Source organism: Netta rufina, assembly GCF_964035555.1.
Source record: "Netta rufina genome assembly, chromosome: 2".
Classification (NCBI taxonomy): domain Eukaryota; kingdom Metazoa; phylum Chordata; class Aves; order Anseriformes; family Anatidae; genus Netta; species Netta rufina.
In genome coordinates this window covers 15,201,699-15,345,877 of record NC_140124.1, presented here as the reverse complement: position 1 = coordinate 15,345,877, position 144,179 = coordinate 15,201,699, and the positions used below count along the sequence as shown (strand labels likewise).

Genomic DNA, 144,179 nt, shown 5'->3' with positions numbered 1-144,179 from the left:
GGCAAATCCTCATAGAAAAGATTTTCCAATGTGTCAAAGGTGACAACAGGGACAACCATCTCTGACCATATAAGCTGATAAGATGCAGTTCTTTCTGGAAAATTCTCACCTTCAGGGTAAGGAGGTGAGTAGCCCAACACACAAGCCAGCTCCTGTGTACAAGCGACTGGGGAAATCTTAATCGATAAGCATAACCTAGAAGGATATATTCCTGCCTCCTATTTTTCTATTGCAGTTTTATTATTGCAGATCCCTATTTTAATCTGTGTATGACAAAATGTAATGGTTCTTATGTGTTATTCCCATTTTGTATAGTAATAAAATGATTTGCTATCACTGGGTAGGCATTAGGTATTGTAAGTTCAGTTATTATGATTGCTGGACACCTCTTAGAATACCACGCACTGCAAGGATGGTCAAGAGTGTCCCAAATCTGTAAAGTAGTGTTCATTTGTCTGCAAATGCATGCTGTAAACTGGTAGGTTTGTCTCTCTACACTGGAGAGGAGAGTTTTCCATGCTCTAGATCTGGATATCACTTCGTTTGCATTGGAATGCCTCAGCTGGGATGGGATGCTTGCCTGCCCCTTACTACCATTTCCCACCTGAGTTCCAGTGGCTCTCCTTGCAGCCAAGGTCATGGGCTGACTCTGGGTTGCAGAGATATGCTGCAAGACAGAAAAGATGTTACGTTTGCAGAGAGGAAACACTTTTTCAGCATTTTTTGTAATCACTAAAAGAGGTGGGAAGAAGTGCTGGAACTATGATCTCCCATGATCCTACCACATGGCACAATTTCCCTGTGACAATGGTAAATTTGATGACGGTAAATTTACTGTCGCATTCTGTTGCATTGGGGTTTTTGCTTTTGAATTTTGCTCTGATTGAGTAAATATTCTGATTCTGTCTGGGCTTGTCATCCTTCTAGATTCCCTTGATTTTTTTAAATGAACCTCTGTGTTCAGGCATTGCTCACTGGGCAAATACTCCTGAATGCCAGAATGAAATAGTCAGCAGTTAGTAACAGCAATTACAAACAAATTCCAGGCCAATTTCTGCTCTGAAAATTAAAATATAGCAGCTTTTACTACCATTTCTTAGTCTCTGCTCCTTTTGTGATCTTTCTACAGATACATGAAATGTGGTTAATTAACCTGCCATCACCTTCTTTTCTGTGAATCAGTAGTCACGCTATCTGCTCTGCATGCTGAAGTTTTTCAGTGATGTATGTTCCTCCCTGCACTGATATTTTATTTAACCTCTTCATAATCTACTAACTTAATTCAGTTTTGCATACTTTTTTTCTTGTATGCTGGTATTTCTAGTGTTCCTGTTCTATTCATTTTGAAGTAGATAACCCACATTAGTGTAAGATGACCCAGTCGGTCATTCTTTCAGTTTGTTTCTTTGGTGGAACTTGGCCATGCTTTTCTGGAAGGTAAGGCTTCTCTACCTTTGCAGGTATATTTCACAGTTGGAATTCGGAAACTATATATATATATATATATTTTCTTGACAGTTTTTCTATTATCCTAAATTTAATGAAAAAGAAAACTACAAAAGGAGAACATTTGCATTTAATAAAGAAGCTATGAAAAAATGAAGCTTCAAAATGTCGTCTTGTTTGAGGCAGCCTTAGGGTAGTGAAATTAGTAAGTAAAATTTAGATAAAACAGAGAAAGATAGCTACCACTGCAATGCAGTGAAATGGAATTAAGGAGTCTGAGTGATTCTTTCTTGTAAAGGTCAACATCATCGACTGAGTTTTTGTGAACCTAATAAATTCTAAGATATGCTATAAATAGGAGCATCTCAAGGGCAATACTTAAGTCATTCAATTGAAAAATGGGACAAAATAAATAGTAAAATGATAATGAGAAATGGCAAATCAAGTTAAAATGGTACGTTTAGACCTGACTTTCTTGATAATACAATTTTAAAATGTTACCACATCAATTCTTATTTATAATGCGCTTTGGAAAGAGATTAACTAACTTTGGATACAAACTCGGTTTCTACGCAGGTTTTCAGTAATGCCAACACTGTATGTATTTGACTATTTTTAAAGGCTGTCACAGTAATGAAAATCTCTTTTTACATATTTAAAATCTTGTGTGAATTTTAACCTGTAAATCAAATGTTATATGAAAAAGGAACCAATGTTTTACTGTGTTACATTCTAGACAGAGTTACAATGTTTTATCTAATTTTTAGCTGATAAAATTGTAATTTGTTAGTAAGGAGGATAATTGATCAGAAGCTTGTGATAAATTATGTCAAACTGTATTTTTAAATCAAAAATTCAGGGAATTCATTTATTCAGTGACCTGTAGGAGATGAAATTAAATGAATACAGAGATCTATTGCAGCTTTAAATTATATTCACAGCTTTATAACAAGTACCCCACCAATTGTGTATTATATCATTTTCATTTTTATACAATATTTTTATAATTCTAAATTAGCTAGATCTCAAACATTATCGTCAAAAGTAATGGTTTATTGCTACTGGTTCTAAAGAACCAGTATGTTTAATATTTCAAGCAGAAAATAGAAAAAGGCACCAAGAAGTGAAAAGACATTCCTGAAGATGGGCAGTGGTGAGTTTGGATGGGAGGCTGGTTTTCAGAATGACAGGACAGTCTTTGTCTACCCATTCACTTTATTTCATGCCATCATATGCAGTGTTTTTTTTTTTTTTTTTTTTTTTTTTTTTTTTTTTTTTAACAAAGAATTAACATCAAAGTTCTTCATGGCTTCCACAAAGTCTTTGATATTTCTGCCTTTACAGAGGCATTCTTCTGTATGGGATGGTCTTTCTCATGCTAAAGGAATAGGACTAGGGGGGATTTTTGTGAACAATATCTTTCTCTAGGAAACTTTGCAATGTTTCCTAAATATGATCAGACTTCAGACTGGTCTTTTCTCATAAAGAAGAATGTCTGTAACCCATGATCAGCCTCCAGAATGCTCTGTTCCCAGCTCTGTCCTGACTGTAAAACCTCCTCTTGTGGCTTGATCAAGTAATTATATCATCAGGAGATGAGCAGGGACTGAAAAAGGGATTTTTGCTGCGGCCTGCTGTCTGAGTCAGTGCAGGGGAGAAACAGCTGCCTCCTGGCCTGGTTGTCTCCTTTTTGTGTGCTGTACCTCCCACTGAAGACATACTAGCTTTACCAGCCAACCATGTACACACTCTTCTTGGGCAAAGCAAAAGCTTTGTAGCTGGTGAGATGGAGAGTGAAAATGCAGAGGAAAGGTTGGCAGCCCTAGGTCTTTCTGCAGAAAGGGGTGCACCAATAAAATGCAATCATCACATGGAAAGTGAAGCTTATGCTCCAAAGGACAAGCAAGCATTATCTTCCGTGCTAAAAGGTATTGCCCACTAGACTTCATCCCCTTCCAGATCATTTGCTGTTTCACACAGATTAATATTTTCTACAGTTGTCCCTAATAACAGTTTGGAGAAAAGGAGTGCCAAGAAGTGATCTTATTGGTCTCTTCAACTTCCTGAGAAGGTGAAACGGAAAGGGAGGTGGCAGTCTCTTCTCCCTGGGAAGCAATGATAGAACACCTGGGAATGGCACAAAGCTGCACCATGGGAAGTTCAGACTAGAAATTAGGAAACTTTTCTTTACCATGATAGTGGTCAAACTCTGGAACAGGCTTTCTTATGAGGTGGTTGATGTCCCATGCCTGTCAGCCTTCAAGAGGCATTTGGATAATGCCCTTAACAATATGCTTTAACATTTGGTTAGCCCTGAACACGCTTTTTCATTAGCCCTGAAGTGGTTAGGAAATTGAACTTCATGATCTGTGTAGGTCCCTTCCAACTGAACTATTCTAATTTATTACTGTATTTAAAAAAAACAACAACAAAAACAAACAAAACAAACAAACAAACAAAAAAAACAAACACACAAACAAAACAAAAGAAATTAAACATAACATCAAAAAACCCCAAAGCAGTTTATGAAATATTTAGCCACTTTCCTCACTTTCCTCAGCTAGTACTCACAGAACAGAGTGGTGAAGGAGAGCACTTAGGTCTCTGTACGTTGTGAACTGTCACATTAAACTACATCAGAAGAACTACATGGGGAAGCTGTGGACGTACTGCTTTGTTATATCTAGCACAATTTGTGGTTTTGAGGTCTTTTTCATACCCCTATTCTTCTCAATTAATGCATTTTGTCTACAGCTTCTGCCCTCTCCACCTTGTACTTTGTCTGCTGGGAGTGTGTGCAGCAGATGAAGGTAAAGCAACAACAGGAAAGCATATGAACATAGATGTGCAATAACCAGAGGCACTCACACAGAACAAGTGGTAAGGTCATGGAGAAGTCACAGGTAGTGCAGAACCTAAAAGAAAAAAGGACTAAAACAGGATATGTACACAGAAACAATGCTGATAGTATCTCCGTCTTGTGCTCAAGACACTCTGCCCCCTAATGAATGATAGCACTGCGACACAATGGGTAGGCACTAATGATTAAAAGAGCAGCAGGTAACCTGGCACTGGGGCCCTGGGCTTCATAATTTCTACCTAGCTGATGTCAGTGTGGTGGATAGTTTCTCATCCAGGCCAAAAGGATGTGGGATCCCAGAAGAATCTGCCCCATTCCTAATTCTTTTTTTGGATCTTCACCAGAACTCTAGGAGAGAGAAGGATATCATAGTAAATGGCCACTGTTGCCTTATTTACAATCTTGCATCGCTCTTATAGGGTTATTTGAATCAGTTCATGAACTCGTAAAAGTTCAGTATGGTATTTTCTAAAAAAATGCCAAATGTTCAGTAACACACCTGTAAGCCCTGTGACGAAGGTCTAATATGAAAATAGCTCATGAAAATCTTGCAGAGGGAAGGAGCCCAGACATGGAGGCATGTTCTTTAGCTATCAGTGGATACCAGGGGAGGTAAATAATAAAGACTGCTAGGCAGGCTAGAGATAGGCTTGTCTTCCTGTGTTGTGTTACAGCTTTAGAAAGGTACTTCTTTTATCTGATAAGCAGAGAAATTTTTGTAGGTGTAATATTGTGTAGAAGTCCAATCCAGCTGGCTGTTTGGAGGTGGCCAGGGTGTGAGGGAGGTAACTTCTGAGTCGGTCTAGTGAAGCTGACCACTTGAAGAGGAAAGGGCAGGCAGACAGTATTGCTGGAGAGGTTTTGTTTTGCAAGATATGGCAAAATGCCTGAGAGCTCTGTAGTGAGCTGCCTGAGGCTGTGAGTGAATTATACGTCTCTTTGTGCACTGAAGGTCAGACAAGGTGAACCAATGATCCTTTGGGATATTAAACTCCATGAAATGGAGTCAAGGGTGACCGGCACAGAAAAAAAAATGAAATAAGTCATGTTGGGTTAACGCTAGTAGGCAGCTGAACGCCACACAGCTGCTTGCACATTCCCCATTGGAACTGGGGAATTGGAAATGCAGAAGTGAGAAAACTCATGGGTTAAAACAAAGGCAGTTTGGTAGGTAAAGCAAAAGCTGCATGTGCAGGCAAAGCAAAATAAGGAATTCATCCACCACTTCACATTGGTAGGCAGATGTTCAGCCATTTACAGGAAAGCAGGGTACCATCACATGTAGCAGTTACTTGGGAAGACAAATGCCATTAATGGACATTCTGCTCCCTCTGCTTCTTACCCTCAGCTTTTGCTGCTGATCATAATGTCATGTGGTATGGGATATCCCTTTGGTCAGGTGGGGTCAGCTTTGTTCCCTCCCAATTTTTTCACTGCTCAGCAACAGCTTAAAGGTTAGTGTGTTATCAACACTGTTTTGGTCTCAAATCCAAAACACAGAACCAAAGAAGAAAATCTAGTCCATCCCAGCCAAAATCAGTAAATAAGTTCATTCTGTTGGTTCTATTTATTTATTTTTTGTAGTCATTTTATTTTGAGAGAGAATACAGTAGAAATGAATTGCCTGCTACTCTAATGACTCAAAGGAAGCAGCCCAAGGCTGTTATAGAAGTTAGCACATAGTCAGTTGTTGTAACCATGTCATCCCAAGTTTGGGAACCATCAGTGTAAACTGTCCCAGAACTTTGTTTTGAAAACCATTAGGAAAACTTGTGGATTTCTCTGAATACCTTTAGGGCAGTTTGCAATGAGATACTTTTGTAAGAAGGAGAAAGTAAACACTCAAACTGCTAGATTTCAGCATGTATCAAGGAATCTAACAGAGCTGTGCTCTGTAATTGTGGTATTCAAGATAGATGAACCTAAATAGTTTTTGTATAGATTTCTGAAAGATCAATATCGTCGCCTCTTTTTCAAGCCTGTCCTATGACATAGATAGATACATTGCTAGAAAAGTTGTGTATTTGGCTGCTGCAGATATGGGAGAATTTCTGGCAGGTTCCCTGAAGATACCAAAAGAAACAATTAGAGCTTTCATTATATTCTCTGACATGTAAGAGTTTAAGATGTTACCTATAAATGTAACATACTGGTTTCTTTTATAAAAGAAATAGTTGAGCTTTTGCAGGAAAAAAGAAAGCCCTTAAGTGTTAAGTCTTTGGACACCAAACCTTGTAATAAGTAATTTGAAGAGGTATTGGTGGTGGTGAGTGATTTCTCTCTCACAACACCCAGGAACAATAGAAGTGAAGGTCATCATGGCATCAGTCAAGACCTGCTCGTTTCTGAGTCCTCCCATTGTGTAGATATGTTTCTGGGACCTGAATATTAGCTGCAAACTAAAATGCAGTTTGAATCCCACTGTTCTTTTTCCCTCATTAGATGAATACAGAAGAATAGAAAACAATGTCAGGAAACCCTTGCATTTATTTTTAGACCTATTCGTTAATGGTTTTCCCTCCCCCACTCCAGCCAAATTTCTGTTGAAGTTGATCACTAAGGGCTGCAAGACTTGTCCCCTTCATGCAGTGGGCTCTGATTTTGGCTGAAGTGAAGGCCTGCCAAGATTCAATTGCTCAGTGAAGCAAATAGCAAGCCTCTTCCTGCAAAGGGCACAATTTTATGCCCATGTAAAATTGTGGCTGTGATTTAAAGAGAAAAGTGGTAGCTGGAGAGTTTAAATGCACATTTCTGCCTGTCACTGTGTGGTTTTTGCACTTACCAGACAACAGTTTCATGTGTGCTGTAAGCCTGTCAGTGTGCCCCAAGGCAGAGAGAGGCAGTCCTGCTTCTAGCCCTGCTGTCCCTGCACCAACTAACTTCCCTGAAAATTTACAGTACCAAAAAAAAGCACAGAGAACTGAAATCACAGTTGTGGTCTGGCTGGCAGTGTGGTTACAAGAGTGGTGATGCCAGTGCAAGCAGTGGGATGGTGACATACAACCACAGACATTGGGATGGCAGGGTCACCCCTTCTCAGTGGCTGCATGGTCTTCAGTTGGCTTGAAACACTTGTGGAAGCCCACCGTGAAATACAGACAGGTAGAGCCTTAGTAGTCGGTGATGTGAATTACCAGGGAGTTTAGCGGTGAATGAGCAAATCTCCATAGGAACTCCACAGTAGATGCCAATTAAAGGATCAAAGAGCAAAGATTCAGGTGCCAAAATTAGGTGATGATATTTGCAACAGAGAATGATCGGAGTATTGAGGTGTTAATATATGCAGCTGGAAGAGAACTTTAAAAACTAACGGGTAGGGGTAAAGTAAAAATAATTAAAATTATATTTAATGAGGGAAACAGGAAAGGAGGCTAGCACTGTTTGCTCTCTGAGGAAATGAGAAAGAAGATAAATGAGTGAATAGAGAAGATAAAGAAGCAAAAAAAAATTAATGGAGGAAAAATGAAAATCACTAATTTGTTTCCTTTGTCTAATGGTATTATAAAAAGAAATATGAAAAATATAATTGTGACATTAGGGGAGTTTCATATTCCTTGATGATACATCAGTCTCAGTTTCAGATGTATTTGATCATCTGGATAGCTATCAGTAGGTAAATCTTTTGTCAAGATTAATCAGCTTTAAAAAAGTATGATTTAAAAAGCAGGTCTGTAGGGGCTCATCTGCAGTGGAGGTAAATTTTGCTTTCTCTGGCTGTATAGCACCATATTTCTGCCAATATGTTGTGGAAAAGCATCTGGCTTATTCTTGCTCACAGAAAAGGACACAAAAGTGCTTTATATTGTGTGGTTAAACTACTGACTTCTAAGCATCTGCTGCAGTTAGGGAGGAGTATATTGATATATCAATATCAATGCCATATGGCACATAGAGAGTTCCTTGCTTACAAAACTCTTGGTGTTTGTATGGGGCTGCTTTTGTCTTACAGGTAAGCAGACTGTTTCTCCAAACTGCACAAGCATTAAAATATTCTATATGCACAGGGGTGGTGAGGCCTGAGACTAGGCTGATCAGCTGGGGAGAGGCATTGCCAGAACTGGGAGCAGAAAGAAAAGCCCTTGATTTCCTGGCCACGGTTTTGTATTAACCAACTACTTTTCTTGGGAAGAATGACTCAAACGTAAGTGGGAGGTTCAAATAGCAAAGTCACTATAATTCAAATAACACTATGAAAAATTTAAAATTCATAGCATGAGAAGTCAGTGGGAGAAATGGCAGGAGAGCACTGTGCACCCCTATGCTCTAAATAGCATCTCACACCGTGAAGTCTCAGCTCTGAATACCACCTCAAAGTAGTAGCTTATGTAGGATACTATGAGTTTCCAGTAGTGTCTGGCTATATGCTTGACCACAGAAAGTATAATACAGGCATTGATGTTGGAACTTGGTTGCTTGGCATAAATCCTTAGAAGGGGGAAGTCTACATCTTGTTTATTCCACAGGCTCAGTATCTGTCCTTATCTCCTAAGTACCAGAAGGTTTTGCAGCTCAGACTACCAGCAACACGGGCCACCTGCCAGCTGGGAGCAAAGCAGTAGCATGGCAGCCTTTACAAAGGCTTCTTTCTGTTTTATTCCACAGTTTTCTTTGGAGGTGATCTGTTGTCTTCTCTACATTCTCATGGTAGCTGATGCTGGCACAAGGACCTCTCTCAGGCAAAGTCTGTCTTCTATGGACATCTTTGATCCTTCTGGATCAGGCTTAACAATGAAGCCTGATATTGTCTTCTCAGCCTCTAGGCAAGCAACCTGTGGTCATCCACACTGATCTGTTTCTCCATTAAGAACCCAGTGTGTGGGAGGAGGGAGAAAGACTGATGTTGAAATTATGAGGCATTTTCTTTTAACTCTGCGTATTTGCCTTGTGGTTTCCTGTTAGTGTGATATCTCTTGTCCCTTCAGGAGGACCGAAACCAGAACAATGTACTCCTAGCCCTCTTAGCATTATGTAAAATTTGTATTTCTCATGTTTTAAAATATAACTAAAGACACAATTTGATCTGTCTCCAGTCTGACTAGAATTGCTCTGTTATGTCTGTCACAGAATATTCTTACTAATCTATAACTGACATTAATTATGTAAGACTAGCAAAGAACCAGGAAGGCTATAATGGTGGTTAGGTGACTCTGAAGAAGCAGATACTTGCAAAGAGAAATTTATTATTGTCTTTTCTGCTAAAAAAAAAAGAGGTTTGGCAGGTGTGAACATATCTAGTCACAAAGTAATACAAGTGTAAAAACCACAGATTTTAACAACAACTATATACACACGCGCGCATATGTACATATATATGCATATTTACACACAGGTGTCAACCTTATCAGAGATCTTGGAAGAAAGGTCTGCAGTGTAACTTCCTGTTTAGAAGAACTAAGGTATTAATACAGAAATATTAGACCTAGTCTTGTGAGCTGGGTTGTGTCCAATTGTGTTAGAATGTTGACATATTGATGACTTTCTATAATTTTAGCTGAGATCTTAACGTTGGATCTCCTTGGCTTTAAACCTACAAGATTTTTTCCTACTTCTTACAGCTCACCACTGATTTTACCTTGCTAGATTAGATTAGTTAACCTTTACTGTTTTCAGACATGGGCTGCTAAAATTTCAAGATATTGTTAGACATAACAAAAAGACTTTTTCATTTGTAATTCATATAAGCTGTAAACAGTGTGCTGTTATTGCATACGGGGCATTTGTTACAGTGTGGAATGACTCTCAGAAATCAATCTTTTGCTGTTAGGCTTTTGGATAATATTTTTGTAGTGTTGACTAGTAGTGCTATTCAACTATTAGACGTTTCTTCTCTTGTCCTCTGAAACTGCTGGTGTTGGAATTTCCCAGAGACAGGATATTACACTAGACAGAATCACAGGAACTGTGCTGTCAGATCAAAACGTGTTAGGAATATATTTGTGGCAGTCTCAGCACAACTCTCAGCACAACTCTTATAATATTCCGTGGCAATAACTAGTCTTGGTTGTAGTTTCTTCTTATTGTGATACAGTTTTTCATCTGTAATAGTCTTTTTTTTTTTTTTTTTTTTTCAAACACAGAGAATAATAAATATAGAATATTGTTCACTTCACAAGAGGTTTGCCAGTTAGACAGGGGAGGAGGTTGTTTCCAGGTTTGCATCCCTATGAAGCATGACTTCTCTCCAGCTCTATTTGGGACTACTAAATTCTTCCCATGAGCCCTCAGTACTTATCTGCCTTTCCCATGTCTTTTTCTGTGCTCCCGTTGGTTCTCATAAATACCCAACAGACTCTAAACTCTCTTCTTATTGAATCTGGCTTCCATTCACACCTCCTACATGTTCCAACTGATACATTCATTGACCTTCAGAGATGAAATGAGGCACAAATAGCACCTATAACTTATGAAGATGAATTCCTCTATCTTGGCAAGGCCTCACAAGCTCTGTCTAGATGAGTCAAACAGGACCTCTTGTGTCATTGAACTGACTTTTTTTAGTTTAAAAAATCAAGAAGTTTCTTCTTTAATACTTTTTTTGGTGTTCTTCTGAGTCTTCAGGTACAAATGCTTCAACTTTCCCAGGGTTTCTTCTCTGCCAAGAGAGCTGGAAATGTCCCTGTGTGGTGTCCTGAGTCCACTATCTGAGATCCTGGGAGTAATGCCAAATGTACAAGGCATGACAAAACCATGAATTGAAAATACTACTAACTAGACCAATCTAATTAATACTTTCTAAAACCACAAGTTTAGAAAATGAAGCAGGTAATTAGAAGTAACACACGTCTTTTGAAATCCTAGCCTTAGGCCATGTGGATATTCTGTAGTATAACTAGAAAACAGGACTGGGATCATTAATAATACTACTAAAAGAAAACTCAAGGCAGTGAATAGAAGGGACCAGGGTCAGCACTCTTTGATGGTAGTGGGTAGAAGTGCGTAACGGCCAGGACTCCTTGAGTCCAATGACTGTGTTCAGTGAGTTGTGCAAAATTGTGTGTGGGAGCCAGTGTAAGGCAACAGTTTCCTTGTGTCTTGGGCTGTGCTTTCCCATTCAAGCTATCAACCTCCAGACTGAAAAAATATATGTCCCAAATCACAGGGAAACTGTGGGCACTGAATTTGTCATCTGAAAAGTGCAGTAGGTGTTGCTGCCAGGAAGCCGTGGCATCCTTTATAGCTTCGCTATAATTTACAGCAGGCAAAGATTCTTTCTGGGGCTGCAGAGGCTAAGGCTAAAAGTGGTTTGAGTGTCAGTGAATTGGGTTGAGATTTTTCTTTTGAGGCAGAAATATTGGTAAGATAATTTGGAGTAGGAATCACTGGTGCTATGCTATTTTCTTTTTGACATCTCTCAGCGCATTGCCTGCACTTGGGCTCAGTTTCCTTGAACTGATGTGTTAATAAACTACAAACAAGAAAGCCCTGCCTTTGGCTAGCTCTGCCGCAGCATCCTCTATTTCTAGGATGCATAGAAAAGACAAAATACCCAAATGAGTGTGGGCTCTTTCTCTTCTCTTAGGGGCTAACCCTTGTCTTTTCCACTCCATACCAACTGAGTTCGAAGACCTCCTACTTAGTCTAAAATGGGAGCTTTGCCATTAACTTTCCCTGTCCAGTTGCTTGGCAACACAAGGTAAAGATCTAAACAAAAGGACAAAGAAAAATGATTTAATTCACAAGACACCCTGAAGAGCTCTGGAGGTAGTTACTTCATAGTACTCTTTCTGTGGTTTGGCTTATGCTGCAAAATTTTGCTCAAAAAACAGTGTGACACCCCCAGTTATCACCGGTATGCTGAAAAAAGCCCTTGTAGCAGACGCACATATGGCTGGAGAAAAGAGTGTTTGCTGGCATGGCTCATGCTGTCTGGGGAGGAGGTGTAAATAGATCAACAGAAAAATTCGGCTTAGTGACATATGTTACCTCCACCCTGGGGGTCTACAGCAGAGCCCTCTCTGCTGGTGCGGGGATGTACCCTGAGCATGTGTCTAGGTGACCCCTTGTGTGCCTGCTCCTCTCATCTCTGGCCATGGGAAAACATCGGGGGCCGATTCATTCATGTCTCCTTGCTGCCTCCAATGCGGGGTGACATGTCTCATTATGTACTGTGGTGGCTCTTGGCACTTCCATTCAGTGCTGGAATGAGATGCAAGTCCTCACAAGGCACGTAATGTATGCACTACTGGTGCCAAAGCGGAGCCTATCTCTTGTAAAATGGCTTTGATACATCGATAAATGGAGCTAGCTGACAAAAATTCCTTAACAATGAAGTATCATTTCAAAGCCAATATTTTTTTTAGAGTGGTGAAGGTACAAGGAGCCCTAATGACTAACAGAGGATCGTTATGTATGCAGGTGAAAAAGGAAGATGACAAGGATTTTAAATCAATCTATCACATTATGCATTTACCTGCCAGCAGTGAGTTTTTCACCCCTTTCATTTTCCACTGCCAAATACCACAGATTCAGGCTGGTAAGCAGAGAATTTGGGGGCAGAATTTACATTAAAAATGAACCTTTTACATAAATTATGACCTCTTTTGTTTCCCTGCTGACTGATGCACTTTAGCTGTCACATGCCCATTGTAGAGGGACTATTCTTTCCCTGATGTGTGCATGTAATTCTCATTAACATCAAGGCGACTTACAAGTACTCATTTGGGAAAGACAGAACCCGAAGTGCTTCTAAATGCTTATGACAGGGGTGCCCATAGTGCCAGGTCCTACCAGCCAAGATCCAAAATTTTTATCTAGTGGAGAGCCTCTCCCTCCCTGATATGTCCCTCAGACACTGAGTCCCAGTACCTTAACTTGAGTGCCCTCCCTGACCCTGCTGCAATCCCCCTCCAACTCCCCACATCCTCCTGCCTACCTGAGCCCCTCACTGGTCACAATCCCTCCTCTCCAAACAACCTGGGTGCTCTCACCCTGCAGCTGCCAGCCCTGTTTCGTGGAGCTCCCTGAGCTGGAGAGGCGAATGCATGCACATCATCCCTCCTGTTTCCATGAGCAGTGGGGCCTCCTTGCATGCTGTGGCCTTCCCCTTCCTGGTGTTTGACCTGCTGTCATCCCCTCCCGCTCTGGCACATCTGGTGTAAGAAAATGACAGCAGGCTGGGGGAGCTGGCAAGCTGTATGCAGATGACAAAATGTCACTTGGCTGCTCTCTATTGTGGTCCCAAAGCATTAGGACTGCAAAGAGAAGGCACCACAGTGGGAGGTTAGCTCTGGAAGGGGGAAGCTTTGTGGATTGCTTTTATCTTTGTGTGCAATTAGCATGATCTCTGTGTTAGTCATGGGCAAGATATCTGTTGGCAAGTGGCTTCTCCCACTCCCAGGTCTTCTTGCCGTGCTAGTACTGCAACAGAAAGAGTGGGACCAAATTTGTACCTTCTGCAGACATACTAGGTTGGTAGGCAGGGAAAGAGTGGAAAGGCAGCAAGGCTATTCCAACGGCAAGGGAAGAATGACCAATGAAAGTTTGACAGTGCTCATGCTTAGCATCTGTAACTTGTTTCTTGGTCTTTGTGGGTAAAAATCACAGAGACTTCTCATTTGATGAGTATAAAATAAAAAATTGCCCAACTGATGTTAGAGGAGTTTAGTCCAACTGATGTGAGAGGAGCTTAGAGCATAAAAATACTTCCAAATCATTTATCTCTGAGAGCTGGCAGCCCCTATTCCAGCCTTCCAAGGGGCCGCAGACTAATCACAACAATAAAGTAACTTGTGAAGTTAACAAGTTGTCTGCAACATGATAGAGAGGAGGGAATTGCCTCACTGAGGAAAAGAAAATTGCCTGCCAGTGGCATTGGTATTTCTTAAAATTAGAAGTCATGAAAGAGAGAAGAATGGCAAAAACACAGACAGAGATCACTGCTACACCTTTGGGAAGATGCCTTCAGTGACTGTGCAGAAGCAAGCAGCCACCTAACTCCTTCCTGGACCACCACCTGGTTGAATACTGAGATAGGGGTATTTCATAGTGGCATGGGGTTATTGGGCACTTAAGATTTAGATGAGTTTAGCAGATGCTTTCCAATCTCCACAGTTTTCTTGTTATGAAGCCTTATGTATCTACCAGCTTTTGTGAACCTTAAATTAAAACAACAAAACAAAACACGCCTCTAGCTGTTTTGTAATTTTCCATAAGGATGAAACTGGGCACACGTAACTTTGCCTTAGAAATTTGCCTCCTGCCAGGTGTCTGAATGCATTTAGTTTCTTAATATGCTAGAGTCATGTAAGTTCAATAAGCCTAACAATGCACATTGTGGTATGGTTTACTATTTAATTACGCAGTTATTTTCTGCAAGAAATGTCTTTTCATTTTTTTCCCCTTAATAACTCCTTCTCAGGCTTTAGTGTTCTTTATCTAGAAAAAAAAAAAAAAAAAAAAGTCTTCTTTTTAACTGCAGAATGGGCAAACTGAGAGTGGCAGAATGCTTTTTGGAGAGTGAAACCGGCAAGTGCCTGCCAGGTTGTAGCGGTATTATGTGGCACAACTTTCAGGCTGGTAAACATGTGCACTTCTTAGTACTTGCTTTCATGTGGGGAGGGGGTGTAGTCTCAATATTTCACATTTGTCACCTAAAGGGAAGCAGAGCCATCATACTGGTACAGACCGGTATCCGTGCTGAGACTAGTCTGTTTTTCAGTAGTTTTAGAAAATAATAAATCACATGTTCTGTGCTTTCTGCTTAACAGCAGCATGCTCTCTAGAAGCTCAAGTATCTCTCAACAGTTGTTTCCTGTGCCTGAAGAAGGGAGTAAAAAGATGAGCAGTAACAGTTAGATGCGAGAGAGGATTAAGGCTGTGGGGGTGGTGAGCGATTCATACATATGTTGACATTTCAACTCTAATTAACTAAGAAGCGTTGAGTCAGTGGTGGCATGTAGCTACATGGCTGCTGGAGCAGAGCAGGGACTCATCTTTTCTTAAGATAGACATCAAAGAAATGTGGGCTAAATTGCCATCTGGAGGTGCCCATCTCTACTCACAGAAGAAAACTACATGGCTTGCTTTGACCTCACTTTTGGATGACTAGAGAGGATGAAGATGAATCCCACTGCTGTGACTCAGAGCTTGATCTCTTTTTCTGCTGTTTTGCAGAAGGTTGATAACTCACTTCTTTCAAGTTTCCAGCTTCCAAGCCTCATCCCTTACTTCCTTCCACACTTGTCCTCTTCCCCAGCACATGCAACTCTTTGGCAAGAGGCAGCAAATGACCATTTTTGTTTCAAGAATACTGCCAGAATTTAAAATTCTTTGTATGCAGTGGAACAAAATAAGACCTCCACTTTGTGTTGCTTTACATTCTTTCTGGTGAATGAACAAAAGCCTGGTGATGGTACTTACCTGAATGATTTGGAGACCTTTTCACTGTAAGATAAACCGAACTACGACCTTGGGTCATATTAAGCTCCTCTGCACTGCAGGTTTTCCATCTCTAGACTACTGACATGGGAGTTTTAATAGCAGAAGTTTTGTAACTTTCTTGTTACAATCCTGCCTGAAATATGTTGTGTTTAACTCCTTAGGATTTTCAAAGATGAATAAAGTGAAGCTGCAAAATACTGGCCACCTTCAATACATTCAGTGTTCTGACTTGACTCTCTCTCCTATTCTGAGGGGGAAATCTCTGTTCTCTCTATAATTCAGAATGAAGTTACTGCTGCATATATAAACATATCCAGTACAATTCTGTAGTGATAACAAGGCTTCCATTTGCAATATAGTGTATGCTTTTCCAAACTAATTCTGGTAGCCTGCACTGAGCTCCATGCTTGCATGGCTACACCACCAGACTCTGTAAGGGACCAGTGTGAATACTGCCTTGCTCAGACGACTTGAATATGTAAATGGTGTGACACTTTAGTCTTAAATAGTAGCTTTGATGTTACTGTCCCTTTCATGCAAGAGGCTTTCTGTATTTGAAGACTGCCTTTATATGCACTGAAGTGCAATGGGAGAATCACTGCAGCAATTCAATAGGAGCAGTAATGTCTGGTTCAAGAAGTAAAGAGAGCTATATCCAATTGCATCCAGACAGGTGGACTTGTGCCAAGCTAGAATTTAATTAAAACACTGGGATTAAATCCACTTTTCTAGTAGCACCCTCTTTAATTAAGTGCTTAAGGCAGTAGTATGACTAAGCTGTGTATCTTCTTGTTAGGCCTTCAGTGCAAAGTCTTCAGGAAAGAAAGAACCAAACTTGTACATTGAATAGGTAGAAAAATTAGACTATTTGCCACAGCCAAATGTTCTATTTCATCGAAAAGACAATGGGACTTGTGACAGCTGGTTCTATTTCACAAGCCAGAGCAAACAATAGAAATCATTGTCCAGATGGAGATGAAAACATGTTGTAGAAAACTGCAGTCACACTCTTCGCTTAATGAGCTACTTCTCTTTACTTGTATTTAATCATTGTCACATAGAATCTAGGGTCAGATATAAAATACATAATGATCTAAGTGCTCTTCAGTAACTCCTTCAATATACTTGAATTTGTGTTCAAGCAGGTTTCAAACCTAGCTTTAAAAATATTCTCATAATGCCAAACCCTTGCTTTAGGGAATCACTTCATCTTGATTGGTTGACAAGATATGTTTTTATTCAGTCCACAGGGGTAGCTTGTTTTAGAGGTCTAAAAATATCTATGATCTTTGGAATATTCATTCTTAGGGTTGCTCTTTGGTGCATTGCTCTTCAGTGTTTGGAAAAAGAGTAAAGGCTCTACTATCAAATGATAATGATGTATTGGAAAGTTGAACTCAAGCTTCTTGCAGCTGCACCAGAGTTCAATTACTCTAGAGATGACATGGAATTTAAAAAGACAAGTCCTGTCACTACCAATGACCATCAAATACATTTTACAGCCATATAGTTCTGTTGTGTATGGAATATTGAGATGATGCCAGGTCTTACAGATGCATTTTAAAGCATTACTTATTTATTCTACTACATGTGATGGCCACCAAGTTCTTGGGTCAAAAATCTTGGACGTATTCTATATGCACGTTAATCAATTGCTGCTGTTTTCATTTTTTTTACAGTCAAATTAGGAGCAGAAGAGTTTCAAAAATCTGTAAACCTGCTATATGATGCAAATCCACAACCATATACCAGTTTTTCAGATTTTGGCAAACTACTGGCTATTGGCAAACTATCCAACAAGTTCTTGAGACTTTGGATTACATTGAATAGTAATTTACAGAAGGAGTAGAGCATTGGAAACGCTTTCACAGAATCACAGAATTTCTAGGTTGGAAGAGACCTCAAGATCATCGAGTCCAACCTCTGACCTAACGCTAACAGTTCCCACTAAACCATATCCCTAAGCTCTACATCTAAACGCTTTGGGGGAAAAGAGGCAAGGGAATTTTTCTTCCACCATTTCCTCTGTGTTGGGAGAAATATGTTTTTTCTGACAGTAAGTTAGAACAGCTAAATTGGATGTTTAATGAATTCAGTGAGTTAGGTGCCTAAGGTGAACTGGTATCTGTATGCCGTTATGCACCAAACAACATGCCTAAGACTCAGAAATTACTTCAGCTGCTTAGAGAATGAGGAGCTACTAAGTTTAGGAAATGACATAAAAACTGTCTTTAGATATTTGTTAGCAGCAGTAGTTATTTGAAACTTGCCATCTGGGTTTTTCTTACATTCTGAATGTACGTTCTGAACTTACAGGTCTTGATTTTCATACAGTGACTTCAACTACTATACTGGATTTAATGTCAAAAATAGTTTCAGTGCTGGGAGCTATATCTAAGCTGTAGTGATAAAAGCTAAAATTGTGTTCTGTGCAAAAGATGATGATTATTTCATATTTAAAAGTCTGTGTGAATTACTGAACAGTTTTCTCTGCTTCTGTAATTGGTTAACATTTACTTTGCACATTTTTCTAGTTTTTCTACAATCTTTTTATTTATTTTTTTATTATTATTTTTTTTATTAGTATTATAGCACTTATTGCATATCTGATAACATTCCTTTAAAACACTGGCATTGTTTTTCAGCTGGCAATGGTGGACAGTGGCCCTAAAACTTTCTCCTTCTTGTAAACTTTCATCTGATTTTCTGGGCTGTTTTACTTGAGTAGGACCTGCAGAACTGGGTCTGGTAGCACCAGTAACATAAGGAGTAGGGACATTTTGATTGCTCAGTGCTTTCCCCAGCTTCAGCATAGGTTAATGGATTTCAGGATGTCTCTTCACTCCTATTTAAATGACTTGGAAATGATGAGCCAGTTCCCATTTATCTATCATTTATATACTTTGTTTGTACAATGTCTCCCAGCCATTTATAACATATGCACCTAAGGGATGACAGCTGTCTATTGCATGCATTTTATTTGCTTTAGACTGAGGCAATAATCATAAATGAAACAGGTATTTTTTTAGAATGATTGAAGGGGGCATAGCAAATCTTCACCTTTGGTTTGCATAGTAAAAATGGAGAAACAGAAAATGGGCTTGGAAGACATGAAAATCAAAACTCTCCCAAACTTGATGACCCCTAAATCTTTGAAGAGTAGCATGGAGATAACATGGGTGCCTCTGTCTCTTTTGTGGAGGAAGCACTGAAAAATCAGAACAAAATTCACAAAGGTGTTGATTACTATGGCATATAGTGGTACTTATCCTGTTCGCCCACATAAATACAAAAAGAAGCAAGGCATGACGTTTTTGTTAAAATGCATAAGCAGATAAGAACTGTGTTTTTTCCTAATAAAGGTAATCAGAAAAAACCTCAAGGTTCACTGCAGGCATACAAGTGTCAATAACATTATCTATAAGAATCCTTAATAACACTTCTGATAGTTTCTTCCAGAAGGTTCTGTCAGGTTTCATTAATATGTTCACTAGGACTCCTGTATCACAAGCAGAAAAATTTTGGGTCATCCTTCATATTGCCTGTCACTGTCATGAATGTGTTCCTTACTGAGAAAAATAGTCAGGAAACCATCTAATATAATGACTTGAAATGCATGGCAAGTTATGAAATACTGCTATATGTTGCAGGACTTTGAGACTTCCTAGTGAGAGCAGAGAACTGCACTTCAAAAATACATACTTTTCACTCAACGATTCAGAAAGAGTGTAAGACAATAAAATTGTAAGTATATCAAATCTCTAGGAAGAAAAAAACAGCTTTCTGTTAAGTTATACATGCAGATCAGAATGAAACCAAAGCACAAGACAAGGAAGTGAGAAAATGATTAGATGACTGTGTGGTAGGCAACAATTAATCTGAACTGCAGCACTGTAGGCATGTATGGTAATTAGCTCATAGCAGCTGGATTAAAACCAACCTAAGAAGCAAATTCAAAGAAGCCTATAAAAATCCAGGCTTAATTCTCAGTTCTAGATCCTGAATAAAGGTATGATCAAACCCAAGTCTGTCTAAGTATGAAGATAGGACAAGACTTCTTCAAGGTATATGCTAATTCTGTAGGTAGTAGTGGATGACACAGTTATAAAGGAACCAATCTTCTGCTTACCTTCACACTTCTTGTCTGCCTTTGTTACTGAAACTAAACCAGTAGTTTTTGAAAGTCCTACCATGAACCAAACACTTAAGCTTAGCTTCAGCTAGCATGATAGCAGGTGTACCAATGCTTTAAGATGTCAAAAGCAACTACAACCGAAATCAGTCAGAACAGTTCAGATCTTTAACCCCAGGGAAACTAAACAAAACCAACACTTGTTTGCTCATAATTAGAAATAGTTGGGAAATTTTATTCATTTCATTTTATCCATTGAAAATGTAGGCCCTATATAATCTGAACTGTAGCCCAGACTATTCTATAGAAAGGAGAAACTGATACTATGACAATAAAATTCACCCTACTGTGAGGTAGGCATCTGTAACAGTGGCTGTGACTTCAGCTTTGGAGGTGATGTTCCATTTGGCTATTAGCAGGTGAGCTGAATGTTACCCTTGAAAGCTAATCAATTAACTTTCAAGTGGTCAGCAATGTTTGTAGTAGCATCCCATTCACTTGATGCATTGATCATAAAAAACAGCAACGGCTCTGAAGAATGCAAGAGACATAGCTGGTAATAAAGGTACTTGATGAAGACACTGGCTTCAGAGCCATCTTTTCTCATAACAGCCACATTATGATTCCTGTCTGTGAGGCAGGAACATACATTTTCTGTATCTTTTTATGTTGTTTTACACTTATGGGATCCCAACTTCGCTATCCTGCAGGCACTGTCACAATATAAACATTAAATACAAATGGCTTCAGTTAAAAAAAAAAATAAATCCATAAAGTAGTAGAGGAAAATAGTTGCTGAATATTAAATACTCTTTTTAACCTGCAAAATCTGAGCTAGGAAGTGAGCCAGAACAGCCATGTGAGAGCAGCCTGAAAACGCATCTGCCTGTAGAGGTGCTCTTTGTATTTCTAAGTGCATTGCACTGTCACAGGGAAGCTCCAAGCCTGACTTTCATATACTTAATAATCAAACAGGCCTTTCCCTTTAGGCAGAACTTCCATTCTTGTACTTCTAGTGCTTCTTCATTGTCTGCTGCAGAATCACTTTTGCATCTAAAGGGATAGTATATATGTGTGCGTACTATATTTAATATACAGACAGTGTGTTATTGGTTAAAATGTGTGTATTGATAATCAGCAACAGCTCCAAAAAAAAAAGCCAGTAAAAAAGCTGAAAGCTTTATCAGCACTGGTATCTAATGAAGTACCTTCAGCAAACATGTGCAGAGATAAAACCACGAAGGTCAGGCCTGTGCTGAGCTGTGCATTATATTTGAAACCCAGAAGAAATGGCAGTCTGTATTAAAGTTCACAACCTGTGTGAAATGAGACTTGATTAAAATAATACAAGTTGTTAGTTCTGAGATGGTTCTTTATGTGAAAAGAGCAAAACTCACCACATGTAACTGTGCAGTATAAAAAGCACTGAAATCTTCTCATGTGCATTTAAAGCAGTGCTTAGCACTGTAATAAAACACATGGTTCAGTTATAATGTGGGGTCAGTAATGCAAGGAGCAAGAAGAATAGCGTTAAATTAAAGAAAATGAAAGATCTGACTGACTATCAGTTTAGCACTATTACTCATGATGAGAAGTAAAATGAAGTTCACGACCCCATCTACTCTGCCTCTACTCTCTGCTCCTTCATGTCCTTCATCAGAAGGCATTTCCTCAAGGAGATTCATAAATCCATCGTTTTCTCCATCGAAATGACGCACACTTATTCTAGGTGTTCTAACCACCATACTTCTATAAACAGAAAAAGAAAAGCTGTTCTTTTGAGACAAGTTACTATGTCCTCTGTGGCTGATAGAGGTTTAGTATTTTTCTCTTAAACTAGATGGTGACACCTTCAGAGCATTTCCTCAGTCTGTTTGGCTATCTAGTGCTGTGCACACTTACATTATTACAAACAATACATAGCAAAGAAGAACCAGAGTCCTCACAAATCATATAACCTATTTATTAACCATACTAATTAGCTGGTACCAGCTTATTTCAGCTTGGAGAGTAACCTGATCTTCTCCAGAAAGCAGCTACCACTTAAATTTTCATAAGCAAGAGTACTAACAGGATCTTTGGTAAGACACTTATGCTATAGAGAAATCCATCTTTTGTAATAATAGCTATTAAGAGCCATAAACTAATTGTAGATAATGGCCTACCATTCAATGGCAGTAATTCAGCCACTTTATTGAGATATATGGATTTAAGTTGACCACTTAAAGACCTCAGCATGCATGAAGAAAAGGGAATAGATTGTGAAAAGACTTGTTAAAAGTAGCAAAGATGATCCTGAGTTGTCTATATATTATGGCACTGAAATAGTCTAGATTTCAAATGAACTTTCAGTGACCTCTTACTGCAAACAGGATAGTGATGCAAAACAATCAGCAGGCCATGAAGAAGGGCAGCAGAACAGCATCAGCTGAGCAGATGGGAGGTCTGGTTCCACAATGGGCTTCCTAAGCTGACAAACGGGATCTGGGGTGCTCTGCACCATGCAAGACAGAGTCTGGGAGAACATGGCTTATTTCACTAATATTGTCTTAAGAATAATCAAGGCCAAATAAATGCAAAAGGAAGAAAATATGTCCTACAACAAATATTTGTATACAATTGATTATGTGGGCAATGGCTGCAAATTGGTATTGCTGCTTGTGTGTGTAACTGAAAATTATGCAAAGGAGCTGGGGTTAAGGGTCGAGGACCTTTTACACAGTCGGTGGTGGCAAGCAACTTCTACTTGTCTCAGTCTTAGAGCTGCTTGATAACTCTAGGGCATGAATTAACCAGTTTGAGCTGTACATAGGACTAAGCTTTAGTTACCTTCAGTCCTTGTTTTGGCTTCCATCTTCTGAGAACTGATTGAGACACTAGTAGAGCCTAGAATAAGAAGTTCCTTTCCAATCTACTCTTAGCACTATTTTCCTTTTTTTTTTTTTTTCCTTCAAATTTTTCCAACCATGCCCAATATGTTTACATCTTGCCTACTTCAATATTCTTGTGCTGTCATGACTTCACAGTCTAGTTAAACCTTTACAGGTGTTACAGAATATTTTTCAGACAGATCCAGTGGCTCACTCCTTAATGCTTCACAGCCATCTCAAACAACACCTCCAACCAGCCTGATGCCTTTGTTTTTCACTCCACAAAAAACTTATTTTAAAATAAATTTAATTCCTCTACTTATTCAATGAGTTCTTTCAGTCTCATAGACAGAAAGGTGACAACTATGCTTCCATTTTATTTTTATTTTTTTCCCTTGCTGACAGAGCTATGGGAAACACAGTCAGATTAGAAGGTTAAAAGGAGAGAAAGATAAAACACTGGGTTTAGTCAGTAGTCTCAAAAGGCAAAAGAAGAGTGACCCACTCGATTATGCTAACAGCGATGAAGCCGGTAAGTAAATATTAAGCAGGAAGATTGTTATCAACATTTAATTAATGGATTAATGCAAAGATATCAGTCCTGATCTATAAAAGAGTGAAGCTTCCTGAAAGGTAGATTATTTATTAAAGGGATACCAGTTGTACCCCTGACATGGAGAACACAACCCTGGTAGGGATGTGTAAAAGGAGTGGTGGGATGAAGCGGGCTCTTCCCTCTTCTGACACAGAGTATGTGGGCACTGAATGGGGCTATTTCATGCTATGCACACCTTAGTAATACATAATGTAAAAGTGTTTGGGAAGGGAGGGAAGCAAAAACTGGCACAGAGAAACATGTTACAGAGGAAAGGGAATCGGGGTGCTCAAAATTAAAATAATGCATGAAGAATGCCCATCTCACAGTCCTGAGATGCTGCCTGAGTCTTCAAAGGCATGTGTGCACCCATTTGCCTCTCTGAGTGAAGTTGTTCACTGTTTAGGTTCACCTAATAGATGGGTTGGATCCCTTTCTTTCCTCTGTGCATGAGGAATTAAAAGCACATGGCAACTGCTTGAGAGGTTTCTGTAATGAAAACCTTTTTGGGGAACTTGTGAATTTTATATTTATATATATATATATATATATATATTTTTTTTTGGCAAGGGAAAAACAAGAGAATTGAACATGGAAGTTTTTTTGCAGCTTGTGTCATCTGAAATATTTTTTTTTTTTCCTCAGGCAAGCCCTTCATCCTCCAGCGTCTTATCATTAAATCCTTCAGTCTGCATTATGACAACACCTCCTCCTTGTTTTCCTCAGTTGAGAGCACCACCTGATCTCTCTCTCTGGTACCAATGGCACTCCAGTAAAGCTGTCATTCCTTTTTCAATAGGATCCAGCTCACCTATGATGAAAATACAGCAGTCTGTATGGTGCACAGTGATGCTGCACAGTGACAGGGACATGAATTAAATGCCTAAGATGAATAAAAACAATGTAAATTTAAATAGGAGAATATGATTATTGAAGGTGAAATTAGGTTTGGAAACATGATAAGAATCCATCCATCTGTGAAAAGTGCCAGAAGATTTTTTAATGAGATTTTCAGCTATAACCATTGAAGCACCATCAGTCCTGAGGTGATAAGATTACCGTTTGAATGAGTGTAACTATGAGAATCGAACTGAATACAGGGAACTGACCTACTGTAGAAAACCAATTAGGATCTGCAGGGGGACTAATGGGCAAGGAAAACATCTATACAAAGTATCCCATGGAAAAAAAACAAAAAACACTTTGTTATAGTTCAACAAACACTTGTAGATAGAATTGTGGTTATGGGTGACTAGATGCATAAGATAGTATAAAAGAAGAAATTAAAACTCTAATAAATTAATGTTGCTTGAACCTATATGCTGTTAGGCATAATGCATTGCAAAGGACAGGATAATTAAGGAATGGGAAGGAAATTAATTCTGGGATCTAACATCCGTAGTGTCTGCAAATTTACCTGTGATCTGAAAATCAAAACCAAATTGGACATTTGACTTTGGGAAAGCAGGTTAGGAGAACTGAATTAAAAATAGACTAATTACACATAAGAAAAGACATATGAGCATCAAGTTTAGAAATATGCTAGTAGGCACAACTGTCCTTTCCGTGATGCCAGGGGCTTTACCCAACTGTATGTCAGCTGGGCTGCCCCTGCCTCTCCTGCGCATCTGCCTGTTGCTGTATAATATTTTATGTCCTGCTAAAGAGCAATGAAATGAGACTGGGTTCAGCACTGCAGCTACATGGCTGCTGATTTAGAGCTGGTTTCTTTGATTTGTAAAATGACAGGGTTTTCTTGTTTCTACCTGCCTAAGACCCCTTTTGCAGACCATGACCCTAATATTTGAACCTCAGTGTTATGTACTCCTGGCTTTGGCTTTCTTTAGATGAACAATTTGTTATTTCCATCTGGTCATTATTTTCTTCCAAGTTTACAGGTTATGGTGGGTTTCACTACCAGAATCCATGGCATTATTTTTGTCTTCATGCAGTCTATTTAGTGCAGAAAATGGAAGGCTTAGTGCTAAGTAAGTATTAGCTTCTGGATTAATCAATTTCCCCTAAATGAAAGAAAGATAATTTTCTTAACTTGAAATACTTGTCTCTCTTTTCTCAACTTCATCCTCAATGGATTCACTTCATAGATTTTTTTTTTTTCTTTACCACCCCCCCCCTAATGTCATCCATGTTCCCTCAAATTGCCTTGTGGCTGAGTATCACAGAAACAAACAGAATGCAATGAAGTACATTCCTAAGGAATCTGGATTTAGTGATTGTATGAACAACCTTTACAACTAGCTTTTGAGAGCAATCCTCACTCTGACCACAAAGCAAAGTTTTGTTGGAAGCATTGCTGTAGTTCCATCTCATACTTTAAACAGATACAATGATGCTCTCTCAAGGAGGAAAGATTTGATACTTTCTCTTCAAGTGTCACAATCATCAAAAATATGGTAATAAATACAATATTTTTCCCAGTAGTAGTAAAGCAGCTGAGGTAAGTATGTCCATGCGCACTCAAACTAATGACATACTGTCAGTAGGTGTGTTGTTCATGTGTACAAAATAAAGGAAGGATTTGACAAATTTTAATGTGCAAAGTGATCAGTATCGAAACCACGGTGTTAAAACTATCCTAAACAATGAACTGTCCTACTGAGGTGTCTGTCCACTGTACACAAAGGTAGTTGAGACAATCAGATTAGATGAGAAAGTTAAGTTTAGAAATGTTCAGCAAATACCTAAAGCTAGCAAGATATATCCTAACTTTTATTCTAATTGCCTTCAAGCAAGTGTAACCATGATTAAAACATTGTGCTTGTTGCAAGATTCTAAAGAAAAACAGACATTTAATAAAACAAATCCATTTTAGTATAATAAAATACATCAGGTATGGGATATTTTATGAAAATGTTTAATTCAACTGTTTCTTTGGAATGTAGTAGTCATAGTTTGGAAATTTAAGTTACAGTTCAGTTCTATGTGATTTTTTTTTATGCTACTCAGTGTCTGAGAATACAAATGTCATTTAAAGTTAAGGCTTCGCTGTTCATTTTGAAACAACAATTTACAAGTGTCATATTGTCATAGAAAATAAAAATTTCTGTAAAAAAAATTTGCACAAAGTTTTATGATGGTACAAAACATGAAGCAATAATATACCAGTAAAATGAAATCATTTTACTACAGAAGATTTTTATAGTTTTTCAATAAAGAAAAAAATATGTTATTTTACACTTTAAAAATTATGAAACAATCTAAAACAATATAAACTGAACATTTTGTAACACTGCCTTTACAAATTAATAACTTTATAAACATATAATTTTTTTTTAAATATATTTATCAGTGCAAGATACTTTTCAATGTAAAGTTGCAGTATCATTTTTCCTTTTTTGAAGGGCAACTTTCATTCTATTACCTTCAGAGAAATCAAATCTTCAGTGCTAGATCCTCATTATCATAGTAAGGTCTGAAGACCACAAAGGAGATACAATTCTTTTTATGTTTACTATTCTCAGTATGTTAAAAGATCACAGAAAAACAGACAAACAACCACCAGCTTTACTCTTCAAACAGACCAAGACCAAGAGCTGGTCCAGAATCTATTGAGATCCATGGGAATATTTAAAAAGTTTTTGAGTCTGGGCTCCCCAGTGGGATTTTCTCTTCAAGGCAATATATAAACGTAACTCTCAGGCTAGTGGACTAGAATTGTTTTGAGCTAAGGAGAATAGATCTTAACACACCTGAATCACATGGTGGTATGCTGAAAATAGTTTTGAAAAATCCTTTATCTTTGGGTTAATTAACTAGCTGCTGTGATACCATGATGGTCAACTTACATTGTAAGACATAAATGAAAATTCTGCCTCAGCCAAAGTGAGCTTGTCACTTGGGCCATTTCATGGTCTAAATTTTGGGCTTAATTTTCAGGTCTTACGTGATCCGTCTCACCTTCTGGGCGACCCAAGGTCTAGAGGCTGGGGAGGTAATTCTTACAATTTAGGCAAAGGTATGATGACCTGAAGTGTGTGTTTGAATATTCACTGTAGTCTCTGCTCTCAGGAGTTCTTTGAAGTTGCAACTATCCACTGTTTTTTTTTCCATTGAGTCTTCCTCTAAAATATTTTCAACTACCTACCTCATATTTTTAACATTTAGTCTCCCTCCCTCTTCTTCAATTTTTAGGTTACTGGTTTCCACAGGATTTTCTGTTTTGTGATTAGTTTCTCTTTTATGATTAGCATTGTTTACATTGGTAGATATGCTTCAAAACATTTAATTGAGAAATAGGGGTGTATTCTGTTGCTGTAGTAACTCAAGGGTGAATTAGCCCTTCTGTATTCCTAACCCTGGGCAGGATACTTCATTGCTCTACTACAAAATCAGTTTTGGAAAGGACTAACTCCAAAAGTCACAATCACTTCCCTGACTCTATGAAGGGAATTCAGTGAGGAAGGAGTTCAGGACTTTGCAGGACACTCCTTCCACCAGGTTTGCACTGGCTGAAGCTCCCCAGCACTGGATGTGTTGTGGAGGTCACTGCAGGTGGCCTGGGGCTGCTCTCACACTGGTAGGAGGGGAGAAACCCTCTGTCCTCTCACCTCCTCCTGTGCTCTCCTGAGCACAGCATACTTGTTTCTTTTTACCCTTCTGGACCAGCTGCATAAGCTGTTGAATTTTCTTCATCCAATAATATTTGTCCCTAAATATTAAAAAATTGCCACATAATCACTGAGCACATTTTCCTGACAGCTTAAATTAGCTCATCTCACTGAATCTATCACTATCTGTGCTTCTGGTCAAACAGAAACCTTGTGGTATGAGATTGTGGCCAGTCAGATATAACAGAATGGTACGAACATCCCCTACATACACTGTGGGATTTTATTCTGCCCTCAGTACCCATGTGCAAGCCAAATTAGCATTGATTAGCATGAAAATACAGGTTTACTGAGAGAACAGAAGTCTGATTCAGGTAGTGGCAGCAGAAGGAACGTTTCTCATTTTAAAGGCAATTGTTTCAGTGAGGGATTCATTTTCCCTAGTGTAATTAACAGGCAAGTTGTTCAGGATAAAAGATGTGTTTCATGACTTCAGGAAAAAAGATACTGTCACTTTATGCTGTTAAGAAGAAACCCAAAGTTCGACTTTGGAGGGTAAAGTTAAGAATTTTCCCTTATTTTTTTTTTTAACACAAACTCTAATAAAATCCTTTGCCATTACCAGCATGTTAAAGCTGCAGTTTTCTTTCCTTGGCAATGGCAAATGTTTATGCAATCTACTCAGAGAGAGAAAGAGAGAATGAGAAGAAAAAGGGAGAGAGATTTTACATTTGAAAATACATTCTATATGAAAGAACAATAAAAGGGGATATTGCAGCTTTATACAAAAGGGTCAAGAGACATGAAGTTGAAATACAGAAAGCAGAACAATCGAGCCAGGTGGTCAAATCTGATTAGCCCTTGCCTTGCCTAGGCTACTTTCTTACCCTAAAATATACTTTTCTTTTAGTCAGTGAGCCATCAGTATATGATTAAAGACAAGGGCGCAACTGGAGTGAAGCAGAGCTGTAGTCAATGTTAACACAATGAGAAGCAGTACAAACAAAAAGGCACTTGAGAGGACATACACTAGCCAGTGCCAAGGACTTTTTTGTTTAGGTTTTAGGCAGTACACTCGGTTACCAGTTGTGTCTGATGATGGCACATACTCTTTTATGGAGTTCACAAGCACAAAATTTAGTACAACACTGAAAAACATCAATAAAATTTGACTGTATTGCTTCGTAAACAGAGCTGACACACTATATCGGTACTGATGCAGCAGTACTTTCAAAAACATCCTAAACCTTCTTTGCCTATGCACAACACGAGCAATTATACACAAATACAGGTGCAGGAGTCCACTAAATTGCTGTTACTCCAATAATTTCTGGGCACTGAGCTACAGACAGCATGTCCATCCAAAGGACCCCACTGAATACATTTTGTGACAGCATCTTGGATTTTGCACAGTAAAAACAAAATTATCCATTAACGGAAAACAAAAGAAAGGGAGAGAAAGAAAGACAAAATGAACTATAAGTCAATCATACTTGGTCTCAACACCAGCATTTGATTATTTCAAATAAAACCAACAGAAAAAGCAGACTGTACATGATTCAGATTGTTAACACAGATTGGTGTCCATGTTTATCGGTTACACACTCATTGAAGCTCCTGAGAAAAGCTTGGCTCAGTGTCATCAATGCACTTTTCAGCCTGTACAGTAAAAGAAGATCAACAGTTCCCCAGCACGACCGAGCTATGTCCTTCCATCTCGATTCTCTGAAACTTCTCCACTCACTTTATACCTTCATGCTTCCGAGTAAGAATTCTGTGTGTTTAGTTTGTCTTTCTTCAGTTTTACACCATCGACCAGTTCAAAATTGTAATTCTCCAGTGCAGACAAGTTCCTCTCTGACATCCCATTGTGCCAACAAGCACAGTACAGGACAACTCCACAGATGGCTCCTAAAAGCACCCCAAGTGCGCTCATGGCTATGATAGTAATAAGGATTGGATCTAGGGTTTTCAGGACGTTGCCTGGTTTCCTGGAGATGTCATCGTAGTCCTCATCTGTATGATATCGAGGCGTAAACCCTAAAATGGAGTAAAGAATTGCAAAATGTTCAGAACAGATTGGAGTTAGAGCTTTGATTGATGAGCTGGAAATTTAGAAAAAGAATATAAAGGTTTTGGCATAAATTGCTACATAATTTGAAAACCTAGCTTCTTGGAGGGTATTCATAAACAGCTGAAAACTATAATGTGGCCCAAATTGTTGTTGATTTCTTCATACTGTTCTTCAGTCATTGAATCTGCTACATGATAGTAGGGGTCTGACTCTGTCTTGATTTACATAGGAGTCCTGGGAAAGAATAACCAGACCTTTTGGTTATATTTTGCCAGTTTGTGGTATTTAGCTCCAAAATGTTAAATAAATATTATACAGCTCAGTGTGAATACTTATAGTCTTAGACATTGATCAGGAATTTCCACTGAGTTTGAGTCTGTCTCCACTTCACTGACTTCAGGATTGGACTTTGAAATGCAAACAGGGACAGAACTGACACGGCAGAACACTCTGCCCCCTTGTGTAAAATATTCACTGGGTATCATAATGTTTTCCCTCACCTTTTTCAGTTTATTAAGGACATAAAATAGACTTATAAACTTTGCTAATTGTTGCAGGAAAAGCAAAAAACTCTTTCAGGACAAATGCTGCTTTCACTGAAACCAATGATAACAATCCCATTAACTGTAACAGAAAGAAAAAAAAAAAACACCTAAGCTCTATGCCTGAAAAAGTGCGACTACATTTTATTATTGGGACAATATGACAATTATGATCCATTTAATGATCCATTTACAGCTATCATCATTGAAAACGATAATGCTTTGGTAGACTGGTCATAAAATGACATTTTCAGCAAGGTCTGAGAAATGATTAGCCTGAAGAGTTTTGAGCCTAATTACCTAGACACCGCATGAGACATAAATTGTAAGATATAATGATAGTTTTTCTTCAGCTTTGGGCATGCCTTCTAGATAACAAAGTATTATGGATCTATAGCGTCTGTATGTATAGATGCATGCAATGTAACAAATATATAAAAATATAATTTTAAATATTTGAGATAGTTATAAATGATAGAAAGTCTGTAAGATTGTGTGCCATAGAAGAATTAAAATATGAAACCCTTGGTATAAATACAATCTTTTTTAGAAATTGATCTAGATAAATAAAAAAAAAACCACATAGTACTATAAGCAGTTAAGAGAACCAATCTATAAATAAATAAATAAATAGAATACAAAAATTCACATGAAAATACACTTTTTAATTCATGCTCTTGTAACAATAACACAATTTTACCTGTTTGATTACTTTCTGGGTCTTCTTCATCTATTTCATTCTCCACATCAGTTGATTCTAATGAAGCAAAGAGAATTGACATTGATTATTAAGGTTACAAACACTGATTGACTATCATGCTGGCAATAATGGTATAGCAGATTTTTCTGTGTCAGAGCATCATTATGTCAGCTTGACAGAACTGTTCATTATGATGGGCTCTGAAAATTAATGGAGAAAAAAGAAGGATTTAAAAACTCCTCTCCACCCAATCTTGGCAGAATTTTAGAGTTATCAGCAGGGGTTTTCCATGCCTAGGATAGAGAAATCAGTGTGATAAATTAGCATCTCATTCATTGTATTTACAATTTTGGAGCCCAATTCCATAACACTTCATCAGTGAAGGCATAGTTAATCACAAGAACAGTTTCACTGACTGCAGCGAGACCACTCGTGTTTGGGCTGCAGACTGAGCTTTTGGCTTTGGCTTCTAAAAGGAGGACACTGCAGAAGGATCAGGTAGCATGCCCTGCCTCTCCTTCCTAGTAACAGTCACTCTGGTAGCCTAGGATGAACCCCAGGAGATGGACTGAACAATAAAGAGACTGTACAGTCTTCTTATTTGGCAATGAAATTACCATGTAGTGGAAGCCTGTCATGTTATCCCCAAATGGCTGTTAGCCACAAAGGGCGAGGAACACCCTCTATTATTGTTCTCAGTTGTGCTGCCAACTCAGATGGCGTAAGTTTATATTTCTGATGCCGAAGCTTCTCAGTTCTATTTCCTCTCTTATGTGAAAGTCATTGCTTAATCTCCATCATGAAGGACAGGATTCAGTTTCTTGTGTTTATCTGTGGGTGCTGCTGCCAAATTACATGCAGTATGTGATGCAGATATGATCAGCAGTGACTGGAATAACTCAAGACTGGCCAGAAATAAAACCTCTGAAATAGTGGCTCAAGAATAGCTTGGCTCAGATGTGGAACAGGCCATGATCTAACATTACTCAGTGATATATGTCTGGGAGCTGGTGACTGTAGCAAACGAGGCACAGCAACCTCAGAGCTGCAGAACAGCACAGGACAGGTCAGGGGCCATTGCACCATGCTTGCACATCCAATGTGGGTTTGATAAAAAAAACTAGGATAGTCTTCAAGTGGTAAATGATCTAAAAAGAGTGAAGAAATTAAATTGGAATTTTGAGCATTACTTAAGGCAGGTAAGAGCGTTAGGAAAAGCAGAATAATTTTAAGAGTACATCAATAAAAACACAGGGAGAAATGTGAGGATGTGAACATGCTGTGACCCATCAGTAGGGTGCCAGTTCTGAATCACAGAATCACAGAATTTTCTAGGTTGGAAGAGACCTCAAGATCATCGAGTCCAACCTCTGACCTAACGCTAACAGTCCCCACTAAACCATTTCCCTAAGCTCTACGTCTAAACGTCTTTTGAAGACTTCCAGGGATGGTGACTCCACCACTTCCCTGGGCAGCCTGTTCCAGTGCCTCACAACCCTTTCAGTGAAGAAGTTCTTCCTAACATCTAACCTAAAACTCCCCTGGCTCAACTTAAGCCCATTCCCCCTCGTCCTGTCACCAGGCACGTGGGAGAACAGGCCAACCCCCACCTCGCTACAGCCTCCCTTGAGGTACCTAAAAAGAGCGATAAGGTCACCCCTGAGCCTCCTCTTCTCCAGGCTGAACAAGCCCAGCTCCCTCAGCCGCTCCTTGTAGGACTTGTTCTCCAGGCCCCTCACCAGCTTCGTTGCCCTGAACCAACAGACTGCATCACTGCAGTACAAAGGTCAGCCTATGAATTAAGCTATGGACCACATCAGGGTGTTTTCAGTGCAAACTTTCCGATATAGGCAGTAATTATGCGTCCCTTTCTCACAGAAAAAGCAAACAAACAGACAAATAAACAAAGAAAAACAACCAAAACAAACAAACAAAAAACCAAACAGCTACCTAAATAAATCATATTTTGGATGAGATAGCAATACATTCTTCCTATTTGTACTTACTTCTGCAATCTTCTTGTGCTACGTGATTGTCAATATTAATATCGTCCACAGCAATTCCTCCATTTCCTTTTCCAATTTCTCCCTCTATAACCACCTAGCAAAACAAGATAATTTTCACATTGTTTTCATGTTAACACACAATTGAAGCATTCAAGAAATTTTAATTAGCTGTTAACACATGTCTCCAGTTGTCACGATGCCATATTACATATACTTTGACTGTGGCCTGTCAGTCAGCACTGTAAGTCTTTCTGAACATACACATGCAAATGTGAATGTATATAATGCCATAACTTCACTGAAGTCTTCTATATCAGCAGCAAAACTGTGGCAAGGATGCAGTTTTGTGACAGATGAGAAATGATTTCTAATGTATTTATTTGGCCTTCTATAACAAATTGCTTGTATCACTGTCATCTGAGATGCCATGAAATATGCCACTATTATTACTGTCACAGCAGCAGCACCTCATCTGTAGGTATAAACCTGTCTACATAAATCCTCCAGTGACATTTTCTGCTAAGGCGTATGAAACATGACCAGCAAGGTCTTACTGGCATCATCTCTGTCAGTGTAGCGAACAGCAGCCACACTCACCTGGTAGTGTTTCACAGACTTGTGCAGAAGAACACGTCCCTCCTTCCAGCAGTTTGCCTGGTGCCCACTCAGGGTCCAGAGCACCTGGTCGTATTCATCTGGCTTTTGGTACCGCAGCTTGATCTTCAGGGTGCCAACGTGCGGGCCGCTCATGTGGTACCAGAAAGTCATGCAGTGGGCAGAGTTCTGCGAGTAAATCACGGGGCTCAGCAGCCGGGCAACTTTGCCTTTCTGGCTTTCGTCAGCTTGTGAGTAAATGAAGTTGCCATCTCCTGCTGTGACAGAAGGACTGTGTTAGGAATAGTGACCAAATGTCATTTTCTTTGTTCACCTAATAAACCCCAGTCACAGCCACCCGTGCTCATATTGCCTCCTGCCAAGTCTCACAGCTGAGGGTGGTGCTCTGAGAGCTCTGGGGAAGCACACGTGCTCCAAGGAGAGTTTATTTCTGCTGGCCATTGTCTCCTGTGCTTGCCAGGATGGCCTGTGCCAAGAATTGCTCAGGAAGACACGCAAGAGCATGTTCAGTGTGACAACGTATGCTGCACTAGTCAGTGGGCACCTCTTAAGGAGAGCCAGTCCTCATGCAGCAGGCTTGGCAGAAATCCCATGGGCCTGCTCCACACTGATTGTGCAAAGAGCTATTTTAATCTCTGTTTAGTCTGTGTTTGAGAAGGCAAGGTTAGAATGGAGCACTGGAGAATAAGATAGCTGTGAGCAGCTATGGTCTGAGATCAGGAACTGAAATCTAAATGGTGTTCCTAAATCGAGTTATACTATTGTCACAAATGGTGCCAGAGATATTCCCTTGGATTTTGGCAATAACAAATTGGGCTCCATATTTTTGTGAGCCATTTTCCAGAAGATTAAGATTATGTTTGGTATTTTCTGAAGAGCAGAATGGATCTATGCATGTTGAAATGTGAACACTGGATCCCCTTATCTTTGAAAATCATTTGCTTAATCACACCGGGAGGGAAGCAGGGGGGAATGTGATTTGGTAACAAGATGCTGTGAGATACTGACTACAGTGAAGTGCTTGTAATTTGCACTAGCAAAGCAGTCATTTCAGTCAGCTCTTGAACAGCCTATTTGTAGAGGATTAGGGTAGAAAACTACAAAGTTCACCTGTTGTGGGTGAGGAAATTGCATACATGATATAGTCACATAACAGGATGGAAACAGCATATACTGGCATATTTATTTGCCTATATGTTCTTTCCAACTTTGCTTCTGTGTAGAGAGCAGCACAACATGTGTGCAAATCTCATCAAAGAATGGTGATAGGGAAATTCAAAGGGAGGAAAAAAGAAAAATAATCTCAGATGACCCAACTGGCCAAAATTAATCATAACGTACATTTTGAAGTGGTGTATAGAATATCCTGCTGTCATAAAGCAATTGCTGTTGAAGATCACTTCTGTGGAGTTTCTTCAGCTTTATACAAGTAAAGCTGAGAGCAAGATATACCTGGGGATTGCTCATTGTTGTTCTGCCAATGTGCAAGGTGGCTTTGCTGGGCAATGGCCACACTGAGGGGCGTGGTTGGGATGGCAGTGCCATACAGACTGCTCGTGGTCTGTGTTCACACCCACCCCACCCAGATGGCAAATCTGCCACATGAAGGAGCCCTTGGAGTTGAAGGAAAATTCTGGACAATATTGAAAGTGAGTGTAGCAAGCAGCAAAAGGAACTGCCTGTAAGACTTATTGAAGTTACAGTTAATGGAATGGATAAGCCTTCTGCACCAGCAGGGCCCAGCAGAAACAACAAAATCTCATTTGAAAAATATCATTTTTTCATCTCTTGATTGAAGACAGGTTCAGTCTCTCTATAATCCTTGGTGGCAAAGTGCAGATAGCTCTCATTTCCAGAATATTATTGCAGTGCTGGGTCAGGAACTCTGTCTTCATTGTCTTAATTAGAGCTTTACTTATGCATGCCTTTTAGATTTTGTCAGTCTCTGGCTAACGTAGCTTTTAACCTCCTTTCAATGTCAGATCCTACTGAGCCATTTCACTTTACTTTACATCAATTTTTCCACCATTACAGCCTTCACTTCAGCTAACTGCATTTAGTTAATTTGATGCCATTTATTTGTACAATGCCATTTATAGTCAAAGTATTATAAGTTTCTTTTTTTTTTTTTCTTTCTCTGAAACTACTGTACTTGTCTTAAGATTCAATTGAAAATGTCTCAGAATTTAAAAAGTCCAATTTTGTCTAATTTCCTTGTCATTCTCATTAGGCAAAGGGGTTGCAGAAGTGGGAAGGGGGGGTTCATCTCTAACACATTTGATTAATCTTCATGTATGCAAGGGAGAACACTGAAGTGAGAGGCTGTGCAGGTCACACACTACCTCCCCTTCTCCACTAGCCAGCAGCATATTTATTGCCTAATTATGCAAAGCCATGAGTTAGATACTACAAAACCAACCAATCGATTTCCCAGGGTAATAATTCTGGAAAAACTCTGTGTGAGCAAAGGGATCACTGTAATCTTCACCAACTCTTGTTGGAGAGGAGGAGGACATGGAAACAAGTCCATCAAGGAAGTTTTACTTGCAACACCTTTCTGTAGCAGACAGTAACTATAAACAGGAATAGTTCATGAGGTTTGTTCAGGACGGTATCATTTGGTAAGTTATATTTGCAGAATATTTGGCTATTCTTTTTTTTTAATTTTATTTATTTTATTTTTTTTTTTATTTTTTCCCTATCCTGGATGGCAGTTATCCAAAGTCTAGTCAGAAGGAGGGAATATCTTCAATTCCTGACCATAAATGATCTTTATTCCCCAACAGAAGGGATAATTATGGTCAGTTGTGTCTACATATAATGGATCAGTTTGCCCAGACTTATCTTTCCCACAATACATATTTTAGGTATAACTCATGCTCCTGTGGTTTTGGAAGGCATCTTGGTATAAAACAGAACAACTTATTCCCATGTAAAATGCCTAAATCATGAACTCATGATTACCTGTGTGGTCTTGAATTGGACCAGTTTTGCTGGTCAGAATTGCCCACTTCAAATCCACCTGGTTGTCATGTTCCCAGTGGCACAAAGTCTTGTGAGATCCCCAGCCAAACCCACAGTTGAAGTTGTATATTGGCAACTCTGCAGGAAAAGAGAGAAAAGAAGGAAGGAAATATGATTATTAATTGCATTATTCAGATTTTTCATTTCAATACCAAATGTATTCATTTGATATTTAAGGGAGCCATTCCCACTTGAAAGTCTGAGAAGCCATAACAAGAGCAGCCTTTCTAGGAAAAAGATGAAGAATGGCTATGTCTAGTAAATGAGATACCTGTTTTTTGTCTTTTTATGAACCATATTTTGTGATATTATGTCATTAGACTAATTCATCTGATTTGCCCACATTGTCTGGTAACTCTGTTGTAATATATATGACTCAAAAAGAAAGCTCTGGCTTATCAAATACATTCACTGGTTGTTAATACACATTTGCACCATAACTGTGCAACAAATCACAATAAGATTTGGATAAAAATAAGAAAAGTCAGGAACACTAGTGGAATGTCCTTGTCCATAAAGGATTTCTGGTGAAATGTATAGTACGTGGTTTCAGTGAGAAACAGTATTTCAGCATCTTCCAGACAAACAGGCCCACAAGATGGCAGCATTGAAATGGACAAATTGAGACAGAAAAGGGACAAATGTGGCTGATTGCCAAGTGAACTGAAAATAAGCTTCAAAACAAGCTCCACGTAAAACAAGGGAAGTCTGGTATTATGGTCAGGATGAGATCATATCTTGTTTTCAGCTTCTCTTCAATTCTGCCCAAAGGTTTAATACCTAGTAGCTTATTTTATTCAATACAACTTGGAATTTGGTTGGGAAGATTATACAAAGATAGCACATAAATCCCTTATTTCTTATTTTCAGAACCAGTTTGCAATCTTTTGGGTTTTTGATTTCTACCCCACTGGTATGAACTTTTACCTCACCTTGAGCAATGGCAACTCCCACTAGAGCAATACCCTTTCTATGGCAATGTTACCAAATTCTGAAGTCTATTCTCAGACATGACTCACGCCTTATTAAAGGAAAAAAACATAGGTTTAATTTAACGAGATGCTTTGTGCAAATATGAACTGAGAACAAAGGACTCTGTGCTCCCTTCACTATCAGCTCTGGGGGAACAATTGTGTTCTTTTGCTATCTCTCCCATTACTTAAAAATAAAAATTAATAATAATAATAATAAAAAAAAAAGAGAGAGAGAGGTAATGTAAAACTTAGAATGTCTTTTGTTTATTGTGGGAAAATACGGAGAAATACGGGAAGTGAGCTGGGACCTGCAGCCAGGCAGACCTCTGAGGTGGATCTCCTTCAGTCTGAAGAGGCAAAGACCTTCTCCACACATTGAGCCGCCCAGGGAAGACTGGAAAGACTTTTGAACTCACAACCCAGATTTTAATAGGAAGTAAACTAGAACTGTTATTTTATGAACCTCAAAGAAAACCTCAAGTGAGTAGGTTAAGACAGGACAGATACAAAAGGGGTTCATCTATCACTCTCTCCTTGCCCTTGTTCAGTGAGACCTTGCTCCCAGACAAAGTTTTAACTCAACTCACCATATTCCTGCATGGCAGCCACGGTGCCCTCTCCCCTCTGCCCCTCCCCAAAATGCCCTTCTGTCAACAGAGAGGTCTGGGTTCATGGCAGATCCCATCCATCCCCTCTGCTACAGCAGCTCAGCACTGAGCCCTGTCTCTTCTCCTGCCTTTCATCTGCCCCATCCCGCCCACTGCCCCCACCCTCCCGCCGGCCTCCGGAGGGGTCTACCCGACATTGTCACGGATGCGGCATCCTAACTGGGAACAAATGAATTAAACAGATACTGTCTGTTGCAGGAATTCAATGTGGAGAAAACGTGTTTCCTGGCGGACCCCAGCCCTTTCTAGGAAAGGGGAATATTGTGGTGAATAATCTCTCTTTGGGCTCACAACGTTGAAGAAGCAGAACTCAGCCTGTGCACACATGGATACAGAAAGGCAATTCATTATGTTTCTTACTTCAGTATATATATATATTTTTTTTTCCTTCCTAGACAATGGGACCGTGATCAAAGAGCTCTTGGCCGAAAGGGGACATCTGAAAATCAAGGGGATTTTTTTTTTTTTTTAAAAAGAAACAGAGTGACATTGAAATGAATTAAAGGGTTTTAAATTTGTGAAAAATATCCTTTCATTGTCAAGGAGGCCTAGAGAGAGCTGTATTGCATGGCTTTGACATCAGAGCCATGAAACAGAACTTTAAAAAAGGCCCTAGAAAACCTAAAACAAAATTAATCTTATTAATCCCAAAGGATTATATAATGCAAAGCTTGTGATAGCCTGTGTGGTATTCAAACCAAAAGAAAGGAGAACAGTGGTAGAGAGATCACATATATTTGAAGATGTAACAGCATAAATGAGAATATAACACAAAGAGACTGAAAGGACAGGGATTGTTTGACTCCGAATAAAAATAAATAGCAGAGGACACAGGAGAAATATATAAATAGGTGAAGAACCTAGAGAAGGAAGATTACAATGTTCTGTTTTCTCAATTTTGTAGCCCAAAAACCATGAGGCATCCAGTGAAGTTCAATACTGATCAAAGGAAATACCTTCTCATACAGTGTGAACAACACTGCTTCCCTTGAATGCTGCTAAAGCTAAGCACAATTCGAAGAAAACTGGACATTGAAACAGATGAGGAAAATATCCAAAATTTAATTGTTAATTCTAAAATGCAGGGAGTCACAAAAGCCTTTTGCTTCATGGTTTGAAGCAAGCTCTGAACACTGGGATTAGAGTGAGAGCTTCAAAGCAGGACTAAATTTCACAGCACCATCTAATAAAGATTTTTTTTACACTTTCATTTGAAACATATAGGCCAGTAAACTGGCAAAGAGCCTAAGTCTGATATGCTTTGGCCATGCCTGTGTTCCTTGGCTTTGGTCTCACAGACAGCATAGACTAACATAAAAATGAACTTCTTTTCCATGCAGAAGTTAATGAGAATCCCCTGAAACTGAGCAGGATTAGGCATGTAACCTGCTCACAGTCAGTTACTTTTTGCTAGGCCCTTACTGTTTTCTCAGAAGTGATCATGTTAATGCATTCCTTAGACAATCACAGCAATGGAACTGAAGGTCAAAGGCAAGGCATTTCAGAGTTCTCTCATTTTATGGGCTCCTTAAACATGCCATCTCTTATTGTCTATTCTTAAGTCTCTTCCAATACTTCTCCCAGGGACCCATAAAAAGAAAAAATAGACCTGCTAGCCAATTAATAACAGACACTTGTAGCATCAGGATAGGTTCATTAGTCGTATGGACAGGAGGACTGTCCCAGGAAAAGATATAATAGTTCAATTCTTCTATTAAAGGTCCCAGGGGGCTGATACAGTAGCTCACAGTAAGCTACAGGCAATCTGTCCTCTTCTTTGTCCTTGAACTATAGCTTGGCAGCTCTTGGGGAAGGAAGGAAAGCAGAGAGGAAGGAAGGATGAGTAGCATTTGGTGGGCTCCCTTTGCAGCACTGGCCCATTCCCCTGCTAAGATAATTCCCTTGCCAAGAGGTGATTGATCTTGGGGTTTGTGCCTATTGAGAGGATGAAGAAAACCAGCTATTATGTAACTAAATAGCACCACTTCAGATGAGAATCTGAGAGGGAGGTGTGACGAAATCCCATATGTCTTTTTGAAAATGTAGGGTACGTGATACTGAATTAAAACAGATTTATCCTCTCAAAGAATAGCCAACAGCTGTACTTCTTGACCACATCTTGCTCACAGCTGGAGCCATTACAGCACACGAACAAGAAAGTCATTTGAAAATCTAGTTGAGTGAGTTTCTTGCAAGTCCATTAATCTTTTGCAGCCCACAGACTTTGACATATTTTTATAACTCCTCTGACAAGAGGCAAGAAAGAGCATGATGGCATTAAAAATGCTATGAAAATTCTCTATAGGATGCTCTTGCCAAAGGGTACATCAACATTAAAACGGGAAATTACAAACATAATTTGGACCACTTCAAAGTAGTATATTGGGTCTGATTCTTATTTGCATTTCACCTTTTTATACTGCTTATGCTGGTGGCATAGAATTACCTTAAATGATAGTAAATTTTAATTTAAGTGCTTTAATATCCCTTTACATCCCTTTATTGATGCAAAGTTGTCCTGCCATAAATGAGGATCAGACCTATTCTATCTTTAAATTATTTCTTTGTGTAGATTTTAACCTCAGGATTTCTTATTTATGTTTTCCTGAAATACCTCCTACATGTATGAAAAACAAGATAAGTTAGTTCTTGAACACTGCTTTACAAAGAACTGAGCTTACAGTCTGAGAGCACATAATGTAAATAAACTGCTTGCTCTGGATGTAAATAGCTAAGAGTAAAGAGTTTCAGATATTTCTTTGGAATTAAAAGAGATGTGTTCAAAAAGGCTAGATGTTAGTGAGTCGTAGGACTGAGGCCTGAAAGGTATTTATCTTGACAGACAAGTTTGCTAAAGGCACCTTTTTAAGTCTGAGGAGCAAAGTAGATCTTATCTTAAAAAAAATCAAAGCTTTAAACATTTTCAGCAGTTTGAAATCATGATTCTTTTTTATTTTCTTACAATTCAGTCCCCTTGAAATGAACTGCAAAAGTCTCTAATGGAAAGCTTGTTTATAAACAAAGCTTTCCAGCTATTTGCACTTAACTGTTTCCATACGGTATGAAAGCTGGTGGGAATAGGATAATCTCAGGCTTTGACACACACAAGCGTGTTAGTCTGGGATAACAAGATTAGGAGTGTTTGCAGGCATGAGTGCAGGCAGGAGGACAGCAATACATGGTGTTAGCACGTTTTGCAGAAGTACCTATGCCACGGCAGGAGCTGGTAGTGAGAGGGCTGGAAAACATGTCCCAGATCACTGTGGCATGAGCTGTTGTGGCTGGCAATGGCATGCGTAGCTCATGCAGGGTTACCCGCAGGAGCCTGCATCTTGCATCTGTTCCTCAATAGCTCTTTGGCTTGGAGGTCACCATTTGCCTCGAGGTGTATTAGCATCTTAAGGTAAACCTTAGGGGTAATTATGGCTGAAGCTGAAGGCTCAGTCCTTGGTGTGTTAAACGGATACCTTGTTCAGCTTGAGAATAGCTGGAGCGTGCTGATCCCCTGATCCTTGGCCAGCTGGGGCCAGGGGGGCCCAAGCAGCTCTGTAGCTTCAAGGCTAGTTTAAACTATTCCATTTGCGGCTGCTGTAGCAGGCTTTTGCTCCCTGCAGCATGGCCTCTGGCTTGGACACACTTTCTTGTGCCAAAGAGGTCCAGCCGTGCCCCCTCCACAGAGGGAGATGCACCACCGCCATGCCAAGAAGGCTTTCCCCATGTTGAGGGGAATTTCTGGCTGCCCCTTTTGGGGAGTTTTCTGGCTGGTTTTCAGTGAGGGATTACGAAGCAGCTGGAAATCTTTATGTCTTAAACTGCAGATTCGGGAAACCTTATTTATTAGCATCTGACTGAACTTTGTCTATGATCTTTGTAATGTGCTGCCATGTGGGAGCCTGGGGTTTGGGATGTGAACTTGTCCCTTATTCCCCGGAAGGAAACAGCTCCTACCAACACAATGCAGGGAAGTAGCATTGGCATGCTCTGAAGGGAACCTCATAAACTTCTTCAGTAGAGAAAAAACTTGGCTCATCATGCAGTAAACGAAGGTGGTGCAGGAGGGAAGTAAGGAGAGAAAATGAGGATATCTTCATCTCTGGCAGAAACAGTCAATCTATTATTGGAGAGTCCCACCCAAGCCAAAGGGATTAAACACAACCTGTAACTGCATCTGGCACTGTGGAGGAGCGAGGAAAACTGCATACCACAGAGGCACTTTATGAATTTTCAATTAGCATTTGTTTAAATGCAAGAAAACAGTCAAAAGAACTGTAAAATAAATCCTTCATTTCAGCCAAATAAAAAGCTGCAAGATCATTTCAGACAGAAAAATCCAAATGTTCTACTCAAAAAACACTGTGATACCTCCCTCCCCTTCCCCAACCTTAAATTTTGGGTTTATAGTAGAATTGCTGGCTGAGGGAGAGTAGCACAGAGAAGTGTCTTGAGAAGTCAATGGTACCCCTCAATCTGCCTCACTCATACAGCAGGGCAGAGGTAGAAATGGTATATGCTGACCAAGCAAACTGTACGGCCCTGGAGACAAATTTTAGGGACAGTAAAAGCAATATCAGAATGAAGAGGCCAAGATGGGGAGCAATGTCAGAGAGAAGCCAGCTCTATCTCTTTAACAGCTGGACACCACTGGTGTCCTGTAGGAAATTTTTGCATTATTAGTACCTTTCTTCTACTTGAAGCAAAAGAAGTTTGTGTCACATAGTTGAAGAAACAATGATAAACACTTACCCACCCTGTTAATAAATCACTTGCAAGACTGTGCCTGATGGCTGTGACTGTACCTTAATGGAGGAAATGGGAGTAGCTGAAAACTGACCTCCTTACCGCTCTGCAATCAGTAATGCACAGAGCTTTAAACTGGTGTTTCCAGTCTCTACGGCTCAGATTTTCTGCCCAAATCTGTCCACTCTTCCACTCCCAGTAAATTGTACAGGATATTAAAAAATGCTATGAAAGCTGTGGAAGGAGCAAAGTAAGGATTTTAAAAGCTGCTAGTCATTGTATTGATTAACTAAAAAGGACCTGCTGCCAGTGACAACTTGTTTCTCCCTTTTCAAGTTTGTGGTAACAGTTTATGTAACCCCATTTTGAGAAAAATTGCTAGAAAACAATATTGTAAAACTGCCAGCTCCCTGGTGGAGAAAACTGGCAAACTTTACTTGTCTTAGTTTTGTAAAACCATGTATATAAATAGTGAATGGCTTGTGTGGCTCTGTTTTTGTTTTCCTGGAGTTCGCAAACACACTTTGTGTCACTGACATGCCACATTTAAAGACAGTGCACTGTGCGATTAAGTTAGTTCAATTTTGTCAGCATTTGGCATTTGCTGATGCAGAAGGAAATCTTGTTCTCTACTGTGTCTACATGTGGATGAAAGGAATAAAATATTTACTGTACAGAGCTGAGAGACCAGATGCTTCTTTACTTCAGAGACTTTTAGGGAATGGGGAGTCAGGAAGTGCTGCAATTCATTATTTTGTCTCTGGCATGAAATTTGGGTATGGAATTTATTACGTTTTTCATAAGATTTTTTTTCTTTTTACCTGGTTGTAACGTGTTGTCTATTACTGTTGGCTTTTCTGTATTCAGCACTGTAGTACCACCTGGAAAAGAAATTATGCATGTCATGATACATGGGACACAACAAAGGACACAGCAATCATCAGGAATATCCTATATATAAATCTGAAATACTACCACCTTTACTAGACATGTAGGCAACTAAGTATGTGAAGCATGAAAATGTGACATTAAAGGTCTGGTTTCCTTTATAAATAAATAAATAAGGAAATTAGATTTTGTCTTTAAATAAAGCTTTCTGTCTTTGGAGTCCTTGCAAACACCAACTAATCAATCCTTGCCATGTCCCTATGGTTGTCATCACTTTATAGAGTGATTTGCTCAAAATCACATGGGATGTCAGTGACTGACCTTCCTAGCCCCTCTTAACACTCACCAATCTGTGCATTCAGCTATGACATGCTTGCCACATCAAAGACCTGAGATCCTCCAGCCCCTGCTGTGCTGGGTCCTCCCTGTGCATTGCTTCTCAGCTGCGCTGTGGCCCCAGCTCACAGGAGAGGTGTGTGGGAATTGCCCAAATTTTGGCTATCATCTAAGGCAGGTTTCACTTCTGTCTCAAAGAGCAGGAGGAATTAAGAACTTTCCCTTTGTCTTCTTCTTCAAGCAGTTGAAGAAGAGGTGAGCGGGGTCATGGCCCTCTCCCTAAGCCCACTAATTTTAAAAATACTTGACTTTTTTAAGGTAAGCCTCATATTGATAAAGGAAACAAAAAGTAAATTAGCACAATTATAAATGCGCAGTGGGGTGCTGATTACCAGTCAATGGCTTTTCTCTTCTCCAGCAAGCAAGTACTTAAAGCATTATAGAAAGGATGACTAAGATGACTTCCAATGAGAATGAATGCCTGAGCTATATCAGCTTTATGTTTGTGAGAATGATCTGATGGGAAATGCTATACGCCACGCAAATAGAGCAGCTCTGTATGGGGTCCAAATAGAGCAGGAAGGAATCTGGCCTACAGCACAATTATAGTTAATTGCGAGAAAGACTTCATTGTGATACTCACATATGTGCGAGTACCATCAGGGAAGTGACTCTAGCAGCCGTACCCGCGAGAACGCAGGCGCCACGCTCACACTGGCAGAGGATGGAAGCGGGGAAGGCACTGATGAAACCCTTCTGCCTTTCTCTGCTAGCCTTAATGGGCCATAAGATTTACATACTTTCCTTCTATGCATTTTGGAGTAAGAAAAGAATATTTGCGATGAAATTATTGGTAAAATCACTTCTGTGCATTTTTGCGTTACATGTAGCATCATAAGTAAAACACTGAATTTCTGCAGTGTCCACAATTGAGCATGCACTGGCCAGGGTTTCTAGGTGGTGTAGTAAATTATACTCAAGTGTCTGCACTTTGGTAGAAGGGCAATGTAGTAATTTTCAATTTTAGTAGTGAAAAAGGTTCAGTTCCCCAGAAAGCCGGTGTTCAGGAAGGCTGATGGCTGCTCCCTTGTCTTAGAGGTTATAAATGTCTCCCTAAGCACAGCCTGCAAAAATTGCCAGAGGGAGTTTCTTCTGCTCAATAACCTTTCCCTAAGGGATATGCGGGATGCAGTCCTGAGCTGCCTGAAGCACACAGACTATGAGCAAGTGAAGAGGAAGGTGCCTGCATAGATCTCTCTCCTTCCCCTCACACAGCCTCTATGTGAAATGTGTCTCTACCTATTGGGTCTTGCAAGACAATCGTCAACGTAGGGTTTTGCAGGAAGCCCCAGGGTTTTCTGACCTGACACTCTGCTTTCAGAAAAATAAAAAAAATACAATGTCTAGTAATATTGAAAGCTTCCTGAGCTACCTTAACACGATACAGACTATTTTATCAGACTCCCTGCATGGCTCTTTTTCATAAAGAATCAGATTCATCTGGAACACTGATTTGAAAAGCAGTGACAGTGACTGTGCAGTGTCTTTTCTGCTCAAGAATTGTTTTTCAATATTTGATTTGCAACATGCATTTACATGAGACATTGGCAAAGCTCAGAAAGCTGAAACTGCACTTTCATTTGTATCTGCTGTCGGATGTTCTACTTGGCTGCTTCCAAAAAGCTGATCTCTCTCTTACCTAAGATTTCCCAAAGTCCTCTCGGACAGCTATTGCCAGGTTTTAATGCTATTTTATGTCATGGATATAAGAAGCAATAAACGTTTATTAGATAAGCACACCAGGGAGAGGTGATGAAATAACCTGTGTTGCTCTGTCCAAAAATAAGCTTAGCTGCTGTAGCAGTACGGATCTGCTACAGAAAGATCTCCTCAAATGGGCCCAGAGCTTTGTGGAGCAAATAACCTCCACAAAGAGAAAAAAAAAATGTAGCAGTGCAGCTGTATCAGAAGAACAGTGGCTTGGTGCAGAAGAGAGAAAACAGGAAATTTAAGAAGCTTTCTCCCTTCCAAATGCAGACTGCGCTATGTCCCTCCCTTCTATTTTTCTGCTAGTGATGGCAGTTTGGAGAATGTCAGCCCCTCTGTGTCAGTAATGCAGTGCTGGTGGGGAAAATCATGGAAATGTTTCCGGTGGTGTATGTGTGAGTATGCTTTGATGAAACAAATCTGCTTTGTTTCTGTCTGAGAAAGATTTGGGGCTGATATTTGAGTCCTACGCTAAATTTTAGGTGTGGAAGAGTGTATGCATCTTCAGCTTAAACAATATTTCATTTTGAGATCTTCAGTCTCAGACAATAAATCTCAAAAGGTTTGTCCATCTTTTTTCTTAATAAGAGGAAGTTTGATTAGGACATTTGATTAGACACAATTCCTGCTCAAAAATATGCCCTCTGTTCCAACTAGTCACTATTATTTGCTTCAAAAATTACATAGCTGAGAAAACAATCAAAAGTATTGTCATATATAAAAGGCAGATGCCTATGTTTTGACAGCACTGACAATACAAACTGCATACCAATGTCCATTTATGCTGAGTGATTAAATCAGTGCAAACATTTAGCTGGTTACTGGCGATGGGTATGAGCTACAATGAAGCTGCAATGGAATGAGGATGGTTTCTGCACCTGTCAGTTGGTAGTCATCACCTGTGCCACTGTGACAGTTCGCCTGGTCATCATCACACTCATCTACAGGCTTGCCTTCGGAAACGGTAGGAACAGCAGTAGGAGCTGAAACAAAATCCAGTTGCTTGGTTAAAAAGTGTGCTGGAGAATCAACGTGCAATTGGCACTTACATTTTGATGAGTACCATATGCTGTCATTGTGTGTCATTTTTGAGGAAAGGAGCAACTCTACTTTGCAGGTTAGTTAGTATTTCTTTGCAACGGGAAGTACCTGTTCTGCCTCCTGCCCTAGGGCACTCTGCTGTGTCTGAGCTCAAGGGCTGAGCGGAGCTGTGCAGCAAAGCCCTGGACTGGCTGATGAATGCTTGTTCCTAAAAAACTGGAGTGAAGGTCTGGCAAAGCAGAATGGGAGTCTCAGGGAAGGGTAGAAAACCCATGATTTTATTGCATGGCCAAAGCACCAGTGAGTGGGCCTGTACCTAGCAGCAGGAGGGCTGCGTGCTCAAGGTGGTGATTCTGCAGCACCTGCCACACTGCCAAAGAAACCTCTCTGCAGAGCACGTGTAAGAGAGGAAATGTCTGAAAAGAGTCCTGGTAACAGTGACAGGAAGGCAGTATGATGTAGAATCACTTTGTGCTCAATGAGATGATCTGGAAGAAGTTTCTTTTGTTTTTATTGAAGTTATAAATAAGTAAGACATCAATGATGTCAGTCATCCCTCCTGGCCACCTGCTTGCTTCTCACTGGTGATGACTTTCCGGTAGCTGCTCCATAACCAGTAAAATCTGACCTTCGTTATTACAATTAAGGTCTTGAGATTTGTGAAAGATGCCAGAAAATATATCTAAATCCCAGTGTCTGCAAAACATATCACATCTGGAAAATCGGGATACAGATACCTGGTGTTATGTTTAAGTTTTATGTTCTAAGTATAGTTCCCTGGCTTAAGATAACCAGACTGGGAACATGGTCCAGGCTTCGCCTGCTGTCAACTACTGTTATTTTCATTAACAATGCTTTACTGTATTATTAGCTGTACAATAATGCTTCTCTTCCTTGGATTCTTCTTTGTCCTTCTACTGCCCCTGGAGTCCACTGGCCACATAAGGTATTAAGCACTTGGACTCATAATGTCAGAAGGGATGGTAGTTTCTGAAGTAGCTATATTCTGGGGTGAAACAAGGAACCCAACCTATTCTTTACAGGTATAATCTAGCCCTAGTTCTTCTGCACACTTCTGTACCTGTTATGAATTATACAGAGTGTCTGTTCCCCATATCTCTTTAAAAACCCCTCTGGGAGCTCCCTCTAGCTTTCTACATCGAGTTGAGTTTCTTATCTTGATCTTCATGCCCCTGTATAGCCTCAAGCTTGCCTACATCCCTGCCATCATTTCATATAAACCCCCTGGGATGCTCCGAGCACACAAAGCTTCCTCTTGCTCATTACTGCTGGAGAGCTGATTTCTACTCTTGTCTGTGCTTCTTTTCTCATTTCAGCTCCCGTCCTCCTCAGGAAATCTCAAGTAACTTCTCTTCATTCAACTCCCTCCTTAAGACACAGTTATACAATAAAGTTTTCTTATTCTGCTTCTCCCATAGGTGCTTTGAAATTGACCTTGCCTGTCCATGGGTGACCTACAGGTGAACTACCTTCAGAAGTGCACCATAGTGGGAAGATAAATAAAAGTAATGTGTCCCAGGGGAACATTATGCTTGATGCAGCAGTTTCCCCCAAATAAAAAGCATTTTGCCTAGTTAGGCTACTCTTTGGCTCCTCCATCTCCCTGAGTAACACATTCTTGTACGGTGGTCCATGGGCTCACTTCTTGATGTCTAGGTGGCTACAGGAAGCCTGTGACAGGAGGACGTTACCCACAGGTTGTGAGTTTACACAGGGCAGGTGCTGAGTTTTCTTTTCTCTTTTCTGAGCAAGCAGCACAATAGTCTGCAGGAACTAAGAATTCCCACAGGAAATGAGGACTTCCTGCAGGAACTAAGAAGTATTTCCAACCTACCCACTTTCCGGGCCAAGTGAAAAACACACTTATTCAGTCTGGCCTTCACTAAAAAACAACACAGAACTTGGTAGTTCTCACAGAAAATACTTCCCACTTGTCTACCTTGGGAATGAAATGGTGAGAAAGAAATGGAGGCAGAACATTTGGTTTCATTCATCTTGGGAGCCTGTTCAACCACTTCTTTATGAGGTATCACACGAAACCCCCAATAATGTGTTTTGTTACTATATGTATTGTTAAGCTCTGTGATTTATAACCCATGCCACTGTAACATTATCCACCACATAAAAATGTGAAATTCATGTAGTTATCTGTAGTTATCTATGATGTTAAATAATTATTGTTTATATAACAAAAATCAAAGCATTATTATACCTCATGTCACAGCCCAAGGATAAATGTCTAAACTTTGCTTTTCCTGGTCTTTCATCTCTTGACATACTATTGCAAAATTAAAGCTTGGTATGGAACAAAGGGGACCTCCCTTTCTCCCCAGAAAGAAGAGCACAGACCCTAACCAGACAAGTAATCATTGTCTACCATACTGTCTGGTGCGACTTTCACAGTTTTTGAAGGAGCAAGAGGCATAATTGCTGTATTTAGTCCAACACACCCTCTGCATTCTCAGAAAACGTCTCTTCCTGGATTGTATCATTGTAACACAAAATATAAGTTCCTTTATTTTATAATACTAGCTCTATGCTTCTTGAAAGTATAATCATAAGGTTGCTTAAGGGAACAGAAAACCATGTGGCGAATATCACTGTGATTCAACAAAGGAATGGGAAAAAGAATAATATTTGTGCCTTGGGCATATTCAAATGTCTGCAGAGAAGGAACTGATTAGTCCAAGAAACAGCACTAATGGCAGTCACGGAAGCGAGAGTCCAACGTGCTGCCTGTACAGGAACAGCAGTGTTCAGCAGTAGTCCAAGTACAGAATGTATGTGTGAAAATAATAAAGTGCATTCATCTCTAGCAGAGCAATTACCTTCGAGTTCACAGCCCAGCAGCTCCATTCGCAGTCCCAGTCCTCCATGTGTGGCTCTCTCAGGATAGACACGGATGAATCTTGTCGATACAGGTTCAAAAGTCCGCAGTTCAGGTGTGTCGTAGTTGGTGTTTCCTTCAAAAGTCTGCAAAGCATAACAAATGCTACTTGTTAAAAAAGAAAAGATATTTTCAACATTTTCTTCATTCGCTAGCCTTTGAATTAGATGAGAAGTAGGCCAGATTCTAACCATTTAATAAGTGTCAGACTTCCCTGCCCTAAATGAGAATGGAAAATACAGTTTAAGCTTCTTGGAAAAGTAATGCATTTCATTTTTCATTTTTCATTTTTCTTTTCTTTTTTTTTTTTTTTTTTTTTTTTCATAAACTCAGTAGCAACCAATCCATCAGGGTCATAACAAGAGCTGAGTGTTTAATGAGACATGTTTTTAAATGAGGCTCTGATCTGGGGTTTAGCTGGGTGACATTTTCAACAGTTTTTAGGGAAAAAAAAATGACTGAGGTGAAGATCCTGTCACCTTTTAAGTGGTTACAATAATAATCCAACTATTCAAGAGAAAATTTCAATCTGATTTCCCCCAGTGACAGAGTTTCACAAGTTGCAGTTATTTCAAAAGGCATAAATTAAACTCCAGGAACAGTAGCTGCAAGAGTTCTTCCAGTGAGACTGCTATTGAATAAGAATAAAAAGAAAGAAAGAAAGAAGAAAGCTGCTTCCTGATAAAACTGCAATATAATCTAACGGGTAAGGCAGGTCAGCGAATGTACATTTCAGACAAAAATCTCTTGTCTGAGTTGCACTCTGGGTTCTTCAGCCATAATACAGCTCTCAATGGCATTTGTTTGATACTTTCAGCTTCTCCTGTCAGTGAAATTTTGCATATGGAACATATTATAATTTGTACTTAAAGCAACACCCTGGGTGCATCCATGGAGATAATCGGTCATGAGAATGAATTAAATGTACAAAGAAACAGTCCTTGCCATGAAGTGTTTGCGATCCAAGACAGGCAAACAGTTTTTTTTTTAGCCTATTTTATGGTAAAAAATAACTTCAGAAGATCTTATAAAGAATAAAGAACAATATAGGAAAATACGTATAACGATGAAGTAAAAGTAAAATGTTTTCAACTTTATTTTCTATGAATTAGTTAAATAACAAATCATTAAAACTAACTTATATGAACTGTTTAGAAGTGCTGTTACTTCCAACACATAGCTATGAGGCCTGAAGCTTTCTTCTGGAAGAAACCACCACCTGTCTGTCTTCATTTTGAATTATAACAAAACCCAACCTGCAATAAACTCTTCCTATTGACCTGGGGGCAGAGAAAACAGAAGCCATGGGTAAAACAGGCTGCATTGTCCAAGACAGAAAAAAAAGCATAGGTAAAACCAATTGCTGCTTGTATTTTTAGTGCAGTCCTAAAAGCCTTGCTTGTTTTTGCTCTGCATCTGTATATAATGAACCAATGGTCCAAAATGCCTTCTGGCCATTGGTTAGAGTGTCAGTCACAAAAGCCAATGATGATGGGTGGCTATGACCAACTGTATTAAAAGAAATAATTTCTACATTAACGCTTCTGCTCCTATTTCCTAGGAATGACTTATCTCTAAGGTGTCTTCAAGGAGCACTGGCTGACCTGGTGTTCTGACAGTGCATAAAAGACAGTTGTCAAGAATTCACATGTAGATGGCCTGTCAGATCTAATTAACATGCAATTATATATTATTATATTTCAACAGCAATGTAGTGCAAATGATCAGAAAAGCTACCTACCATATGAGAAAGAATGAATGCCATTTTATGTGCAAAAAGTAGACAGACACATGTATCTGAGGAATCCTTGCTTCCTTTTTAATAGTAGTCTTAATAGCAACATATAATAATGAAAACTGTTTTATAAAAGACATCAATACTGGAGTACTGACACATAGACATTAGAATTCAATAGGCATCTAGAATTATATTGAATCATAATTATATTGAATCATTGTCCTTTGTAGTGCAGAGCTGCCTGTGATTCAATTTTGACTGTTCATTTAAAACACGCACTGATATTCTTTGTGGGGGAGGAGAAAAAAGTATACAGTAAAACTTCATTTTGTGAGTGTCTTTTATATAGGGTATGTCACAAATCGCTTTACTTCTTGCATACTACTTGTACTGCAAAAACAAGTATAATAAATAATTGCTAAACAAAAGAGAATATAAATAAGCAAGAGGGAAAAAAAAGTCTTCCTAATAGCTTTTTAAATCAAAATAAGTATGGCAGAGAAATTTAAAAAGGTTGTTCCAGATGGCAGGATATTCTGTTTCTTGTGCAAGACATGACCAGAAGAGGTGTGAAAAAAAAAAAAGGTCATCAGTCGGTAAGTGGAAGTAGGAAAAAAGTATGGAAGACAAAGATGAATGTACTGAGCAAGCTTGAGCAAGACTTTGGAGAACAAATACCAGCTGGATTTTGAAATAAGTATGGAGTTCTGCATGGTTGTTTGAGGATCTGAGTGGTGTTCACTTCTCTGTGTGCTTGATAGAGGCTAAAGGGGAAACATTCTGCACAGACAAAAACAGTAGAAAGTGGAAAAAGAGGAAAGAGTTATGGTAGTCCTATGGAAGTAGCTGCAGGTATGGATGACAAGGTTCCATTGAGGACCAAGGTGATGTTTCATCCTTTGGACACACTCTGTTTTTACATTTAGCTTGTCATTGTTCTTTCTTTTCCTAACGTGCAGTTGTTTGTTTATTGAAAGTCAAGACTTTAACCAAGTGAAACGATGTGTTTCATTTCATAAAACAGGGCTGTTTCTAATCCATGTTCCTGCTGTGACTCATTATAGCATTCTGTCCTATCCAGCTCCACTTACATTCAAAAATACTACATTCCAGTATTAACATTTTAAATCCCTTAGACTCCCAAATCATAGGATTTATCTAATTCTCTTTAAAGAAAATTTGTGCTTTGGAGTAAAGTTTATTAAAAGTCTTGAATTTTGGGGAAGGATTATAATTAGGCCACAAGAGATTTGAATTCCAGCCCTCCTAGTTCCAGTAATCTTTGAAAGTTAATTTCTGGTAGTGATGAAAGCTGAGGATGGGCTCAGTGTGTTAGTTAGCACTCTAGTTTTCTTGTCAAACCGTTAACTTCTGACAATGATGGCAAGTGCTTGTATTAGAAAACAGAAAGCCATGCAGCAGACGGCGCACTGCTTTGAAAGCATATGGCATTATTTTTTTCCCTCATTGAGCCGCAGTGTAGAAGTACATGTCAAAACAACATCTATTTTAGAAAGAAAATGGTTAGATCCCATTGTTGATTTACACTCTCTTCACACTTTATGATGAAGTCAAAACTCATGGTAACAAGAGAAAGGAGCTGACTGCAAAGGCTGAATTCATTTAGTTTTAATCCCCAAAACAAATGATGAAAAGTGATGAGAAGTGAGAAAATGCAGACATATTCAGTGAGATTAAAACAGGAGAGAATGAAGTCCAATATTTACCAAATGTGCCTGGAAAAGCTACATCCATGAGCCCACTCAGCTTTTCCTTTAAAGAAACATAGGTTTGCCCAATTGAAGTCTCTATAGCAAAACAGCTTTTACATTTAATTTCCAGACTGACACAGCTAAGATATGGAACAACTCTCAAGGTTTCTGTCTGCCAAGCACCGTTCTGATTTGCCTTTTGAGGGCACATTTCTGGTGGATCACATTCCCTGATCTTCCCAGTACTGCAGCAGTTCAGTCCCTGAACAGTTCTGTGTGCCCACTGCTTCCCTCAAGGGAAAGGAAGGACTGAGAAAGGGTTGTGACTCTCAAGGCAAAAATACACTTGGTTGAGCAACAATAGCAAAAGTAGATGGAAAATAATGAATGGGATTTGGGGTCAATTTTCTAAACAGTACATTTTATGTCCTGAAGAGCATACATTCAAAGACAAAGCGAAGTAGGTACGTTCCCAGAAGCTTTTCTGGAGAATACTCATATTCTTTTTCCTGTCATTTAACCCAGCAATTTATTTGACCCTTCCCTGTAAATGCCTTGCACTTTTTGCTTGATCCTACAAACCAGCTTCCCTTTATTCCCAATCACGCACCAAGATTCTTCACTCGTAATAATACAATAGTACCTTCCACCTATGATGGGATAATGTCAAAAACGACATCACTCTTGCAGTGCGACTTAGATCAGACTATCATGGAGAGCCTGTGAAGCTCTCAAAGCAGCCTACAGGCAGTTCAGAAATCCAACAGGTACCCCATTGAGTTAAATAACACCATCCTCATTCAGCTGCTCAGAAAAAAAAAAGAAGCAGATGAAAAGTAATTCTGTGTCTCAAATAAGCCCACTCACAGAAAACTGCAGATGGAACTCCACTTTTTTGGTAGTGCTGGATATTACCGTTACATGGGATTTTGGAGTAACCTAGGGGCTGAAGAGGTGCATCACCCTTGGCAGAAGTAATCTTCTGAACTAGCCGCTGAATACATGAAACCTTTGCCAGAGTGGTTAATTTCCTGAGATCAGCTCCTGCACTCATTTTACCACTACCACAGCACCCCTTCAGTATTTTTGTCCTACAAACCCTCCTGTTTAGCTTCATTCTAATGTGCCGTTGTGCCTTTCCAAGATCAGAGATAAAGGTATGAAAATAAATATGAGTTCCTCCCCATGCAGAGCAATCCTCCTTACCTTTATCTTTTTCTTGCTAGAATCCATGATCATTTTCCAATCTGATCCATTGTTGCTGTAGCCGATTTTGAATTTTTTCATGAATACTTTGTTTTCTCGGTGCTTGCCTCCTTGGACAATTATGCCCCTCACCTTTTTTTCTTCACCAAGGTCTATTTGAAGCCATTCATTTGTATATGGATGAGTAGTTGGTGGCAGCGCCCAACCTGAACGGCTTGTTATGAGGCGAGCATTTTCTGGGATCCAGTTTCGATCAACTTGAGTAGATGCAGTAATTTGAGAGTCAGGAATGAGCCCAGACACCATACCCAGCATCCCAGAGCAAGGATAATCTACAAAGAAAAAACAAACAAACAAAAAAAAAATGAACTAAATAGTTAATCTGAACAAACACCAAAACAGAAACAGGACATATCAATCATTTCAACTCTCATAAGCAATTTCTTATTTCTTTCTTATATCGAAAATAATCTTTTTGGGTTTGTATATAATTTTTATTTGTTCAAACTTGCACATCCTAGTTTTGGCAGGAAATGGAAGTACCAAAATACCACAAGTATTTCTGTCTTGATGGGAACCAAAAGGATCATAAAATCTTATTCTATTCTTGTTTTCTATTCTTCTTGCTAAGCCAAAGAGTGCAGGGTCACATCTGAATTTGTGAATATTTCCCTAGGGAAAATTTCCCAAATCAGCCATAACCCTGTTGCAGATTACTTATTTCTTATGATGTTGGAAATGGAAATCTTTTATATATTCTATAAAATACAGTTTATTGTTGAACCTGTATTTTTCTATTGCATTTCTTTGGTCTCAAGCATTTTCAAAGGACACATAAGATAAATAATTACTTCTGTTATAGTCCCAGATAAATATAAGTCAAAAGTAGGAAAAGCTACTAACAAGGAATGAAGATTTCCAATATAGACTGTAATACCAGTTCTGCTGATTTTACCTTCATCTAATCTGGAAAGATTTCATAGATTTACTTGGAATTTTATAACTCTGTATTCATTAATCTTATGTTCCTACTCTACGGAGGTCAGTCCTAAGAAACATTTTGAAGAAAGACCTTAAGGAAAGAAAAATCCACAGAACTATTAAAAATTAGTGCCAGTAAACTGTATTAAGTACTATAAAATGGCACATTTTTTTAGAAAAATCAGATTTATAAAAATACTCAATCATTAACGTTTACTTTAATATGCACCTTGTAAATGGTCTTATAGAAGATTATTTTTACTTTACATATAAAATGTTAATACATTTTTGGAGGAGTCTAACATAATTCTTGGTTGTGTCTATTTTTTTTGAAGATAGTATTTTCATGGTAGTGAACACCTTTTGCTGTTAGCTCAGAAAGTACTTTGGGCAGTTATTTGGGTAGGTGTCTGTGTGATATAAAGGGATTACATTCCAAGAAGTGAGCACCAGTGGGCACCTGGGTTTATATGTCTAGATGCTGGAATAGGCTTCAGATCTCAGGGTTTGTACCTTGCAGTGTTATATGTATATGAAATCTGCTGAGATCAAACTACAAATAGCAGTCGTCAGAGAGAGGGACGGGAGAGTAAAGAAGGGAAAACAGGAGGTGAATTTGGAAAATAGCTGTGTATCTCAGGTAATTTGCATGGATCCGTAAAAAAAACACAACATGAAAAGTAATTGCACTTTATTTATTAAACTTCTTAAAGCCAAACACTTAAAAGAGAATGCTAGAACAACATTAAGATAATACTGGATGTTTGTGTCGGGTTTTCTTTCTCAGTTTGTTTACATATCTACATTCAGACCACAGTGGAAATAGTGAAGATGCATTTCAGTAATAAAAATAAAAAATGCAGCATAGGCACAAGAAGTTCCTTTGTTTTTAAAATCCTTCCCAAGACCTACCTGTTATCTTGCAGCCATACACTTCAAATCTCAGCGATACTCCGTTTTCCCAAGTCACAGGTCTAATTCGCACAAACCGTGTTAAAACTGGTTTGGCAAACGGTCTGTAAACAACATCAGTGGGATTGCTATTCCCTTGAAACACCTTTGTGTGGAAAGAAAAAGTATATATATGTTAGGCTTTCTTTTAAATGGTGTTTATAATTCTGTGCTTTACAGATACTAGTGACACAAGGTCTAGCCAGGATTATTTTTGTGGGGGATGAGACAAAAGACTTACATGGAGAGCTATCTCATTAAACTGCTAACACAATGTTGCAGAAAAATAAGCTTTCCTTTGGGAGGAAAAAGATGGTCAATTATATTAAAAAAATATTTGCCACCTGCCACATCCCATAGCACACCATAATGCTGCAGAGCAGACCAGGGGAGCTCAGGGCCACCAGGAGAGCAGGATCCCCCCCTGAACACAGCAAGGCTCTGTCCACTCCCTGCCAATGTTGATGTATTCCTAATGCCTAGATCTATACGCAGCTCTTTTCGTATCAAGGATTGCCATGTCCTGGAATAGTCCCTCACTGCCCAATTAGGAGAGTTTTATTCCTTGCACACTCACAGAATGATGCAAAAAACTACAAAACCTCACGCCCAAGTTAAAGGTTTGGATTTCAGTTAGACCATGTAAAAATCCCTGTATGGAGTTAAGCTAAAAACACATATTGTTTTGCTGTCCTTGGACATAAGTGTTTTTCAGAGCGTGTTGTGCAACCCTCGCTCTGTTAACCTTCTGTCTTTAAATCCTTCAACAAACACTCAGCCTTTCTATCTCCTTGCATACTGCAATGGAAGTCTATTTACAAGCTATATAGAGGGTTCTAAGATTTTCTCTGAGTCCCCTGAGGCTAACGGGCAGATCAGATGAACAATGAGACTTCCACAAGAAGAGACAGGATTGTGCTGTGCTTTCATGTCGAGGATCCTGCTAACACACTCCTTCCTAGCAGAGCCAAAACCTTGCAATGTTCTAGTCCAAAGAAGGTGATTCAGCTTCCTGCTTCTTTCTCACATAGAGGGAACTGACTTCCTGTTGTTTGCCAGGGACAGGGGCCTCTGGCCTTTTATGGGATATTCTTCAATTTCTTACATACGGTGTCTACTTTCCTGTTTGTTACTTGCAATAACTGCGCTAATTTGCAGTGGAGGCCAGCAGCACACAGCTGCCAGCTCATCAGGACTGGTAATTTCTTAAATAATTTAATAATTTAATATTGGAGTTTCATACCCAGCAAGAGATTTTAAATGAATCTACATTTCTTTTCAGCAATTATTATTTTTTCTTTCTCTGAAGGACATGCTACCATTCTCGAGGTGTGCCTCTGGCCAAGGCAGTGAGTCTCCCTAATGCACACAGCTCCTGATGAGTACACAGCTCGCTGAGGCTTCCTTCAGGACATTGGTGGCTGCCTGTCATTTTTTTCATAGCCAAGTCTCCTTAACTTTTGATTTGTGTAAAGATACTAGGGGGAGACCGGTTGTACAGTTGTTTTTTTTTTTTTTTTTTTTTTTCCTTGTCCTATTCAACAGCAAAATATTGTCATTTTAGAACTCTGATTTTTTTTTTTTTTTTGATAAACCCTTTGAACAAATACAAGACATTTAGTTCAGTTCTCTGTGAATTAAAGACAGCACGTACAATGGAAACTCATGTAAAATACACTCTTGGAGAGTTTACAAATTGAAGCTGATAATGAAAATCGGGCATGGTCTGAATTTGAAAGAGGCATTTGTTCAGATTACGGGAACCAGAGCCAGGAAACTCTGTGTCTTGTACGTGCTGTAGTGTTGGCTCCTCCTGTGACTTTGGGTAAGTCAGATATTGCACTTTTACAAATCATTACATAGTGCCCACAGTGAGGCATGTGACTTTCTAAAGTTCCTTCTCAACTGAAAAACCAGGATAACACCTGTCAAAGAGAGGCTTTCAGGATTCCTTGTTATTATTATTATTTGGTTTATTTGTGTACGAAGTGTTTCAAAGAAGAAAGATGAACACACTGATCACTGCTACCATTTTGACTAGATAAGTGTAGCAGCCTTGGCATAGCACTTGCAGATAAGTAAGGGACAAACCAGTAACCAAATATTTACAGCTAGGTATGGTTACACTGACAACTTAATATTACACAGCCATGCTGAGTCCTTGCAGAAGAGCCACAAAAAAGCTCTTTTGAAGAGAGTCAGTACAAAACATTTCCAGTTTCATCAGCTTCTGGCAGTTGCTGGGGATGCTGCCCCTGGGTATGTCCCAGGTGAGGCAGGAAGGGAGGCACAGCCTCACTGGGACTATTCATGTGAGAGCTGGAGCAGAACTGACTTCTCAGTAACGAGCTTTATGCTCGTGGTAGCGGATAATGAAGATTTTTCTTATGAGTGTCTAAAGCTGTTTGATTGGGAGGTCACAAGGAGCAAATGCGCTGATAAACGGAAAGGTGATAAAAATCTATAAGGATGGAAAGGTATGCCTAATTATCTGCCTACATGACCTCCACCACTGAAATGCTTAGAAGTCTAACAAATTACTAATGACTTGGTAGCACTCCTGCAAGGCAGCAGGGCTATGCTGAGGTACTGAAACAGCACATATCCAGAGCTTTGCAGCAGATAAGGGTCCTATATTTTAAAAAGTTCCCCCATATTGTTTTCTCAAGGTCACATAGGAAATCTCTAGCAAACTGGGAAACAGCAGCACACTCCAGGGAAATGAGCCAAACTACTCCAATTCTGATGGCTACAGTGGGTGATGAAGCACCTTTTCGGCTGCTTGAGGCTGCCCACAAACAATTTCTGTAGTCCATCTCTATTGAGACAATTTCTGTCTTTTAGGTTTGGGATACTGTGAACCTTCATCATGCTGATTAAACATTTATTTTATATATTTATTTATTTAGAACAGATAGTAACTAAGGAGTTCAATAGCCTATTTCTTGGCCAAAGAGAGGTAAAAGAGAAAAGACTTACAACAGGCTTGTTTCCCTCCTTAAGTGTAATCCAGTCTTCTCCATTGGAGCTGACGTCCACACGGTATGTTTTCAGGTAATATTCTTTCTTTGTTTCTTTAGAGATAGCTCCTTGGGTCCCAATTCCAGAGACGAAGCGGAGAAGGCTTAGATCCACCTGTGGTAATGAACAAATGGGGATGTGAGGACAATCAGTTTAGAGAACAGCAGTACTGCAGAAGTGACCCCACAAGCCCCACATGTTTTACAGAGATAATAAAGATTTTTATAAGGAAAATTGCAGCATACTGTTGACAATAACATGGTCATAGCCTCTTCTTTTGCTAATAGTGTCTCACAGGAGACAGAAACATTTGCCTGATCACTCAGGAGTGTTACCCACATGCCAGAGAATTATTTTTGTTCTGTGAGGTAGGAACCAGAAAACCCATCAGTGCCACTGGGAACCACTACACTACAGACTAGTTACTCGTGAAGTTCCTCAAGGACCAGTCTGGTGAGCAATCTTCTTTAATACTTTCATTAACTATCTTGCATAGATGCTAATGAAATTTGCTGAGGACACAATGCTTCCAGGCATTGCCAATACAGAGGAGAGTAAAGCAGTGAGAGCTGAATGACCCTGAGGATTGGAGTATTAGAAATGGGATGAAATTTAATAGTACAATATCAAAGCCATGCACTTAGGGAATGATAACAAGAATTCTGTTGAAACCCAGGAGCTCATCACTTGCAAACAGACAGGGAGAAAAGAAACCCATAGTGTATTACTTAGACACAAGATAATTATGAATCACGGTGTAATTTTGTAGGGGAAAAGGCAAATGTAGCTTATACTGCATGAGGTATTTGCAGAAAAAAAAAGAAGGTAGCACTAACACAAGTGCAATAATTCTCTTCCAACTGACAACTGTAGTGAACTTCAATCATTAGAAAACACTGGCATTTTGAACTTGCTGGAGAAATGGAGGCTATGATGTACACATGAATGCATGTTGGAGGCTTTCTGGAAAATTCAAAAAATCAAAAATTTTTTTTTAATCGATTTAGGTTAACTCCCCCTTATTCTCCTCCTTAAATTATTTGCAATACAGATCTGTTTCCTCATCTAGTTCATCTCATGGCATCACGGAAGTTGAACTGGGAGGATGATGCTGGGTGCCAGAGCATGGCTACCAAAATCAGCTCTGCTAGCAAAAGAAGCCTTTGTCCCAGCTGCCAAATGGCTGAAACTAGGCATTAAACTTTCTCACTGCCTGGTCAATAACCACAACTATGAAACACCTGCCATTTCCTTACTTCCTTTCTTTAGCCATAACAACAAACCAATTAAAATCAAATTAATTGCTCTGCCTTCTCCACAGCTAGAATATCTCTTTGTTTCCTAAAACAAACCATTTAATTTCAACACAAAATTACACTGTTCACAAATTATTAATCAAAGCAATTAATTCGCCTCAACTTCAGTTGTCCATACTTTAGTAGCACAATAATAGGTTGAATTAGTCCTTCACATGTAAATGTCCAATGAATGTCTCAGGCCTTCTCATTATTTCCAAAGCATGCAGGATGCAGCATATAGGTCCCCTGTGTCCCACAGGCATCCGTTTTCCTGGATGTATGTCATATATCCAAAGGCGCTGGAGCGGTTAAATCTACATGCTCTGCATTCTCTCTCAGAAGGCTGAAGGAAGTGCTACTGAGGACAGGCTGGCTGCTTTCTCAATGCCCATGTCATATACAAGTCATTTTGAAGTCTTCCAACACAAGAATAGGAGCCTTGTGTGTGACAGATAGAACTGGCTTTCAGCACAAAGCTGCTGCCCCTGCCTCAGATTTTAAAGCTGGTAAAGTCTATATGCAATATTTCAGCCTTGGTCTTCAGAGGTGAAATACTGCAACATTTTGTTTTGTCTTGGTTAAAAAAAAAAATAAATCCAGTCTTTAAAAAAAAATAATAAAATGGGAGCACTGCCTTACAAAAACAATCAAGTGATTTAAAGTAACTGGAGAGTCTCAGATGTTAGATTGTTGCAATCTGAAAGTTAATGGGGGAATCTGGGCATCATTGCACTGAGCAATCTCAGCTTAACTTCAAATGCTCTCCAAACTGTACTCTGCTGATTGTAAAGTGTGCTGCGCTGAGTTATGTCCAATACCACATTCACTTCCAGGCTGAAGTGCACTTGAAAATCTGGAAGTCTGAGGGAGTGCAGAGCTAAGTTATTTAAATGATCTGCTTCTCTTACAATTTGAAACAGCTCTTCAGTTTTGAAATGATTAGGGTCCCAAGCCTGTACTGTTCCAACTGATTTGAAATGATTCTAGTAGGGGCTTTTTAATATACAGTAAGTACTTCATTGTGAATAAAGTCAAGCAATGGCCTATTGCAAGAGTTCTAGACATCTGAGGACAAGTTAAAATTTAACATGGGGTTTCCAGGGGAAGATTTGATTAACTGATGCCTGAACAGACAAAACAGCTACTGGTCACTGACTGTTCAGACACCTCAGGCTTGTCCCATCAAAGAACTTCAGGCGCCCAAATTTTGCTCAGACCCAGGCACCGATATTCAATACACCCCCTTAAATCTTGGGGCACTGAAAATCCTAAAACACTTTAATCTAAAAAAACCCTGTCAGAATTCAAAAGGTAGGCAGAAATTCTCCTGCAGAAATTAACAGTTTACTGCTCAGAAAAAGATTCTGAGCAGGCCTCCATTTTTTTTTTTTTTTTTTTGCCTACAGGTAGGGAAGAGGCAATTCGTGCTCCTGGCCCTGGTAACTGTGAAATACAATGTAAGAGGAGGGCATCTCCTGTCATTAGGAAGAACATTTCTTCATGCAGAACTGTTCTCTCCAGATCAGCAAATCTTCAGGTACTTCATGAAAACAGTAGCAATGTCAACAACAGCCCTGGCTCACCTGGGGGCAGGTGGCTGGAGCGTTTAACTGCCTGCTGCAGCTTCAAATACCTTGCAAAGGCAAGCTGCAGCCCTGGACCTGCTGCATGCATAGGGATGTTTGCTCACAAGTTGATAGAGGAAAAAGAATCACATTTCTCCATCACTGTTTTGTGAGTGAGGGACAGTGCATATAGAAAAGGTGGGGTTAAGCAGCTGGGAAGCAGAAGGGTTGGAATTAGTACTAGCTTGGTCTCAGCACGGAGGTCCAGAGGAGAGGTAGAGCTTAAGGCATTTTCATCCCTTTGGCTGTTCTTCACTCTGGCCTCCAGAGTAATTGCTCCTCTCCAGGTGCATAAAAACAGAATTGCAATGCTGAGCACCTCTCTGTAGTGCCTAAGTGTGTTTGTGAATCAAGTTCTAAATTTACCAATCTTCTTCTCTAAGTAAGGGGATAGAAATAAATTATGTAGAAGACTACCTTGGAAACTGCATGAAACATCTTAAAGAAGCTGTTAAACTCATCTTCATTAATCACTTTGTGATGATTTTTTTTAACTTTACCTTTTGTAAAATGCAAAATTGTGCATAGAGTACACAATTTAAATGTCATGGGGACTGCTCAGGGTTGGAGCTCAACCATGTCAACTGCTAATAATGAGTGGAATCTGAAAGTACCGAAATATAACAGAGGTAAGACACAGCTCTTCTGTACCTTTATCCTCAGGAACCACTGCAGGGTGGTAGCTAGTAGTTCTAGTACAGATGTGTCACCAAATGGTTAGGAACTCCTATGCTTTTTGGAGACTTTTGCTTCCTGAGTCATTAAATTTCCAGTCAGCTTAGTATGTCCTCTCAACAGAGGCCTCCAAGTGTTTACATGACCAGAGGTAAACCATTTTTCTCAGATCCAGTTGCTGCCAGCCAAGACATTAATATGAATCCTTAACAGCTAGCTTTTTGTTTTGGACTTCTTGTCCTTTTTGTGTCAAGAACTTGTGTTTCATGTAAAAATGAGCTGCAGAGAGATATGCTGATGAAACACAGTACTTTTGAAGATGAACATCAAATGCATTTCCCTGCAATTATTTGACATTGAACTTTCTGCACGTATGATAAACAAACATCTGGTATTTATTTTACAGGATGCAAACGATTTTGTAAGTTATTGCATGCTGTATTGCTGTGATCAAGATAGGCAGCTGTCTCCAAGCCTGAAATCATGACATTTCGTTTCCATGACCAGAATTTTAGCTTTAACTAACTGTAGTACACTGACGCTTTTTCAAAATTTTGCTCGCCTTCATTCAGACTAAAAAGCATCTCCCTTCTGGAAAATGGAGCCTTAGGGCCTTATCCAACAAATTGCCTGTGTTGCGATGTGACCACCTTTATTGGTAAGTACAAGACTGGGAGCAGACCTGCCTAAAGGAATGAGCCTCGAACTTACAAGAAATGAAGAATATCTCAAGTGTGTATTTTTTTTTTTTTTCCAGGAGGGAAATGTTCATGTAAAAAAGCCCCAGTTGTTCCTCTTTCTAAAATCAATTTATTTCCTGTGAAATCATATTGCAAGACAGTAGTGGTTTCTATATATGAATTATTTCCCCACTATTTATTCTGCAATATCTTTTAGCATCCAGGAAAAATATTTTTATTGCTGTCTTACTGTCTCCAAAAAATGTGGGTGGGTGACACATTTGTAAGACATAGATATGCAAGGGGTGGCATGCACATTTGATTTGAGAGCAGTTAAGGAGAAGGAAAACGAATAACATTTAGCTCTGCACAATATATCATGTAGCAAGTCTTCGCAAACTGCTGGTTAACGAACAGCACACAACATGCATGACATGAAATGAATATTGCTTCTCCCTGTTGTCATACATAACCATGCCATTGTATGGAAGTCCTTATTTTCAGAATGAAAATCTGCCTTGCTAAATAAAATACAGTCATTGAGGGAGCTGTAGCAAGGGAGCAGTTTCACAAGCTTTTAACACTCCTACTGTAGGTCTGCTCAACAGCCTGAGAAAATAAAGGACAAAGCGCTGGAGTTTGATTAACAACAGGAAGCTTTTTGTTGTGGGCATCTCTTGTGGCTTGAAAAGCTGTATAATCCATCACTTGACACAACACACCAAAGTAAATATTTTTAAAGAACTGTGTCATTTCCCTAGATAGCATACAGTGCTCTGAGTTAGATTAACTGTTGTGATGCTTCACTGTTCTTCTGTCAAATATTTTAATTAAGGAAGATCTGATCTTTTTCATTAGTTAAGCCCATATTTTTTATTAGATGTTGCTGCTGTTTTGACCAATCACATTCTCCCTTGATGTATACAAAACTATCACTTAATTCTTTTATTGATCAAGCTTGAAGTAATAAAGATTATAATGCTAAATAAAAATGGCACAGTCTCTAGTCGAAATTCTGAAAGGAGTTTTGTTAATTTGGTTGGAAAATTACTTCCAAAAGTCTTCATCCTTGAAATAAGTCATCACTACAAGAGCACAACTCCTTGATTAATGACAGGGTGTAAATATTCATCCTGAGTTTAAGTGAAAGTAGTTAAATCTATAAACCATCTCAGACTTTTGTGCAAGATTCTCAGTGTTATTTGTGACAGCTCCATAAACAAAGAAAGATGAAAATAATGCTGTTAGTAGGATCTCTCCTGAGTCACTGAAGTCTTTCTCATCGACCTTGACAGCAACATACTGAAAGCCCCAGAAGAGAAAGCAGCTAATCACACGCTCAACTTCTAGCCTGTGCTAAACAACTGCCCTCAGTCAGTATGCTTTACTGAACTGATGCTTATGTGACTTGGCAAAAATGGGAAGGTATGAAAGCAAAGATGAACAAATATTCTTGCCAAAGAAATAGGAACGCTTGGCAGCGAAAAGGAAATGAACTTTCTTTAGCAGTTGAAATATTCCTCACACTCTTTGCCCTCTGCCCAAATGCTTTTCTGCAGCAGAAAAAACGTGAGCGTAAAGATTCCCTGTCTGAAAACAAAGAATTGATTCAAGGCAGGCTATCGCATTGAGATACCGATGCTGGGATTACAGTATTGAGTTCAGTGATTTCATTTATTCATTTATTTATTTATTTTTGCAGAGGCAGATCAGCCAGTTTTTCCAAGAGAATATTCAAGACAGGCATGAAAACGTATGACTGACAGACATAAAAGAACCTGGGTCATCAGTATGGGGCTGGCTGAAGAAAGAAAATATGCAGAAAGTATAAGAAAAATGAAATCCAGAAACAAAAAGAAAAAAAAAAAGACAAGAAAAAATGAAAGAAAAGGCCTCTGTGTCTCTGACAGAGAAAAGATAATGCTTGTGTGGGCTGTATTGCATCTGGATTCATGGCACATTCTCCCACTTTTATGTTAATTTTTTTTTGCATAAATCAGAAGCAACTAATTAAAAAAGAAATATTTAATTCTGACATGTTCTTTGAACTGGTGTTCCATCTGGTTCTGTTTGAATAGTAAAATCTGCTGTAGTTGTAAAAATTGGCAAGCAGCACTCTGGTGAAGAGAAACAAAAGAGACTCAGTATAGCAGGTTAATACACTAGCATTTCAACTTGAGACATTTCCAGAATTCAGCAAACCAAATCGCTCCAGTATGGAAACTATAAAGATCAAATGCGAAAGAGAAATGCTGCAAGTGGGCTGAGAGAAGTGCTGCCACTGGTACACATTAGCTCTGCATGATATTTTTAGTGTGAGGCTTTGAAGGGGTTGGGTGTAGAAGTTCAGGCAATGCCCTGTTCCCCTGGAAGGGGATAACAGTACTGTGTGAAACACAGCCGGTGCCCATGCAGTGGCAGGGAGCGATCCTGCCGCTGTTCATTCATTCCCAAGCTCCACCTTATGCATCCTGGTAGGGCTCTGATGTGACGCGATCGTTATTCAGGAGGCTCAGAAAATACCTTCTTCTTAATTTATTTCTTACTTCAAAACTACTTAAAACCTGAACACCGAGATACAATAAACTCTGATAACAAAGAGAGGAAAATGTAATAGTATTGGGATTTCTATAGACTCTGGGATCTAAGTAATCAGCATCTTGTGCCATTCGAAACCTCTCTGTAGCAATGAAGAGAAAGGCTGATTAACTCCCAGTGCTTTAGAAAAAGATTGTTTTACATCTTGCAGGAGCATATCTTGCTGTGAAATATTACTTCTTTAAAATGAAAACCTTTGCTTCAGCACTACATTAACTTGCAAATGGATAACCTAAGACATTTACAATGACTTGGTCAAAAAAGGAGGAATGTGAATGGCCCCTTTCTCCAGCTAAGATACTTAGGAACCCTTGCTGAGCCATAAATGAGTCAGGAACGTAATACTTTTAATTAACGTTTTCTGAATACTTATTTGTAATTTACATTTAATTTTAAACCTGAGCTTAATCCTCTGATCTGGAATGAAGACAACTATTTAGTGCAGTTTGAATGTAACCTTCCCTAGTTTGTGTCAGAAACTATAGAAAAGGGAAACTCTATAGCAATACTTGCAGAACCACTCTTTTCTGAGAGAGGGACATAATTGTAGGACTTTTTTTCCCCCCAGTGTACTGAGCAACTAATGCACAAATGGGAAACAAGTAATCCAAAGTTTCTCTATCAGACTGCCTCACATGTGAATAACTGGGCTTTGGGTAGAAAACACTGAATTTTGCCTATGAAGTTCTCATGAAGCATTTTTTTCCCCAGCTGCTGTCTTGTTGAAGTCAGAGGGTACAGGCAGCAGGGCTAGATTTGAAATATGTTTTGTCATTTTAAATATAAATACAATATTACACATGCATACACACACAGAAATAACCTCTGCTTCCAGTTTAGCAACATGCCTATGTTAATTGTGTAGGAAGCTCGGAAGCTCGGGTATGATGTGTTATGCAGAGTTAAACCTATCTCAGACTTTGATAGTGAAGACAGATCTGACTCTGTGATCACTGGATTCAGAGAAACTGCCACTGAAGTTGCTGGAATTTGCTATAAAGTCCAAACTTTGGGTTTTCTATAAAAGTAGCAGCAAAATGTGGAAAAATGTCAGTGTGAGATTTAATACTTTTAAAGCCTAATTTCACTGGCAATTGGAATAGGTATATAACCTATGTCACATAGAAATTTATGTATTTATTTTTTTTTTGTGATCAGCTTTCTCATCTCAGAAAATCGGTGCAGTCTCTTTAAATCAGTCAGTCATCCACAGGAGTCTGCATTCATTTATTCTCTGTTAAATGGAACTGTCAGTTTTGTTGCACCAAAATTCGATTTTCTATTTCATACACATTGTGTATGATGATTTTAATTTACTACTGGGTCACCAAACAAGTCAACACTTTTTTAAAAAAATAGGAGTTTCTTCTACTTTCTAGAAAAATGTCAGGTAACTGCAGTTATATAGTGTGGTGAAGGCACTGTAAATGTTCAGGGAAAAATAAGAGATAGGCTGTACATGCCAAGATCATCCTGTTTGGTGTTTCCCTCATAGCTTCAGATGTGGATGAAATCCTTCCGAGGTCGTGATTTGAAAGACCCACTCTTGAGCACGGTGCTTTTGTCCCATGCCGGAGGAGGATGGGGACAACAGAAGGGATGCTGCAGGCTGGTGACAACCAAGGCAACTTCCCCTCTGGTGCTAAAGCAGAGCAGGAGACTGCTTCCTCTCCAGCGCTGCCCTTCTCTCATCAAAGCATGCTCAAACTCCAGCTGCTGGGATCTCATTTTCAGGGTTTTGCTGGCCAAAGCAGGGTGCCTGGTTTGTGTCCTGCCTCTTTGTCTCTCTAAAAGTTGCTCTATCTCTGTCTATGTAAAGGGCAAAGCTATTGATTTTTAAGTGCTGTGGCTTTGTAAAATAAACACAGGATGTATTTTCTTAGTTAAGCATATCACAGAAAGGGGGAGCACCACTATGGACTGTTAATTTTTACAGCCTGATAACAGCATTTTAAAATTATTCTGTGCTCTGTCAGCCCTTCAGCCCACAGTTTGAACTTAATAGTATTTGCAATGGAAGAGCTGCTGCTAAGGCTGAAAGCCACCTTAGTCCCTACTACAACCATCTATAACCTAAATATGACCCATTAAAATATGCCCTGGTTTTACATGCAATAGGACAAATTAATCTTTTCGGCGGCTTCAGAGGATCAACACCAGAAATGAATTTGGCCACAGTGTTCAACACAGGAGGCTGCAGAGAAGAGAAAGACCAGACTGCACAGGTATTGCTGGCTGCTGGAAGCTGTCTGTAAACAGAGCTCCTCCAAGGAGAAGCCAGTTGCTGCTGAAGACGGAGGAACCCAACCTCAGCTTAATGTTTGGTTCACTTTCTCTGCCAGTAGGCTTTGTTTATCAGACAGCTGTGAAGTTTACAGTGATGACTTTTTAAAGAGTTTTTTTTAAACACCTTGAACGAAAACATTAGAGGTGAAGCAGAATGGAAGTATTTCTCTGTTGAAATATACTTTTTTTTTTTTCTTTTTCTTTTCTTTTTTTTTTTTTTTTTTTTTGGTGGAAAGAAGACAAATTGCTGTCTGAAGGGCAGGTATTTACCACTTGTGAGAAATGTCATTTATCCTTCCACTTTACCTGTTTTGTTACTGCTGTGAAAATGTCACCTAATGGGCAGAACAGAATTAAAGTGGGACAGAGAAGCAGAATAACACAAGGGCAGGGGAGGCAAATAATAACTCAGCAACAGAAAATCTGGAGCGTGGATGCCGGAATGGAGAAAGACCCACAGGACTCATGAACTCTTCAGCTTCATACTACTGTGCAGGTGTGGAAAGAGTGAATAAAAATGCACAACTGTCTCTGCAAAGCACTCAGCAGTGCACCTATCATCTCCAGCCTGGGGTCAGCCCCGTGAGAGCAGAGACCTTTAGCTCAGTAACAACTCTGCTTATTATAACATGCCTCAGCTGTGCGTTCCTACCCAAGACTGTGTTTCTACCACTACCCTTAGTCATTTAACTTCTAGCCTTAAGCTCTGCCTTGCCTGCAGTTTGACACCTGCCCGGTCTTGTAGATTAATTTATTTCTGCTGGACACAGAAAAATCTCCTTTTGAGATACCTTCCCTCACTTCTGTACAAAGCACTGGCTGCGGTGGAGCAGATGTGTTGTGGTGCCGGGTGGGCAAGGCTGCCTCAGCCCACAGGGGGCCTGCAAAGCGTCCAGGAGAGAGCTCCCCTGCCAAGCACGATGGCACAAACAACTGATTTTTTTTTTGGCCTGATGGCAATTAAAAAAATCAGGAAATAATAACAAATGGTTTGAGTCAAGCTAAACACGTGAACCCGTTGAATGGGGGGAAAAAAAAAAGAGGGAGAATAATCATCCAGTTCTTAATATTTTTAAGTGGTTTTAATTTCTGTGAAATAAAGTAGAAGGAAAAGATCTTGTGATTAAAAACAAACAAGCAAACAAACAAACAAAAAACCAAAACAACACAACAAAACTATGTGGCATTTACTTTAAAAGCATATTTAAAGGTTTTCATTTCTTTCCCTCCTGGAACCAACTATTTAGCAAAAGTGAGACAAATTTACAAAATTATTTTCAGAGTTGCTGATTCAGTGCTTTTGCTGGACACATTTTTAATTTGCTATATCAGCTCTATAAGGCCATCTGTCTTGCAGCCATTGAAGGGATGTAGGGCTGGACTGGGAAGTGGATGCATAGGTAATTACAGAGTTATATACAAACTACTCAGATCTCTGCATAATGGATCCCCTGAAAGAACTGCAACTATTATAATGATTAGGCTGGTGGTGGAGGCTCAGAGGGGCTCTGCTTCTGCTGCTCTTCCATATGTTGCATGCAGGATTGCTTGAAGCCACATAGGACTCCCCTCTGTATTAGAGCTGATGCTGAAACATGTCAGTGGGATGTAGAGAGGATTTTCTTCTAAACTACACTTTGCACCTGCACTTCTGGAGCAATAACGCTGCCAACGGCTGCACACAGCTCTCTGAGCATCCCTTCAGCCTCCCCAGAGTGATAAATCTATGGCTGGGAACTTTCTGGTACTAAAATAGCTCTTAAAGCACTTTGAATAATCAAAAAAACCTTCATACTTTGTAGGGCCCTTTTATTTCTCCCTCTCCCTCTTGTCTAATTTCAGTACTTGCCTTTGTGAAACTCTACCATTGATTCCCATGTCACAGTAAATAAAGGTACGAATGTATCCTGCTGGGTCAATTAACCCCAGTTCTGCACTGTGTCACAGCCTGCACTGGCTGTGATTTCCAGAAAGGAATATTCTTTTGTCATTCTTTGCCCGTGTGCAAATGTATGTTAAGACCATAAGATAACTGTAACACTTTTCCACACAAAGCTAACTCTGCTTTTTGTAATTTCTGGAGTGCAGCTACAAACTGTAAAATGACATGAACCATGTGCACGTGTATTCTTAAGTGGTAGAGAAGACAAAGGACTGACAGTTTTTGTACTTTCATGTCAGTGTGCTCCCTAATGATGGGCAAGCCTTGCCACAAAGCCTCTGAACCTCAGTTCTTAGGCAGTCCTTCAAAGGCTACAAGAAGTGGGAGGCTGAGGTTTCCTAGGTTTCATGTTGTTCTATGCAGAAAGATGATGCTCTTCACTGCAATATCAGACTCCGAAAGAAGCAGAAATAATAAGAATAAAACCAAAAGACATTGTTGACTTGCATTTCCTTGAGCTTTCATGTGAAATATTTAGATAAGCTTGCTCAGTAAAGTTAACCTGAGCAGCTGCCTGATGTAAGAATAAACCTGTTAATAAAACAAATGTGCTGTGCAGCAGCAATGTATAAATACTGACTGCATTTTTAAGTGAATACCTGATAAGGAAATAAGCTATGACACAGATGAAAGGTCGAGACACCAAGTGATGAACTGCAATTATTTTCAGAAGTACTGCAGGAATAAATCTGCTCTAATCTATATACCAGTTTACAGCAACTATGCACGCTCGTGGGTTTCACTTACAAAGGAGCAAATAACAGAGAAGGTAGGTTACCGCAAAAGTAAAGGAATGAAGACAAATGTGGAAGGAAAATTCCACCTCAGAGGTCCCACTCATTCTGGTGAAGCAGTGTATACATAGAAGTGTTTTAAATCAATGGAAGTATATTTTCCTTGCACGGGAGAGTTAGTGTTAAATAAACAACTGATATTTCAATCAGTGCAGGCAAGGGGATCTCCCAGGTTGCTTTGTGAGGAGGCCACTTCTTACCTCTCCCTGCCTGGCCCTTCTCCAGAGCCCTAACTGCCGCAAGATGCTGAGGGATAATTTTACACCAGGTCGGCTGATATTCTCAGGGGCGGCTAGGCTAGAGGTTTGCCCTGCAAGAGCCCTGGGTGCCAGAGGCACTGTTGTGGGGAGAGGTCTGGGTGGGCAGGAGGAGGCCAGGGGCAGCACACCAGATCTGCTTCCCCTGTGGACCTCCGACCCTGTGTCCACTTCATTCCAGATCTGTGCCCTGCCGGAAAACCCAGCAGTGCAAATTTGGGCTGAACAAGCCATTTCTGTCATATTAGCCAGGACACACAATATGGAGTTTATCTTACTCCATATTCCTGTGTCAGCAGCAGAATGGAAGATAATACCCAATCCAGAGTATAATGTCTATTTGTGTTAGCCCCCTGTTAACCTTTTTGAACAAATGTGAACTGGCAGAGTGTGTTTATACCAGATTAGTGCCTTTTGTCTTATGGCTGCAAAGTTTTGATCTGACACTCTGATACTAGGATTCTTAAAACTGAATAATTTATGGCTGTGTTGAACCTCAGCCATAATACAAACTGAGGATCTTGTACTATTAACAAACATGCTTTTTAAAAAAAAAAAAAAATTTTTTTTTTTTTTTTTTTTTTTTTTTTTTTTTCTGGGCAAGCTGTAGGTCTTGTTCAGTGTTACAGGATGGAAGAAAAATTATGCCACCCAGAAACTATCATCCAGCTTGGTGGGAGTGCAAAGATTTGCGTTACATGCATTAGAAGAAACATTTTGATAGAAAGCATACAGACTGCAGTAAAAGTACCCAGAAGGTGTTGCTCCTTGCGGGTTTGAAAACCCACACCATTATGAGGATTGATGACAGCAGAGTTTCCCAGTGACCCTGGTAATAGGCAATCAGTTTCCCTTCAAAACCACACGTACGTGGGTCTCAAGTGGCTCTGCCTTAAGGCACTCTCTGGATGGGCACCCCACAAGGATCCCTGCCTGTGAGAGCCACTGCCACCTCCCATCGGTGTGACCTGATGAAGCAAAGGCTTGCCATGCAGCCATGGCTCCTGCTCAAGGGATTCAAAAGTGAGATGCAAAAAGTTTCCTAAATGCAAAGACTCTGCACGTTACTTTTTCAGATGCGTGTAAACGTGACTGCTGTTCTTAAATGCAAACATTAAATCTACTCTGTAAAAATGCAATTACTGCTGCCATGGCAGAAATCAGTCGTCCCTTTTGAAGGAATGCCTTGAAAATGCAATCATAAAATCCCTGCACATTATGGATTTCATTAACATTGTACTCCCCTAGGATTCCCAATTGCACAATAACAGCAGTTCTTTAAATTTTAAATACCACAGACAGGAACAGTTTCACTAAAACCAGATGTGAAACCCTTGCACTGGCCTTCTTACTGGTTCTAAGTACTGAAACTGGCTGGTAATTGATACCTATTAACATGTTTGTTGTTCAGATTACAGAAATGGAAACACTATACTATTTTTCCTGTGAAAGGATACGTTAATGAGGGACAATGACTTACACTGCAATGGCAGTTCCCTGCTCTTGATTAAATTAAAAGTCTGTTTTTATTTTTTTATTTTAAATTATGGTATTTCACACTGAAGGGCAGCTGAGTGTGGAAAACCTAAGTGTAATAAACAAGGACATTTAGCTTAAGTTTGAGGAGCTAATAACATCCCATATGACAATAAACTAACTTCATGCTTATTTTTGGCAACCCTTGCCTCGTGAATATCTTTATTCCATTAACATTAGAAAGTCCATAGACTTTATTAATGCGATTTTAAAGAAGAAATTCAATCTGGAGTGACTCTGTTTCTGATTATGGAGTCACTCCAAATCTAAAGTCAGTTGAGCAATTTTTAAAAGTATATTTGAGGTTAAAAATAAGAGAGAAGTTACTGTGCAGATTAATGGTGTGAGCACGTTATTGATATTTTGAATCTAAGCTTTGGCATTTATTTCAAAACAAGTAAGGAACGGAATGAACAGGCAACTTTCTTTTCACAGAGCCTGGCAGGCAGGCAACATTTAGATGCACCCAGGAGCTAGTACTTTGTCAGACACAAAGGAGAAACCCAGTTTTTCCACCAAAGAATGGATTTCATGTCCACAGATGGAATTCATGTAAATACATTGCTAACAGCAAGCCAACATTATTTTCCTAATTATTTTCAGTGAAATGGTCCAAAAGACGTCAACACCTCAAAGGAGACAATCATATCGCATGCCCTCTAGACGTCCTCTGTAGATACCAATCTCCCTTTGCTGATATGTAACTGAGGTTTTCTGTTTCTTTTGTCTTAGCAAAAACATTAACCTTGAAGGGAGGGCTAAAAGGAAAGGAAAGGAGACCTATAATATTTGCCCTATATAAGAAAAAAAATAAAATACACTAACAAAATTAGTATTTGGAGCTGAATTTTCAAGCTGTTTTGGTCATGTATAATTGTACATATCTCAAATATATATGCCCTAGTTGCATATGTGTCTTGGCAGTTTAAAGGCAGACGTTGCTACTTAACCAGCTGCAGTGTGTGTGCAGGTATGGAAACCCGCAAACGCGGAATGATCAATGAATAATGATATACATAAAAACTCTCTCAGACAATGGCATATAGGCAGAAATTTTCAAGTTAAAAGTTCCAGGTTTGCCACAGCTGTATCCTTCAGCCTCTTTTTTGCTACTGAATATTATCTTGAGCTCTTGCACTGTGCCACAAAAACTATTTAAGTAGTGTTGCACAAAAGCGTATACTTCACACAAATTACTAGTTTACAATAGCATACAGAACAAAACAGAACAAAGTGACCTCTGTCCTTCATATAAAAGTGCCTTCCTCCTTTTAGAAAATATTACCATTTTTTTCAACGGGTAATTTCAGAGCATTTTATTATTTGCATGTCCTTGGTTGTTTGTCTGTAAGCTCTTATGGAGATGAACATCTGTTCCTGGGGATATTTGTACAGAGGAAACATGGGATTTCAATACTATATCCAGATACAAACTCACAGCACATGCTTACTGCCAGTGGCATCAAGCCTTTGTAGAAGATGGTGGTTCACGTGCTCAAGGACACTGCTACTGAGGTACCTGGTGATCTGAAGTGCTTCGCATCCATCTCAAGATTGTTGGTTAACTTTAATGGGGAAGTATCTAGAGCACATTTGGAGTCTTGAATTACTAGTATGGTTGTTGAATAGAACTATAATAATTAATTATAATAATTCATATTATCATCACACAAATTGAACAAGAGAGGAGTTAAGCCATTGTACCTTGTGAAAAGCCAGGGGATAGCAAGTCCCCAGACTAGCTTATCAATGTGGTTGCTTCTGCTACACAGATGATGAGTGGTAGGATGATGAGATGCTACACAGGATTAGTGGTAGGGATGATTAACAGTTCCTCTGCAACACATGTAAAGCACGCATATACAATGCAATTAATCTTCAAGCAGGATTTTGTAGGCTCAGTCCTGCAAACAAGACCCAGCTCTGCAGTGGAGGCTGCTATAGCTTAGTTTCTCTGTTGTGAAGTCTGCCTCTGGGGTGCTTGTCCCCCCAGCATGGCTTCTAGGTAGTGGAGGAGATGTCCCAGTGCTAGAATACTCAGGGAAATGGTACATGCTACCTTTCCCAAACTGGGCCTGGGTGAAGTAGGTGAGAGCTGTGGCATGAGCAGGATAGCATGCAATAAACCTCCAGCTTCTTGGCTGATGGAGTACCTGGAGGCAGCATAAAGCTGCTCAACATTTTGCTTGGTAATTGTTTCAGCCACTGAGCACCCTGGTTTGTGGCAGAACACAAAGGAGGCTGAGAAATTCCTGGGCAGGAGGCTTGAGGTACCCTCAGATGTTTTAAGTATAAACCACAGAGTAGCTTGGATTCTGTTATGTGTTTGTTATTATAAAAGTTAATGGTTAAAAAAGGCCTTTGAAACTTTTTCTCAGAAAGATCTAGTTCTAAGTGAAAGGATTAAGCTATATATATATGTATGTAGTCATCATAACTTAATAAAGTTAATAAGCACATAGAACACATGAATGAGATTTGACTAGTTCTCTTGTTTTGATTATCCAGTCATAAATGCATAAGTGACAGCAGAAAAGAAGGAAATAAAGAAAAAAGTGCCAGCCTTCTGACCATATGAAACACATGGACTTTGATTCTGCTGCATTCCAGCCTTTTTCTACATGCATTCCATAGATTTCAAGTGGCAATGATTAATAACAAGCCTAGCACTTAGATAAGGCTGGGGAGATTTTAACTTTTATTCCTAAGTAAGGAAAAAAAATCAACAGAATTTTTTGCCACTCTGTAGCCTTATTAGGTCCATCATACACAATTACCAAGTTGCCAAGAGCTCAGGACGTGTAGGGGCCCCTAAACAGGACACATGAAATTTCCATTGTGTGCCAAGGATCAGAAATGAAAGATTTCCCCCACTTTCTTCCCTTTACTAACTACTACTCAACATGTTTTTAAGCTTTCTTGCAGACAGCAAACCTCACAGGAAAAACCTATGTGAACATTCTTATTGATGGCTAACGAGGCATTGTTTTTATATGTCAGTTAGTAATTTCCTACAGAAAACAACAGGAGCAGGAAGAAAGTTTCACATACATGAACAAACTTTCAATATCATTAATATGGATCTAATATGTTCAAGTCCTTCTCTTATTTTTTTGCCAAAATAAATAGAAACTAGAACACAACAAAGAAGTGTAAGTCAACATACATAATCAAGATAAATCAGTATTTTTTGCCTAATGAAATTAATACTGGCCTGTTACTATAGATTACTATTTGCATACAGTAATTCATACAAGCAATTTTATCCTGTTCAGGAACCATGCACCATAATGCCTTGGAGCTGGTTACAATTAGCAAGCAACAAGCTTGAGCACAAGCAAGAACCCACGAAGTCTCTTCATGGGGGCACATGTTTGCAGGATTACTGCAAAGCCCAAGTCTTGCTAAAAAAGCTGTGTTTAAGGACGTGGAAGAATAGCCACTGTACAGAGACAGGTAAACTCATCTCATGTGTGAGATATTCTAGAAGGGATTTAGGTCTTCTGAGGTGAAATCTGAGTGCATGAAAACACCATCCTGTATTAATGCTTAACTATAATCAGCTTGAGACATAGCACATGCTCAGTTTACTGGGACATTCCACTTTAAGTGCATGTTAAACTAATATTGACTTTTCCACTAAACCAAAATCTCTGTTATTTGTGCCCAGAAGACTGAAAAAACAATAGATGTAGGAAGCAGAAGAATTAATCTTCCTGACCTTTCCTTTTTTTTATACCTTTGGGAGTCAGTCTTTTTGTGTGTGTCTAATAAGGAATGTAAGCTATTCACTTGCAACGATTCTTAGATTATGTAGAAGTACTTTACTGTATTATTTTGCTCTTTCTTTTGCATTCTCCACGTTCAATAAAATTCCACAGGGTATTATTAATAATATATTTAAAGTATTATCTTTTTACCTGTATCCATTCCCTGGTAGAATCTTCCCCTGGGGTCCATCCATTTTCAGGGTAATTTAGCCGGGACCTTTCTGAAGACCAGATAGCACTGTACTGGGAGGAGACAGTGATTTGATCAGAGTGAATTTCTCCTGACTCCATACCTAGTGGTTCCATGCACTGGAAATCTGAAGAAAAATAAATTACCATCATTACTATGGTCAGCTTTTTGATGTAGACTTTGAATAATGAGAACATTTTCCTGCTTTGAATATGAATATCTAAAGAATTTATTTTTATGTGACTTTGAATTCTTTAGCAACTTTAAGTGAGGCAGTATGGTGCTTATGGTGTCATTCTTAATACTGTCATTCAAGTTGCCATGGCAATTCCTGCAATAATAATGCTATACAAATATTTTTAGCCCAGCATTGTTGCCATTTCAATACAGGACAATAGAATTCTCTTTTCTAGGGTAGCACACTCACTTCTGTAGATTCATAATATAAAACAATGTATGCTCAACTCATAATTATACACAAAGCCAGGAAAGACAAACTATAAGACTGTACAAAACAATTTTGTTTAGAACTATTTACTCCAGTACAAAAAGTGTAAGATGTTTTAAAAATTCAAGCTATTCTCTTTAGGTCCTGGACACCGGGAAGAAACAGATCAACTAAATTTGAATCTAGGTCAGAAGAGTATTGACACAAGGGAATTACCACCTCTTCTGTAATGTGCTGTATTTTAAATGAGTTGACCATCTCCATCCAATCTCTTTCTGTTGACATAAAAATTACCTAGATAATTTAGAGTCAATTGACAATCCAGTCAATATACTGAGTTCAGAGGCTGATAGGGCATGGAGTCTGAATTCTTTTCTCACTCTTCAAAAAGATATTACTACTGAAGCAGTAGAAGCCAGTGGCCTTAGATGGATTCTCAGAAACAGCTGCTTGTGGACCTCTGCCAGGGCAGAACATGTGGCTACACTTCAGTTTGGGAACTTCACCATACATTAGTATAAATCATTCCTTCACTGGTAGCTTAAGATAAAATGCCAGTGTGTGAAGTAGAGGCCCTGACATTTGGGTACATACTTGTTCTCAGCACACCTTGTCTGGCTCTGAGAGAAGTAGCTGTGTCTCTAACAGAGGGGTGGGTGCTTAGTTTTCAAGACCCCCTACTAGAAACTGCTGTCTGGATTCAGTACTAAGGTCAGGACTACCATTTCCATGTTACTATGGGAAGCCTGCTCTGCTGCTGCCTCTGATTCACCTCATCTGTTGAGCAAATGCAATTGCGAGCTTTGAGAACTACAGCTCACTGCTTCTGTGCATTGGACCTAAAGAGGAGGAGAGTAGAAAGCATTCTGTAAAGTGTGAAAGTGAAAATTGACTTAGCCTTGGAGACTAATTTGTAGTTAAGGTGCTCCATAACAGAATTATCAAGCTTGCTGAAAAAAATGCATTTCCTGTGTTCCATCCATTTCCCCATTTCCCTGCTGCTTCAGTGTAGTAGGGGCCTTTGGTGAAGTACTGAAACTGAACTACTTTAGGGTAAGACTTCAAGTAAATCAGCTTCTGCTTGGAATCAGAAGGATTAGCCACTACAGAGGACACAAGTCATGCTAGGTTGGAGTCATAACAAAATATCTAAAAAACAGGTGTCCAGTCTCATGGATTCTTCCCATTCATGCCAGCTGGGGTATGTCCCATTAACTCCTCCTTGCTGTGCATCTACATGGTAGCTAGTGAAGATGCAAGGACAAAGGAGAGGTGAGGAGAAACATGAATAATTTCAGTTTACTGATTTTTCCTTTGTTCCTTCTTTGATTAAACAACTACATCAACTCTAAATCCACTCAAAACTCAGTCACAGAAAGGAGAGTTTGATTTAAAGTATATTTTATCATTAAGCAAAGAAAGGAAATCTGCAAGGACATGTTGTAACACAGCCCATTATTTTCCTGTGTCTCCCTCACTTGGTTTCATTCTCTGTGCAAAGAGTAAGCATGAAAATGAGGCAACTGGGAGAAAAGTAACAGAGAACAAAGCTTCGATAGCTTATGAAATGGTTTAACAAGAGCACGTATTATTAAATGGGTTCTTTTTATTCAAGAAATCGATCATCAAAGCTTTTTCCATGTAATAAAAGAAGGCTTTGGATAGTGCATTCATTGTTCATGTTTCATTGTTTTAATGTAACTATTCAATTGCTCTGCATTTCCGTGTTTCCTCGGTCAGCACGGTTTTTAATGATAATTTTTCCAACTTCCTGGCAATACTGAGGAATAAAACTGTGAGGAAAACATAGCTTTTCAAAGGGTAGCTGTATTTTAAAAAAAAAAAAAAGGAAAGAAAAACAGAACCAATCCTCCCCCACCATCTTATTTATTTAAGGTTTCTTTAAAGTTTCATGCAACACCTGGTGTGCAAGAAGACATAACAGAGAGTATTTTCCAAGAAGCTCTGCAGGATGGATAAATACTGACCTTCCGATACACTGCTCTGCGACACGCTGTAGTTTGCTGAGAATCCCTCTTTTGCTATTGCACTGTCGGTGTAAAATACCATTGAAAGAATCCCTGTTGAAGAGCGGACGCGGCCTGGGTTGTTCTGCCCACAATAGCGCCCTATGTGTGGGCCAACTGCAAAAAGACAGAATATAATAGTAAACTACCACTTCTGCTGCAACAATAGATGACACTACAATAGCTTCCAAAGAGATTCCCTCAGCAGGAATAAGTGAACCTCTACAATGGTTTAAAATCACAACCTCATCAATAACTTAGCAATGAACAATAAATTGCTTACCCTGCCCCAGTAATCTTACTTCTACAATGTTCCAGGTAACACTCCATAAAACCTCTGAAAACGTAAAGAACCAGGATTTCAAAAACGTGTCCTTTAAAGTGCACAGAGAGGGCAATGATGCACAAAATTACATGTACAAAACAGCAAAAGTATTTTCCAAAGTGTGGTTGAAGCACCTATTTATGACAAGGACATCTGAATGTCCTGATTTGCCCACCCAGCCAACAAGATGCTGAATACCCTTAGCTCTAGAAAAAGCTCAGACAACATTTTCCAGGATTTATGCCCAATGCTGCAGACAATCTGTTAAATTTTATAGCAGATTTGGGAAAAAAATAAATTAAAAAATTGCTCTTGTATTGAGGCAATGACCAAATTCTCTCTTTTTTTTTTTTTTTTTTCCCCTCCTATTTAGACTTTCAGGACATCCTCATGGATTGTTCACCCATATGCTCAATATTAAAGAATATTGTAAAAGAATTCAAGAAGAAAATATTAATCCATTCAAAAGTGCAAGGATTTCTTAAGTATACCTCCATCTCACAGAACAAGCACGCATGATTTCTCTCAGTGTTAATAATGTATAAACTGGTTCCTGATATTTTTCTGGATTTCCTGTGCAGTGAGATAATCTTTTCCCTTAATTAAGCTACTCAAATCACAACTAACATATGTGGCCTTCTTGCACTTGAGCATTCCCTACAGATAGGTCTCTAGGCTGTTGAGTAGTGATACATCTGTGCTTACAAACAATAAGAACAGATAATGCTAAAACGCCATGCATGGAGTCAATCATAAAACTAATCAGAGAACGTCATTCTAATGCTTACACCACTGGTTTCCAGGCTTAAATTAACACCTTGTCATATCTCTAGGAACTCCATTTAACTTTCAGTTTAAAATATAAAATGTTTATATATCATAATTATTCACAGTTCAAAGAAAATCCACAGCTAACATCATTTTGTAGTCATTTGTTGGCATTTTCCAACAAGTAAAACAGTTCCAGCTTGGAATAACTTCATTATGTAAGCTACACATTTCTGTAAGGCCTTCGAGTTGCCAGAAAGAGAGAGCTCAGATGATATAGCTTTTCCTGCCAGCATCTATTTTTCAAACCATATTCTGGCCAGAGTTAGTCTTCAGTTACTTTGGCAATCTCAGGGCATTTATAGTACCTGCCAGTCCAGACTTTTTCACCAGAGTTGTTCAATGTGGTATTGACAGTGTGGAACACCCTATACAGCATATGAGTTGGATTCTTTCTCATTCTAGAAATCATTAAAGCTTTACAGTTTTATTATCTGTAGCAAGAAACTAGTTGTTTTGTTGTTACCATTACTAGCCTTTTTAAAATACAAAATAATGCCCCACTTCAGGCTCCAATTGCTGCAGTTCTGGTATATATATATCATTCTCTATGTGTAAACAGCTCTGATCCTGCTCTTTCACATGATGGTCTTTTGACGTTACAGTCACTGATCTGCAAGAAAACAGGGAGTATAAGGCCATCATGTTAGGACATTCTGAGCCTCCTTCCTCTCATTTCCTGCGGGGAAGCGTCTCTGAGACGACAAACAGAAGAGAACTTTGTTTAAAGCAGACAGGCTTTAAGATTCCCCATGACTCACTGGTTTATAATTTTTAAGACACATTTAATGTTTCTGCATTTCAGTCTTCTGCAGATTGGCACTGCTATCATAGTACCATTCCCTTTACTAGCTGTGTAGATGCAGGAGCCAAAAACTTGCAGAACATGACAGAAAAAGGTATTGCATTTTTTGCACAACATGTAAACCTTACTTGTCTGAGCTAATATGGAGCTAATATATCCAGATCTAAGCAGAACTGGATCAAATAAAGATTCTTGCTTTTCCTATGTAAATAGCTAACACAACTAAAATTCTTCTTTTTCCCTGCCTTTTTCCTTTTTTCTGACTCTTCTTTATGACCCGAGATGAGCTTTCGTAATAGAACAGATACAGCCCCAGATGGGAATTTTAGGCTAGCAGGTGCTGAAAAGTCATTAGGCCCAGAAAGCTCTTTGCAGGCTCTGCCTGTAGACCATCATGTCACTTCGCTGGCATCCCGCAGGAAGGCTTACTCCAAATATAAGCCACTTGGAAATGTCCTCACTCAAGGTCACTTTCACATTACCTGCAGAACAGAGGCATTTTTTGTGAGCCTGCTACTTCACTTGACTGCACATGCTTTAGCTATTTCTGAGACTTTGGCTCCTCTGTCCACTGGCATGGTATGTTGTAGTAGAAAAGAACTACTTTCAGGTTAAATGATGGAGGAATAACCAAGAAAGCTGTTTTACAAGCTTTTACCCAAAATGCAGAGTCTAATTTTAGTGCTTGAATAAATCCTTGGTTATTCTTAGTAAATACGTGTGAAGGTTTACAGGATCTGAGTTATCATTTGTATAGAATATGGCTGACGGCTTAAGGCTAAACAGAAATGTTGTCCCTACTTCTTCTTCTTTTCTTTTGCTTCATACAACTGACAGCATAAAAGGTGAAATTAATTCCAAATCTGCTGTTTGCCTTCCTAGCTTTCAAAGACTGTAAGTATCAACTAATTTTGAGACTTGTTGAAATATGTATATGTACTTTTGATTGAAATCTGAGCTTTTGGAATAGAGTAATAATTATAAAAAAAAAAAAGCAATGAAAAATACTATATTTTATTAGAATATCAGAATATGTTTAATATTCTATATTTTTAGAATATTAGAAGAATATTCTAAAATATTAGAAGAAATGTTCGGTTAACTAGCCATTTTACTGAATTTTAAACTTGGCCTTTATAAGTGTGCTAGTGTGAAAATATTGCTGGGAACAATATTTTCACAGCAGTGTGATTGTTATTGGCAAAACATTTGCACACTATTTAGGATGCTAAAGAGAAAAGAATTGAAAAATGAATCCTGTTTTCACAGTCCACTAGTCACACTGAGCTTACATACACTTTTATATCTTAATGGTTTCTCACAAGAGTGAAGAAAGCAACCACAATAGAGGAGGAAAACATCCAGATTAATAGCAACCTTCATTTGCACTGATGTTAACAACTGCAGTAAAGTCTCCTGTTTTGCTCTGTAATTCGGTGGAAGCTCTTGTGGTATTGACTGAAGTAGCAATGTTTAGCCTGTGGTTCTCAAACCATATGTAAACTTTATATTACTTTTGAGCCCTAGTAGACAGTCTATAGAGTTTCAAAGAGAGCTGCATGATGAATATGTGCAATTTGTCACTTAAGCTAGTCCTGGTTTTGAGTGGGCTATTTTTCTTCAAAGTCATCAATGGACTGTTCTTGGCCAAGGCTCGCTGAGGTGTATTTGTGCTTTGGGCAAAGACACTTTTGGTGTCTAGTTTATTTATTCAAAATCATACATTTATATTCTGTGATCTACTCCCTCCTGCTCCTGCTCTACCTGTTACTGTTACCGTCTTCAAACCGCCATCCCTTTTCTGCACAATATTTGCAAAATGCACCTGTAATTTCCAAATATTCTCCAAAAGTGTTTCACTTTTTGCTTTGTTTTAAAGAATAGACCAAAGAGTTCCTGTGGCATAGTTATGTAGAAACAAAATACCAGGATTAAGGCATTCCTGAATGCCTACCATTCCCATCCTGAACTGGGAAAACACTTACACTAGTGCTTAACTTCAGACCTGTAAGTGTCCTCTGTGAATTCCTTTTGAAGTAAGTCTAACCGCTCGTGTGTTCTGAAGATAAGCACTTGTTTTGCAGAATCAAGATGCAAGTACTCAGCACCTGCCAGATTCAGTCAACTAAAAGGATGACCAGGAAGGCTGAGGACTTCACAAGCATGACAGATTTCAGAATTAACTTCTTCATGAATGATCATTATGGTTGCTGGCAAATTTTCTGAAGAAAAATATCCTTTTTAAGTATCATTGTTATTTTTTATTTAAGAGAAAATTTCTCTCTCTCTCTCTCTCTCTCTTTTTTTTTTTTTTTTTCTTTTCCCTAGGGGGAGGAGACTGATGCAGGGGTGCTATTCTCTGCTCAGGGACTGGCAGTACCTGGCTCAAACATCAGTGCCCACTTTCCACAGTTAGAGGAGAGCACCATGTTCAGCAGGCTGCCCACCTCATTCTGCACTGGTTACAGTCATGACTACTTTCCACCAAACTGTTCTGTCATATTATTAAAAAAAAAGAGAGAAAAGAAACAACAACAAAAAAATCATAATCTCTGCAAACCAGAGCTTTGTTGCTTGGATAAGGGGACTTGAACCAAAGGACATACATCTTTTCCAAACATTTTTAGAATAAAAGTTTACAGTAAAACAAAACAAAGTGTTAAACTCCTTCTGGTACATTGCTTTCCTCTAAGGCCAGCTGTCTGCCCCATTATTAGAGCTAGACTCTACTCTGTGTTTATATAAGTGTAGTGCAATGGGGACTTTAACCTCTACCTCAACTGGGCATGTGAGCAGTGATGTAGTACAGTAAAGTGAAATAGCTTCTTTCTTTATGGCTATGTCCACATGAGAAAATAAAGCTGGCCAGGGAGCGTCCTCTGGACCTGCAGTCAGTGGCCAGGGACTGTTTCTGGGACCAGACTAGCAGTGTGACACAGCTCGCTCCCATATGGCTCTTCCTTTTGAAGCAGGACGGCCATGTCCAACGTGCCTGCTGGGAACAGCCCCTCGCTCCTCCAAACCATGCTTGGGAATTATGTGGGGAAGTTTAAGCTGATGTGGGCTACAACTGTGCAAGGGAGCATGCCAGTGATTAAGCAGTACATGCAACCAGAGACTGTTTCTCTAGCCTGGTGCTTCAAAACATATCTTCAAAATGTTGTTTCATGGACTGTAGGGAAACAGGAACAAAGACTCATCCTGGAGGAGCCTCCCTTGCTCAAAGGCAGCCAAATTATTGAATATTTTTCTGAAATGTACTACTTCCATGTAGATGCAAATTAGATTTATGTTGCGTCTCTTCTCTCCCACCCCTATCTTCAGTCTATTGCCAGATCATACCAGCAGTTTCCTGTGTCATCTTTGCTCTTTGGCTGAAATAGTTCTCCCTCTCAAGTATTCATCCTGTGATGCATTTATACAGAAGAAATCACATCCTCTCTGCCTTTGTTAAGTTAAACAAGAAAGCCTGACTGCTGGCTAAAGAGCATCCCACAGTGAAATGATGTAGGAAATGCTTCCCTACAACCACTACAAGCTCCAACAGTTTGTATCTAAGGAAACATTTCTCTAGTCTACAAATTCAGCTGAATATTTACAAACATGTAAACACCCTTATTGGATGTCAGGAGCATTTTGGATTTAGACAGTTTGTGAGGGAATTGGAAGGCAGATAATGCCTGTTGTTAATTGCTCTTCAGTATGGCTCAGTCACTTTCTTGAACCAGGAAATTACCACTTTGAAACCCTCTGACACTAACAATAATGCATTTCTTTTTGGTAATATTACACATAAATTGATTGATTGGATCATCTTTTCACAAGTCATTTGAAATCCAAGTTCTACAGGAATTTAGCTTGAAAAGATTTGGCCTATATACAAATAAAGCTATTATTAAATGTTCCAGACATCATTATTGTGTTGTTAGAATACTGTTTTTCCTAACTGAAGCATTAAATACTAAGTAGTCTTTCAGTTACTGTTATGGCTCTTTCTTTGCTGTGTATTGGAGTAGATTGAAAAGAGCCACGATAAACCCATTAAGCATAAAACAAAAAGAAAGAACAAATATATGTTAAAAAGCACATACCTATTTACCGCAGTATCAATAAATACTTTAATTAAAATGATATTGGGGATTTATCTAGGAAAGCAGGCAAGTTTAGATGAGTTATTAAAATATATTCCTGAAGTTATATGTTTTCATTTAAATGAAATATTGATGTAGCATTAGCAGTTCGTAGAAACTGCCAGAAAATATCTATTAATATGGGTTAGCACACCAGTGGAAAACTGAAATATCTGTAATTAGCACCCAACAAAACAACATCAATCATTAATTTTCATCAGTCAATGAATTTTGCAACAAGTTACAAAAGAAAGAAGATAAAAGGCAGCTACATGATGCTTCCCTTTATCAGTCTGCACCATACAGGAAAATACTGAAAAAGGCATCACAAAAAGTATTACATAGATGTTTGCACAATTTGTATGGGCAATAGGGCATCCTAAAGGTTAGGTACTTATCTTGAGCAGCCCCTTTTAGACTGCAGCCTACCTAGCTGGGGTTCATGGCTGCCCCTTTCCTAGAGAGGATTTGGCTAATATGGACTGGCTGACTTAGGTGAAAAAATAAAGAAATCACAAAGTTATTTTGTTAACCGGTCTCAGTGTAGAAAAGGGATATAAGATTGGATGTGGGGTGAAATGAGGGCTCATTGGCTCCATAGACTTAGCTAATATCTAGTTGGGCACTTATTGAATTAAACAAAGTCAAGTGTCATCAACAACTAAGTGGAAAATTACTGAGATGTCAGAGAAGTACGTTCCAGAAGGGCATCAACACACCCACCCTGGCACGTGTGCCCAGCTAATCAGAGATTATAAATTAGCAAAGATAAAGCCTTTGGATTTGTTTATACTGCTGGAAGAGAGTATACTGTGGGAGAGGAACACTGCAGTGCCTGATCACCAGTGCTACCTGAATGGCAATGGGACTGCCCATTGACCTGGGGAATTGTTCAGTGAGTGTAACTATGGATGCCACATTTGCTCTAGCAAAGAAATTCTCTGCTTGGTCAGCAGTTCTGAAACCTGTTTCCTCTGGCTGGAGAGTTAGTACCTGAACTCCAATTTGTGCAAGTTTCTGGATATTACTGGAAAATTCTTGTGTTTTATCTGTGAAAGTTTAGGACTCATTATAGGGTTTCATATTTTAGTGTAGGAAGCCCATCACATATTCCCTCTAAAAATGCATTTTTTCCCCAAGCCAACTGTTCAAAAGTACATATATTTCATAAAAAAAAGTACTTCACACTGTGATATGCTTTACTGAATGAATTTACAGAGCGTTTTCCCCATTTCTCTTTAATTCAACTCATTTCAAATAAATCAAACAAGGACCTCTCTACTCTGGCATTTAAAAAAATGAGAATATGCCTTCTGCAGCACACTGTGGAGTAATGGTTATGTGTATCACAGTCCATTTTTCTCTTACCATCAGGGAATCCATCCCAGATTTCCAATCGGTCATAGCGACAGAACGCTCCCCCTGGGGTATTTGAATCAGGTTCTAGTTCAAAGCTTTCAAATTCCAGTATAATCTCTGACATCTTTGGTGCAAAGATAATATAAGTGCATTCAAGGCTATTGGGATATTTTTCAGGGAATCCAGGGGACTTTATCACTCCACTTGATGAAGTAAAGTTTCTGGAGCATTCAGGTCCTGCAAGAGAGAGAAAAAATCACCTGGGTTAACACTATGCTACTAAGCAAAGTAGTTAGCTGGAAAACAAATTAGGCTGTGTTGTCTCTCCAGCAGCAAAGGTGGCTTTTCAATGAAACACCTCATTTTAATCACTGTATTAATCATTCAGCCAGCTTGTTCATATTACTGATAGTCAGGTTTTAAAGTGCAATTCACATACACTGTCTGATCTCCAATTTTCAATTTGTATGGAACAATATGAAAACTTGTACCAGCTCTAGAAAAAAATTATGACAAATACAAAGCCATGTGGGAACAATGAAAGTGTAAGCTGCAGAAATCTCGACAGAGCCCTAGAGAAATAATTATAGCCCCTTCAAGCTCAAATCTTTAAATCTTATGGCTGACAGGCTTTTATTGGTGAAATAGATTTTTTTTTTCCAAAAGCGGGTGAGTGAATTCAGTAGAGGGAGTAGTGGTTTCAGATTCCTGGAGCACTGACTCAGTAACTCTGCCAGATGTGACCTATGCCTCCTTGACAAACTAAATGTGAAAGGTAATTCGTACACGTACCAAGGGTGAGTGACTCATTCTGAGTGGTGTTGACACAGGTGCACCAGTAAAATGTTGCTGCTAGTGCAGGCATGATAAACTGTGTGATTACAGGCAGTGTTGCTAGAAGTCACCTAATGTCAATGTTGACACATTGGTTTCCCCCATGTCCCCACCATGGCATAAAGTGATGCTCCAAACACTGCTCTCGGTAGAGCAGGAAAGCGGTGCTGGAGATGCGAAGCCAGGTCAGTGGACTTGCCTTGAATACAAGGGACTAAAACCAGAGTCAATCTCTTGTTGACAGATCATGTTTCTCCTTTGTTTAGGTCCCTCAGGAATCCTCTCTGTGGATCCCACATCTGCAGGTGTGCTCTCAATAAGCTGCAGGCACAGCCCACACATCTTCCCATGAGGTCAACTCAGGTACCCCCCTCTCTGACTTTTGACACCCCTGGTTTAATGGAAAGTGATTTACAGGGTTTGGGACATCTGTGGATGGCAGCCAACCTGGGGAGTTTGGGTAGGATGACTCAGATGAAGCTCTTCTGACATGGAGTAAAAGAAGGACACAGGCAACAGAGTTTGGTTGCAACAGCTCTGTGCTGGGGAATGAGTGTTTGTGAGCTATCAGTGTGGATGAGGATGCCCAGCTTCCTTAGAGACTGTAGTCAGGAACCTTAGAGGACTTCCAATGCTTAACACAGATCATTGAAGGAAAACAGTCTGGCTTGTTGCATATATGAATACTCTTATTTCACCATAGAAAATGTTTTCCTTGTGAATGTGCCAAACATATTACCCCCCACAGATTTGGCCACCTTCCAAGTAAATTCAGCATACAAGAGAGAGGGATGAATGAATTTAGTCAGTTCAGGTATTTTTGTCCTTCAGCAGACACTGACGGGAAATGCTTGAGCTATCACATCAATATTCAGAACACTTCATGGCATATTTTGGAAGATGTAGATATTAATGCTCACATAACCTGACCCATTCCAATTTGGGAAATTACATTTTGCCTATAATTATATCACCCCCATACGCTGGATATTTCTCTTCTCTCCCTGTCATTCTCTTGTCTCCTAGTCATGTATGGGAGGGTTATATTCTAGTTGTTGCTCCTCACTCCCACCAGTAGCTGTTCCAGGATAAAATAGCTTTGGAGTATGCCATTCATAGCATAAAGTGCTCTGTACTCCTCTTGGAATCCAATAAAAGATGCAATATAAAATGTAAGCCAGGATCATTATTGCTTTATTAAATACAGCCAAATCCTGGCTCTGTGAGTATGTGATCATCAGGCTCCTTACATTCACACATGGCATCTCAGTACCAGCTTGCGTTGTTTTAAACATGTTCAAGCCAATCTGGTGCAAGAAACAAAAAACTGTATTCAGAAGAGCTGCCTCACTAAAATGCCCTCCACAGATTTTGACCCTTTATTGACACTGTGAAAAAAAAAAACAACAAGAATTAAATCAACACTGAGGCTACAAGGAACTCCACAAAGCAATCTTCATAGGAAACTGGCAGAAAAGGCTCTTGCAGAGACCTAACAAAACAGATACCTGTGAGGCAGGGAGATTGCATGTGTGTGTGCATGCAACATAGTAAAAGTGATGAGCTGAAGGGAAGGGAGACAAAAGAGAGAGCAAAGAAAGAGAAAGGGATCATTTCATTTGCTCTCTATAGGTGTCACGGAGCCAGAAGATCATTTGCCTTCTTGGTTGACACTGACTTTTCTCTGAATTTACACCATAAACTAAGGTTAGGAATGTTGGACGTGAACTATCTTGATCCTCTTCTAGTCAGTACCCATCCTATGGGAGGCTGGCTGCCAGAGCAAAATAAGGAACATTTCAGGGTAGCTAAACATTAGGCAACATGTTATTCTGGAACTCAACATCTCCTTCAGTGTTTTGATGGCTCAGGAACTGGATGAGAAGTAAAGGCAGATCCTACTCTCAAAATCCATAATGCATTTATCATGCATTTATCATTTATCACATGTGCTAAGTGTTGGTTCGGGATTCAGCTGAACCTATATTTTCAGGAACCTACAGGTTTAGGATTCAGTTTAGTGCATGGGTAGAGTAATGCAATTTTTCTTTTCTAAAACTAAAGATGCTCTCACATCTTGGGATGTAGGAGTGCTGGAGTGCAGCTCAGACTTTGTCTCAGTGCCGCAGGAGCTTGGGATTGGGATCATTTTAATGCTTCTCATGTCTGGGAAATGATAAGCGAGGTAGTGAATATGCTAAAACAGGGCATGCTAGTCTGGTGTGCACATCTGAGCTTCATCTGCATAACAGGGTAAACTGGTCAGCTTTATTTGGTACAGAAATTAAAATGCAAATTTGGAATAGCATCTATGCATTAACTTAGAAGTTAAAAAGGGATGTGTTCCCACGACAACTATAACTTGTACCCTTTGTGTACACACAGCTTTTTCTAATGCTGTACCCGGTGATAACTTTTCTGCCTTAATATACAGTTTATGTGGAATGAACTAGAGTTAAAGTTGTTCTGGGAGCCATAATTTTGAGTTGCCTGACTTCTGTGTGTGTAAAATCACATTCATAATGCCAACTTAACGTGCTTAATGTGTATCACTGAGAAATGTAAATGACCACACAAGGAAATAAACACAACATTCCTGTCAGAGTTCTGACTTGCCACTACACTATTAGAAAATAAATAAAAGCTTTTCTTCTTGAAAACACTCAGTTACTAAAATAGATTGTTTCACGGGCCATTCTTTCACTTGTTCTCATGTTTCAGCCTTGGTCTTTATGAAAGATGGTACTATATATATATAAGCCCTGAGAAACTTCAGGACACAGTTTCAAGAGTTTAGCTTCCTAAAGACACCAAAATAAATAGAGATATTTTTCAGGAAAGCTTGGTGTCATTTGGATGCTGAGTTCTTTCAAAAAATTTGACCCTGAAGGTCACCAAAAGAATTTCTGGGAGCCAAGAGTGGATTTACAGACAAGGAAGATAGTGAACAAGAGGTCTGTGGCCCCAATTAGCACTGTGCAGAGCAGCACTAGTGTGCAACTGAAAAGAGACCTCACTACTGAGATTCTCCTCACTAACAATACGGCTACCGCCCAGCGCGTGTGCTCAACACAACTGAAAATCCAGCTCTGATTTAGGTGCATAAAAGGGACTTGAACTCATTCTGAAAACGTAACACTGTCTGGGAGTGGTTTGCATTGGAAATTTGGAGTTTTTATCTGCTTTTGTAAATATGACTTGTATCATTGATGTTGAAGTCAATATTTTTGGTTGCTTGGTTGGTTTTGCCTTGTCTTAAGCTTCTTGTCTTTTTGTATACTATCTGGTTGTGGTCCTATATTCTTCAGGAATGGGATATATGAATTATTTATCTCCATCCAACTGCAGGGAAAGCATATGCCAAAAAAAATATCTCAAGGTCCTTTTAGTATTGATTCAGAGAATTATTAAAGAAAGACTGTCTATTGGTCTGGTTAACCCTGGACTGTTTCTCTGGGCTTTTTTTGCCTGTACCACTATCTGTGCTCCCTGCACAAGCATCCAGTAGGACTAATTTCTGAACTGTGTGACCTTCCCCACTCCTTTAACTCCCAAACATGATTTGTGAAAGGAACAGTAACATCATCTGCTGCCCATGTGTACACTGGTCCTTTCTGAGCTCACAGCTGCCTATTGGGAATGCAGAGCAAAGCACTAACCAGAATAAGACAGGGACTCAGAAGGTTACAGTGCTGTTAAGGCAGTAACATTGTAAATCATACAGCAATTATTATCACAATAAAATAAAAATAAAAAAAATAAAAAAAAAGCTTATGGTTTTAAGAAGATCTGAAGATCCAAACAAACAGCTGATGAAGACTATCAGATTACACCCAAAGGAGTCAATCCTCAAATGCAGCTGACCCATTGGATTCATAACAATTTACATTGAATACATGCCCCACATTGCAATGACAAGGGTAGTATAATTCTCTCTTTCAAGCATTTTACCATATTCCCGCCATTCCTAAAAAGTATGGTGAACTTTTTGATGAAAGCAAAAATCACAAAGTGATCAGCTATATAACAATAAATTGTTTCTCACCTCTTTTGAAAACTTCGTAACGGATAGAAAATCCTGCTCCATGTGTTTCATAGTCGGAAACAAATTTAATGAAAAGATATGGTCCTGAAGACACTAAAGGAGGGGGAGCAATTTTTCCACAGTACTTTCCCCATAAGCGTCCTTCAGCATTATCTCCATCAATCACTTCAACATAATCATACCTGGTAGATAAATGGAAGGAAGAAACTTTTAACTTCCAGGAAAGAAGGAGACCTAATTAATTTAGAAACCATAACACAACATAGATAATCAAGAAAAATGCTAGCTTGCTTGGAAAATGCATTATGCTGAAAGATGTAAGCAAAATGAAATAATTAAAATGGACTACATTATGTCTGTAGACATCATCTGGCAACATGGAACTATTAGGAAGAATGGTGTCCATTATGCTTGCAGACAATGTCAGCTAAAGTAACCAATTAACAAGAAAAAAAAAAGGAAATCTCATGAGCACAATTCTGTATTATTAAATTGTGTTTCTTTGTCTGTGTAGTGTTGTTATCAATACATAATACATAGCATTCTTTTCAAACTGTGAAGTTCTGTTATGAATTCAAAAATGTCTTTTTGGCTGGAGCTCTTTATGAACAATACTTTGATTTCCATATGCTGTCCTCCAAACATATGTCCACAGAATAATAAATAAATCCCTAAACATTAGTTTTTCTTCAAAACTCCTCTATGTTGCAGATCAGTGATAGAAAAATCTGTTATTTTCCCCATTATTTGGACAAATAATTTTGAATCTCAAAATCCACACACCAATCACAACATTTCAGTTTTCTCAGACAAAACTTGTCTCATTACAAATCACCTTTTCTTAGGTATTTGAATCAAGCACGCTACACTGTTCATGCTTGTTCAGCATATGATTACTGAACAGGCTGGGCTAAATCCTCCTCGGTTACTTGCTAGATTCTCAAGGACTTCATAAAAAAAAGCAATAATATGCAATAATGATAGGCCTGGGAGCACCAGTCATGTTAGGGTTCCTCAGCTGAGTGACCAGAAATGCCAATACGTGAGGCTGGGTCTCACAAATTGGATTTCAGTGGGCTGGGGAGAGCTCGGCAGCTTGGTGCACTGAGCCAACCCGGAGAATACAAATGAGCATCATGGTCACGGAGAGGCATGAGCTGCATGTGTGGAGACAAGTCGGGTTTTAAGTTTTATTAGCAGATGATTTCACTCAACCCTAGGTGGGAAGGAGGGGCAGACACAGTCTGAAGAATTGGTTTAATCTTTTCCTGAAATGCGGTGGCATTTGGAGCCTAGGTTCTGCTCTGGTCTCTTGGATTGTATCTCTGCCTGTAATTCTTTGCATCTCAGGCATGCTGCCGTTTTACTTAACAGGTTGCTGTTAGCCAGACAATCTCATTTACTTTTCATTAGCCTACTACAACTGACACTAAAATGTAGCCATTAATTTGTTTAGACCTTTATTCTACTATTAGGTTCACCGAAATGTTCTGAACATATTAATATACAAGGAAGAGCTAAAAATGACAGTAAAATAAAGCGTGTCTGACATTTTTAAAGAGATCAAAGGAAAAAGAATGTCTTTGTGATGACCAGTGTCATTTCTAACAACCCTGTTCCAAACCATCCAGGGCACATTACTTATGTTTACATAAAGTCCCATGAGACAACTGCAAAGATGATATCACTAGTTAAAGTGGCCGGCTTAAGGCTCCTTAAATTAAAAATGACATTACCTCATCAGTTAAAACTGTGTGCCAGCTTTGGTGTGTATCAAGTAGAAAATAAAGCTGACACTGATGGAACTGTAAGCATTAACATATGTGAAATATTGTGTTAACTGCATTTCCCCCTATGTATTTGATTTTTCTAGTAGCAATTGCTCAGCTAGTTAGCTTCACTGTCCCATTTCAAATTGGTGGAAATACAAAGAGGAAATGTTCATTTATGAGAAAATTTAAAACCCTTCAAGTAACTTGCATTTTTTAAATTAAACCTCTGTTCTTGCTACAAATTCATTATGATGGATAGGAGTATCTGAAAGTTGTGAACGGAATTATTAAAAGACATCAGAAAGAGTTCCTTTTAAAAATTATTTTATTTTATTTTATTTTATTTTATTTTATTTTATTTTATTATTTTATTTTATTTTATTTTCCCAATAGAAATATACTTAAGAATACCAGCTCTAAGTTCCCTGGAATACCTATTGGATGCACTCAGGGTCGCAGGCTGCTGGTTTTCAGACCTTATGGAATAATAAGTGTTAAGACTTTTCAACTAGACAACCTTTCTCCATATCCTTAACTGCTTATTAAAGAGTAACCACTCAAAGCATTCCAAACACTGTGATGCAGAGAATTTTGTTCTAGCTCAAGAGTAGGTGCTTAAAGTTATTTGTGAGCTTTGCATCATCTGACATTAATGGGGTTCAGATATCTCAGTCCCTTTCTGATTTTGAGTGACATTCTTTGCTCTTCTCTGACAGCATTACTTCATCAGTTACCCAGGTGACATTCAGGGCTCAAGCCTCAAAAGTACTTGATTTTTCAAATTAATATTGATAACTCTACTGCTGAATTTTTACAAATTAAGAACAATTTTATCTGTAAATGTTAATCCAATTTTACATGTTTTTACTATTTGTATAAAGAAAAGAAAAAAGAAAGGTTTGAATTCAACATCTTTCTTCTGCTACACCTTAAGAACAAAAAATCTTCTACAGTCTTCCTAAAGCTTTCATATACCACTAAAAACAAGTCATCGATGAGTAAGTACCAGCTTTGCTATTATATGAAATAATATTAGGCAAAAAACATTGAAATTAAATTCTATTGCTCTCCAAGGTTTCCTCCTCTATAGCAATAGCCTGCCCACACTTTTCTTTGTCCCTTATAGCAACAGAACTGTAATTTACAGTGCTCTTTCTGGCTGCTGTGCAGTTGTAAATGAAACAATTTGGTTACAAAAACACTGTCTTCTAATGGATTTTGCAAGTTATAGGTCATGCCGGCCTGCAGAGATTGAAGGATATTTTTGATTTTTTTTTCTATTGCTCTGAAAAATTACTGACAGACAGAAAAGGTTAGATGTGAGACAACAGGTATGAAGTAAGATTTGAAAAAGGGAAGCTCTAGAGATCGGCCCTACAACCTTCATGTTTAAGGGATCATGGCTTTCACCTGGCAACCAACAAATGGGTTTGGATTCTCCCACACTGGCAGCAACATCTGAAATCTGGGCTGCAATAACTGAGTAATTTTGTTATTTTTTTACTAGGGAAATTAACTTTGGATTTTACTAGTTTATCCTTGGAAACCGAAGTCCTACTGTCATTTTTGCACTTTTCAAAATCCTACCAGAGATCGTAGTGTATCACAAACAACTGTTCTTGTAAATAGGGGAAAGTACAGTCACAACTCAAAAGTGGAGTTGCTGCCAAGGAAGCTCAGAAAGCAGCTTGCATCTCCCTCTGGACTTGGTCGCAGTTCTTCTCCATAAGTATGTCAGGAGAAGATGCTGTGCCAGGGATGCAGTTGGCACATTGGTTTCCCTGTGAGGAGCCTGAACGTGTCACCTCCGCAGCGCCCAGACAGCCTTGGCATGCAGCCCAGAGTACTGAGTTTGCAAATTCGGATTTCCCACTTGGCAATTCTTCGCTCAGTTACTGCTGCCAATGGTGTGGCAAATATTTCTTGTAATGTTATAGTCCTTTAGGGTTTATGGCATGGAGATGTAAATATAAACACAGTGCTAACCATTGCTCTGAGTTTCAGGTGAAAGACTAGCACGTGAGTTCATGTGTGAAAATAGGAAAGGCGTGCCCATGCCAGTGGTTTGTCAGTGTGTTTGCTCCTGGAGCCGCTATGCCAGCGTACAAAAAGCTTTCCCTTTTGCTTGCCTGGATCTCTCCGGATATCCCATTTGTGTTCACTTTCAGTTAGCACTGTAATAAAACTCTCAGTTTTGTGTGGGGTGGTCTCTCGAGGCAAGCCTGCTGAAGCTCAGGGTAGGGATCTTGTGCAGCACCACTCCTCCCAGCCAGTGCCTGGGCATGCTCTCACTAGGCGGTCCTAATTTTATGGTTCAGCAACACAATGGCTGGGAAATATTCCCATTGGAGTGATGAGGGAATCTAGAATTCCTCTGCAAATTCTTGAAGGAATTGCAAAAAGCATGCTTTTTTTTTTTTTTCTTTTTTTTTGTCTTTTGAAAGTGTAAGTTATAGGTTCAAGGAAAAGGCCAATGCATACCTATAAAAATGAGCAATGGGCAATGAAAAAAACATAAACAGCTGCAGAATACAGATTTTGGTGGATTTTTCATTTCCAATTTCTAGTAGGTGATAACAGTGCTCATGTCTGTTTTCAGTTGTGAACGTGCTGGCGACCACTGAAATGCACCACAGCACAACGTGAAGGGAAGTGAGAGCATGGGAAAGCCCTGCCAGTGCTGCAGCCAGCCACTCTGCCAAGCTACATGCTTCTGCACATTTTCCTAATATTAGGGCAGCAAGAGCTTATGCCTTTTGCCTAAAAAAAATATTCCTTCCTAAGACCTATGTGGAACTCAGCTGAAATCTAAGCTTATGCTATGAAACAATCAGTGAAGCATATAGAGCTATAATTTACATCTCAATATGCCATATTTTTCTTCAGCCTACTGTAATATTCACCTATAGGGCGGTTATGAATATTTTGGTTATTCACCTGTTAGAATTAAAAGATCTTCCACCTCTCTGTTTCTTTCTTTCTCTGTTTCCCCTTTCACCAACCTGTTAAATCTCTCCCTGATTCAAATTATCCATGCTGGACAGACTATCCTTGGTTATGAGAATCTGTTTCCCAGAATATATCTTTCTTTTGCCTTTATTCTATAATAAACTCTTTTTTTTTTTTTTTTTTTTTTTTTTTCCCCTCACAATTCTCCATCGTAGCTGAACAGAAGGCACTGGAAGAAGAAAGTTAAATAACAAGTTTCGAGTGGTTCCGCTCTGTGAATTTCTGCCCCATTAGTGACTGAAGGTTAGCGGTGTGGGATTTACTGCAGTGCTTGTGGCACAAGGCAATCTGTATCCCAGAGCTAAGAGCTTAAGAACGGCAGGCACTCAAGGGATACCAACCTTAATCCCGGTTTATTAGCGACAAGAAAAAGAAGCATATGCTGTTAAAAATAAAATAAAATAAAAAAATAGGCACAGCCCCAAAGAGGCTGTTTTTCTGCTGGGAACCTCAGCGTCCGTCAGGTTGCTCTACATCAGAGCTCTCGCACAGCCCGACTGCTTTCCAGAGCTCCTGTCCCCAACCCTGGTGAGGTGACCCCTCTGAGGGGGGGCTGAAAAGGCAGCCCCCTCCTGAGGAGACACATCAGCCTTTGCTGGTGGCTGGGACCCTCAATGGTGGTTTCCACCCAGAGGTGGTATCTCCCATTGCAAGAAGACTTCTCATCAGAAATCTTCCTCCATCCTGCCAAGTCAGCTGTTGATGTGGACATGTCTTTGGCAGAATGAGTGAAATGACCATTCTGTTTTTCTTGCTTTCTTTCTTAAATCCATTTGGAACCCCAGGAGATCATTTCTCGGAGTGGGAACACACACACAGTTGAATTAGCACCAGCCAGGCCACGCACACTGTGCAAACAGGGGAGGTGGGAGTGAGTGCCCATGGCAGGAATCTTTTAAGCTGGTTTTGGCTTTGCAGGATTCGCAGCATGGATAGAGCACCCTGAGGGAAACAGTATATCATCTGAATCACACAGTTCTCTGAAGTGCTGGATATTTAAATTAGCAATTTGTAATCAGTTAATGATTTGTAATTTACTGAAATCCTTGTCAGTCTGGGAGGCTTTTGTTTCAGTTGGTCTTCTCTAAGCTGCTGCTTTCATGGTCTTCATCCAGGGCCAAAACTCACTGAAGTTACTCATGCTGAGCTCCTGTCAACCTAAGAGATTTCTGGGAATAAGGCCATTGGGATTTGGCCACTGTTCAGTAATTTACTAATGCCATTAACTGACAGTGGGTCCCCATTAAGAATGAACTAGTGAGGTTATATTTTAGTGCAAGACAATGCTGTAGAGAAAAAGAGAAAAGATGTAACAAAGACATCAATGAAGATCTACAGTTACCCACTGTAACAGTTTGATTACAACTAATGCTAGCAACGGTTTTGTTATTACACTGGTTTCTGGAATCATCTAATGCTTTGAGATTTGACCTTTTATGTTAAAATCAAGCTTTTAATTCTCTGCAGAGCAGGGGAATCTGATATACAACATACCTTAACCAATAAAAGTTGAAAACCCAGAAGTAATAAAAATAATCACTACTATTTTAGAATCTGATTATCCTTCATCTTATCACACGCTTCTGGTTGTTTGGCTCATGTGTTTTGAATACCTGGGACTGGCAGAACTGAAGATCTGAACTAAATAAGCAAGATTATATCTGTACTTTTATCTGTACTGCTCCACTGAGAACAGCAGAGAGATCTTTGGCTGCTGCAAATGAGATTAGCCCCTTTATGTCCATGGATCTAAGCCAGTTTACACTGATATATGGCTAAAGAGGGTGGAAGTGGTGACAGAATATTTTTCCTTATATTTATTTAGTTCTATTCTATTTACACCAAATAAAACCTGGAAAATTCTTCAACAGAAATATGAACACCAGGATTCAGTCCAGGAATGAATGTAACAATGTCATGCAGAATTGGAGGCTGTGGTCCAGGTTTTACCATTTCAGTTTTGTAGAGTCCTAGGGGAAGTAAGAGCAAAATTCATCTGCTAAGGTCTTCAGCATATCTATCTGCAAAAATCATTTTACCAATGAAAAGATCTGATCTTGAAGTTAGGGCAAACTCCACTGATTTCATTGCTTGTCACACACTGTAATAAATTATAATATAATGATCCTAGTATATAAAAATGAAAACCTCTTCTGGGAAGAAACATTCAATTTTAAACCTCTTCAGTGAGGAACTTTAGTTCATAACTTTCTGGCATAGAAAAATGTTATATTTTCACAGAAAAAGGTTTCTGTCTGTCAAATAAGACAAATTTACAAATCCATGACTTCCACTTTAAGTGGGGAAAAAGAAACACTTAGGAGTTGAAAGGCTTCAGAGACGATGGAGCTTTCTACTGTCAAACTGGTGAAGTTTAGTATTTATAGGAAATTCACATGCCTCTAATTACTCTAAACTCAGTTCCCAAGTAAAATATGCCATCTGGAATATATTAGAGTCATTTACAACTTGTTCACCTCCCTGTTTCACTGCAAAATTTTACCTCTTGCCAACTTCCCAGTGTTCTTCACAAAATAAAATGCAGGCTAATTTTTACTGGTTCTTTCATAGCTACTTTATCTATGTTGAGCCAGCTAAGGGCTTAAGAAACTGGAACAAAGTCCATTTCTTTTTTTAAGTAATTGTTTTTATCACTGGCTATATTTTAGTTTTGTGCTCCTTCGTACATTTCAGGTATGAGGGTTATGCCGTGGTTTAGTTTTGTATAAAGCCACTAAGTCAACATGGTTAGATTTGGAAGGATATTATAGGTGATAAGAGAGACAAAAAAGGAGGCACAATCAATCATCTTGCATAAGACTTGGCTTATGAAAGCCCCAAAAATAATTTCCCCAAACTCAATTACACAGCTTTGTTTTTGTTTTTATGACCTCCCAAGAGATGCCCATCCATCAGAACACTTCTCGTTAGTTGAGCAACTTCACCCAAGTATGCCAATCTGTTTATAGGTGAAGCTTTGCAACATTCCTCTGAGGTAAAGTTGTCATTCTCATTTTACATATGTGGAGACAGAAGAGGGAGGAGTGCCATTCTAGAAATTTTGCAAACAGCAAGGAACAAAGCCTAGATAGCTAGATACCGTGTTTTAAATAACGTTAGTCTAGCTCCTTCTGAAATAATGGAAAGATTCCTAGTGGCTTCTGTGGGTGTCAAGTAAAGCTTCTTAACAGAGGCTCAAAACTTGGAAGTTTTCTTAAACCGTACAACTGGAAGAAGGGGCTGCAAAGTCTCACACAATTAAAAATCAAATACATTTGTGTGATTTCTGTAGGAGAGCTAGACTAAATTACTTACAGAGACTTGTGCTTATATACACACACACTGTTGCAGGGAGCCAAACTCTATCTGTATGCCTCTATATCCATTAAATATTGTTTTCATGTGCCTAACTAGTTTAATGGTTTGTGGTTGGATTAGCGCTGTTAGCATGTACTGCTGAATTCACTAAAAAGCCTGGTTAATTGCTAAGTTATTGAAGCTTCAGGTTTGGTTCCTCAAATGCCTGAAGAACAGAGAAAGGGACTGAACTGAATCAAACCAAGATCAGACTCTTCTGTGATTATTTTTCTTTCTATGAAAGTAGAAAAGGAATGCTTTAAAGGGATGGCAACCTTATAGTACTCCATTTGGGAGTTTTGAACTGCTGATTAATTTGTAATTATCCTATTGGGATCTATGTGGTATATTAATCATAACCTAAGGAACTTGACTTTCAAAAGTATTAGGTAGATGTTAGCTTTACACAGAAACTGTGAAAGTTCAGAACATAAAATAAGTTTCACGCTTTTGAAACTCTCAAATATTTTTCCCTTGTGGGCTGTCTACAACCTCTCTGAGCAACACCCGTAATTAATGAAACTAAAAGAGGCTAAAGGAGAAAGGAAATTGCAGACATACATATCAGCATTAGGACACAAGTTATGGCAATTTTCTTCCATGGCAACCATGTCCTGAAGCTCTGTAAATGCAGTAAAATGATGGGTATTTATTCATTTATTTTCAGTTAGGAACTGTATTAAGAGAGCATTAAGGATGCAGTGTTAGGCACTCAGAACTCAATATTTCTTATTGTTTTTCTCTTTGTTCTGTTTTCTGCATCACTTTCCCTTTGGGCAGGCCATTGGCCAAAATGAAAAATCCACTGTTGGATTAGTGTCTTCGTGTACACAGTTGGTATTGATATAAATGATTTCTTTTGGTCCTGCTTGCCTGGAAGTGTGACACATGTAAATGAATACATTGATTTTTGCTGAAACTGCATCTAAAACCTGTATATAGTCACGCAACTAGAGTGTAAGGCATACTTACAAAGAACTAGAGTTATTGAAGAGCATACATTGCTGACTTTTTTGACCTGTCAGTGTTTAATTAGATCTCTTTTCTGTTTGTTTGTTTTTGGTGGGGAACATGGGCTCTTAAGTTATTGTCAAAGAAAAAAAATATATTTGAATTTAAAAAAGAAGATCAAAATTTTCAAAGCTTCTCTGGCTTGAAAATTAATTCCTAGGGTGTGTGAAATGTGGGGAATTACTAGCTAAATATTGTCATAATGCTGAGAAGACCTTTGGCAGTTTGTTGTAACACTTAGAGATGAAAACCCTCTCTCCTTACTTCTCTCATATAATACAAACATGGAAAGACAAAGTGTCTGACCATAGCATCTAGAAGCACTCTCTGGCACGGGAGGCACACAAAGCTGAATAAGAAGCATTTGTAGTTCAGAGATCAACCCACTTACAATGTCTGCATGCTTCCTGGCGGGCTGTTATCTCAGCACAAAATCATCTGGTTGTGTACATTGCCACTTTAACAAACAGCCCTTAAGCAGCATGAGTAATATGTGCAGCCGGCAACTTTAAAGAAGCCATGGCTTTGGGAAATCTAGATGATATTTCGCAAGAGCACTGCAAAGAACATTTACTCATGGAGGCTGCTTTCAAATTTCAGCCTTCTGGTCTCAGTAACTGGTCTGAAGACCTGCCTGAAAAAGTCCCACGGTTCTTCTGTTTTGCAATGGGAACATGTGTATGCACGTATGTGTGCTTCCCTCTGCATGAGTTTTTACATTATTCCTTGAACTAAAAAAGACCTGAATCATTTTAGCTCTCTCTTTCCAAAGTTCATTATCGTGCAGATGAGCAGCCTGGGAAACTTCCAGCCTAGAAGACAGGCATTTCAAAACAAGTAAGCCAAATGACAACAGGGAAGCAGAATGGAAACTTCTGCAAATTAAACTATAGTAATGGCTACCAGTTACTTTCTACTAATATGTTGTCTAGCTTCAATACAGACATTATGAATAGAACTGGTATTGGTAACTGAATGTGCTTCCTTATAGGTGTAGTTGGTTTTTGCACACATGGGTTTGTCAATCCAGCATGTTAGTTCAAACCTCCCCATAAGGTTCTGGTCTTGAAGTCTACATTAAGAAATTCAATAGCATCCTCAGCATCATTTTCTTATAAAGTACATGGATACTTAACATTCATTGCAAACAAAACAGTATTTCTCTTAAGCTCAGTTTAGTACAGTTCTAGTACCTAGTACTTTTTTTTTTTTTTTTTTTTTTTTTTTTTTCTTGTTTTGTTACAAGAGCTCAGTTGAACTGCACCAATTTGGAACATCAGTATATAAAAGTTGGTCCCACTGAGAAATTTTGTTACCATTTTAATGTGTGTATCATTGAACTAAAAAGTATATATATCTTCAAAGAATACATTTATATTATGATGAAATATATCATAGTTGTTTAAAGCTGCTAAGCCTGAAGTTAATTCATTTGTATCCTGTATCACAGAGAATGTCACAGTTTTTATGAGTTTTGTGACCTTATGATTTATATGGATCTTGAGAAATAACTATGTGTTTAGAATGGAGGAAAACAGTGGCCTATAAACATTCCCAGTAGCCTACAAACAGGAACAGCTTGTTAGCTGAGGTCAGCCGTATGACCCAGCGCCTAGTGAAACCGCATTGTTACGGCTGAAGCATGGGGCAAATCAGCCATGCAAAAGAAACCCACCCCAGTGATCCACCTCTCATAAAAATGTCTTCCTTAGAAAGAGAGGCATGTGATAATGACTTTCAGGAAGGAAAATGTGCACAGCAGATCAGCGTCATCCCTGGTGCAAATTTACAGGGTTTAGTTGAGTTGCATCAGAGGTGCATTGACCTACACTGTTTTAAAACTGAATTGAAAACCTGCCAGAATTCACAAGTGTCTGCTAAGGATTTTTGCATAGTTTTCTGCTAGTACTAAATGCTTACTCGAGAAAGCAAGTAGGGTAACGAACATACACACAACCCAAACACATACAGAGCTCATGGGCTTCAATAATTGGGACCATACTGCATAAATGCGCCAGCTCAAATCCCCAGCGGGAGCTGCACATATGTCAAGGAAGTATTCATTAGATGGGATGGAGTTTGTCTTTCCAGTTCCTTTTCCTCTCTCATCAGTGCAACTTTGTGAGATACAGTCTTTTAAATCTTCTGAGCATTTGGACCTATACTCAGTCATTTTATGTAATATGTATATTATAATATATATTATCTCTATAATATATAGATATATAGACACTATGCACAAAACCTAAGTCAGAACTAATGCACTCACATAGGAATTGCTGTTTTTCAGGTCTACAGTAATGTTTTCCTGGAACCATTCTCTCTCATCCTTGTCCTGGCTGTTTCTACAGATGTGATCCAGACAACAGCATAGTCTTTTGGAAATGGTTGTTACCAGGCCCAAGCAAGCATGGGATAATGGTGTAGATTTGCTTTCTGTGTTTCATGGGACAGACTTCTGTCCTTGCTTTCTGCTCCGGGAGATGGACAGTGTGACATGGAGCTATAATAATGCATTATCTCAAATATCAAGGGAGCCTGCAGTAACACAGTGAATTACAAACATAGATGGTATTGCAACTTCATTCCCCTTCTAACCCATAAGAGAGTGGTGCTCTAAGTCTTCATTAATCAATTACAATAAACAAGCTTTGAAAGGCAATAAACCATTACAAGGCTGATGAAAACACCTATTCTGCAATTAAATGGATAAAATCCTGATTCGATAGCTTTTGTTTCATTTACACTTCCAGTCAGGTATCTATTAATGCATTTATTTTTGTTTGTCTATTTGGTAGTGATAAGCATACAAGAGCAATCTCTGTAAGGCTCTGTGGTATTAAGCATTGATTCTTTCCTCTCCTTCACTCATAGCAAGCAGCACGCTAACCCAGACAGACAAGCCATGAAATACGTTTGGGCCAGATCCTCTCGTACGTGCGGAGAATATGAGCAAGATAAGCCATGCCTTCCTTTGCAGCTTAATAATGCAAAAGACAGGTTTTCACACACTGGGGAGAACAAGGTTTGTTTGCCTTATGCATTCTTAAAGGTTTAAATTGTCCAAAACAGTAGTAGGAAGTCTGGGAAGGAAATGAGATAATGCCCCATCCCTTTCCTTGCATCGAGTCCCCTGAGCTGGCTCATGGAGATTTCTGGCTTGCACAGAAGGAGCTCAGGACTCCTTTTGGCAGCAAAGTCCCTGCCCACCCCTTGAGCCTAGGTGTCAGTGCACAGCCCCCTTTAAAATTTTACAGCGTAACATAACCTCATTTTGTTATGTTGTAAACATTTCCAAGATACAGGATCCTGTTTTTTATTAGGGGGTGAAATGGTAATAATCCCCCCCCTCTTTCCTGAAACAGGCGGAAAACCCCTTTAACAAATTAAATGTATGCGTTCTTCATTAGCTTTAACCTGAGCTGGGTCTCACGGGCACTGTAAACCAGTCCTCCTTTCTCTCTCTGAACAAAGGGATGTTAAAAGACTAGCAGAATATTACTGAGGCAAAACTCTGCCCGACTAACAGTAACAACACATGTTGAGGCAAACAGATTCCTGAAACAGCTCCAAAGAATTGGATTTTCACGTCCTTGGCATATAATATCCCATATTTCATCTTTTTCTCTTTTACAACACATTTCTCCTAAAACAGATACCACGAAGTGTCCTCCCCCCCTTGCATGATTGCCACATGTCTGGTTTAGGAATCACACAAGGCAGATGACTTTGAGAAATATTTCAAACCTTTGGCCCTTCCCCTGTGAAAATTCCACATGGGAATTCACCAAAATCAGAGCTAGCAGTGGGATAAGAGAGGAATTCATGAAGGATTGTCTCTTTTTCCCATAAGAATAAGGATCATGGAAGAGCCTCGTGTGCCAGCAATGAAAGGATATATGAGCTGGAAAGAATCTGAGTAAGGTTTCTGTGCGGAATTATGCTCTGGGAAAATCACAGTATTTCTCATTAATGCTGCTGCTCAGAGCAGTGATAACTTCTACAAAAATTTGCTATTCTTGCATTTGGAGATGTGATTACAGCACAGGGACACATGTCTGAGCTATTTTTATTTAACTGGTTGAGGTACTAATAATGTCATAGGCTCTGTTCAGTGCTGGATGTTCCCACTGGGGACAATAAAACCTATGCCACTATAGCTTTGCCACTAACTGGATAAAGTTTTTGCACCATTACAGATACTGTAGTCATGTCTTCAAATGCAGTGTGGACACAGACATCCAACATGTGGCAGGCTGGAAGCTGGGAGTCAACCAGCTGCCAGACTCTGGCCCTCAATGTGATGGGGCTTGGGTCATTCAGGGAGATGGGAGATGACTGCAGAAAGTGCACAGAGAAATGGACTGGAAGGCTGAAAGCACAGCCTCTGTTCCCATGGCATTGCTATTCAGTGAAGCCAGGTGTCAGCTAACTTCCCTGTGCCTCAGTTTTCTAGTCTGGAAAATCAGTGATATTTCCCTGAAAGCATTTGAAGGCATCAGATGAAATGAAATGGCTATGACAGTGACACTATCATTAACTCAGTGATTTAATAGGTCTTTTGTAGATAGTTAAATGTAGTTGAAAGAGCTACTTTCTTGCTGTTCATCCTTTCTAGCTTTGATTTACATTTTTACTTTTGCAAATGGACACTGAGCAAGAAGGACAAAGGGACTTGTAATGCTATGTATTTTTGTGAGTCTCCACTTCAAAATGTGCATAATGAAATACGGCATTGTGCAACTCCTGCCACTACATCATACCCTATTCTCATAAGCACATTATAACAAGTAATTACGTTTCTTTATAACCCAGAAATACTCGTGGATATAGTCTTGTACAGGTGTGCAGACATTTACACAATTAAAATCCCAAAGCATTAATAAATGTTCTGCATAAATCTCTAGGTTCGGGAGGAGGCTACTGTGACTCCTAAGCTCCTTAGAAGAGGTACTTACGACAAACCTGAAGAACAAAGGATCTGGGGAGAGTTTGTTTTTAAGCAGAAAATGATTGTCTGACATCTGAGGGATCCAGGATTGCCCTGAATTACCTTGTGCTTCTATGGAGACCTGGTGAGCTGAGGGACAAGCACTGGTGTGCCATGGTAAGGGGACCCAGCAGGTTTTCCATGTTTCGCTCTTGACTAAACAAATTGGTGAATGAATTCAAAGGATTTCTTCTGTGAGAAGGGCTATGTCCCGTGCCTGAGCCCAGGTGTGAGAGGTTGGACACTCTTCCCCAGAATTTCTAAGCAAGTGATGAGGGTGGCTATGCATCAGGCAGAAAACAAAACAAAACAAAACAAAACAAAACAAAACAAAAAAAAAACAACACAAATAGGAAACAAGGAGATGCAGTACCTCCTTCAAATTCCTGGCAGCATTTTATTTTCAAAGCTCAGCTGATTAAGCTTTTTCACCCTTTGATAATCAGCATACAACCCAGTAATTGTACTGTGGGATGGAGCTTTACCACATAAAGTTATAGCAAAAACCATCTTGTTTCATTAAAGCCTTAGCCAAATTGTATATAAGATAGATTGCATACACACCATGAAGTTGTCAAAACATTGTGATTTGATTAATGAGGCTGTTAATTTTGAGACTTGTCTCCCATACAGATCCCGAGGCTCTTCAGTCACATCAGGGCTTGTGAGGTTAACAGTATTCCCTGCCAGCCTTGCTGTGAGCCTGTCACGTTGTAAGGACTCTCTCTGTTTGCCATGCAGGAGCTGCCTTAGCTACCTGGGGCATCAGGAGAGGAAGCAGGCACCATCAGCAAAACACTTCCCTACAGCAAGTCATGCTGTCTGTGAAGTGCCTGTCACCCAGTATGACTCGTGCCCTTTACTCCCACAGCTTAAGCTTGCTCTTCTCCAACACAGATTTTAATGCTTTTAATCCCTCAGGATGCAAGTCCCACTCACTTCAGCTTTGCAGTCCACTGCCCATGCCTTAAACCAACACCCCTTGCATGAAGAAAAACAGAGAGTTGCTATAAGGTAAGTGACAATGGTTTCTTATGAATCCTAAAAATAGCCCATCCTGTTTTCCTTATTCCATAATATTTGTGTTATTCTATGGAAGAATCCCTGGGGCAATAGCATAAGTAAGGAAGACAGAATGGTGCAGAGGTCTTTGCACTCATTTCAGCCCACTCTTCATACACAGACATGTAGACATGCAAACCCCTAATTAGAAGGTATGGAGAAAACTGTTTTTAAGTGTGATCATCAATCATGTGTAAATTTATGACCTTCTATTTCCATTTCTTTCATTTTAAACTCATCAGTCTCAGCCGACTGGTGCTTTATTAAATCTGTACTATCCACTACTCACATGATGTAGAAACATAAATTACTCAGCAAACCAGAGAAGTTTAATACTCAGCCAGTCTCTTACCCATGCCACATGTTTTACCTTACAAAACCTGCGATAACAATAGTTTCAAGAACTGATATGTTCACTAAATACTTTAAGAGTTAGACTGTACCACCCTGGTTTTGTTTATGTCAGCAAGCCTACTCGTGCGAAAAAGGATTTAGCAGCATAGAGCCTGGACACAGAGCTGCGGAGAAAGGTTTTACTGTTCTCAGTATGACATCAAGTTGGGCCAGCATCTAACTTGCTGCAAATAAGCCAACATAAATGACAACTACAAAAAATCTCTTCTTATATGGACTTAGTGATTCCAGTTGTTGCAAACTCAACCCCCCCCCCCCAAAAAAAAAACAAAAAACAAACAAACAAACAAAAAAAAAAACAACAAAAAACAAAAAACTTTTAAGACATGCATGTGAATTAGAAATGCATAATTCTTGAAGTTGAATCACTTGACAAAATTACAGACAAGCCTTCCTATATTCCCCAAGTGCCTATACTCCCTAAGTCTAACCTAAGTTTGTATCTCTGTCAGTACTGGTAAAGAATCTGTTACAAATCCTCCAGCTTCTATATGATTCAAATAACTTTGAATATTACACCGTTTTACAAAAAACATGTTTTCAAACATTATCCAAAGTGATGCTGGAAAGCAGAAATACAATTTCTACATGCAATTTGCACCAGCCTGTCAAAAACAGCATAAAAGGGAGAGAGGTAAACAGGCTATGTGATATGTTTTGCTATAGTTAAAAGTAAGAATGTATCTCACCTAATAATTTAAATAAGATCCTGTCACCTGACATTTTTAAAGCCTCTTGATCTCTTTCTTCTAGTTCCCTGGGTTGTGGCGCAGTGGATGGAAAGCCATGGATTATTTTTTGTGTTGCATATGCCCCCCTTTACTTTGCCAACCCCCCTGTTAGTGGGAAAAATGAATATTTGCTTTTGTGAAGCACCGCTCCATTGGTGACGGTGGAGAACAACCTTTACTAAAGCTTCTGAAAGCCATGGGCTTTTTAGACACAGGCCAATCTATAAAACTGCCAAGTTCAAATTTGCTGTTATTATCAAGGCAATAATTCTTTGGCCCTTTGTTAAGATGATTTGCCAATTTTGTTGGCACAAATTAGGGACTGAGATTTAACCTCCTGTAATTTGATTTTGAAATTGAATTTAACACACACTGTCCCCCCCAAATAATTCAGAGGTAATGCATTTGTTTTGCAATTTTCTGCACTTGGATATAATGCTAGGAAATGACAAATTTTATCTTTCCAGAGCAAAGACAGAAAGAAAGATACGCTGTTATCACCAGTTTAGTGCAAGCGGATAAGCCTGAACAATCTGAAGATAAAAACCTTAGCAGAATATTTAGAACTTCAGCCTCACATCCAGCCTATGCATTTTGTCACTGAATGCAATGTTAACACATTCATTAACTCTGAAAGTGGAAGGGACTGGTGAAAAACTTAGAAATACTGTAACTGAAACAAGAAATAATGGACATAAATATGAAACAGGCACAAGAAATCATAGAGACTGGGTCAGCCTTTTTCCCTGTCGTAACCCAATTAGTTCTGAAAGAATTATACGAACCATTATTATGTCCCCTTAAATTTCTAGCGGGTCAGATGTGGCGCAGGAGACTGTAGGCTGCTTTGTAGCAAGCAGCTCAAAGTATTTGCATTCAATTTACATTTAGAATATGTAACACAAGCTGAGAAGAGGCTGGAAGACTCCTTTCAGGGATCTGCGTTTTATCTGTGCGAGGCATTCAGCCCCAGCCTGCCTGCTCCATTGGCGGGCTCGTTTGCTCTGGCAGGGACCTCTAGCGGAGCCCCGCACCCCTCCCCATTCAAAGAGAAATAGTTATTAATTATTCTGCAAGCCATCTCTGATGGAAAGGTGTCACTTCTAGCCTTGTCTGTCTCCCTTGACAGCCTGCTACTTTGCTTAAGTGATCTCGCAGTTACAACATTTTTCATAATATTGAACCTAAATTTTCCTTGCTGCAGATTAATCCTGTTCCTTATCAAGCACAATAGCTTCACAGCTCTCAGTCAGTATTTCTAACATGAAACAGGAATCTTGCTCAGAGTACGTGATGTCAAACTGACCTTTGACTCTCACACTTTAAATACATCTCTTGGCATCCTGTGCAAACGAAAACAGACACCACTTGCTTCTTAAAGATTTTACAACTTGCTTGGGCTAATTACTCAGTCTCCAGCACACACAGCTCTGCGCTTACCTGTCTGGAGGAAGTGCAGATCACAGCAGCAAGGCGAGGTTCCTCAGATCTATTATGCACCAGGTACTTCATTAATTACTGAACAGACAAAGGGAAATCTGTCCGTGGTTGCTTTTTTCCTCCCTGCTACTGTGCTGCAATCCCATTATCCATTTGGCTATTTCATTATGAGCAAAAGTAGATTTGGGTTCCATTGCCTGTTTCAATTCCTGGTGTAGCTTAGCCACAGCCAGTGAAATTCCAGTAGGAACACTTTGGCCCACTGTGTTTAAGTATTTAACCATCTGCACAAAAACCACAAAAGAGACGCCCAAACCAAAACCACTCATTTACATAATAAGGATGTGAACCTACTGCAGCCATGTGAAACTATCATTTTTCACATGTGCCTGTGAATCTTTTCCCAGGCTTTTGTAGAGGGAGGGGCAATCTGAGGGCTGGGATCTATGAAGTGAAGAGAAACGTGTGGGTGGGGAAAAATGAGGGTTTTAATTTTTTTTCCCCTTTTATTCTTTAACAAGTATGCAGCAATTGCTTCTGTATTTTAAAGAAATGTTAAAAATACCCAGAGGTTATAGATTGATGTTTTTCCTTAATGTTTATACAAACATAAATGCACAGCTAAAATAAATACAGAAGTAAAAGGAATACACCCACCTCTACAATTACAAAATCTCTTTCCCGTGGGGAAATTTCATCGTATCCCCATCTGTTAGAACTTGGATTGTGCCACGAACCATTATGGCTTATATCCCTTAATTATTTTGTATCATATGAAATGTAATTGTGGATATTCTACATCTTCCTTGCAAATCCTTAATTTTCTTTCTTAAAGCTACCTATATTCTTGGCCTTCCCTCTGTATGGTGGAGATGAATTCCCAGGGCTAATTAGGTGTAACAGGGTAAGCCACAGTCCCAATCCCACGGTCTCAGCATAAGTTAAATTCTCACAGAGATGATGGAACTTACTCTAGGCTGAGAAAAAAAAAAGGGAAAACCACAGCCAGACCAGTCTGCCATGCAGCTTAACCTGGGAGAAACAAGGGAGATGAACAGCGGCGCTCCTGCATGGAGGACCAGGCAGGAACTTGGCCTGAAATGGAGGCCCAAAAATCTGCATTCAGACATCACACCCTTCTCCTCTCTGGAACATTTTATGAAACTCCATGGATACTGGTAACAGAAGGAGTCATGTGGTGTCCTGTATGGCTGTTACAGCTCCACCAGAGCAGAAAACTGACAGGGCTCTATCAATTTAAGTGGACACAATTTAATACTCAGAGGCCTTGCCCAAGGCAAGTCCTCCTCAGTACACCTAGAAACATGTAGCACAAGGTTTATTTAATAACTGCCTTTACGTCTTGCAGCTGAAATACGGTTTCAAGTGTTCTTGCTCCAGTGAAGAACATGGAATTTGTAAATTGAGGTGGTATGACAAAACTTGCTTAAAACCAGAAATCACAAACCTCCCTATGCATTGTACACATCTTGCTTCCAAGATTTGTACATCAGACTCCTAAGAGGAAAGGGAATCTATGTTCTCAGAGCGTATTCCTAAAAGGAACAGCCCTTGGGATATTAGCAGCCGATGAAAATAATGATTTTGTAATTTTGACTTGCAAACTACCTGTTTGGTTCATCAGAAAGTCTCAGATCCTCCAATGCAGAGGCTCTTTATAACAAAGACAGAGCATCTTTTTTGAATTGCAAACCCCTCCTGCCAAAGCAGAGGTGATGGATTTCTTACACATCATTTCTTACTGGATATTAGATACCCTCTAATAGACTCACAATAAACCCCAGCAGATGTTTGAAAGGCACATAATTTGCAATTGATTATATACATATATCACAAATCAGACTTTGTATATATAATGGTTGCCCTGTAATCATGCTGCTTTTGTGAATCAACTTTTTTGTGATGTCAACTGTTCAAGCAATTGTTGAAATTTTTCACTGGTCTTCCACAGTAAATACAACTCTGAGATACTAATAGCTCACAGCTACAGCTATGTTTGGGATGCAAGTTGAAAAGCTGATCTGTGGCTGTGTGCAAGCACGTTTTGCACCCTCAAAAATGAACTCAGCAGACCAGAGTGGTGGCATGTTCATTACTTGAATTTCACTTGCAGTTCATCACTTAGCAGGGGATTTATTAAAGTATGTGGGTAAGAGGTGGACAGAGAAAGAGAAGCCATCCTGTTTTGCTGCCAGGTGAAGAGGACAGTCACTAAATCTGAGTCTGGCCTCCATTCCTGAACTGAATGCAACAGAGGAGGCTCAGGGATGGAAACCCAGCACTAAGAGAAGAGTTGCAGGCTGGAAGAGTCTGAAATGAGCTTCCTCATGCCACTTGCAAGCTAGAAAAGGAAAGGAAGGTTTCCTCTGAGGATTTGAAAAGAAGAATAGATGCATCATGATCACTTCAGTATTATTCACCCTTTTTGACATAATCTTTGTCTCTTTGGTTTGTTCCTGTCTACTTTCACATGAACTGAACAGTGTTGAAAATATACAGACATTTCTACACAAAAGAACACAAATATATCATTTGAATGTGAAAGAGGTGCTAAGCAGTGCTCTCATTTAAATGATGGCTAGAGCCAAGAGACACAGGGCCTAAGATGTATGAGAACAAGACACAAAAAGACGCATCTCTACCATGTTTAAAAGCACATTTGTTTAAGTACACCATGCTGAGATTACATTCAGTATTTTTCCCTAGGCCTGGAGTTGTTGAGACAGACCGAACATAGCTGACCTTTGGAGTGGGATTTTTGTGAAATAAATAAACTGGATGGCAGAGTATAAAAGTTACAAACTTTAGCATGCCATATGCGAAAATCTTGTAAACAGTCCATAAATATCACCTGCTGGGTAAGGCTTGAGGAAGCTGCTGCAGAATTCTTTGCTAACATCTTTCCCCAACTCCCGAAACGTTCAACCATCTGGTAATGGTGCTTTATTCTATAGCTTTTCTGTTGGCATGTGCCTATAATTACAAAACATGCTATTACCAGCTTCAGTCTGGATGCACCACAACCCACAGCTGGGGATCAGAAGCCCTGACGCTCTGACAGAAATGCTGGGAAAGGCAAAAGCACTCTGAGGGACGCCAGCACAACATTTGTCTTCCTATCTTTGAAGGCAATTTTACTGACACTAAAAGTGACTATTTTGCTAAGTATTGTGGTCGCAAAATTGAGCTCTTAGTTTTTCTTCCAGGACCTATCTTCCTGATGAAGAAGTTAGCATTTAATTACCATTGAAAGTAAATGCTATTTTTTCCCTATTTTTATTTATTTATTTATTTTATTTTCTTCCAATAGCTACACAGAGATGGACCAAATTCAACTGTGCAGCAGCTTTAAAGCAGGGGAACTTGTTAGTTACAACTTATGTTCTGAAATAAAGAAGCCATTGATTGCTTTAAGAGTTCATTCCTTATTGCATTGCTTTCTGAAATAGACCCATTTTTCAGTTACAGATCTGCAGAAAGTATTTTAAGGTCTTCTTTTTTACACATAAAACTTCTAAAATACAAAAATGACATCTTTTTCTTTTAAGAATTTAGGTTTATGTATTCACTCTTTGGCGGACTTTCATCTTGGGATTGAATTTTATAGCTCATATTTAAATCCCTAAAAATAGGGGCTTACAACAGAATTTCTGACGTTCTAAACCACTGTGCAGCAGCCCTGGCTGGCATTGCTCTAGCTAGCACTGCTTTTAATCTACTGTTTGAATATACTGCTTAAGAAATACTTCAGATTTTAGTGGACAGAATAGATGTGGATCCTAAATGACTTGCCATGAGAAATGGAATTAAGAACAGTGCATACAGTTTAATAGCTTTATCATTATGAACAGGCACAAAGGCTGACATTTTAAAGTCATTATTCTCTTGCACAAGCTGGTACAATTATACTTTTAATCAAGAATTTCAACTTCTTTTGTTACTTCCTGCCTTTCCTGTGATATACAGTTCCCATTTTGGCCTCATCCTGTTTTGTCCTACTTCTTGTATGCTAAGGAGTCTATTTCTAGTGGAGGCCAGCATTTTTCAAATGCAGTAACACACTATAAACATGAAAGATTCCCTTAGAGACACTGTTGTTTTTTTTTTTTTCCTTTCTTTCTTTTTTTATTTTCTGTTGTTGTTGTTTGTTTTTTGTTTGTTTTTGCTTTGTTTTGTTTTGTTTTTTTTAGCTGATCAAAAGGCCACTCTGACATCTGCTTCTTGCTCAATAAAAATATTATTTAAGAAAAAAAGAGAAACAACTCTAGATTAGCATTGCATCCTTGTCTTGGCTGAAACCTCAGCAAAAGAAAACGCTGGCGTCATTGCCACTTACCCTATTGCTGCTTAACTTTACCCATCCTGTTTTAATTACACAAGGTAGAGAGACAAGAAATCAGTTTGTAAACGATAATTTAGTGTCCTCTATTTTTCCTGACTTTTAAAGTACACAGCTACTTATTATAATTTAGCAAAACGTGGAATTTGAGGAGGCTGCCCTGACAATTTGCCAGGAGTCTACGAACTGCCTCCAACCTGCATCTTTCAAGTCTGTTTGTGTTTTGCAGCAACAGCAGCTTCAAGATTTGGGCTTCTTGATCTTGGAAATTGGTCTAAGACAGGGTCATGACTTTGACCCCGATTAGGAAAAAAGTTTCAAGCTCAGACCTAAATGGATGCATGTGAACAGTCTTCTGAATTAGAAGAATTTTATAGTGCCTCATCTTCCATGCGGTGTGGTCTACAGTGATTACAAGCCCCAGCATGCAATGCTCTTTCTTAATAGAAACAGTCTTGTTCATGTGCTGAAGCAGGAATATTTGGACCTTAAGTCAGTCACGTTACTAAGCACGTGCCTAATTGTAAGCACCTGCTGGCCACATTAAATTAAGCATGGTTTAAGCATATGTTAAACAGAGCTGAGGCAGCACTGAGGAGAGGCTGAAGAAGCTCAAGTGAATGAAATGTGTTTGCTGAGTTAGGCTGTCTATGTTGTATGCCATTCCTATACTCTGGTATTTTCTTTCCATTCCCTTCTACTTCATGTTCTTATGTCCTGTCAAATTTCTTCTTTGCTACAGAAGATTCCTCACTGCCAACCATTGCGCTCCTGTGGTGCATGTGCTCTGCAGGAGTGACTCTGAATGCCACAGACCAGTGAGCACAGGTTGTCAGCTTGCCCCAGGGGGATTCAGGACAGCTTTGAGCCAAGCACAGTGGCATGCCTCATCTCAGAAGTTGCATGTAGCACTGCCTCAGCAAGTGCACTTTTACATTGTAAGCACATCAACAAGTGATACGTATTAAAACAGGAGTTTCAGTTCTTGAAGAAAATGTTTACTGCTAAATAAACAGAACATAAGGTTCCTGTCCTCATTTTCTGTTTTCATTTTTACTTGTAACCTGACTATAGCACTTGTTGTGCATTAAGCCTGTCACGTGGTGAAATATTTCCAAACCTCTGCAAAATTTTTCGCCTCACTGAGATGGGTAATACTGTACCAGCCCTGGCAGCCAGCTCCGTGCCCACTGCAACAGAAATGAAGTGTCTGCAGCTATCTCAGTCTGCCACCTTTCCAGCCCACTTCAGGCAGCTATTTCTGAGGACTTTGGGAGGAATTTATTTCACCTTACAGTAGTTATCTAAAAGTCAGGGAGGTGCTCTGAGCTAGTTATCCCTTGGTAGTCTGGGGAGAGAGATAGAGGCACCTATAAAAAATGATTTAGCCTGTTGATCAGCCTTAGGATGGAAAGTACTTTTGCTGGAAGTATTTCCCCTCCCATTAATCACAAGAGAAGCCCAAGTATCTAGGTTAGAGGAAACACCTAGCTTTTAGGAGTGTAAATTAATGAGATGAGATGAATGAATCTCTGCACTTTGTTACAATTTTACTCATAATTGTTTCTCAGTAGCACTTCCTTGTCACTGGCTCATGCCTTGCACTTCCAGCTGCATGGCCACTCTGCAGCAAATATACTGTTGTTTATTTCCTACATGCATGCTAACACTGCTTTCTGCTACATGTTCCCTCTACGCAGCAATTAATATTGTGCAGCACTTCTTTTGCCAGGAAGAAGTTTCTTTTGTAGAAACACAACTGTTTCTTTTTAGACAGCATTAGTAAGCTTGGTTTTGAATTGCCAGAGGAAGAGGGAAAATTGCAAAAGATTGCAGCATTGGGAAAGGCAAACAGGAAAGTTTTAGACACTAGCAGTGACCTGCAAATCTTCTGGAATTTAAATTGGAGATGAAGTTATCAGTGGGGATGAGAAAGGTGTAATGTTGGGGAGTAAAGATGAAATTTAGCTCATAATTTTGGCTTCTGGCCCTTACTTTCATGTGTACACAGTGCAGCTAGTAGACACCTGTGCTTGGGACTTGAAACTTGGCTGGTAGTTGTATCCGTGTGGTGTAAAATGGCATATTAGGGCTTTGATCTAATGCTGTGACCTAATCTTGCAGGAAGAATGACTCTGGCTCTGACACTCATGCTCCGAGTGAGCTTAGTGATTTTTGTGGGTGAGTACAGAGCAACTTTGGAGAGTTCAAAAGTGAGGGTAGCTGCTCTTGTGGCCAGAGCCAACAAAGGCAGACACTTGGCAAACACAACCAATTCCTGCCTCTCTTATCTTTGACATGCTGCCACAGCTTTACAAACACCTTTCAAAGGAAACGTGCTGCAGTCGGGCCAAAGTAGCTGCATGCCCTTCCCCTGGTTTTGGCTCACCAAGGGTGCTGAAGGGCTTGGGCACGTAAGCACGGAGGATGCCGGGCGTTCCCAGAGGAGCACGTATTTTGTGAGCATCAAAGGCAGCTGAAGCCAGGAGCCTGCCCGCAGAGCACATGTCCCTGCTGTTTGCAGCCTGCAAAATGCAAGGAAACACTCCCAGTGCACATGTGGGAGCTCTGCTCGATGAGAGAGGACTCCAGGACCCATCTTGCAGATAGAGGCTATGGAGATGTTTGAAGTCTGATTTACTGCAAATTGGCTGTTTGTTGTTGGGCTGTTGCGTGTGATCAGAATGGGTCATCCCTGCCAAGGGACGTGAATGCCATTCTGTCAAACAGCATCTAAGCTCTTCCCTAAGTGGAAACAATTGCTTCTCCTCTCTTTGCAGGCACCTCTGCAAGTTTCTTAGGTGCCACTGACACAGTTCATGGATCAAGTATGCCAGTAATGCTAATATTAAAGAAATAACTGGAGAGAAATATAGGAATACACTTTTTTTTTTTTTTTTTTTTTTTTTTTTTTTTTTTTTTTTCCCACAGTAAAATGTCAACTTCTACTACAAAGAAATATGCAATAATGTTACCATCTGTGTCACTTTATTCAGGCCAGATCCACATTACAGCTAGAACAGCGTTCCCATGCTGAAACACTGCATCATTATTAGCAATTACCAACATAGCTCCATTATTAGCAATGAGATGTCTATAGCCAGTTCGCATCGTCTGTGCTGCTTTTATTTATTTTGGAGAAACAATGAACATAAAATGTCTCTGCTGGACTCTGACATGGTGTGTACAAAGGCAGAAGTCTGTTGCAATCTAGGGGGCGGACAAAGAGGAGGTGACGGAGGGAACTGCTCAGCCACTGAAAGTTACTTTCATCAGTGTTTCCTTTGGCAAAGCCTGCTCTGAAAATGTGAGGGGAAAGGGGGTGGGTGCTGAGAAGGGGGAGGAGGGGGGAGATGAAAAAAGCTAAAGATGTTTTAAAGTGTTTTTTTTTTTTTTTAACTTTATTTTTTTTCCTTCTCTTTTTACAGATAATTGCTAATTATTTGAGAGAAGGGCATTTTTTTTTTTTCTTTTCTGCAGATAACTGTCTCTTATGCCCTAAAATCCTGTAGAGTTTGGCTGAAATAGCCTTTAACATGTCCTTTAAAAAAAACACTAAGAACCAGCAGATAGCGAATGATCTATTTAACACCTGGGAAAAGTAGATATACCGCAAGAAAATATTAACCTCTGTTCAAAACCAGATGATTCAAGAACATATTTTTAGAGTGCCTTTTGATTCAGACACCAAATCAGTTTTCTGGTTACTGGGTCAGGATACTTAATGGCTGCATCAAACACAGGGTGATACACGAGTGAAGTCCTCAGCTCAATGACAAGGGTATGAGATCTGCTCGAACGTCTGAGTGCACAGTTGTGACTGCTTCTCTTCAAAATTTGCCAAGAATGCACATTAAAAGAGGCTGCAGGGTAAAAACCTACAGCTGCCTGACAGACAGGCAGCAGCCTCATTTTACACAACTCTTGTCTGTACTCCACTGAAATAAAAACAACAGGCTGATTCATAACTTCCAAATTATCCATGCAAGAAGAGTGGATTTTTCCCTGCTATAATGAGAGTGTAGGAGCCTCTATCCTTGATGCTGAGCTTCAATCTGCCCCCTCACTGCAGCCGCTCCAGACCATACACACTAAAATAGGCTTTAACAGCTCACTTGTTAAGAGCTTTTTCATTGCATGCGCTTGATACAGTCCTTAGCAGAAAGCCTATTTTTGATCCTTTTCTCCAGACCTCAGTCTTGGGCCTGGATACTCTGGGTGGGGTTGCTGACACTGGCTGCATCCACAATCTCGTGCTCTTGCCATGGACTCAGGGAGATGCACAGCAGCAGCTCCCCAGGATGGTGGGCAAGCTCTTGGACATCTGCAGGCTTTGTGAGCTTTGGGCCAAAGTTACCTCCCTCTGGACCAAAGCTGGCAGTTTTGGCCCTGCATCCTGCTTGCCCCAACTCCTGATGCTAGATAGCTCATCCTTGAGCTCTTTAAAAAGGCATTTTCTGGGCTTAGCTTAGATGGTGGACCAAGACCCACTTGGGCAGGGGCAGGTTTGTGGCCTTACCCCTCAGCTCTCCTCCTGGGATGGCAACTTGATGGCAACATGATATTTTCATTAGTTTTAAAATTGAAAAACAAGAAGACTTTTTTTTTTTTTTTTTTTTTTTTTAATTAAAAACATGAAATCTAAGGTTTTAATATGAACAAGGAGAGCTGGTGAGAAACTGGTATTGACCTGGGTAGAAAGGCTGGGATATTACATGAAATAAAGAGTCTTAAGCATCCTAATTCAGAATGAAAAGGTCTTCTTTTGTTTTTATGCAAGCACTTGGTTTATATGGATTACTTCATTTTAGCCTTTGTACATATAAAATGCAATTCCTTTGAGTAGGAAGTTAGATGAGATGATTTCCTGAGGTCCCTTCCAACCCAAATGATCCTATGATGGAATGAAGCAAATTAATTACAACTCAGTGAAATTATATTTTCATCTAAGAATCAAAGAAAAATAATCAAATAAAAAAGATATTTCAACATTTTCTCATCAAATTTGAAAGAAATTCAAGCCAAAAACTGAAATGAATGCTGCCACTTTTCTTTCAGGGGGAAGAGAACTGGACGGTTTGAATTTAAGCCATTACATGGCAATTGGCTTTGGAGCCAAAGGACTTTCCCTGTTTATATATTACATGTTTACAATAATGCTTCCTAATATGATTTAAACTACTTCTTCCCATGGAAAAAAAAATATTGTTAAATGTTTTCAACTAGTAATAAGCTGTGTTGCATTTTTCAGTGCTGTTCCCACACAAGCAGAACCCACCAGCCATCTAAGATACAGTTTCACTGTTGCTGAGACTGAACTCGTCTGGAAAATTCTTCAGTACTCGTCTGGCAAGAACTATATAAGAACATGCTTTATTAGACAGAATTTTTCTCTCCAAGTTCCTTAGTGTAGATACCGCCAAAAAGGTGTTCCTTGGGACACAATAAATGACCATGTGCATGGGTACATGTGCAGATGTGTGAGATTTCTCCAGCACACACAGCTGAGGCCACAGGAGTGACAATTCTTTTATAATCCCATTTTCACGTGCTTGGAGCTTTCTGAGCTGTATTATTTTGTCACAGAGGTTTACATGTGGCCCCTTACTCAAAGGTGATATTTTTTCTGAGGTTTCACAAAATCTATTAATCCATTTTTGAGATCCAGAGGGTAGAGAAATGCTTTTCCTGACTCCTAGATTCTTGTAGCCCTGTTATGGCATTGATTTTAACACAGAATTCTCTACAGAGTTTAATAGCAATCAGCAGCCTGATGTGCCTTAATGACTTCCTCTGTGCATTCAAAAAATGGCTAAACCTGACAAGCTGAAACCTTCCAAGGGGCCAGTGCTCACCGAGTAATAGCTCCCAGGTCAGTTTGGGATTATTATTTTAGAGTAATAACAGATTAAAGACATTAAGATTTCCTTGACTTCATAAAAATGTTTTGAAAATTAGTTTTGTCCTCAGAACAGCCCCTGAGTTTAGAGCTATATGGCTGCTTCTCAGCTGGTGCACATCAGAGCAGTCCCGCTGCACTTAACGTAACTGCAGCAGGAAAGGATCCAGCCCATGAGGGAAATACAAAGCCATCAGTCACAACTTTATTGTCTTCACTTGAAACATGCCAACATAAAAATGGTATAGTTACGGTGAGGATGGGACCCTTAATATTTGCTATTTTACACTTTTGTGTGTGTGTGTGTGTGTAATACTTGGAAAAGAGCAATCCCCTGAAAACATTAGCTTGTGCAATGCATAAAGGAAAATGGAATAACAAAGCTTTTTTTTTTTTTTTTTTTTTTTTTTCTGTCAGCCCGCTTAGTTTATCTCCAGTGCATTTGTCAGACAAGAGCAGTGGGAAAGTGCAAGAACACTGCAGCAGCCAGTATGAGCTTTGTCCAAAATATGCCAGTAATTTACAGATCTGCATCTTCCTTAGCCAAAAGTCATGTCCTTGTGCTTATTGGCCTTTATTTTTTTTTTTTTTTTCTTTTCTCCTCATCTCTGTAAATTCATTTTGAAGCCAAACAAAAATTTGGCTTCCATAACTCTAGGATGTCTAATGTTATTGCATATATATATACTCAGAGATAAGGATGGTAGACTAAGTGGGATTTTTTTTTTTTTCTGGGATTAATTTTGTTTTCTGTAAGTTTTGGTCATGCAGTGAAGGGTGAAGAAACACAGACAGTGAAATCAATGGAGATTAATATTTTATTTTCCCTTTGATTATTTTTTTTTTCTAAAAATATATCACTTGAACGATAGAAGATTCAGGGCTGTGGCTGAGGAAAGAAACAGCATCAGAAAGCTGAGACTGTAACAAGAATACAGCATTGCCAGCTCTCGTGATTTTTATCACCAGTGTCATGAAATTTGATGGCAGGTTTTAAAGCATCAGCTGCTTATATCATGGTATTGGCAAATTTCTCATTTAAGATGAAGGAATTTTCTGGCTATTAGTATCACAGATAAAATCACCAAAAACATACTAACAGGAAAAATACTCAATACTTTTTGAGATTCAAAAGTTTCATATTTTGAGGTCTGACATGATATCCAAAACCTGGAGAGGATATTAAGAAAGAAAACCACTGTTTTAGTCAGGAGAGTAAATCACCCACAGAGAGGAGGTGAAGAAGGACTAGGCATTAGGGGGATCAAGCAAATCACAAAGCAGCCCTAATTGTTCTGAAACCAGGTTAGGAAAATGGGTAGAACCTGCACCATACACCATGAATTAAGTGTGAAAGGGAAAATGGGGTATTTTCTGTATTTCATTATTGCTCTAGCAGTACAAATGCATTTGAAAACTCATGGGCCTTTTTGCTCCCCTACGTGCACCGTGTGCTAGAAAGAAAATAATGTCCAAACTCAGAAAAGGTTTACAACATACACTGGCACCAGAAAAATATTCTTCAAAAAAAGGGTTTTCTGGAGCCTAAAATCATTTTGTCCAGTTCAAGTGAGATCCTAGTCCCACACAGGTGGGGAGAATTTTTGCTGCTGACTTAAAGAAGGCCAGAATTTTACCCTATGTGCAAAGGAGAAATCTCCCCTGCTGCAGACAGAGCAGGCCCCAAATCTTTCTGTCATCTGCTTCCACCCAATAACAGCTTTATAGAAGTAAGTTAAGAATGAATAACTTAAAAGCTGCCCAAGGCGGCTCTAAAGTGCTGCTTTCCCTCGCTGCACATGAGAAGACAGCCATTAGCACTGCTGCTGCGTGGTTCACAGCTCCTCGGGGGCCGCTGTGCTTTCAGAATGGCCTGGTTTTGTACTGGCAATATGCACATACTGGAAATTGGTTGCATTTGGATGCTATTTGGCGTTCAGTTTTGAGTTAGTGCTGTGTCTGTTATAGATTCTTCTCATCACGGATAATATGTCTCTTGTGAGCACGAGTCCTATTCTTCATTTTTGTTTGGATAACACTTCTCTCTGAAAGTCGATAGATTGCCACATGCATTTTTATGCAGCAGTATATTGTTTAAAAAAAAAAAAAAAAAAAAACAGCCAGAAGATTAAGAAATGCAAAACAATGGCAAATAACTATTACACTGCACTACACTTCCACCCAGAAGTCTCTAGGGACTTGACAAACATCAATGAATGTACCCTCAATATATTTGAAAACATGAGAAATATTATCCTCTCTAAGGAAACTAAGGCACAAAGACATTGATTGACTTGCCCAAGATCAAGCAGTATGAGAGAGTTAGCACTGTGAACACTGCCATCATGCCCTAGCACAGAGTCCTGTGTAGTTCTGTAAAGCTATTAGTAGAAAGAAAGGTTTGTACACATGTCGAGAGGACTTTGGTCTATATTCTACCTCATTTTAAGAAGCTCCTGCCCATTCTGCACAAGTATTGAGGTCTGATCTTGCTGAATGGCAGAACTTTAACTGACTTCACTGTAAGTTAATACAGTTTGAGCTACAATGCTGGTCTTCTGAAAATTTCTAGGGTGATGTTGAAGTGTACAGTCAGCTCTTGTTCAGCTGACATAAATCTCTGTAGATCCACTAACTTCAGTGGAGAGTTCTTTGGGCAAATTAAGACTGTGGACCATGAAAACCAGCTTCCTTTCTTTAGGTATTTAAATTGAAATAATCTGAAATCTTTCAGATGAGAAATAGCTGAAGCTGAGATGTGGCAAGGAAGGATATATTTTCCTTTCTATGTTGAGCATATGGGGACATGCAAAAGTTACCCGGTGATCAGATGTTTATTTTCAGAGCACTCAGAATTTGATTTCAGAGCATCAGCTGAGCTGTGGTTACACCTATGAATGTGTTTTCAGTTTGCAGCCTTGGGGGTGGGGAGAAGAATAACTAAAAAGGGGATAAGCTACATTGCACGTCATATGGAATATCACAGGGTGAGAGTGTGCATATGGATGATTTCCATGGAATAAGCGAGGTGCTTGAAGGTCACACCACAGTAATTTATCTAGCTGCCTAGTGAGGCAAGTTAAAAAAAAAACTTCCTGGAAAGAATAAGTTACAGTAGGCAGAGGAACTGCTTAGCTTAGACACTTCGCCTGAGATAGTGTTCAAAGAGTAAAAGCTGGGAAAAAATCTATTTGTCAGTAAGTCCCCCAATAAGTACATACAAATATGTACGTGTATATATATATATATTGCAATCCCAAACTTGCAAGCAGCAGGGGAATCATATTAAATTTGCTCACAAAATTAGTACACAAAAAACTCTGTAAGAGTTATGTACCAGTCTATACACTGTTTTTACAGCCACTTTAGCTATACCAGTTTAGAAACCATTATGGAAAAAGCAGTACAGCCCCTACTACAAACTGCTGACACTAGCAAGGTTTATTTCTGCAAATGTACTGACATAAGGCATCTTTATACTAGAATAAATGTATCCCCCCGTGTGTGCTGAATTGTTTTAACTATACACAAACAAATCCCTAATTGAAGTCATTAAACCAGTACAAAAATCAGTGCATGAAGACTAGGCTTTAGAAGACAAAGATTCAAGTCTCAAGGAGCACACAAGTATTGCTAATAAAAAAATATATATGTAAAAACTTAGAAAGTAAAAATGTAATAGGCAACAGGGGTACCCTGATTGCCTGGGAAATTTGAGACTGGGTCTTGGTAGTAAGTTTAAGTTTAGTTTGGGGGAGAGCTATTTGTGTGGGAAAGGCTGAAGAGCACTGGTTTCTTGAATAATGACATGCTATGATGGGAAGAATGAGAAGCAATTTGGGCACTATTAGCTACACTGTTCAAGAGTAATAAGGAACTTGAAAATGATGTCAGAGAGATGAGATAAAGAAGACTATTATACTGTCTGAAGGCCATCATCTAGGATAGCTGTGGAGCATAAATGAAAATGAAAACCAGTAAGGAACATAATACAATATGCTTGTGGTATTTTATGTTTGAGATGTTAGCAGGTGCAAGACTATTGGGCATCAGCGAACAATCTTCACTTGCTCCCCAGCTCCCTGTGGTCCTGCATCTATTGTGTACACCTACATTATATAGCACATATTCTTTATATAATAAACAAAACAAACCAAACAAACAAAAAAAGAAGATTTCTGAAATGCATTAGAATGATGTTAGACTATATAGACTGGCTAGAATGTGTACCTGCTTTAACTGTTTGCCATCTGGAATACATGGAGATGAATCTAAATTTTCTGCTATAAATGCACGTAAGGAAGTTTTGGATTTGAGCCCAGATATAAATATACAAATAAATAAAGGTTATAGAATTGTGACACAAGTCTCAGGGTTTTGTGGGAATGACAAAAAATAAAAAAATAAACAGTCAGCAATCAGAACATATGCCTTCCGTGCTAAAACATCTTATGCTTCTGTCTCCAAAACAGATTATGGAAATGGCTGTGAAACAGAAAAAAAAAAAAAAAAAAAAAAAAAGAAAAGAAGAAGAAGAAAAAAAAAGCTTTTATTTAAGAGCCACCTTTGCATATTTTTCCAGACTTAACTAAAGCTACTCAAATGGAGCAACAGCCTAGCATTTCCTATAAGAAGGGTTTTTAGCATGGGAGACGTAAGCCTCCCATTTTGCATCTGGCAAAGTTGAGTGATCACTATGGAAATAGGCAGCGCAGTCTACATTTCTGCATGGTGATCAAGCTAAAGCTTTTCTAAATTGCTGATCTGCTTCCCTTGTTACAGATGAATACATCAGACGAGAGTCGGCAGAAGTTGCCTGGCTTAATGACAGATTGGCACAAGATTCTACACCGAGACAAACTTCGATTCTTACCAATGCACTTAGCAATTTGTCCCAAACCTTCACTGTTATGAGCTCAGATTCTGGAGCACAAATTATAAGTTCCATATGGTGATTCATGAATTGAGGGGACAATAAGGATTGAAGCTGAATTTTCTACTGTACAGTAAATTTCTCTGCAAGCACCTGAAATCCATTGTTACAAAAGTGACTACTAATTTGTATAGGGTCATAAATGTATGTCCTAGCTTTCAAGCACTGTTAGCCCTGCACAAGTGAGTCTGCTGTTTTAATTGTCTTCGGTGGAACCGTTTATGTGAATATGATGAGGAAAAATTTAGAATTTGGCTGAGAGAGCATTTCTCAAAGCTTGAGGCAGAATAATCGCGTATGTGTGAACAGACCTCTCAGTTTTCCCTAGGTGCCTGGTTTCCAACTGAAAAAAGGAGTGTATTAAAAATAAATAAATAAATAAATAAATATGTATATATATGTATATGTATCTTCTTTTCCCATATGAAAAGCAGTGGGGAGCAGCCCAACATAGGGCTGAGTTGTGCGGGCAGTGTGGCTGCTCCCAGCTGCAGTGGGGTGCTTCAACCCCTCTTCCACCCTATAGTCCTAACGTGCTGTGTCTGCACATGGAGGCAGCCCACAGGGCAAATGTGCAGTGGAGCTTGAGCTGGTGGGAACGTAAGGAAGGGATTGTCCCAGGCTCCCATTCAGTGTTAGGCATCTGCATTTAGGGGAGGCATGGGGCCACTACAGCTCCACATCAATGTGGAAGGCAGCAGACAAGTGCCCTAGTTTCTCCTGTACAACAGCTGGTTATTGTACTTCTGGGATATGCATAGTTTCCTCTGGAAGAAATCACCACGTCAAATGGGTGTCTCTTCCATATATGCATATATTTTCTCAATGGTCCTTTTGAGCCATCTAAATCCTTCATTTTATAGCATTACGTAAAATATTTGTAATGTTATTAACATGCAAGATAAGTCTAAATAAGGACAATCATTTTCTGTTTAAATGTATTTTGATCACACAGTTCACAACCAGCTTTGTGGCTCACAGTTTCACAGTACCTTGTGTGTGAGAAATGATCAGAAATTTTATTTTTTGAGGTTATGATTTTAAAAACCTTTGATATTGCCCATGAAAATCAATTTCCTCTGTGGAAGTTTAGGACTTGGGAAGGGGGGTTATGCTCACATTTTTGTGAATTCGTACAGAAAAAATAAAATGACCTATGCACCCAGAAAGTTGGCAGGTGAGTTATTAAACCACTCTCAAATCTCCTTCAGGAAGTTCATTAAAACTCTATTTGGAAATGACCAGGTGCTTGCTTCCCACAGTGCAAGAGGAAAATCTGTCACCCTGTTTAAAAAATTGTTTGGTTACTTGGGATAAAGAAATAATCATTATACCAAGCTGTGTGGTTTTGTGATGGAAAACTGTGGCTTGGTGAGAAAAGTGCCAAGGTCAATGCAATGAAAGACCCACAGTGAACTCAGACCTGATTTCAGAAGTCAGTGGTGGATGGAGGCCAGAACAAAATCTTTTCTGTGGTTCTCTTTGAAAACACTTTTTTTTTTTTTTTTTTTTTTTTAGGATTCTGGATAAAAATAACTCTTTAGATTGAGAGTTTTTAGCTTGAAAGAAAATATCTTTAGAAAAGATTTTTATATATTTTATGAGGATTTCTAATGCTGACAAAATTACCTTGTTTGACACTGGATCCTGACCTAAATACTACGGCCAAGTCAACTAACAGGAAAATAGTAGGGCTAAGCCTTTTTCATTCTTTATACTGCCAAACCACTGCCTCTTGCAATCAGGATTGATTACAAACACCCAATTAAGAGGCATTTGGAACATGATCTGAACACTAATCCTGTCTCCTTTTCTCTTTATACCTAATTATCAGCCTTAAGATGGGTATTAGCGCTTTAATTAGTAGATTTACTTTAGGAACTTCTACATAAACTAACAAATCTATACTATAAGTATAAATGTACGTACGTATGCACAATCTTAGAGATGTGCACGTAACATATACGTCTGTATCCAAGTTGTTCTGTATGACACATAAGTCTAGACATATACATGTGAGTGCTAGTGTATCCTGTTTTCAGACATAATTTCATTCTTTGGAAATACTACAAAAGAAAATAATTGAATTTGGTTTTACACCAGCTCTCTCTCTCTGTCATAATTATCAATGTTATAGCTTGCAATAAACTATAATTAAGAAACTAATTTTCAGCAACACGTAGGTTTTTGTTTTAATTAGATTAGCACGGGGGAGGGGAGTGAAGATGAGAGTGGGGTGGGGTTGACTGAAAGCATATTGAATGTTTCATGGTGTTAATGCCAACGATTCTGGGTTTCAGTTTAGAAAGAACTCAGCCCTCTGTTCTGAATTTGTTTCTGTGTCTGCAGAAAGGCTGAAGGATGAGGCTCATGGGAATCCATATCTGACCCTTAGATTTTTTCCTGTCTGAAGGGCATCTGGTTTTAGCACAGCAAGACAGCGTTTTCCCCACAGTTCACTTAACTGTCCGGATTAATATAAACACCTGCATCAAACTGTTGTTATAATTACACTGTGCTACATAAAGGGACCCTAATCAAGGCTCTACAGTGCCAGGCATGTACTGATGCCCACAGAGTATAAAACAGGCTCTGCATCCAGCATCTCCATTCCTAACACATACAAACACAGACATCTAGTGATGACCAGGTAGTTTGGTCATGGTTTCCCTAAAAAAATTTCCTGAGAAAACTCAAACCCAAACCACCACTCTGAAAGAAAGAATTGTTAGCCAGGTTACAATAGAGACTTTCAGAATCTATTTATTATACTGTGTAATCAGAAAAACAATTTAATTTCCAACTTCTTTCAACTCTTATTTAGTATCAAAAGCACAATAAAATAGCAGAACTATTTTTAGATACTTGCATCTGATACATGTATGGAAATACACACTGAATCCTGTAGCAGAGGCCAAATACTATGATTCAGAACCTTTAAGTTAAGGAAAAGTATTATCCATGTGCACACATGTGTAAGCAATAACATACTCTGACTATACTGCAACAAGTTTTATTTGCTTCCCTGATCTTGAGTACGCTCTGGCCTAGTTCTTTTCCTTGGCACCATTTACCACAGCCTTCCACAGAGTATCAGATAGTGGTGGTCACCAACAGCACACTAGGTGAGAAAGCCTTTCATGTACTTTAAATGAAATAGAGAAATGCTCTAGGAGTGCACCCCAGAAACATGAGATATTATACGCCCCTCAAGTCCACTGCAGCAATTCTCAACCTAAATTCCACCAAAAATGCTTTTTTCTTGTTGTGTGGACCAGAATGAAGGATGATCACCTCCATCCCCTCAGTAATCCCAAATAATCTTTTAGTAGCCCCAAGCAACTAGATGTTCCTATTGAAGGAGAGGTTCCTGAGACAGAAAAAGGGAGTGGAGAAACCTCCCCTTCGGCCCTGGTGCAGCCTTTCCAGTAAGTCAGTGCTTCTCATCCTTCTCATGGCCACATCTAGCCTGACTTCGGCAGGAAGGCAGGCATATGCCAGCCTCCTGTGGTGAGGTGCTTGGTGGGGTGGTTCAAGGTATGTGGGATGGGTGATTTAGCTCATTCAAATCAAAAGACACACACGGACATGGACATTACTCCAGCTGCCCTCAGCAGATGATGAGGGGACATTCAGACCTTTCTTACGTACCTTGTCCTGAGGCAAATGGCTAAAAGTCCAGCCCTGATGCCCAGAGGAGCAGGGCCAGGTTGTTAAAGTTGTATTTCTTGTTGAAAGCTCAGAGGCCTTAATTCATTCAGGCTTCTCTACCATGCTCAACCATGGTCAAATATTGTTCCTATCTCTCACAGGCCCAAAGTAATCTGCTCCTTTGCTGTCTCTGCTGCTTGGCTGGTGTTGTCAGCTCACTGCAGTCACCTCACTGCCTACCAAGCTCAACAGCAGCTGAGGAGAGAAAACTCTGATTATCGTTTGACATCAGCATGACTAATGCAGTTATAAAAGTCTTACAGGGCCAGTGTTCCACCTTTCTTCACAGCCAGAAAGAACAGGATACAGCTCTGCAAAAGTGGAGGACAAAATTCCCACTGCTTTCAATGATAACAAGACAGTATGGGGTCCAGACCTTGCATTGCTGCTGAGATGACCTTTGTACAGTTTTTGGGAGCAATTCAGGGCTGGAAAGCCCTGAGCCAAGCCCCAGGCACAGCTCCAGGCAGTCAGAAAGCAGCTATAATGTGTGCAGCCCTTAGTAGTTCAAAGGACCCTTCTGACACATGAGGCTTGACGGCAGCCCAGCTGTGCCCTTCGCGCACAGGTCTCCTAGGACATTACTGCATTGCCACAGCATCTCAGTGCCACCTGGGGCTCAAACTGCCTCTGCACAAGAGAAATACCAACCACAAAATCTGCAGAAAGCAGCCTTTGCCGTGTGGAGGAATGGGAACCAGGATTTAGACAAAAGTAAATGAAAGCTTAAACTTTGCAGAAACTAAAGAAAGGCTGAGCCATGCCTTGCCTTGCTCCTGTTTATTTTACCAGCCTCAGTTTGTTATACCTACAGATTTACAGCATAAATCCATTGACATTATTTAGAAATACAATGGATGGATGAATTTCTAACATCATTAAGGGCTACAGAAGTTCTGCAGGGCTACAGTTGCACTCAGTATGTCTGGCTGGCCATGTTTTTTTTCCAAACTCAAGGGTCTGGAGGAACTGCTTTCTTCTACATAAACAAACATACGTATTTTTTTGCTCTGCATTTTATAACTGACGGCAATTTCTACACAGCCCTAATCTCATCGGTGTAACTAATCCTTGGTAAACACAATATAAAGAATAATTACCTATGACATCTCTCCTATGACTGAAATGTTCCCAAAATGGGCCAATTTTTCCACACAAATTGATTTGACAGCATTGTGTATACACTCTATAATCGTCGCGTAAGGATGATATTTATTCTATACATCTGTAAATGATGGCCCATAAAACAATTGTGCTGTGTGGTATGTCTATGAAAACCTTGTAAAACAATACAGTCAAGTCTGGCAACAAAGTCAATTATTTGTCAGTAAGAAAACCACTTTTGGGCTTTCTCTGCCCAGCTCTCCACCTTTCTTAAGCCCTTTTCTTCTGAAGCTTCACATTCATTTTCTTAATGTTTTTAACCTAGTGTCTGTGAAATTTTTATTGCTCCCTAGATAATGACATCTGATCTGAATGTAACCACACACCTCTTTGCTCAGCAACATTTGTCACAAACCATTATAAATTATCATGCTGATAGTGTGCATTGCTGGGAAACCGGAAAAGTTCCATAAATTCAAAGTACTGTATCAGTGACATTCTTGTTTATTTTCTAGGTATAAAGTTTTACTGGATTCAAGATGGCTACATTTACACAGTAGGATACTTCAGCAACACGAGACTTGTACAGCTTGCACCGAGTGCTGAAAAGCATTTACCACATGCAACAAACATCGCAGCATTTTAACTAATATGTAGCCATATGTTTTGTCTCTTCTATTCATTTTTACCATGTTCCTGACTAAAACAAATGCATGGATGTTATCGGAGCTTGCTTGAGAAAAGGCAAAACAGCAAACAGAAACTGGTTTTCCCTTAAAGTAAACCATAACTTCTGTTTCTTTACCTCCTAAAGAGGAGGCATAACATTCATTAAAGTTAAAAGTTAAAAAGAGACTGTGTATTTTTTCATTACATATTAATATTCTTGATAACAATCTGTGGTTGACATGATTGTATGTTTCCCGTTGAGACCCAGTATTTCCATTATGCTGTTGCAGTAGTTCTGACTAGAAGATTTTTTGTTAGATGAACATAGCTTGTGTGAACATATTTTTAATAATTTGCATATCTTTATTCTTCAAAACTGTGAAAGTTGAGTCCCTTGGACTGTCTCCAGAAAAACAGGATTTTTCACCATGTTTGCTTGAAAGAACTCAAATGATCATCAGAAAATCATACATATATGAATTTTATTAGGAGTCATTTGAGAAATACTTATCCATTAAAGCACAACATAATAAGTAGGTAAATCAAGTGCATATTTTTAAAACGAATCCCAGACCCTAACATACAAAGATACTCACTGCAAACAGCTTCAGTACAGCTAACACTTAGATTTGCTTCTTTTGATTCTCCTCAGAGAATCAACCTTTCACCAGTTTTACATTTCAATATGCCTAGACCTCTATATAGAGTGATATTTACAAAAGTTAGGTAAGGCCTCCTGATTTTCTTGTTGGCACTACAGAAAAAGATGGTAACCTTTCCAAAGTCATACTGTTTCCCCCCTTGGGCTCAGGGGTTCTTCTTATTAAAGTTATTTCCAACTCTAACTAAGGTATGCAATGCAATGAACAGCATTATAAAGTGAATTTTGGGAGCCAGGCCAAAAAGCTAATCTTCTCTTCTAGTCCACTTTAATTGTATGGGGCATTTTTTGTTCCCAGACATGAATTCCCCTATCTCTCATTTTCTATCTGCATTTCATATTTAAGTGCTTATTAATTTCCAGTGATAAACCTTTCAATAAGCTAGTGTGTAACCTAAATTGCACATTTCTAGATTGCACACTGAGTTGATAATAAATGAAGAATATTAGGAAATCAAAATGCACTTAGCTACAAACCCAAAAAATCTTGTGATAGGTTTTATTGCATTAATCTCCATTTGTATGCAATATTTGGTATGAGGAATGTGAATTTTGTAAGTAGACAGTAAAATCTGAAACCACAGAGCTTGTTGACAAATTCCTGTTGCTGAAATCATTTTCTGTTATTCTGGTCCTAAGGTTCTTGGCACAAACACAATCCCTCTCAAGTTAAAAAGAGCAATTTTAAATATAAGTGAAGTAGCAGCTGAGTAATTTATCATAGTCTAGAAGATTTGCATTTCAGCATAGACCAAACGACGGTAAAGTCATCACCGTCACACACTGCAAAGACAATGCAAACAACCCTGTTTAGAGACTTCCTTCCACCCACTACCATCTCATTACTGCGCTGGGCCCCCTTTCAGACGAAGAAATAATGCAAGGGGGAGAGTGGACAATGAATATTGAGAAGGGAGCGATGAAGGGAGGGAGTCAATCTCTTCCCTGGACTGAGTTCAGCTCAATCTGGCACTGTTTAGCACAACACTATGCCACAAAGATTACTTGTTCCTTAAATAATTGTATGCTGTACACCACTTTACTGCTGTCAAAGACCATGTTGGTTTTATAGCGTTGGAAAAACATGTATTCTAGCAAGGAACAAAAAGGGGTTGACACTGAAATATGCTTGATTTAATTTCCTAATTTCTGTCTAAAAGACAAAGAGAGAGAGACACACAGACATTTTTAAGCATTAGCACTGTCCCACAGAAAGAAAGTAAAATCTGTATCAAGAAGGCACGGGGAAGTGAATCATTGCCTGAGTACAGCAAATTAAAAATTAAAGAATGGGAAGTGAGCGTGTGAACATATGGTGTGAATATGAGCCACAGCTCCAACACCACAATAAAAATTCATTTTAACAAAGAGTCAGTTTAGTTTTATGAGCATAGGGTTTTCCTGCGTTATCACTTGACTGTGGTACTGAAATGCTGATATATAAGAAATTATAAAAAACAACAACAAAGTGGCTAAGCACCACCACACTGCATGATTAAAGAACTTCATTTTAAGAGAAATCAATAATTATGATCTAAGTAATCTATTTATTAAATAATAGGAACAAAGGCAGGCATGGTAAAAATTAAGTGCTTGAGTACAGACCCTCTCTAAGTCCAGCACTCTAACCTCACAGTCTATTACTACCACTCCTGATGATGCTAAGCACCACTGTACAGTACCAGAGCCTGTAAAATACTGAATACTCACATGAAATGTCAAGCACCAATGGCAACTGAGTTTAATCTCTCTCTGACATGCAGAGAAAATCTTAGCTGGTAGCATTAATAAACAATGAGTCTCTCTCGCAGTTATCAGAAGGGGGTTAAAAACCCATGATACTCAAATTTTTAAATACTGAATCATTAAAATATTTTCTTCATGAAATAAGTATTTAGAGGGTGTAGTGAAGAGGGGAGTGATCTGACCACGTGTTGTCTTGTGCAAACTATGTGGTTTCCAATCAAAGACCTGGGGAAAAGTGGTGAACAGTGTTCTGGGAGGCTCTTACTCCCCTTCCCACTCTTGGAAATAGATGGTCAATATAAGTCAGTGGGAATATAAGCACAGAGGAGCACAGGAACCTTGTTTTTTCCCCTTCCTTCTCTCAGAGCACTACAGGAGAGTAGGAGGAGGGAAAAGAAGAGCTACTGGCTATAAATCAGCAGCAAGGGGAGAAAGAGAGAAATAATGTCTATGGACCTGCAGTCCGCTGCACTGTAATGGGTGAGAGTAAATGCCAGACTAATCCTGCGTTAAACAGAGCCGGCAAATTACAAGGTGCCCGTTTCAGCCACAGGCTGCCAGTAGCTGTGGGGATGCAAAACGACGGAGAACCGCTCTTTAACACTTTAGAGCCACGTTCAAAAAAAAAAAAAAAAAAAAAAGCAAGCAGGCAAACGAACGGTGCTCGGCGTGGCGAAAAGCGCAACTCGCGACCTCAACATCCTGCCTCTCCCCACCCCGGGGAGGCCGAAATCCAACCCGCATCCCCCGGAGCAAAAGTTGCCGAGCCTCCCTTCAGCCTCCCCTCGCCCCACGGAGCAAGCTCCGCTGGGAGGCTCCGGCAGAAGGGAGGCTGCAGCCGGCGGCGGGGCGAGCCCCGTGGAGGCCGGGGGAGCCCCCTGGAAGCCGGGGGAGCCCCGCGGAGGCCGGGGGAGCCCCGCGGAGGCCGGAGGAGCCCCGTGGAGGCCGGAGTTGCCCCTCGGAGGCCGGCAGGTGGCGCCGTGGCGCTCCGGAGCGCGGCGCCCGCACTTACTTGCAGTCGCGATCCTCCAGGTCGAAGTGGGGGTTGAAGTTGATCATGATCCTCTGGTAGGGCTCCGGGGCCTGGATCAGCCACTCGCACTTCTGGCTGGGGTGGTAGGACTGAGGGTAGCCCGGAGAGGTGAGGTACCCGGGGTTTAGTATTTTGATGGTGTCGCCACATTTGTCTGCAGTGGGAACGAAAGAGATTTGGCTTTTTTTGCGGTTGCCCCCAGGCGAGCACCCTGCACGGCAGCCTTCTTCTAGCAAACTTTAACTGCGTGCTTACGGGAAGGCTGCGTTTTCTGAAGGACAGGGGCCTGACACTCTTTGCCCACCCGTAAACCCACCAGCAAGGAGCAGAGGATTCCCCCGCTCCTCAACTTCTAAAAGCTCCCACAAGGAAAAAGTGCCCCATACAGTGTTCAATCCTTGCCTCCTCACAGCAGTGCTAGTGCTGCCCCAGAAGGGTGTCAGAGCCTCAATTATCCCCCCAACTATAATCTGCTTAAGTATGAAGTTTTAAGGGAAGCTGGGGGTGGGGAAGCTAAAAGGCTGCCATTTGACCCCCTGTCCAGCTCCGCGAGAAGCCTGGTCTGTGTCACTGACCACTGGGATTGTCTTGGTGGATCCCCGCTCACTTGCAGCAGACCCTCCCGTTGTTTTATCAGTCCATAAATCTAGGCAGTTCGAAACTATCTGTGCTCTTCAAACCCAGGCTGGCAGAGAACAAAGTGGTTTTAGTGAAGCAGAAATCATCCACTATTTATTCCTTCAAGGAAGTTTGTTCATGCTTGGAGACTGCATCAAAGTAATGGAGCAGAACAACATCCTTTCCTCTTCCCTCTGTTCCTCCCTCCCTCCCTCCCCCCAGCAACAACAAAGGTTTATTTCTAATAACAAAATAGTTGCCAAAGTTTTCAGAATCACCAAGTGTGACTGTGAAATGTGGCATGCTGCACCTTGGTCCTTTGGCCAGTGTTGTCAAGGTTGCATTTTAAGGCTTGTGCGAAAAATAAAAAGAAACAAGAAACCCAATCTACGTGGTCACTCGCTTCACTGTCCAGTGCAGATTTGTGTTTTCACTTCATTACTACTATGGTTTTCTATATACAAATCTTTGGGGAGGAAAAACTTTCCCCACACACTAATTGTTTACTTTTGAGCAATAAATATGATGGTAAATTACAGACAGGAAGACTGCACTAATAAGTGAGCCTATACATCGCTACATCCCCAAAATGGTACATAGGGACTGCAATGCTATATCTAATACTCTCCCTGTGAAAGCAAAATGGCACTTTGCTCTCAGCATGAATTTATAAATGTAAGGGATTTCATTGTAGGAAAACCAGGTCAAATGGAAATGAATGAAGAAGTATACATCAAAAATGCATAAAGCTACACACTGTATAGATATTATTTGCTGTAAATTAAGAGGGAAGGAGATGATCCGTACTCAGCTGTGTGGTCCACAATCAGATAGTGCTAAGCATGTTGCTGGGAATGGCTATCTTCTTTATTTCTGCTTTGCCTTTAAAAAACAGACTGTTTTCCTGTAACCAGAACAAAAGGCGCTGCAGCTCAAAGCTCAAAAGCTGTCACTGGTGATCTTGCTAATCCGCTGTCTGGGGCTCTCAGGGAATCTTGCCTTTTCCTCCCTGTGTAAGCACACTCGGAAAGTGATCCTGTCTCATTAAACCCACTCCAGCCCTGCAAACAACATGGCAGAGTCTGGCATCTGTTAAATGCCTGAAATAAAGCAGTGCTGCTTCTAGTCACTTGACAGAGTCACTTCAGAGGACACTAAGGTGGACTTGCTACCACCAGCGCTCCTTAATCTGCGACTTCTGGGAAAGTGACAGTGTAATAAGATAATGCGGTCTGCTAGACTCCCTGGCTCTGTGCAATCTCTCTCACACTTGATTAAGAAAAGCAGTTTCTAATGACTTTGGACCATTAGCTCTAAATAAGGTTAATGAATTAATTTAGCAGACACTAGTGCTGGACATAGGTGAAGGTGGCATCAGTGGGTCTGGGAGGTTACGGAGGAGGCTGATGGCCTGGATGACACCAGCAGGGCCACCACGTTAACTGCTCATACTGGAGGCTTCTGCCCAGCACCCTGCCCCACTCCCCTTCCAAAGGGAAGAAATGAACAACAGGAACGCAGAACGCCCCTCTCCTGCCCCTCATAGGGTGCAGGGCTTGGGGCACTCCTGGATGATGTAGGACCAGTGGGTGGCTGCCCGTGCCCCCCACCTGCCTGGGGTGAGTGAAGCGCTCCCGGAGCATCCCCGTGCCCGGCTCGGCGCACGCCTCTGACGCCTTCACTCCCGTGCCACGGCGCTGGGGGAGGCAGCTCGTCCTGATTAAATTAAGCAGCCTCCTCAAAACATATTGGGAAAGAGATTAACTTCCATCATAAAACACGCAATTTTAATACTCTCTCTTACACGACACTCCACTTGCGGTCTCTTATTAAAACAATATACCAGCCTAAGTGGAGGGTGCTCTCTTCTTTTAATTACTTTGATTGAAAACCCAGTCAGGCAAAAGTAAATATTTGATAATTAGTTAATAATAATTGCACAGGATCTGCCGGGAAAGGAAAACTCACACGAGCTGTTTCGTGTGCGAGAGCTAAACGTCAAGCAGTCTTACAATTAGACCGTCTTTAAAAATGCATCATGCAGTAAAAGATTCACGGTGCCCAGGCATTGTGCAGGCAAGGAGGAGCGCGGTGCTTTTAATTAGTTGTGTTTTCGAGGACTGCCAGATAGTAAACTAAGCTACATCAGTCATGTGTTACGGGATTTCTCTCTGAGACGAGAGTCTTGAGCCTTCGCAGAGAGGCTCAGCTTCTCTCTTGGCACCGTGCAAGTTGCACGTAAACTGCAGACTTCGCAAAGGGGTAGGTGAGAGGGCTCGCCGTCTGAGGAGTGCCCGCAGGTACACATACAGCTAGTAGCAGGCACGGTACTCTGAAATACTACGCTTTGGAGAAAAAAAAGAAAGGGGGAAGAAAGAGCCTTCCTTTCTAAATGCTCATTATCTCTCAGATATCGGAGGCGAGACTTATTTAATTGCCTATGGGAGGAACCACTATGAAGGTAATTGGCCGTCCTGAGCTTGCAAGAACGAGCACCCCGCTTGATACGACGACCCCAAAGAGCGGAAAATTAAGTCGGCGGCCGTACCCGGCCGGGGGGGCACCGGGACTCGGACCCCGCCGACTCCGACCTCGGGCACAAAGTTCCCCGCTACCGGGCGCGGGTCGGGGCCGGCTCCGGGGCCGCCGGGCCCCGTCGCCAGCCCTCAGTTCCCCAGGCTGAGACCCGAAGTCGTTCCCCCCCCGTGGCACTTACCGCTTCGCGGAGCCCTGGCGAGGGTGAAGGTGAGGGCTGCGCAGTGCAGGAAAAGTCCCCAATCCATTTTCCCTTCCGAGAGCAGGGAGAGGATGAATGATAATAACAATAACAATAAAAAAAAAAAAGCCCTCCACGCACAACTCTTCCTAGGTCTTAAATCCTTCGGCCGGAGCGAGGAGCAGAAAGCACGGTCCGCAAGGGCAGTCCCCGGGGCAGAGGGAGGCTGGCTTCTCTTTCCGTGCCTCAAGTCGCCCGCATCCTGTCATTCAGCTCCGGCTCCCTCTCCCTTTCCCCACACTTGTTCCTTCTCCAGGCGCCGCTGCCCCTGCCATTCCCAGCGAGACTACAAAGCCAAATGAAAGCGAGTGGATATAAAAAAAAAAAAAAAAAAAAGGAAAAAAAAAAAAACAAACACACAAACAAGACAGACAAAAATCCCGGCGGCTCCTGCTTGCACCTCGGGGCGGGCTCCGGGGAGTGCTCTGCGGAGGGGAGAGAAGGAGAGGAGAGCGGCGGTGAACGGGGACGGGCGCCGGAGTTTGGCAAAGTGCGGCCCCCCCCGCCTGCCCCGCTCCCCGATGCGGCGCCGCCGCGGCTCCCCGGGGGTCGGCGGTGCCCGGAGGCTGGGGCTGGGGCTGGGGCCGGCCCCGCACTCACCTGCCCCGGTGGGGAGCGAGCGGGCGGGCGCGGCGCTGCCGCGGGGAGTCCCGGCCGGCCGAGGAAGGGGGAAGCGGCCGGGCGGCTCCTGCTCGCAGCCTGAGGAAGAGGAGCGCAACTCAGCGGCAATAAGAGAGGCCGAGGAGCCGCCGTCTCCCAAGCCCCAGTCCCCTCCCCCTCCCCGCCCTCCTTCTCCTCCTCCTCCTCCTTCTCCTTCTCCTCCTCAGCCCCCCAAGACATCGGCAGCGCGGAAGAGCAGCCGAACAAACAGGGCACAGCCCCAGCCCTGGCACCCAGCAGGGGCGGGGGCCGCGGAGGTGATCAAGGGGGGGGGAGAGCAGCGGCCTCCCCGCCCCGACAGGTAGCGCCGAGCCGGCCGGGGGCACCCACCTGCGCCCCGTTGGCTCCTGTGTGGCTCCTCGCAGCCGTGTCGAGCCGTGCCCCCACGCCCACATCCCTTGTCTGCACTCCCCTCCGTGGCGCCCCGTCCCTCATCCCCTGCCTCCTTCCCCCCCCTTCCCCAGCCCCACGTGTGTCCCCCCCTAGCCCTCGCTGTCCCCCCGTGGGGCACCGCCATGCCCTGCCCTGCCGTGCCGCGGGGTGCTGGCGGCGCTGGTGGGGCTGAGCTGTGGGGACGCACCCCCTGGGGGAGCCCCGGGTTGTGGGCTCGCCCGGACCCACCTGCATCTCCGGGTTGGGCACTTTCCCACACCCCCTGCCTCCCAACCTCCTTCCCATCCCTGTTGTCACCCAGTCTGGCTGTCACCAGTCTGTCCATCTCCCCCAGGAGCTGAGGAGTGGCCAGGGTCCCCCTGCTCCTCAGGGAGGCTATGTAGCACAAATGTTCCGTCAGGGAGGGCAATCTGTCTTCTGAGCAATCCCTCCAAGCTGGCACCAGCTGATGGGCACCAGTGAGTTCCAAATCGTGCTGCATTTGCCTGGTTGGTCTGGCGTTCACCGACGATGGGGCATGTCCCTCCCGTGCCTCATTGCCCTGCCTTACAGGCTGCCCCTGCACCCTGGGAGTTATTACCTAGCTGAACCTGACCGCTTCTTTTATGTGGAGCGCTTTGAGCTCCCACTGTGCGGAGGCAATCCAGTCACTGGTGTAGGGGTTAGACGAAGAGCTTGAAGGCTGAAAGCTGAAACACAGCGTTAAATGGTCCCCAAAGAAGGGTCTGCACTACGAAAATGACCTGCGGCCAGCAGTGGATGTCAGCCACTCTCATCTCCCACAGCAGAGTTTGAAAACAATTGTAACTGGTGCACAGCTGAGGAAAACTGTTAATGCTTTGACAGAAAAAGGGCCTGTTAGAGGACCTGCTCTGCAAGGAGGCTTTCTGAAGGATGCAGAGGGAAAAAAGCCAGGCTTTGCTGCGGCAGGGTCACCCCCGCCAGTGCAGCCACAGCAGTAAATCTCTGTCTGCTCTGAAGATGTAACCATGTTTGAAATAATTTTCAAACATAGCTGTAAGTCTGCAGCCACACAGATTAACTACAAATGTGTTACATCTGTGTTCAGAAATCGTACACAGATTCAGCCTCTTCCATCCTTTTGTCTCCAGTCCTGAGTCTAAGCCTTCCACTCTCACTCTCCCTCACTGCCCTTTTGAAGCCCCGACTTTAAGGTCAGCTGAAGTCTGGAGATTAAGTCTGTAGGAAATCTGTCTGCTGCTTTCATACTGCACACTCTCTCATCACTACTTTCTGAATTTTTGCCAGCCACTCCTGCTCTCCTCTGTGATTGCAGTTCTGCAATATCATGCACTAAAGCACAGTTTGATCCTGTTACATTCTCTGCACACTTCATTCTCTCCTTCCTCAACCTCCGACCTTGCTCATGGCCATGCCCATATCCATGCCCATGTCCATGCCCATGTCCATGTGTCCATGCCTCCAGACAGGCCGTGCTCTTTGCCTGGAAACCAGGCAGGCTGGAGATAGTCAGACTGACTTACTTCAGGCTCATTTCCCTGTCTTTAGGCAGTCTCTCGATCGTCACATACAATACCTATGCACTTCTGTGATTGATTGGGATGTATACATTCTGGGTAGCACATTAAGCCCTCTTTCTGTTTTACTCTTAGCGAAGTAACCAGAACAAGGGAGAAGGTGAGAAGTAACAGTGGTCTCTGATTATTAAAACTCTCATGCTGCTGGACAGTCCTTGAGATAAATTGGTCCTGTCCAATGTGTGCACATTGTAGTCTGCATTGACTGAGTGACAATATACACTTTAAAGTACATCTGTTTTTAAATTCTGAAGTTACCTGCTGATGATAGCTAATTGGTGTATATGCAAGTGTATACATACATATTAGCTTTAAAAATAAACATAAAACAGTCTCAGAAGCCACTATTAATTTTGTAAGAGAAAAGTAGCAGGTAGATACCCAGAGACTGTGTGTATTGTGAATTACGGATGGCTCTCTTGCCATCATTAACATTGTCTTGTTGGGTGGTATCTATGGATCTGAAGAGAGGGAATACCCATTCCCTGTTGTAAAGATGCTCCAAACAAACAAACAAACAAAGCAACAAACCAACCAACAGTGGCATTTTTTCCATTTGTTTCCATATCAGATTAAAAAGTCACCTTCTGCAGATGTGGGCATAGTGTGCTGCTAGCTAGTGTGCATTTTTAAGATATTCCATTATCTGAAAGAAAAATTAAATACTTAAATACTGACAGAACATGTACGTTAGTGAGGACGGTACAATGTGATAAATTGTAAGACTAATGATGAAGGTTGCTTTTATCACCTCAGCCTCCCTAGTAACTGCTAATCCATATACCAAGGCTTACTTCAGTGTGCTCAGGTCTCAAGTATCAGCGCTTCCTTCTTTTGCACATAGAGAAGTGTACAAGGCCACAAAGACAACTGGACAGGGATGGCCTCTGTTGTGTCTGAAGTGGCCTACGAAGGAGGACTTCTTTTCCTCAGCACTCTGTGGACATTTTTGGTTTCCCACCAGGACTGTTTTATTTTATTTTATTTTATTTTATTTTATTTTATTTTATTTTATTTTATTTTATTTTATTTTATTTTATTTTATTTTATTTTATTTTATTTTATTTTATTTTAATTATTATTTTTTTTTTCCTCTTGAGTTCTCAAAGCCTAGGAAGTATAGAAGAGTCTGGTACATTAATGTTCTTTCTTATCATGATGTGAATGGCATCGGTCTAGTTTTTCTACCCATCTTTTTCCCTCTGGTTCATGGACACAGGCGCATGTATCTTCCATGTGTGAGTTGCCCTGAAATGATGAGTGAAGACATTCTATCCTTGGTTTACATATATTTATCTGAAAATGTTTAATCTTTAATCATCTTGAATATAAACTGGCATCAACTGAAACATTCAGAAGTTTCTTTTTATAATCCACTTCTCACATTTTAGTCACGGTATTTTAGGTCCTGCTCCTGCAACTGCTTACATATTTGTTCAGCTCTCCATTTTCACATCAGTAATGGGATTTTATGGCAAGGATGAGTTAGTGTTACAAAGACTGAATCTGAATCCAGTGTATGTAAAAGCTAATGGAGTGGCAGGCTCTGGGGTTTGGGTTCAGGCCCATCTTTGCTTTATAATTTGACTTGGTGCTTATGTTTTTTTTGAAGATTGTCTGCACTTCTGTTATAAACCTGTTTCTCAGGAAGTTTATAATTCAGCCATAAAAATATTTGCCTTGAGCTAAATCATGTAATATAAAACTTAAAATTCCAAAGGAAAAATCAGTTTCCCATTTTAACAATAGCAGAACAGAGCAACTTTGATGTTTACTCCTTTATGCTCTCATATAGTACAGTAATGCATTTAATTAAAAACTAAGTCTGGCAAATGATTAATCTATGGCCAAAGACACCTTTATTTGGTATTGTTTTGAAAAAGAAACACAACAAATTAAACCCATCCATATTATTAGATGCCTGAAAATTAAGACTTCCTACAAATATTTAGGGGAGAAGTAGAAGTGCATTTGCTTTATGACTAGTACCTACTAATGTCTTCATATATGTAGTCTGGTACTCATTTATAATTGCCTTTCTAATGTTTTCCTTTTCTTTCACTTATCTTCCCCAAGAATCTCTCCCAAATTAGACTTCTGTTTCATCTCCTCTCCTGTTGCTTTGACCATGTGAATCACTACTTGGCTCCCCATAGCTTGCTGTACTGAACTGAAGGTATTTATCCTTATCTTTAAGATCTGACATACATTTTCTCTTGTCTATATCTCTCCGCTCTCAACTGTTTTATCTCCTACATCTTTTATCCTCCTACTCAGTCTCTCACACCCAACGCTTTTTCACCTCATCCTCTCACGTTACACCTCTTATCCACACACAACCACATGTATCTAAATGATCCTTCCTCTTTTACCACTCATCTTACCCTCTTCCACATTACCAGTGCAAATACTTTTTAAAAAATAATATATATAATCCAAACCATCTGATTTATACATTAATATACATTATTTAAACTTACACATGGCCATATATTGCAAGATATACTTAGAACCTTAGATTCATTTGCATTTGTATTACCTCCCCATTGACTACATTGTTAGGGTTAGAGTGACTTTCCAAATATCTTACCAAACTCCTCGGAATCACTACTGTGCCATCTCACATATGCCTTATCAAAACATGTTCATCATCCTGTTTAAACACATTCCACTCCAACAAATTAACACAACCCAAAGTTTTTTAGCTGATTTTTTGATTATCAAAAAACAAACATTTTCATCTGTGTCAAAAGCAAGTAATCAGACATATCACTCTATTCCCATTTCCTTTTTGACAAGCTCCTTAGGTCTCTCCTAGGTTTAATCCCTCTTCTGCCTGCAGTACTGTGGCTGCCAGATCCACACGACAATATGGTCAACACCATGTTATCCAGGCTGCCCCACTCCTTTTCTGTTCTTCAGTAATACTTGCATGTTCTCAGTGTTACTTGCTTTTTCTCTGAAATAGGAAGTAGGGGATATACACAGCATGAAAGTGTATTTATGGTAGTGTGCTTTCTAATAATGTCTGTTGAAATCAAGGGGTTCTGAAATAGCTCTTTCTGTGATGAAGGAAATAATACGTACCAAATCTACTGATATGGACTAAGAATCTGATTATATTTCCACTGAAGGCAATGACAAAATCCCACTGACTTCAAAGAAGAAAAGAAGGCCCTGAACAATGATAATGGACCCTTAGATTATAAACTTGTTTTATCAACTTCAGTTTCTTCCATTTGGTTGCACAATGGGTATATCAATGTCTGTGTTTACACTAAGATAACCACCACAAAAAGCCAAAATAACAGTTCCTTTCAAAACAAGGCTTTGCTAGACTGAAGGTCTATAATCATTAAGAAGGTGAAAATACTGTTAGATGTATCTTTGTATTTCTTGTCTTGCTCTGTGTTTGGCTGGAAAATTGGTGTCCTGCTCATGTAATCTATTCATCTGTACAGGTCCATATAATTATATCATATTATTGGAAATTATATTCACTACTTTATATGTTACATCTGATAGAATAATACTAGGAAGGGTGCAATGTTATTAGGGAAATGGAAGCTGTCACAGCGGTGCTGCATGGTTGTCATGCACCCCCTTTAGCTACAATGCAGCAATCACTGTAAACAAGCAGGCGCACTGCATTCATTACAGATCAGATTCCTTTTCTCATTCATCTCTCATCTTTCTCAAGAGATGTTCCCTATCACAATTTCCTTTGTCACTTATTACAGCTGATGTTAAATGGCTTTTCAGCTAAATGCTTGTTTGGATTATTTATTAACTAGAGAACATTTACATTGGCATACTTTGATGTTATACATGGAATGGAGGACCCATTTGTAGACTATAGTGGATTAACTAGAAATTCAGGGAATTGTATTCAAAGAGCTTAATTTTCAGGCAGTGGATTGCCTCCAATTGGTTAGCTTCATTTGAGGAAACGGAAGCAACAGATAACACATAGATCTTTGCTCCAGAGTTTACGTATAGCGGTAGGAATATTATTCAAATAAATGAAATAGAATAAGTTTATATATATACTGCCATTGGTCTTGTACCTCAAGAATATGG

At 39.9% G+C, this 144,179-nt stretch overlaps 1 protein-coding gene across 4 annotated transcripts; it reads right to left on the bottom strand.

Annotated features, from left to right (window-relative positions):
* Positions 1–26,182: 26,182 nt before the first annotated feature.
* On the bottom strand, positions 26,183–137,711 carry NRP1 (neuropilin 1). Of its 4 annotated transcripts, none has more exons than XM_084281312.1 (17): positions 137,428–137,711; positions 134,073–134,247; positions 92,192–92,373; positions 87,322–87,549; positions 79,827–79,982; positions 77,351–77,517; positions 59,698–59,853; positions 56,680–56,824; positions 54,787–55,118; positions 50,072–50,216; positions 47,060–47,164; positions 44,012–44,071; positions 36,752–36,889; positions 33,770–34,044; positions 33,173–33,266; positions 31,167–31,223; positions 26,183–29,890 (listed from the first exon to the last, which is right to left on the bottom strand). In XM_084281312.1, exons 1-17 carry the CDS (start codon positions 137,492–137,494, stop codon positions 29,604–29,606), a joined length of 2,769 nt encoding a protein of 922 aa, XP_084137438.1. In that variant the 5' UTR covers positions 137,495–137,711; the 3' UTR covers positions 26,183–29,603. The 4 variants fall into 4 exon arrangements, with proteins under 4 accessions (XP_084137438.1, XP_084137439.1, XP_084137440.1 ...); XM_084281313.1 differs by having other exon boundaries at positions 33,770–34,041; XM_084281314.1 differs by having other exon boundaries at positions 47,081–47,164.
* Positions 137,712–144,179: the final 6,468 nt, after the last annotated feature.

Bases quoted from the DNA above. Each gene is read 5' to 3' on its own strand.
- NRP1 (XM_084281312.1), bottom strand. From the start codon at position 137,494: ATGGATTGGGGACTTTTCCTGCACTGCGCAGCCCTCACCTTCACCCTC. The intron at 77,518-79,826 runs GTCAGTATTTAT...ATTTTTCTTCAG, and splicing joins GCAGAGCAGTGTATCGGAAG to ATTTCCAGTGCATGGAACCA. The intron at 31,224-33,172 runs GTAAGTACAAAT...TTGCTTCATTAG, and splicing joins AGCACAAGAAGATTGCAGAA to AATCAACTGATGTGGAGAAT.